The sequence below is a fragment of the Equus przewalskii genome, chromosome 1, assembly GCF_037783145.1.
Source record: "Equus przewalskii isolate Varuska chromosome 1, EquPr2, whole genome shotgun sequence".
In the NCBI taxonomy this organism is placed as follows: Eukaryota; Metazoa; Chordata; class Mammalia; order Perissodactyla; family Equidae; genus Equus; species Equus przewalskii.
The window spans coordinates 94,204,876-94,326,771 of NC_091831.1; the positions used below are offsets into that span (position 1 = coordinate 94,204,876).

At 43.0% G+C, this 121,896-nt stretch overlaps 2 protein-coding genes and 2 non-coding genes across 13 annotated transcripts; 1 reads left to right on the top strand and 3 right to left on the bottom strand.

Annotated features, from left to right (window-relative positions):
• Window positions 1-13,102: 13,102 nt before the first annotated feature.
• POLG (DNA polymerase gamma, catalytic subunit) lies at window positions 13,103-30,954 on the top strand. Its single transcript, XM_070617926.1, has 23 exons — window positions 13,103-13,723; window positions 14,400-15,161; window positions 17,856-18,048; window positions 18,964-19,128; window positions 19,241-19,387; window positions 19,536-19,615; window positions 20,418-20,600; window positions 20,696-20,850; window positions 21,016-21,142; window positions 22,070-22,306; window positions 23,178-23,298; window positions 23,484-23,570; window positions 23,858-23,965; window positions 24,446-24,606; window positions 25,400-25,453; window positions 25,558-25,675; window positions 26,137-26,272; window positions 26,375-26,621; window positions 27,993-28,115; window positions 28,245-28,413; window positions 28,561-28,769; window positions 29,699-29,859; window positions 30,431-30,954. Exons 2-23 carry the CDS (start codon window positions 14,560-14,562, stop codon window positions 30,505-30,507), a joined length of 3,660 nt encoding a protein of 1,219 aa, XP_070474027.1. The 5' UTR covers window positions 13,103-13,723; window positions 14,400-14,559; the 3' UTR covers window positions 30,508-30,954.
• Window positions 13,259-13,331, bottom strand: TRNAR-UCG (transfer RNA arginine (anticodon UCG)). Its single transcript has one exon. It is a non-coding gene; the product is annotated as a tRNA-Arg (tRNA).
• FANCI (FA complementation group I) lies at window positions 30,132-120,700 on the bottom strand. 10 transcript variants are annotated; one of them, XM_070617844.1, is made up of 38 exons: window positions 120,596-120,700; window positions 118,756-118,858; window positions 107,410-107,482; window positions 98,528-98,658; window positions 97,934-98,090; window positions 97,797-97,854; window positions 94,509-94,550; window positions 94,050-94,173; window positions 93,511-93,596; window positions 91,765-91,891; window positions 81,464-81,556; window positions 80,685-80,821; window positions 76,252-76,432; window positions 74,719-74,806; window positions 64,151-64,281; window positions 63,595-63,665; window positions 62,201-62,315; window positions 60,026-60,148; window positions 55,356-55,424; window positions 52,656-52,757; window positions 51,505-51,675; window positions 51,307-51,428; window positions 50,619-50,783; window positions 49,052-49,231; window positions 44,882-45,048; window positions 44,465-44,541; window positions 42,928-43,044; window positions 40,692-40,743; window positions 39,733-39,860; window positions 39,566-39,634; window positions 39,287-39,380; window positions 38,784-38,971; window positions 37,626-37,679; window positions 37,484-37,543; window positions 33,724-33,795; window positions 32,254-32,349; window positions 31,867-31,971; window positions 30,132-30,860 (listed from the first exon to the last, which is right to left on the bottom strand). In XM_070617844.1, exons 2-38 carry the CDS (start codon window positions 118,837-118,839, stop codon window positions 30,795-30,797), a joined length of 3,975 nt encoding a protein of 1,324 aa, XP_070473945.1. In that variant the 5' UTR covers window positions 118,840-118,858; window positions 120,596-120,700; the 3' UTR covers window positions 30,132-30,794. The 10 variants fall into 10 exon arrangements, with proteins under 10 accessions (XP_070473945.1, XP_070473929.1, XP_070473955.1 ...); XM_070617828.1 differs by having other exon boundaries at window positions 97,797-97,872; window positions 120,596-120,694; XM_070617854.1 differs by having other exon boundaries at window positions 120,371-120,658.
• Window positions 58,111-58,217, bottom strand: LOC139078306 (U6 spliceosomal RNA). The gene has a single exon (XR_011531239.1). It is a non-coding gene; the product is annotated as a U6 spliceosomal RNA (small nuclear RNA).
• Window positions 120,701-121,896: the final 1,196 nt, after the last annotated feature.

Here is a 121,896-nt window from a genome sequence, read left to right on the forward strand (position 1 = left end):
GGCCCCTCGCTCCCTGGGTGACCTGCCATCATGTCCTGATCCACACATGCCTGTCCCCATCTCACACACACTAATATGACCTCCTTCTAGTCATCAAGTCCCACATCCGCCCTGGAGACTCCGGGCCGCTCCAGGCTGACGCTGGCCCCGATTTCAGCCCAAATGGCGAGGGATGCTCTGCTCTTTTGCGTTTTTCCTGTCCTGTCCCTGATCTGAGGCCAGCCAGGGCCAGCAGCGGACATCACCTCACTCCAGCTAGAGTCTGTCCTGAGGCCCCTCTCCCCCAAAGGCCTATTTTCCTCTCTGCAAAGCCTCTTTGTTCCAGACACAGGCTGGTTCGAGATCAGGAGGAATTTTACGATGTAAATCAGGGCCACGTTCCAAGCAGCCTGTGCAGGTGGCGTCTGTGGGTGTCTGGGTCTCAGCTAAATGGAAACACAGCGACGCCACCCTTCTGTGCCACAGGGGCGGCTCCCAGCCCTGCTAACCAGCTAGTCATCACCTTGGCAGAGTCCACGGGGCCACATAAACCATCTGGAGGAAGGCCACGTGAAGCAAGAAATCAACGGAAGAGAGCCAAAGTGTCCAGGCCATCACAAGCATCATTGTGTAAACGGTTGCATGTGGCCACAGAAAAATAATCATCTGGAGTGTCAAGCGAGAGACAGGTGTGTGGGTACGCGGCAGAGACAGAATGACAAATATAGCAACATCGTGAAGCACGCTCACCAAATGTTAGCAGTGATTGTCTCTGGGTGACGCGCTTATGGGAGGTTTGAAGTCTCTTCTTTCTGTCTATTGGTGGTGGGGGTGGTGAGGCCGGCTGGGGTCTAAATGGGATTCCGACAGTCTGGGCCGACCTCACGAACCTACAGGACCTGCAGCCAGCAGGCTGTTTTCAGGTTCCTTTGGGAACTAGAATTCTGGCACCACCATCACACCAACTAGGAGTCTGATCACCAGTTCCGTTGTGTGTCAGGGGTTCCCCACACCACCAAGCAACCGTCAGACGCCAGCTGGGTGTCCCACAATGCAACTCAGTGTGGACACTATCTACGCTGAGACAGCATCAGATCCCACAGGTTTGGGGCTCGGTCCCACAAGACCGCCATCCGCTTCAGACGCCAATTGCAAAGTCGAGGTTGTCGCTGTGTTTCTGACCCATTGGCTGTAAACTAGAGATTCCCACGGCCTCCTCTTTGCGTTCAATTAATTTGCTAGAGTGGCTCACGGAACTCAGGAAACCAAATTGCTCACTAGATTACCGTTTAGTACAAAGAATATTAAAGGAAACAAGGCAACAGCCAGATGGAGAGATCCATAGGGCAAGGTCTGGAATGAAGGACCTTTGGGGCCCAGCACAGTGGCACATGGAAGCATTCTAGCTCACCAACCTGGAAGCTCCCTGAACCCTCTCCTTTGGGGTTTTTATGGGGGCTTCATGACATAGGCATGATTGCTTAATTCATTGACCATTGGTGATTGATTCAATCTGGGGGTGGCCTCCCCACTCCCCCAGGGGATGGGACTGAAGCTTCTACCCCTCTGTTTGTGGTTGGCTCCCCTGGCAACCAGCCCTCTCCCCATCTTTAGGAGATTTCCCGAAGCTACCTCATTAACGTCAACTCAGCTGTGGTGGAAAGGGGCCGGTTGTGAATAACAAGATGCACATTGCACTTTATGGCTCTGAAGGGATTTCAGGAACTGAGGACAAGAGACCAAATATTATAACAAAAGATGCTCCCATTGCTCTTATCCCTCAGGAAATTCCAAGGGTTTTGGGAGCTGAGTCGGAACCTGAAGGGAGACCAAATATATGCTTCTTGTAAATCACATTATCACAGGCACCTTCTGAAAGTCTGTAAATTCTGCAAAACCAATGATAACAGCTGACTTTCACAGGGTCTTCATAAGGGGCCAGGTATTTGCCAAGCAGTTTGCTTTGATTTTAATGCACAGGTGCCACTGGTATCCCCATCTTACAGACGAGGAACCTGAGGCCGAGAGATGTTAGGTAACTCATCAAAGGTCACACAGGGCGAAGAACCCAGCTTTTAACCACTCACAGCGACCACCCTGCAAAGTTCCCCAGGGTCCTGGGAATGACGGCTCTCCTTCTTCTCATCAGAGGAGCCAGGCGCTCAGGGTGCCTGGGGGCCCGCTGGCATTCAGACAGGCCTCGGCATCAACAACCATGCGACTTGTCGCCGCACCCCAGTGAGATGTCTCCAGAGGCTGGGAGCAGGGCTGGTGTCACCGGAGAGAGTGCAGGAGTGAAGCTCACCAATGTCGCCATGATTCCAGCTGTCCCCACACGGCGGGGGAGCAGGGGCGGGGGTGGGGGTGAGACCAGGAGAGAGGCCATGCACAGGCAGCAGTTCCTGCTTTTTTCTGTTAGATGAAACTTTTAAAAATCACAAGAGTGACACACGCCTCTGATCATAAGGCAGAGGCGCGTAAGGGAAAGACCGTCGTTTCCTGGCTCCCTACCCCCAGGAGAGACAGGTCGAGCCTCCCCACTCTCCTCCCCGTGTTCCAGCAAACACAAAGCACACATGTGGAAGGCTTGCTTTTTAAAAATGTTGCTCTATTTGTTTCTTTTTTACCCATATGGGATCATCCCATCCCTGGTGCTCTGCAACCTTCAGTTTCCATTCAGCTGAAGATGGCGGGCGCCCTTCCAGATTCACAGACAGTCAATGCTTGTGGTCTGCGGTGGTGACACCTATGAAGCTGTGGAGAACACTGAGCCAGCCGCTGCTGTGCCAGTGCTCCCCGGGGCGACACAGTGGTGGCTTGCCTCGAGCCTGGGTCCCAGCAGGTGTGTCAATCCATCAATACGGAACTAGTCACCTCGTTTTATGTATGTTTCTGCTTAAAGACGGCTTATTTAATGGCTATTGTTGGTTCGTTAGCATTGCACTCAGGGTCAACAGCGCTGTGACTCGCACAGACACCAGATAGCACTTCAGCACTATGCTTGGGGTCCTTTTAAACATTGCAATCACCCACAAAAAGCATGAACATGTGAAAGTCGTGGCCCTGAGTAAGCTGCCGAAGGGTCGCTTGCTGGCCGCATGGGAGTGGGGACAGAGGCAGCGGGGTGCCTCATCGGACCTCAGCTGGAAAGGCCAGCGTCCAGTGGCTCAAATTTTTCCCTACTCTGCGTGTGTCTGCGAATGCCCAGGAAAGCCGGGCGCATGTGGATTTTGGGGTTACCAATAAATTTTAGAGAGGAGGTGAATTCCCAAATGCAGAATCCATGAACAATGGCTATGGACTGTATATGGGTTAAAATATGTTTTCTAGAATTTCTACAATTAATCTGTGGGGTGGGAATGGTTGTTCTTTTGTAAACAGACAAAAAAATATTGGTTACTGAAAAAAAAAAAGGCAGCGGTTGGGGGTGTGGTGGAGCTCTCACCGCCTTTGTTAATGCCATTTGATGCTGGTCCTCTTTTCGGAGTCAAAGTGGAAGCAACCCAGCTGGTCCCGGAGGTGGCTCGTGGGCTATGCGGAGGTCGGGATGTGGGAGGCCACAGCTCTCCCCACGAGGCACACGGAACTCTGACAAGTGCAGGGAGCTGAACAGCGTCCTGAAGCTTTCGCACCTGAGGGCTCACCTGTTGCGAGGGAGGCAAAGGAGGCATTTTATCCCTGTTTTACAGATGAGCAGATGGAGGGTCATGGGGTACCCGGCCTGAGGCCACACAGTGCTGGGGGGGCCAGCCACGTGGGCTCCAGCCTTTCGGCTTGAGGCTTCCTGCCAATATCCATCAAGTCAGCGCTTTATGACCAAGCCACTGGAAGAGATCCCGTCCAGGTGGGTCTGGCTAGAGACCCTGGAGGGCATCAGGGGCTGCCCCAAAGAGCATCGGAGCCTACAGCACGGCCAAGTGGAGGTCTCTGAAGGAAATGAGTTTGAATCCTGGCTCCACCTGTCCAGGCTTTGTGAGCTCAAGCAAATTACAGCGGGCATCAGTGTCCTGCTCTCCAGAATGGGGAAGTAATGGCCTCATTGGGAGCTGGTGAGATGTGCACTGCTGCAGAAATGTGCACTGATTCCTTCTTTGGAGGAGGCTGTGGCTGTGTGCCCACTCTCCTGAGCTGGCTGGCCTAGCAACAGGACAGGAAGTGGCAGGATGTGGCCAGAGAAGGTGGCCACAGGCCTGTTCTTCATTCGACCCAGTCTCCTGAATGTGGCGCGTCCCAGAACTGAGCCATTCTGCCGACACTGAGGGGAATGGCCAGCACGGAGGCCGCTCTACCCCTGAGCTCTCTGAGGGGCAGTCACACTCCAGGGCTCGGTACAGAGCTTTGAGACCCCGATACCCGAGACCCCGGGCCCCCCCAGGCCTGCTCATCTAGCCCCTTTATTTTGCAGAGCAGAAGGCGCATCACTTAGGATTCTTTTGGCTACAAGCACCAGAAACCTGACTGAAAGGAGTTTTGGCAGACAAACGGGGAACTTATTGGCTTGTACAGCCAAACTGCAAGAAGGGAAGGGACCAGAGGAACCCGACGTCATCGGTGTCTCGTCGGGCTCTCCATTCTTCTTCCTGCGGGTCAGACCAGCTCTCTCCACCCGACCGGGTCACGGCTGCAGCAGCTCCAACTGCACATTCCCCAAGATTTGAGGCCTGACCCTCTCTTCTAGCTACAGTTTAAAAAAACCCCAGGCAAGGACCTTGATGGCCCTGTTTGGATCACCTGCCACCCTCCCACCAGTGCCTGTGGCCAGGGCGGGGGCCTGCAGCTCTCTTGGGACCACCTGTGGGAGGCAGGGAGCTGCCTGGGCTGGGTGGGGAGCAGAGGGGCTTGAGTGACCCCGGGCCCCACAAATGTGTGTCAACTGTGGAAGCGGATAGTATGGAGAGGGAAAATGGCTGTTCTGTTTCAAGTCTTAGTTTAGTATATTATTTTTGAACAGGTAATAAGTTCACAATTCAAAATTCAAAAGTGACAACAGAATTGAAGTGAAAAGGCTCCCCTTACCATGTCCCATCGGTGGGGTCCGTTTCTTGCATTCCTGGAAGGGAAGGGGCCTCTGGAGCTCCCCTCGGGATGTTCAGGGTGGAGGTGAGGCCACGGAGATGACCAAGAGCCAGTGTCTGCTGCTCCCATCAGGCCCTGGGGGCGCTTGCCTCTTGGTGGGCCCGGCCTACCCTCCCCGAACCTGTCCTCCCCAGTGGAGCCCTGGCGGGTGCCCTGATGACACTCTGTGCCATTCCTGGCTGAGGCTGGAGTGTGTCAACTGCTTCCATAAATGCCCTCCCCTTTCCACCCCCACCTGGTGGAGTTTAGATTCTGATACAGCGGCTCCAGCCTGCCCACGGCCTCCCCCATCCCAGGTCTCTTCCTGGCCTGTCAGACCCATGACTGGTGGGAGACCAGAGCACCTCGTCTGGGTGGTTGGGGTCTGCCCTCTGCCAGGCGCAGGTTGCTGAGGGAGCAGACACTCACTGTCCCTCTCAGGAGGTGCTAAAGGAGGGTGAACTGCATCGGCCAAGTTCCACCAACCTGGAGAGGTGAGGGCGAGGAGCCCCGGGTCAGCCGGTCAGGGCAGCCACCTCTGCTCTCTGACCCTTGCAGTAGGGGCACAGTCCTCCCCAGGTCCCTGTCTCCCAGACGATGTCACACTTCAATGGCCTTTGCTTACATCTGGGAGCTACTGATCCCTGCCTTCTCCTCCTGCGGACTCCTGGAGTTACTCCCCTGGCCCAGGGCCCCACACACTGGGCACACCCCTTGTCTGGAGCCACCAGCTTCCTCAGCAGGGTCCCCAGAGTTCCTCTGCTGGCCTGGTCCAGGCCTGCCCCTTTCAGCTCGTGTCCTTCTCTTTCCAAGCTGCTGCTCGTCCCTGAACTGAGGTGGTTCAGGCCCCAGGCCCTGGAGTTCAGCCGTTCCTCCCTGTTGCTTCTCAGCTCCTGGGAGTAAGGGGCGGGGGGAGCTGCTGGCAGTTTTTAAGGGTAGCCAGGCAGCCCCTCTCCTGGATCGCCATCCCTGGGAACCCACAGAAATTGGTGGAGAACCGGGCCAGAAACACCAACGGAGCACTTGTGCTCCTCAGACCCCGTGCCAGGCCCAGGAGATCGTAAGAAGGTGAAGAAACAGCCCCTGCTCTGGATGCTGGGAGCCGGCGTGGATCCTCCCAGGTCCCGGGCTGGGCAGACGATGACACCTGTCACAGTGGAGGTACACATACAATAGTCCTTGTGCGTCGCCAGACATTGTCTGTTGGGACTTGGCTTCATTCCCACCCTCTTCTCTGTTCCCCCAGGAATGACAGGGGGTAGAAGGCCAAAACCACGACTCCCAGATGCCCGTGCAGCCAGGGCCCTGGTCATGATTGATATGCTGCCTCTGAGACACACTGGTGGGAGATCTGAGAGGCCAGAGAGAGGCCAGGACCATCTTCCCGTGGCCTTGGCACAGACCAGCAAGCTCTGGATGACAAGACAGTTGTCACAGCCCAGCTCGGTGTGTGACTCTCCAGTCCTAGTTTACACTGTGGTGGCAGCAACAGCGGTAGCCGTAGCAACAGTGGCCTCCTTTCCTCTACAGTCTGGCTCCCGATGACAGCTTCATTGGTGTGACCTTGAAGCAAGTCACCCACTGACAGCCACGCTGCCAGTCCTTCCAACTGTCCTTATTCATGTGGAAAGGCCCTGTACCACGTCTCTTTTTGCTTGAAATAACCGAAGTGATTCCCAGTTCCTGCTCTGAACTCTGAATGATATGATGGGTGTGGACATGAAAAGGAATTTATCCTCAGTGGGGAGAGTCACTGGTCCATGCAGCAAACATTGACCGGGCACATCCTTTGTGTAGGTACCAGCTTTGTGGTTAGAGCCGTGGAGTCGATTCCAGCTCCAAGCGACCCTGTGGACAGTAGAGCGGAACCCTGCCTGGTCTTTTTGCATCATCTTTTCTCCTCTGGCGCTGTATCAGACAGTGTTTTCCTGCTATTCATAGGGTTTTCATAGCGGTTTTTTTCGGAACTGGATGGCCAGGTCCTTCAGCCTAGTCTGTCTAGTCTGGAAACTCTGCTGAAACCTGTCCACCACGGGTGACCCTGCTGGTCTTTGAAATGCTGGTGGCATAGCTTTCAGTGTCACAGCAACACACAGCCGCCACAGTATAACAACCGACAGACGGAGGTGTGGTTCCTTGATCGGGAAACAAACCCAGGCTGCAGCAAACCCAGCGCTGAGTCCTAACCACGAGACCACCAGGCCCTGTGCTAGGTGCCAGGACATAAGAGAAACTGGACACAGCCCTCGGGGAGCTTGGGGCTGGGTCGGGGGAGAAAGCTGGACCACCACGGCACATGCGATCCATGCCACAGGGAGCCCAGAGGAGGTCCAGGCATCAGTCAGGGTCCACTTTCAGGAAACAGACACCTTTCTAAATATTTTAATACAAAGGAGTCTTAATACAGGGAGTTAGGTGCTGACAAATCTCTGGAAGGGCTGGAGGATGGCCTCTTGGCTGGGCCTCCGGAATGGCTTCCAGACCCGGCCCTCTAGCAAACGACCACCCCTGTCACAATCACGCCGTGCCTGGTCTTGCTGACTTTGCCTCAGTACAGTGCTTCGAGCACTGTAGGCAGAGCTGCCTGGGCTCCCCGGGCTGGGACGGCTTGCCAGCCGCATCGCCACGTGAGGACGACAACAGCTCTGGTGACTCTGGGCATCTTGTCTTCTCAGATCAGAATGGCCATGGTCCCGTCACGATTCCTGAAAGAGGATGTCATCGGGATGCTTAGTCACCACCTGGTTTGGCTCACCCCTACTGACTGAGCCTCTCTCCTTGACGTTTATTCTCTCAAGCCTGGCTGGTCCACAGCTATCTAGGCTCAAGTACTCGCCTGAGTCCAGCCAATTGCGGCCTGGGGAGCATGGCCAGTTTCCTGGGGCTGAGGGTGTGGCAGGCCCTTGTGAGTCCCTAGCAGAACCCCTTGGCCTCTGACCTCACCAGACGCCAATCTGAGCTGCTCCCCTGCTTTATGCCTGGACAGTGATGATGACGTGGTCACAACTAACCTCTGCCACCTGAAAGTCTTTCTGGAACAAAGCAGGGAATAGATAAATAGATAACCAGACCAACCCAAACTGAAGGGCACTTTACAATCACCAGACACGTCCGTCATTTTCCCTGAAGGACAGAAGACAGAATCTTCTCTCCGAACCCTAATGATTAGATGCCAAGGCAAGACGGCCGTTTTCTTCCAGAAGCAGGATGCCGGAGATGTTCCCCTGCATATAAACACCTGCTCTCGGAGAGTCTTGCTCTCTTTTCTTTCCCCCATTGAATGAATGACTTAAACGTTTTCTTTTCTGGGGGTGGGGTGAGGGGCGGCCCTTTTTAACAGGAGAGCAAGACCGTTCCCACAAATGTTCTTGGCTCTTTGAGTTTAGGCCACTGTACTCCTCAAAGGAAACGTCTCTGCAAGAGAGAAATATGCATTTCTTTTCATCCCACAGCCTACGTTTTGAGCTTAAATCTTCTGTGGCAAACACATTGCAAGGAACCCTTCTACTCTCTCTAGCAGCTGCTGTAGGTCAAGGCCGACCTCGGCGGGCGGTGCTGCGCTCATCTTGCAGAGGGCGCTGCTCCCGGGGCTGGGCCTGGCTGTGATTCAATACAATGGGACAAGAGATTCGCAATTCTGCAGCTGGCAAGACAGGCCACAGGGCCCTGGCCAGGGCTTGGAGCCCATGCGTGTTGCAATCCTCCGGGAACTGTGGGTTCTGCCCTTCCATCTGGGAAGGCACCCTGCACTGACGGTGCAGCCCCCAGGGTGGATCCTTGTCCGCAATTGTCCATCCTGTGGGGACTGTTTTTGCAGTAATTTACAGAAATGTCTATAAATTTCTCTTTCAGATGTCTACATTTGTTTAGCATGTGACATATAAGTTTGCAAAAACGTATCAGAGAAGGCAGTTCATTATTTTTTGCCTTTCTGGTGACATACACATGTGGATTGAGATTCTCGGAGCTGATTAACATCAACATTTTAAAAATGAAATTATCTTATCCACCCAGAACCTCATCTTCATCTTAAACTAAGATACATTAAGTGAATGTCTCCTTATCACAAATTGTTCATACTTTTCATTCTTCTGACGGTGGAATTATTTCCGGGTACGGATTTTTGAAACTGGTTGAATTTCTTCCTGGTATTTGTTACTTTTAAATTTTATGGATTAAATTATATATACAATGTATATTTAACATTTAAATTATGTATTATATAGTAATATATAGTTGGATAGATCAAAATTATAATGTGAGAGTTTTCAACTTACGGTAGAAATATATCAAGTTTTCTTTTAAAACATTCACCTGTATCAGAGAGAGCTCCAGTGTCACAGATTGATGTGGAGCTGAGGCAAAGTGACAGAGTATGCAACCTGCAGGGCACTTTGCAAGTGTAAGAATCTCATGGATAGCCCAGCCTTATCTCAGTGAAATTTAGCTGAAGACATAAAAAAAGCTCCATCATTTGTTCAGCAAATATTTAATAAGCTCTCAATCAGTGAGAGCTCCTTCCACACGAGTGACAGGAAATCCAACCCAAATTAGCTAAAGAGGAAAGGGGCTCTTGCCATTGGGAGTTTCAACATTGACGGACTATTTGATGACGTGAAGGAAATACTGTTCGTTTTTTTGGTGGAATGCCTAATTGGCTCGGCTTAGTTAATATGGGGACTGAGTCAGCTCCTCAGCCCTGGCCAGGAGCCAGGGAGGGACTCTGGGACATGGGGACAGCAAACGGCCTCCTCTGTTGCCAGGTGCCACGCTAGGGCCACAAAGATGGACGTGGCACGGTCTCGTCCCATCAGGGAGCTTCTCATCCACGAACAATGATCTGCCTCTCCATCAGTTCCCTTTTTCCCAGTCCTTAAACTGCACAGGTTTAAGGTTTGGCATAACCAGTTACCCCCTGAAATACGATGCACATTTTGGAAGCAGCCTATGCCTCTCGTGCTGGAGGTCGCGCACATGCCCAATTAATCCCTCGGTGGGTAGACTGAGACCTGGCATGGCAGCAGCTGACCCTAAACGAGCCCTTCCTTTCCCACGGGCTTCTGCTAGAAACAGCTCCAAGAGATGGGTGCCTCCTGTCTTCTGACCCAGTAGGGCAGGTCTGGGTATTTCAGGGACGAAGGCCCTGGAGGTGCTGACATAACAGTAACCAAACCTTATATTTCGTGAGCAATTACCCTGGGCCGGGCGCTGTTCTGGTTATAGCAACTCGACGGGGTTGGTGTTACAACTGCTCCATTTTACAGACGAGGAAACTAACGAACTGCAGAGTAAATAATATTTGGCTAAAAGATGCACCCCGCCTTTCCTCATCCTGGTCCTCTTGCTCAGCTCTCTTGGGGATGGGGGGGGGGCCCCATCGGTGAAGCACAAAGGAGGAATCTCATGGAAAATGTTAACAAACTTGCATGTTGCTTTCTGACAAATACTGGAGGGGCTGACATCACTGTGACCTGGGATCCTACGCCAACTGCTCCGGGGCCGTCCAGCAGCAAGCCAATGAGCGAGGGTAGCTTTCTGTCTTCTCAAACCTGCTTTCTGGCCTGGGGGATGTCTAGTGGGCTCGCAGAAATGCCCGGTGGCTCTGGAATCATCCAGGGCTTGGGTTCTAATCCAGACCCTGGACTCACTGTGTGACTTTTGGATAAGTGAGTCAACCTCATACTTGTCACTGGAGCCTTTCTCTTTTCTCTTCTGTAAAATGGAATAATAATAGTACCAATGGGGTTACTGAGAGGATTAAAGGAGGCGTTTCTAAAGCGTTTCACCTGTTCGTTTGGAAGTGGTAGCTCTTGATAAAGGAAGAGCAGTGGAACTTTCTCCAGGAGACAGAAAGGAAAGTAAGAGGGACACTGGAGGAGCAGGCTGTGACCGGAGAGTCCAGAGTCACAAGCGGTGACGTGGAGCCTAGCCCATTCGCATCCCCAGCCCCAGCCCAGGGCCTGGCACACGACCTTGGAGCAGGGGTTCTCAGCTTTCAGGGTCGGGGGGCAGTGACTGTGTAGTGCAGTTATTGAGATCCTTGCCCCTGGAGCGGGTCTCCCTGGGTTCAAGTCCCAGCTCTACCACTTTCCCACTGTAGGACTTGAGACATGCTACTTCACCTCTCCGTACCTCAGTTTCCTCATCAGTAAAAGGGGATGATAACAGTACCTCTATCCCGGGGACAAGGTGAGGAGTCATTTAGTCAACTGTGTGAGCTCTTAGAATAGGACCTGGCACCCAGTAAGTGCTGGTGGTTGTTACCGAGCTCCAGCGAGGCCCTGGGAGACAGCACGCAATGAGACACAAGGGCAGTCTTCGGGGCATTCACAGCAGGAGAAGGGAGATTTTTAAAACATCGGCATTTGTTACAACTGAGGTACGTGCGTCGCAAGAAGGTACAGAGTGTTTTGATTCGGACAGGGGTTCCTAGTGAACTCTGTCCCCTGCCACGTGGGAGGAGAGGTCCAGGGCACTGTGGGGGAAGTTATCTTGTTTCTCAGGTATTACCAGAAGGAATAGACTTTTCTACAAGAACGTGCAGGTTTTTCTTCCCTCCTAGAAGAGGAGGCGGGGACGGTGGAGGAACTGGGCTCGGAATCCTGGAAACGGTGCAGCTCGGCGGGTGCCGATCCTCAGCAAGAGTCAGTGTCAGCCACTCTGGTCCTTGCTGAAGATGCTAACTCCAGGGCGGGGGCACCAGACTGGCCTGAAGCAGCCTCGTGAGAGGGGGAGCATGTTGGTGGACATTTCCCGGCACTGAACCAAGGAGGTGGGTTGTTCTCTGAATGGACGCCAGGCAGGCCCAGCAGCAGCAGCCCTGGGAAGTCACATTCAGCTGGGCCAGGGGGTCTTAGCTTTTCTGTGTCATACACATCTTCTTAGAATAATGTTTTCAAATGCAAAAAACACACAGGATTACAAAGGAAACCAGAGACTATGAGATATTAGAAAGAACAAATAGGTGATACAATATATTTTTTCACTACGTCTTGTGAAAATATCCGTGGTTGCCATTGTGGACAGTCTCAGGTACTGTTGGTACCTCTGGGGCTGGTTGCCTACCCTCATCACTGAAGGAAATGCTAAATTTCAGGTGGGAGTTTGGAAGAAATAATGAAAATGGTTTTCCGGCTCAGAGGCCCTCTGATTTAAGCTGAGATCATCTCCTCTCTGAATTTTGTGAAAATGTCAATGGTATAAGGGTAAGTGAAAAAAAACCCAGATTATAAGACAGGGAATTTTCAGTTAATTGTATTTTTTTTTCCAAGAGAAACCCCCCCCCCCCAAAAACCACTTAGTGTATATTAAATACACCTAGAACAGTGCATGAAAAATATTTCCTACTTAAATAAAAGCATGGAAGTATCAGGGCGCAGGGCTACCAAGCTGCCTTCGCGAGCCTTGGTCTGGACTTCCCTGCCTCTCGGGCGGCAGGAGGCGGCGGGGACCGGCCGACCGAGGGCTGCATCCCTGTGCCCCGGGGTCCCCGCAGCCCACTCCCACCAGGACCGAGGTCAGTTCCTCCAGGCAGCCCCCACTGTCCAGGCACACGCGCGGGCTCACTTTCAGGGAGGCCTGAGTTTCGTCCCTCATCAGCTACGTGACCTCGGGTGGGCTCCCGTTCCTCATCCTCGCAGCCGGGTCTCCAGGCTCTCATTATTCACGCGGCCCTTACTGTGCGTAGTACTTTACAGTTTGCCAAACGTAGAGCGCCGAGAGCAGAGCCGATGAGGAGCATGACCAAGCGGCGGCGGCGCCGAGACCGGGACCGCAAAGACCGGGCGGCGCCGCCGGCTGCCCCGCGGGAGCCGGGCGCTGGGCGGGGTCTTGCGTCCGGGGACAGATTAGGGTTCACCGAAAGGCAATGGTTTTCCCTGCAGGATTGTCCGGGACGAAGACGGGCAGCACGCGGTTGGCGCGGGAGGGGCTTCCCAGGTGTAGACTGACTTTAAACCGGGGTTTCCGCCCCGCACGCCCTCCCTCTCCACGCTCCTCCCCGCGCGGGCGTGCGCGGCTGGTGCAATTTGGAAACGCGCCTCGCGCCCGGGACACGTGGGCGCGAGATGTCACAGAGGCATGACGCGTGGGAGCCGTTATTTTCGCAGACCCAGGCGTTCCCGGGCTCCAGCGTGGGACGGCAACCGGCGACGACACTTTCGTAGTGTCCCGTCACTTTACTCTTAAGAGGACGCAGGACGCCAAAAACAGTAACCGCCCCATGCGACCGCGGCAGGACTCGAACCTGCAATCTTCTGATCCGAAGTCAGACGCCTTATCCATTAGGCCACGCGGCCGCCCCGAGATCGACGCTCTGCGGACAATCTAAAAAGTGCCATCACCGCCCACGGGCTTGCCTGGGACCAATCCACCTGCTTCTCGAGCGGGGGTGGGTTGGACCTCGGCTCCCAGCGTTCCGCAGGGAGGGCGCACCCGGAAGTCCGCTCCCCCCCCGCGGACGGGCCGGTCCACTCGCGGGCCTCCCATTGGCCGCGCCGGCAGCGCCCGCCTGCTTCTCTGGCGGCCGCGGGACGAGCGGGGCGCAGACGGGAAGTTGCGGCTGCCAGCGGGGTGCGCCGGCGGCTGAGGCCACACGCCACGCCGAGGCTGCGTAGGCCGCGCGGAGGGATCGCCGCGCCGCGGGCCTGGGGTCGGAAGCCGCAGACGGAGAAGCCGCGGGTGTACCGAGGTTTCCGGCGGGGGTCGGCGGGGCGCTGGCGTCAGGGAGCGCGGCCTGAGCGGGGCGGAGGCTCGACCCCGTGCGCACCGCGCCGCCGCCCCTTGCAGGGCGTCCTCCGCCGCTGGGACCGCCGGGCCTGGGAGGGGCCCCGGGGGAACCGCGGCCCCGCCTGCGGGTTCGAATCCGGGCGCTGGCACCTCTCGGCGCCGGGCCCGCGGGCCCCCATCACGGCTGACAGCCACCACCCTTTGCTGGGCACTTGCCCGGGGCCGGGGCGCGCGACACATTCGCCCTGTGTCACCCCCACAGCGGTGTTGCATGGCAGGGAGAGTCCGTCACCCCACTTTACAGAGTAGGGAATCGGGGCCTAAGGAGCCGGTCCAAGGTCACCCATCTCGTAAGAGCCGGAGCCGGGATTCAAACCCGCGGCGTCCCCCTCCAGAACCCGCACGCTTAACCACTGCCTTCCCCTTCCCAAGTTCGCTGATGGCCCCGCGGGAACGTCAGGTTCCGCTGGAGGGGAATTGATGTTTCCCGAGGTGGTTTGAGGCTTAACTGAGAAAATGTGTGTAAAAGTGCCTGGCACGCCGCCCGGGATGCAGAAAGTGCTCGAGGGACGGGGGCTGCCGGTGGACACGTCACACCTGTGTAATGGATAACGCCGTGTCTCGTCTGTCTCCTCCAGGGTTTGTGGGTGGAAGGCAGGCATGGTCAGACCCATTTCACTGCCGGGAAGACAGAGACAGGACGTGTGTCACTCCACGTCTCTCAGCCAGTGAGAGCAGCCAAGCTGGAGCCCAAAGCCAGGTGTCCTGACTCCCACCGGGGGGCTCCCTGCACCCGCCATGAGCCGCCTGCTCTGGAAGAAGGTGGCCAGCGCCGCCGTCGGGCCCGGCTCTGTTCCAGCTCCGGGGCGCTGGGCCTCCAGCTCCGCCCCCGTCCCCGTCCCCAGCGACGGGCAGCCGCCGCCGCCATCCTCGGAGGGCGGGCAGCTGCGGCACAACGCGCTGCACATCCAGATGCTCTCCAGGGGGCTCCACGAGCAGATCTTCGGGCGCGGCGCGGAGCCGCCCGGCGAGGCCGCGGTGCGCCGCAGCGTCGAGCACCTGCAGAAGCACGGGCTCTGGGGGCAGCCGGCCGCGCCCCTGCCCGACGTGGAGCTGCGCCTGCCGCCCCTCTACGGGGGCAGCCTGGACCAGCACTTCCGCCTCCTGGCCCAGAAGCAGAGCCTGCCCTACCTGGAGGCGGCCAACTCGCTGTTGCAGGCGCAGCTGCCCCCGCGGCCCCTGAGCTGGGCCTGGGCGGAGGGCTGGACCCGGTACGGCCCCGAGGGGGAGGCCGAACCCGTGGCCATCCCCGAGGAGCGGGCCCTGGTGTTCGACGTGGAGGTCTGCTTGGCAGAGGGAACTTGCCCCACGTTGGCGGTGGCCATATCCCCCTCGGCCTGGTAAGCTGGGGCTGGGGTCAGGGGACCTCAGCGCACACGGGGGCCTGGCTGGATAGTTTGGTTCGGGGAGCATTCGCGGCCCCCCATGTGCCGGGCTCGTGCTCTTCTGGGGACTTTGGCTTGGACGGTGAAGGAGAAGAGGCTTGAGCCCAGCTTTAGCAGCGCTTACTTCCTGTCAGGAAGATGCAGATGGAAAGCAAACACCCAGGCAGGTGTCCGTTGGTGGTAGGGGCTGTGCGCAGAATCACAGCAGAGCGCTGGACTGGAGACTGGCCGGGAGGCCGCTTGAGATCACCTTGATTTGGTGCCTTTACCCCCTCCCCTAATAGCCTCCTGAGAAGTTAGTCTGAGACCTTTGAACAGTGTTTCTATTTGGGGACACTATTGGTCATTTTAGACAGGAGAAGTCTCCCATTTGTGGGACTGTCCCAGGCAGTATGAGACATTAGCATCCCCAGCCGCTCCCTCAAATGCAGGACCAAACACACCCTCCACCGTTCCCAAACCCCTCCCCCGGAGCCAAGTAGCATCCCCCAGACCCGCCCTTCCTTCCCCCGGCCTCCCAAGCAGGCCTTTTGGTCCCAAAAAGGTATAGCCAGTGTCTCTCCTTTTAAATAACTTTCTAAGTGCTACCCAAGTTTCTTTTTCAAACAGTGATGGCAGTACTGTTTCTCCCCTTTTTTATTCTTCATTCCAGGATTAAAATACTATTTACAACCTTAATGCTTTCAGGCATGGCCAGCAAAAAAAAGTTGGCAGTTTCTTTATTCCTATTGGAAGCTACATCTTTGTAAAGAAAGCTGCGAAGTGTTAAATATGCAGTTGAAAATGGTGAAAACATGGCTAAATAGATAAGGTAGGCATTAATGGCTGCACAGAGCAAGACCAGATGCTGCCGCGTTGATTCAGCTGTGGTTAAGATGAGGGTCTCAGTGCTTCCTGTGTACCCTGGTGGCCACAGTAGAGGGAAGGCCGTCCGTCGTTTGAGAAGGTAGAGGCAGCTGTGGTGGCTGAAGGAAGATCAGGAAGCCAGTGACCAGAAAGCCTTGTTTTTTGATCTCTTGGTCATTTGCGGCCGATTTACGTGGAGTCCCTTTTCCTTTGTCTCCCTCCTCCTCCCTCTCCTGTTTCTTCTACCTGTCCTCCCACCCTCCTCTCATCTCATCCCATTCTTGCCAGTGGGACAGGGGCGTAGCTCCCTTTGCCTGGCGGCAGAAGTCGTGGGCCAGGCCTGGGCTCATTCTGGGACCTTCCTCCTGGGAGCTGACTGGTTGCGGGGTGGGGGGTCCTCACAGCAGTCCACTGTTAACCTGGGCATGTCCCTGCCACGTGGCTGCGTCACAGCAGGTTCCTGACTGGCCCGCAGTTTCCAGCGGGAGGGGGAGGCCATGGACAGCCCCCCGGGCGACTTCCCAAAGGCTGTGGTCATGCGGCCAGAGGGACATTAGACAGGCCGTCAACGTTTATCTAAGGTTCACAGGAAAAGTGTAGTATATATGGCATTGGTTCAGACTCGTCTTAAATTTAAAATTGGCCTTCTTCTTTCTTATCACAAATAAGTTGATAATAAGATGGCTCTCATGCACAGCTGCAGACCTGGATCTTGACACCAGTGTGGCTTATAATTTATTGCAACTCACGTCCCTGTCATCACGTGGCCTGGAGTATGTGACGTTCTTCAGCCTCTTCTTCGGGGTTGTCCTTAAGGGCTGTGATGGGCTGAGTTGTAAGGGGGGAGGGCTCGGCCTGCGTCCCTGAGTGGATTCCCACCATTTGGAGTTAGGTTTTACCAGGTTTAAGACCCCCGTCGTCCAAAGCAGTCGATGTTTGTTGAGACTTTTGAGGCAGACAGCCGCTCCTCCCCTCCACAAGGGTTGCAGGGAGCTTCTGCACAGTTGTGGTGGCCACACGTGGCCGCATTGCTGACTTCCGTGCTGAGTGCCCTTGGCCCTCGGGCATCCTCTGCGGGTCACAGCAGGCTTTCCTCAGCGGCTGTTTCTGCACGCTTAGCCGTGCGGAAAGTCCCCTGAGGAAACTCCAGCCTTTCCTGAGTCAGTGTCCGGCCCTCACCCCCCCGGCACTGGGCACGTTTCCTCCATTCTGGCACTCTCCCTGGTCTTGCACTGAGGACAGTGGCTCAGAGAGGCCCAGCACTTTCTAGAAGGTGCGGGGTTCGCTCTTTGTCCTTCAAAATCTTTCCAGCCATCGATGACTCATCCTGTACATGTGTGCAGCATTTGTCATTTTTTTTTTTTGCCACTTTCAACTTAAAAAAAAAATTCCACTTTGGGTTCTGTTGTCTCTCTCCTTTTCTAGCACTTGGAACACTAGCTGCTTTACACTTATAGACACAAGGGCCTGATAATGTTCATCAGACACCTCAGGGCCAAGCACAGATGGGCGAACGCTGGACCTGACACACATCTATGGCCCAGGCTGAGGGCCTGTGCAGGACAGCCAGTGCGGTGGCACTCAGCTCCGTTTTTATCTGTGAAAGTTTACACGTGCAAACGCTTTTGTAACTGCCCCCTGCACATGTGCCTCCACCCCACTGCATCCCACCCCACCACACCCGACCCCCAGCTTTGTGAGGGTTGGGGGCAGCCCTGGTCTCACTTGCGCCCCCAGCTGCTAGCGCAGGCCCCAGCATGTGGTGGCGGGCACACGAGAGCATTGTGCCTCTCCCTCCCGTAGGTATTCCTGGTGCAGCCGGCGGCTGGTGGAAGAGCGCTACTCTTGGACCAGCCAGCTGTCGCCGGCTGACCTCATTCCTCTGGAGGTCCCTGCCGGTGGCGGCCCCCCGCAGCGAGACTGGCAGGAGCAGTTAGTGGTGGGGCACAACGTCTGCTTTGACCGAGCGCACATCAGGGAGCAGTACCTGATCCAGGTGAGGTTGCTGGGGTCGGCTGCAGGTCCTGGCGTGGCGGGGACTGACAGCCCTGATCCCGGTGGCTGGGGAAGGTGTTGCTTTCCTGGCCAGGGTCCCCATCGCCTTTGTAGCAGCTACCGTGCCTCCTGTCGACCAGCCTGCTGCTGGTGCCTGTCCCCAGGACCTGCCTGGTACATGACCTGAGCTGTCACCGAGTACTGATGGCCCTAGTCTCTTGAGGTGGTTTGGAGCTTGGTGTGGGTCTTCGGAGGCTCTGGGTGGGCCGCACGGCCGGGGCTATCCCGCCTGAGGCACTGACACGCAGCGTGAGCCCTTACCATCCCTGGGCCTCGGTTTCCTTATTTGTAAAGGGAGGGAGTTAGCAGACGCTGCCTTAGTGGATTGTTAGGAGGGCTAGGACAGCGCACATGTCGAGCCTCAGAAGCACGCCTGGTGTGTAGCGGCGGCAGTCCTTCATGTTATGAGGAGGGCTTTCTCACCGTGTCCTCACCACAGCCCTGGGAGAAAGGCAGGGCAGGCGAGAGCGCCCCAGCTCGTAAAAGCTGAGCATGCTGATGCTCAGCCTGCTGACCGGCCGAGGGCCACAGTGCTGGTGAGTGGCAGCACTAGGGCTGGCAGCCGAGCCTGATGGCTCAGAAGGCCTTGTTCTGGCCACTCTGTTCCCAAGGTGCCCCTCAGAGCTGTTGCTGGACGCTGGGAAGGTCTTGTGCTTTGGGATCGAGCCAGGCCTGCACCGTCAGAGGTGGCCAGGATCTGGGAGGGCAGGCCCCTCGAGGGTGGAGGGACAAGCATGAGCATGTTGTGTCTTTAGTGTTGGAAGGCTGTGTGATGGGAGGGGAGGCGGAGGGGCTGGCAGGTTGACCCACGGAAGCGGTGGGAAGCTGGCCCCTCAGCTGCAGCGTCTCTCCTCAGGGCTCCCGCATGCGCTTCCTGGACACCATGAGCATGCACATGGCCATCTCAGGGCTAAGCAGCTTCCAGCGCAGTCTGTGGATCGCAGCCAAGCAGGGCAAGCACAAGGCCCGGCACCCCACACAGCGAGGCCAGAAGCCTCAAAGCAAAGCCAGTGGCCCAGCGGTGAGAGCCCACTGCCAGGGACCGGAGCAGGGTGCTTGGGACCCCCTCGCCAGCCTGCCTGTCTATCCTGAGGCTAGGCTGATCGGCCGTGTCCTTTGCTTTGGCCCCCCAGATCTCCTCCTGGGACTGGCTGGACATCAGCAGTGTCAACAACCTGGCAGATGTGCACAGCCTCTATGTGGGAGGCCCTGCCTTAGAGAAGGAGCCTCGCGAACTCTTTGTTAAGGGCAGCATGAAGGACATCCGTGAGAACTTCCAGGTATGGTGTTGGAGAGGGGCTCCGGGGAGGTGGGCTGGGGCAGACCCCTAGCTGACCCCAGGGAGTATAGCTGCCAGACCTGACCCCAAGACCTGGCGGTGGTAGTGGGGTGGCTGCCCACCCAGCGCCTTCCTGTCGCCTGTGCCAGGATCTGATGCAGTACTGTGCCCAGGACGTGTGGGCCACCTATGAGATTTTCCAGCAGCAGCTACCGCTCTTCTTGGAGAGGTGAGGGGGAGCCCCTGGGGGCCAGTGGGTTCCTAGTACTTGGGCCCACTGTAATCAGGCGGTGCTGGGTCTTTCTCAGGCTGAGGGCCTTAGTCTTTCTTGCTTGAAAGAATGGAGCCACTCTGTCCAGTGGTGGCCACCTGGGCCTTGGACGCTGGGTTTCCACAGTGGCCCTGGAGGGGAGAGCCGAGGGCTGTGCTTGAGTTCCGTGTACGTGGTCCTGGTTTATCAAGCACCCTCTCTGTGCCCAGATCCTGATGCAAGGGCAGCCCATCCATCGGGTTATGTTTGCTAGTGAGTCGGTCTTATGATGTGGTTGGAGGCATAAGCATCAGCCAGACCTGGTTCGAGTCTTAACTGTTATATCCAGGTCATTTGATCTTGGGCAACTTACTTGGTTTCCCCGAGCTTCAGTGTTCTCATCTTGAAGCATACACGAGTATGCCTCACTCCCCAGCTGTGAGGTTCATGCGTGATCTTTTGTATGTGTGGGGTTATTAGCACAGTGCCTGGCAGTTATAGCAAATGGCAGCCATTCTCATTTTTGTGATCTGTCATTCCCACATTACCCCTGGGGATGGGACAATCTTATTTTCATTTTACGGATGAAGGAACTGAGGCTCAGAGATGTGAGGTGACTTATCCAGGTCTTGTGGCTAGGAAGCTGTCGAGCTGGGGTCTGAACTCCTGTCTGTCTGACTTTAGAGCTATGCCATGTGGGTGGTTGGGTTGAGGCTTCCCCAACCAGCTCAGGGGTTGCCTCCTGTGGTCATTTATGGCAGCCCTGGTGTTTGCCCCCAAGGTGTCCCCACCCGGTGACTCTGGCCGGCATGCTGGAGATGGGTGTCTCTTACCTGCCTGTCAACCAGAACTGGGAGCGTTACCTGGCGGAGGCACAGAGCACCTACGAGGAGCTCCAGCGGGAGATGAAGAAGTCGCTGATGGACCTGGCCAACGACGCCTGCCAGCTGCTCTCGGGGGAGAGGTAGCCAGACTGCGGGTGGGCGGCACCCAGGCAGGGGTGGGCGGGCCTGGCCTTCGGCTTGGCCTTAGTCCTGTCCTGGTGGACTGGCTGTGCAGGTACAAAGAAGACCCCTGGCTCTGGGACCTGGAGTGGGACCTGCAAGAGTTTAAGCAGAAGAAAGCAAAGAAGGTGAAGAGGAAGGAGCCAGCCACAGCCAGCAAGTTGCCCATCGAGGGGGCTGGGGCCCCAGGGGATCCCAAGGATCAGGAAGGTGGGGAGCATGGGCGGGAGGTGGGGCAGGGATGGGCCTGGGACGCTCCTGGGACCAGGGGGCCCTTGGGAAGGGGCACCCAGCCTTCCAGAGATGAGCAGGCTGGGCAGGTCTTTTGGAGAGGCCCTGCCCCGGGTCCTGATTGTCCTCCCCCGCCCTGTGCAGACCCTGGCCCCCCCAGTGAGGAGGAGGAGTTTCAGCGAGATGTCACAGCCCGCGCCTGCTTGGAGCAGCTGAAGGGGACCACAGAGCTGCTGCCCAAGCGGCCCCAGCACCTGCCCGGACACCCCGGGTGAGGCCTGTTCTCCTAACGTGTAGAGTCCGCCCCTACCCTCTCAGGACACCCCTGTTCTGGACCCGGCAGGGGTGGCGTGCCCATGAGCCCTTACTGACCTGCTGCCCTTTGCTCCTGCCATCTTCCACTCCTGCTGTCGCTGGTGCACTCTGACCTCTGCTCACTGGACTCAGTCACCACCAGTGCACTGAGCGCCTGCTGTGTGCCGGGACCATGGCAGCCACTGGGGGTACAAACAGGGACATAGCACCTTCCTTCCAGTAGCTCCTTCTCCCAGGAGGACCCCAGCATGCAGACCAGCCTGTGCAGCTGGTGTTTCTATCCATGATGAGACAGCAGAATGAGCAGTGTTGAGGTAGTACCTAACTGAGGAAACCAGGGAAGGCTTCCCTGAGGAAGTGACCCTTCATTTGAGCCTCAGTGTGGCAGAGATGAGAAAGTAGGCGTAGCCATGGTGAACATCAGGGTGCTGATTTTGCACTTGCGGGACCCTGGGAACGAGGCCTCCTTAAACTTGGTGCCCTGGGTACCTTGCTTGCCTCATGCTCGTTTTGCTCCTCGTGAACATCATGTGAGACAGTTTTGGAGGCCCCGGTGTGTTGCTAGAACAGTTGAGGGGTGGGGGGCGGGTCTTCTCGCTCCTCCAGCCAGTCGCCCTGCATGAAGTGGGGCTTGGGGAGGAGTCCAGCCCTGGACTGTGCTGTGGGCCCTGTTTTTGACTAGTCCAGCAGGACTGACAGAGGATCTTTCCTTTTGAGGTATTTGAATTATCTAGGGAACTCCATGGGGGTCTTGGCTGCATCCCAGAGGGAGGGGACGGTGACTATAGGCTGAGGTCTCCTTGGAGTGTTGGAGGGTGGGTGAGGCATGTCACGTGCTGTCCTTGCCCACTGCTGTGACGCTGCTCTCTTCTGGGGGGCATAGGTGGTATCGGAAGCTCTGTCCCCGGCTGGATGACCCTGCGTGGACCCCGGGCCCCAGCCTCCTCAGTCTCCAGATGCGAGTCACACCCAAACTCATGGCGCTGACCTGGGACGGCTTCCCTCTGCACTACTCAGAGCAGCACGGCTGGGGGTACCTGGTGCCCGGGCGGCGGGACAACCTGGCCGATGTGCCGGCAGACGCTGCCCTGGCCTCGGCCGGGGTTGCCTGCCCCTACAGGTAAGGCACAGGCTCCGGGTAGGAGGGGCCCCTTCCCCCTGCTGGGGAATCCAAGCCCCGCTCAGGCCAGTGAGGAGAGCTGGGGCTGGGAGTCTGGGTTCTGGTTCTTGTTTCCGTGCTGCCCCTCCTCGGGCCCATGGGGGGCGTTGAGGGCATGGCGCGCCGAGTGGGGGCACTGGGGCCCCACGGGTAAGTGGCTTCACAGGGAGGGCTGTAGGAAGTGGCAGGGAGATGGGCTTTTTCCTTCTCTGAGTATAATTTATTGAGCACTAATTATATTCTGTGTGATGAACCTTTCGCAGTGCTTTCCTCGTTTGTTCCCAAGCAGCCCCGTGAGATAGAGTGGTCATACAACCTGTTTTAGAGTTAACAGCACAAAGGCCTAGGCAAGTCACTGACTTGTCTGAGATCACTGACCCTGAGCTTCTGACAGGCAGGTGTTGGGGAGAAGCTGGGACACTCGAAGTGGCCCAGAATTGAGAGTCCTGGCTGTCAGGGCAGCCTGAGTCACCTGGGGGCCCTTGGACAGAGGGGGCTGGGATCGGCCTGCTGCTGTGAGCCGAGGGCGGACGAGCGGTGGGAGCCTGGGCCGGCCCCTCCTGGCTTCCCACTGCTCGCTCCCAGAGTTTTTCTCGGGGAAGTGGCAGCTCTGTGGCATGAAAAGAGTGAGTGGCATAACCCTTGCCTGCCACCAGTGTGCTGTGTCCTTTGATTTCACGCCCCGACTGAAAACCAGGGAAAGCGCTGCCCATCTCCACCTCAGAGCCGATTCTGAGGACTAACGCAGGGACCTGCGGAAGGCCCCCGCCAGCCACCCGGCCCGGAGCGGGCACCCAGTAATCCGAGGCTGCTGCTGCTGTTCTCTGCCCAGAGCCATCGAGTCCCTGTACAGGAAGCACTGTCTTGAACAGGGGAAGCAGCATCCGGAGCTGCAGGAGGCAGGCCTGTCTGAGGAGTTCCTGCTCACCGACAGCAGCGCCATGTGGCAGACGGTGAGGGCGGGCTCTCTGTTCTCTCCCAAAGGAGCGGCACCTTTTGGGTGGCGTTGGGGGCGCTGGATGCACCCAGTGGCTCACCCCAGGCTGGCCTGGGCTGTCTGCATGCCGCAGGGAGGGGCTGGTGGATTCAGGCTGATCCAGCCTCCTGCTTCACTCCCTTGGTACCTGGGCCCATCCAGGTGGAAGAACTGGGCTGCTTAGAAGTGGAGGCTGAGGCCAAGACGGAGTACTTCCGAGCAGTGGTTTCGAGTCAACCCCCAGCCCTGGTGAGTGGGATGCCTGCTCAGGGTGCCGGGCGGCAGGGCTTTCCTCGTGCACTCAAGTAGCTCCTCCTGACTGGAGAGTTCCAGGGTCTTGGGGGTGGGAGATGCTGCCCTGCCCTTGGATGGCCTGTGCTTGTTGGAGGCCAGGGAGGCAGCCTGAGACCTCGTGGCCGTCCTGTCATTTCCCAGTACCTGCTCATCGTTTCAGGCCCTTTTTCACCCCCAGCCCATGGCCCTCGCTGAAAGCAGGTGCTGGAGCGGGGCCTGATGTAGGTGTGTGGCCCCCACAGACTGCTGCTGGTGGTCCGAAAGGCAGCCAGCCAGCCTATCACCATGGCAACGGACCTTACAACGATGTGGATATCCCCGGCTGCTGGTTCTTCAAGCTGCCTCACAAGGTGTGTCTCCTGGTTCATGGCCTGTCCCCTGGTGCCCTCAGTGCTCATGGCCCACAGCAGGCCTCCAGTGACTCAGACCCGGGGACTCCCCTTCACACAGAGTGGCGGTGCTAGCAGGGCAGAGCGTGATCTCAGACAGACACCACCGTCTCTCTGAGCCTTTGCATTCCTTCTGAAAATTGGGGGGTGAGGGACATGGTGGTGGAAGTAAATGACATAGAGCATGTCAAGTGTCTGGCACCACATCTGGTACGTGATAGGCTCTCTTGACTGATGGCTCTTGTGAGGGGAGCCAGGTTTGCTTGTGTCTGTGAGTGTGTGTGCATGCATGTGTGCATGCTGCAATCAGGGATTTGCCCCAGACCACTCTGCTCAAGGTGTGGGCTCAGTGTTGGGCGGAGCCCAGGTGCACAGAGCATCAGTTCCCCAGCCAGGGGTCTGCCTCCTGCCTCCAGCCACTGCATCCTTTGCCTTCTTCAGGATGGTAACAGCTGCAATGTGGGCAGCCCCTTTGCCAAGGACTTCTTGCCCAAGATGGAGGATGGCACTCTGCAGGCTGGCCCAGGAGGTGCCAGTGGGCCCCGTGCCTTGGAAATCAATAAAATGATTTCTTTCTGGAGGAATGCCCATAAACGTATCAGGTAGGCCGCCATGAGAGAGCAGAGACAGGCCCGTCTGTGCCCCTGGCCAGGGTTTTACAGCCCTGGGACTCCCTTTTCCCGCCTCCCACCCAGGGGCCCCTGACTCAGCCTTTGCTGCAATGGAGGGACTGCCCAGTTGTGGTCTAGGGGCCTGGCTTCTTGTGGTCCTGGTGCCATGTGACTGCAGGCAAGTCTCGCTTCCTCTCTAGCTTCAGTTTCCTTGTTTATGTAAAAAGAGTGGTACTGTAGGACCTTGATGGCTCCTCCCAGCTCTAAAAGAACCCCTTGGTATAACTGCTGGAGCCATTGCATGGGCTGAGGACCATGGAGGCTGGTGGCCTGTAAGCTCTGTTGGGTCGGGAGCTGGCTCCTGCAGGCTGAGAATGGCACACAGGTTCATCTTGAAGGCTAGTTCCAAGGGGCTCGTGGCTGCCAGCAGCACACTCGAGTGAGGAGAGTGCTGTGATGGGTTGGTGAAGACATCCCTGAGCGTGGGAGAGGCGGTGGTGGCAGGGCTGCTGGTGGACACCTTATGGATACTCTGGGATATGGGCACAAGCTGCCGCGGAGGCCTGGTGGGTTCTCAGAAGGCTTATGCTCCTGGATGGTAGATTCCAGGCCCCAGGCCTTGGCTGTGCCGGGCCCACCCTGAGTCAAGTCAGTGGGAAACGTGTTGAGGCCGGGCAGGGAGGGCGCACAGCAGCCCCGAAGCTGGGCAGTTGATGGCTGTGGTGGGATGGGTGGCTTCTGCTCCCCACGGCTGTGCTGAGCCTCCACCTGCCTGTCCCCACAGCTCTCAGATGGTGGTGTGGCTGCCCAGGTCGGCTCTGCCCCGTGCTGTGACCAGGTGAGGCCTGCCAAGTGGTTGGGACAGGAGAACTGAGTGGAGTGGGTCCTAGCAAACTGCTGAGACTCATGTTCCTCCCCACTTCCTCGGAACCCCGCCACCAGGCACCCAGACTATGATGAGGAAGGCCGCTATGGGGCCATCCTGCCCCAGGTGGTGACCGCCGGCACCATCACCCGCCGGGCTGTGGAGCCCACGTGGCTGACTGCCAGCAACGCCCGGGTATGTGTCCTCTGCACCTCTGGTTCCTGCCCTTCCTCACCTGCATCTCTAAGAACTGAGGTTGCAGAGGGCCTTTAGTGAGGAGCATGAAAAGGAACCTAAGATCTGGGTCAGGCAGGACTTGAGTTCAAGTCTGGTTTCATGGCTCATCCGTTCCTTCAGCACACACTCTCTGGGCCCTGCTCTGGCCAGACACTGACTAGGGGAGACAGCACCGCTGTCGTGGAGGTTAGGGGGCTGGGCGTCGGGCTCGCCAGAGAGTAGGGTTGCTCTCGCCGTGACCCCCTTGCTGCTGGGCGGCCATCCCTGGACTGTGATGCTTGCAGCAGTGCCGTCTGGCATCCCTAAAACCAGCCCCTTAGGGGAGGCCCCTTCATTCTCAGGCAGCTCTGGCCCCGGGAACGGGGTAGGAGGAGTCCCGCTGGGGTATCTTGGTGGGGCTAACCTCCCTCTTCCTGCAGCCTGACCGAGTAGGCAGTGAGATGAAGGCCATGGTGCAGGCCCCGCCTGGCTATGTGCTCGTGGGCGCTGACGTGGACTCACAGGAGCTGTGGATTGCAGCAGTGCTTGGAGACGCCCACTTTGCCGGCATGCATGGTGAGCGAGAGCCAGGGCTGGGCAAAGGGAGGCAGCCTGGCCCTCAGGCCCAGGCTGCTGGGCAGGACGGCTCTGAGCTTTCTCTCTCTGCCTCGCCCCCAGGCTGCACGGCCTTTGGGTGGATGACACTGCAGGGCCGGAAGAGCAGGGGCACCGACCTGCACAGTAAGACAGCTGCCACTGTGGGCATCAGCCGGGAGCATGCCAAGATCTTCAACTACGGCCGCATCTACGGGGCAGGGCAGCCTTTCGCCGAGCGTCTGCTCATGCAGTTCAACCACCGCCTCACACGGCAGGAGGCGGCCGAGAAGGCCCAGCAGATGTATGCTGTCACCAAGGGCCTCCGCCGGTGAGGGTCCCTGCCTCACTCATGTTCCCCCCAGGGCCTCAGGCCTGCTTTACTACCCTTGACTGCCCCCATCTTTCTCTCTCTTCCCATTACCTGAGCCCTCACCTGGCCCCTCCCCCTCCAGACCTCTGTGTTCTGGGACAGTGTCTCCTTGGGTGACATTTGCTTGTCTAATAGCCTTAACCAGTTTTCATCACAGGGTTATTTTGTTACGTTGTCACCAAGTGGTAGTGGGTCCACAGCTCTGGTCCTGCAGAATAAACAGGAATGTGGGGTTGCAAACTCACATGCTTATAGGGAATGAGAGCGAGTGAAGTGGGCGGGTGTCCAATGGTAGGAGGTGACAGGAGGGCGCTGTGGAAAACTGGAGACTTGAAACTGACTTTGATGGAGCAGGCCTTACCAGGCTTCCACTGTTTCCTCTGGTGGTACCAACTGTTGTGTGCTGAGGGCCTCAGCAGGCTCCTAGGAGGGTTCCTGGAGCAAGTGTGAGGGAGGAGAGGGATGTTTACAACTTCCTTAGGTCTAATATACAGCTGACCTCATGAAAGATGACAAGTTTAAGTGAGAAACAGTGTAGTGGGACCGCGTAAGTGCAGAAAAGGGAGCTGAGTATTGTCCAGAGGAGGTGGGAGGAGGAGGTGGGGTTGGCTGCAGCTTGTACCACAGGTAGTGTGTGCTGATGGAAGCGAGGGCAGTGAGGACTGAGGAGGTTGGTCTTAGTTGTGGAGACCTTGTAAGGCCTCGCAGAGGAGTCTGGACCGAGGGCACAGGTTGTGGGGAAGCCCTGGCGCACCTCTGAACAGGTGAGTGACATAGCTCTGGAGCTACTCGGGGACAAGCCTGGTCATGTCTGAGGTTGTGTGGAAGCTGGGAGTCTGGGGCAGTGAACTGAGAAGGGTCTGCCAGGCCTGGCTGTATGTTCTGCCTTCTCCAAATGCCCTCTCCCCTCAAGGAGCCCATTCTCCATCCCACCCCACCCCCAGATCTGGAGTGAGAGCCCTTGCTGCCTCATGAAGGAATATATGGCACCTGTTGGGCATTGGGCAGTTCAGTGTCTCAGAGCATTAGGACAGTAGTAACGGTGGTGGCTCTTGTGTTGGAGTTTCTGTTCTTTATTGGGCTAACATGACACAGCCCACAAAAGCCTGAGTTCCTCTCTGGGCTCCACCTTTTTCTGGCTGCGACCCCAGCAAGTCACTTAGCCTCTCTAAGCCTGTTTCCCCTCTGAAGTAGAGCCTGTAGGGGGATAGGTATGACCCCCAGGGTGGCTGTGGAAATGGCGTGAGATGGTGTGTGAACACTCCTAGCCCAGGGCCTGGCACAGAGGTGGCACTCCCATGGGAATGATGGTGGTGACACTCCCCCCAGGTATCGGCTGTCGGATGAGGGCGAGTGGCTGGTGAGGGAGTTGGACCTCCCCGTGGACAGGACTGAGGATGGCTGGGTTTCCCTGCAGGATCTGCGCAAGATCCAGAGAGAAGCTTCAAGGAAGTGAGAACCTTCTGTGGGTTAAGGACAGAGGGAGGGTCTGGGCTGGCCCGAGGAGACTGGGGTGCTTTGTTTTTAGCTCTGAGATGCTGAGACACAAAGCTGGCCCTCTCTTTGTTCCCGGTCCCCCAGGTCAAACTGGAAGAAGTGGGAGGTGGTTGCTGAACGAGCGTGGATGGGGGGCACGGAGTCAGAAATGTTCAATAAGCTGGAGAGCATTGCCACGTCTGACACACCGTGCACCCCGGTGCTGGGCTGCCGCATCAGCAGAGCCCTGGAGCCCTCGGCTGTGCAGGGGGAGGTATATTGCTACCCTTGGAGCATGGGGAGAGGGGTCACGGCAGGGCTCCTGTAGCACCTCCTGCCCCAGAGTGAACTGGTGTTGGGCTGGACCCCTTTCACCTGTGCCCACCAACCCCTTTCACCTGTGCCCACCTTCCCTCCCCAGTTTATGACCAGCCGTGTGAACTGGGTGGTGCAGAGCTCTGCTGTGGACTACTTACACCTCATGCTCGTAGCCATGAAGTGGCTGTTCGAGGAGTTTGCCATTGATGGGCGCTTCTGCATCAGCATCCACGACGAGGTTCGCTACCTGGTGCGGGAGGAGGACCGCTACCGCGCTGCCCTGGCCCTGCAGATCACCAACCTCCTGACCAGGTATGCAGGGGCCCGCGGCCGCTCTGGCCCGGCCATATGCTCAGGTGTAGGGCTTTGGATCAGGCTGAGTATGATCTGTGAGTTTTTATCTCCCCGCAAATGAACGTTTTAGCTTTTGTCTCTAGTTTAAAAAAATTGTTAGTCTTTAAAAAAGTGGCCTCCACCTTTAAAAAAGATTTCTTGGGTTTGAAAATGTCATATACCAACACCAGATCACTCAGGTAGTAAGGTAGGAGTCATGGGAGCTGTTCCAAAGAGTAGTCCTCAAATTGTGCTCCCCTAAGAACACAGCTTTCTGCTTTGAAAATCAAATGACAGAAGGCTTTTCTCAATCTAAGGAAATTGAGATGTTTTCCTTTCATCCATAAATGTTTTCTTAAGTGCCAAAAGTTTGTTATTCTAACAGAAAACATTGTTAATGGGGAAACTCAAATGTGATTTTAAAAAATCTTATATATTTTATATTGAGTTGTATTTTCTCATAAAATTCCTAATTTGTATGGTTGAATTAAATGATACTACAGTTCCATGTTGATCTGCTACTCAGAACCAGTTTGGGGACATGATCTGTCCTGATTAATGAGTAAATAATAGTTTGCAGTGCTCAGCACTGTCTCCACGGCCCTCTTAATCATCTCCTGGGGTGTTAAACTTAAGAAAGCTAATGAAGTCCTCATATATGCAAACTCTGACCCAATAATTGAAAAAATTTTTTATATCAATAAAGTGTACCAAACTGGAAAAAAAAGGTGTGTGATGAGTCCATGATTGCATTTCAGCATCTCAGTGGAGGTGTCAGGCTGCTGGGTGGAGGGCAGTGTGGCTGAGTGAGCAGAGCCGGTGTGGGGGTCTGAGGTCACTGTCCCAGAGTACTGGGCCTCTGCTCACAGCAGGGGCACGGCTGTGAGAGGAGATTGGGTCTCTTACAGGTGCATGTTTGCCTACAAGCTGGGTCTGAACGACTTGCCCCAGTCAGTCGCCTTTTTCAGTGCAGTCGATATTGACCAGTGCCTCAGGAAGGAAGTGACCATGGATTGTAAAACCCCTTCCAACCCAACTGGGATGGAAAGGAGATACGGGATTCCCCAGGGTGAGCACAGCACGTTTGTTCCTTATTATGCCTAGGATATAAGGTGGATCATACTGTGGTCTTGGACAACAGGAAGCTTGGGGCACACAGGATAAGAAATCCACTCTGACTCGCACTGTGTGTTAGGCTGTTTGTTTATAATGTGCCCTGGGTCCAAAGTGAACATGATGTGCACATCACAAAGAGATGTGTTTCTAGAAAGTGGTTCATAGTAAATGAAGGAAGAAACCAGAGCTTCAAATGTACCTTTCTCTCTTCAACCACACCAGAAATGTCTGAAGAAGATTTATTGTATAAAGTCAAAGTGCATTCTTAGATGAAAAAAATTGTGCTTTGAATACCAAACAAGTAAATCACAAACCATATTTTCTATTTAAAATGTATCTAAGACAAACTTATTTTATACAAAAAGGAAATGGACCCTTCCAAATGTAACGTTATCATTCCTGGCAATTCTTCTCAACCCTTCCATCCTCCTTTTTGACCTTAACAGTAAGCTCCTTTTCTCACTTCTGAGCTCTCAGTTACATTTCTTGAGGAAGCATCCTAACTGATTTGCACTATCTTTCAGGTGAAGCGCTGGATATTTACCAGATAATTGAACTCACCAAAGGCTCCTTGGACAAACGAAACCAGCCTGGACCATAGCTCTGCCTGGAGGCTCTATATTTGCTCCCGTGGAGCTTCACTGGGTGTTGCAGGCTCCCAAACTCAGGCTTTCAGCTGTACTTTCTGTAAAAGGGCTTGCCTAAGGCCAGTCATTTTTCAGTAGTAGGATCTGCCAAGGACAATTGCCTCTAAATGAAGGTGCAGTTGAATTCAATGGGTTCAGAACCAAGATGCCAACATCGGTGCAGGCTGTAGAACAAGGGGCACTATTGCTTACTGGGTCAAAAGAAAGCAGAAGCCCCAAAGTTCACATTAACTCAGGCATTTCATTTATTTTTCCTTTTCTTCTTGGCTGGTTCTTTGTTCTCTTCCTCGTGCTGTGATGCAGTGCCCTAGAAGGGGAGAGAAGTAATACTCTAATGTGATAAACCTGCCCAGAGGCAGTGGAAATAAAAACAAACAAAAATCCTTTATCTTCTCATCAAAGCCTGTGTTAGTCATGTTTCTCCGCTTCCTCACTCAGAGGCGGCAGTAGTGTTGAAGACGGGGAGCCCTCCAAAGTAGACTAAGGCAGTGCGAACTCCTTTCCTTTGGACTTTTGGATGCATGGGACAAGAGGACAAATGAGGAGCATCAGAAAAAGAGCTCCATAGCCCTCCTGACCTCAGATGCCAAGTAGGTAAAGGGAGTGGGTGGAGCCAGGTGCATTATGGCCAGGAGTATGATATCTGAAGAGTGTAGGGAGGAAAATTTTGAAATGCCACAAATCCAGGGTGTTTTACATAAACTTCTGATTTTGAAATGGGAATGGGCCACTGATTTGCTACCTGTATCTTGGAAAAACCTAAGATGATGAAATTTTAGGGGCTAGAGGTAAGGAAACAATGGGTTCTTGCTTCAAAAATACGGTAGGGCTTGGGGTGTGCTATTGTAACTGGCAAAACTAAAGGGAGAGGAACACACCAGAGGGAAAAGGAGGATAAGAAACTGGCATGAACTGAAGGAAGCCTCACCTGAACTAATGAGAGTGGCCTTGCCTTGAATGAGGGTGTGGTGCAAGAGGAAATCAATTGGTTTCTGAGCCAGAAACCCAGGGCTAGTCATTTCCCAATGGTTCAGAAAGTCACAGGGAGAAGACCCACAGGAAGACCTTGTTTTGTCATCATCCCCCTTCTGGAAATGTCTACCCAAAATGTATACAAGTCTGGGCAACTTGGTAAGGTTCAAAGTTTACAGTCCTCCTTTTGAGTGCCTGGTTTCATCTTTACCACCTTTAAGCCCTTTCTCTGTAGTTCCTGCCCCTCCACTAATGCGCAGCGGCTCCCAGATAGGCTACTAACAATCAGTCAGAAAGGGTGGCTAGGGCTTGCTGCACTCCAGTCAGAAGCAGGCACTCACCTCTTCATCTTCCTCCTCATCCTCTCGAAGAACCATGTCCAGGATGTTTCCTTTGATCTTGAAGTCTCGTGAGGTGCTGAGCTTCATGTGCTGCATGAGGTTCACCTGTGACAGAGTGGCAAGCAGGGGCATATTTTCCTGCTGCTAGGCCCCACCCAGGCAGCCTGAGCCATTTGTGCTGGGCCCCTGGCCGCTCCTTCAGCCCCTACTTAGCGTGGGCACGCACCCACTTCACCTGTTCTCTGTCAGTCTCCTGCGTGAGGTTTGGATTCAGGCCATCAGATCAGAAATGGCCACGGACCGATCCCCCATTGCAGCTGTGCTGCTTCAGCCTGCCAGGTCCCCTCACAGGGTAAACAAATGGTAGACAAGACGCAGCAGGTTTACCTTGGACTTCTTAGAAAGGTGGATGAGAAACTTTTCATACTGTTCAATGGCAAAGATGAGATTAGGGATTGGCTTGGTTTCCCGAAGAACTCTGGCCTACAGGGCAAAGAAGAGAAGACCACCTCAATTTTAGGTTCAAGGGTTTCTGAAGTTGTCCTCTGAAGCTGTCAGTAGCAGAACTGCTCAAGGCTTTGGGGGAAAGCCAGTCTGTCTGCCAATCAAATTCAGTCTTACTTATATACCAGTAATCTTTTTGGCAGTTCACTCTCATCCAAGGACCTAAATGCCATTTACAGTCCCAAGCATTTGTTGTTACCTAGAGCCTGGCTGAGGGAAGGATCATTTGTACAAACTTGCTTGCCCCTCTGACTTGATGTTCTTAAACGCTGAGCTGACTCTGCACTACCTCTGTTTCCTCTCTCTAGTCTGCATGTGAATTTGCACTGGGGAATTATCTATCTTTCTCCCAGTCTGAATTGTAACTTGCAGATCCTTCCAAACCTTTCTTATGCTTATAGATGTATTTCTCTATTTAAAGAAAAATCCACAAATGAGGACACTGTTCTCAACTTTTTTTTTTTTACATTATCTTGGAGATAATTCTATATCTGAACATTTCAATTTTTTTTTCATGTCTACAAAGTATTCTACAGTATTAACATACTATAACCCATTTAGCTGGTCCTCTATTAGTGGGTATCTTAGTTTTTCCAGTATTTCACTCTTACAAACAACATTGCTAGGACCATCCTATACACAGGCTTTTACAATTTACATCCTAAAAGTGGAGTTGTTGCATTAAAGAATGTGTGTGTGTGTCTGTATCTCCTAAAATTCGGCAGTACTCATTTTCTCCTCTGCCAGCAGAGTACCAGAGAACCCACTTCCCTGTACCTTCACCAACAATTACACACCCTTTAGGGAGCACCTTTTGCACTCACTAACTTTTCCTAGAACAATTCCTTCCCAATGGGTATGTTAACCTATTTCTATTTTTAAAGAAAGAGCTCAAGATTTTCTGGTGCTTCCTGAATAAAGCATATGTTTTTTTGGTTCAGAGGAAAAAGATGTTCCATCTGAACATAAAATTCATGAGCTGAGAAGCAGCTATATACACATTTTTGTCACAGCTTTATTGAGGTATAATCCACATACCATACAATTTACCCATTTACATTGTACAGTTCAGTGGGTTTTTTTTAGTATATTCAGAGTTGTGCAACCATCAATTTTAGAACATTTTCATCCCCCTAAAGAAATCCTACACCCATTTTAGCAGGGACCTCCAGTCTCCAACCCCCCAGCTCTAGGCAACCACTAGTCTACTTTTTGTCACTTTAGATTTGCCTACTGTGGACATTTCATATAAATGGAATCATATATAGCCTTTTTGTGACTGATTTCTTTCGCTTAACATAATGTTCAAGGTTTGCTGGCAACCACATTTAATGCTCAGCGTCAGCAGCTTACCATGGCTGTAGCAACAGCAGCACTTTTCTCCTTCTTTTCTCCTGTATATGTTAGGCTCTTACTCTTCTTGTTCTAAAGAAGTAGAAACAAATTCTCTCATTCCTGAAGATTTTTCTGTAAAGCCAGGTTAGTGGTAATTTTCTAGGAAGGTGATTACAGCAGAGTATGGGGACTCTTAAGGGGATCAAGTCTGGGTGAAGAGATTATCCTGCCACAGATGGTGGAAGACGGAGAACACTGGGACACTAATAATCCTTGGATATTTTTCTACTTTTGTTGCTGGGAGATTTACAATCTTGCTCTTGGGATTAGCACATGGAAGTGAGGGCAGGACCAACTGTTACTGGACCAGGCCAGCCAAGCGACTGGTGAGGTACAGAAGGATGGTTAAAATGGGGACTGTCAGATGGTAACAGGAATAGGTATTTTCCTACTGGGCAGTTGGCTAAAAGGGTCTCATAAAGGACAGGAGGCTGGAGAGGCTGTTCCTGGGGTCTGCAGTCTTTCCACTCAGGCAATTGCCAGATGTGTCTTACGTGCCATGTGGTTACATGCTCGAGAAGGTTAAGAGTCAACAGGAACACTTACTTCCCTTTGTTGTAGATAATCAGAGAATAAAGAGCTCCCGGAGAAAGGAAGAACTATTAAAGAACGGGAAGCAAGAAGTACAGGATTCTGATAAGGCAGAAGAAAATCAAGACTGAGTCAGGAGAGACTGAGGAGAAAAACCACCCACGCGTGAGGTACACAAAACAGGGACCTTTACCTGAAAGAGTTCTGTGCCTTCCAGGGATGGAACGTACCATGCTCCCTGGGACAAGTAAGAGAGTGAAAAACAGAGACCTGAAAATGGAGAGAAATTATACCACGAGAGCCAGCGAGAGGCAGGAGGCTTGGTCCATGTGACATGTTCTCGAAAATAAGGAATGGTAGGGATCCAGAGGGGCTAGTGTGAAGAAATCTAGTTTTAGCCCTGGAAGGCAGGGTATAGGATGGTGATGGCAGAGGGTGAAGCCCTTTTAAGGGAGGGCAGGGCAGCAGACATGGGTAGAGCTCCTGTGACCAACTGGGAAGTGAGCCATCTTTCTAGAGGTTGTACCCAAGATGGGACTATTGAAACTCCCCAGATCAACTCTGTTCACTGCCCATTCCTGATTCAGGTAGGACTAAAATTGTAGCCAAAAGAGAAGCATCTTTTAAAGGTGTACAGTTCTGAGCAGGATGCTAAGGGTTTTAGAGCAATGGCTTTCACTTTTTCTTCCCATTGAAATCCAAGGCTGTGGAAAAAAAGAAAGGGCTGTAAGAGAATAAGTAGCTCTCTCAAAGATGTGGCAAATGCAATCCTGATTTCTAGACAAGAGTTGGAGTTAATGGAACCATAGCCTCTTGCCTAGGGTTACTCATTAAGTACATCTCACAAAGTCAGAAAAAAATGTTTGCCTGAGGATCACCTGACTTGTCAGTAAGGCTTTAACTCAAATGTAGATGGGGAAGGGGGAAAATATCCAGGGAATACCTAAACTGGTTTTTCTATAATCTAGAAAAAAGAACAGTAGTTTAGGAGGTGCCTGGTGATTTGCAGAAGAAAATGCTTGAGAATGGAGTCAGAAACCCAAAAACCCTCCAACATTGTACATGTCAATGAATATCAAGTATTATTCTAGAGGGGCTGGCAAACTATAGCCCATAGGCCAAATCCGGCCCACTGCTTGTTTTTGAAAATTAAGTTTTACTGGAACACAGCCATGCTCATTCAATTGTATGTTGTCTATGGCTGCTTTTATGCTACCACTACAGAGGTGAATAATGACAGTGACCGTATGGCCTGGAAAACCTAAGACATTTACTCTCTGGCCCTTTACAGAAAAAGTTTGCTGACCCCTGTTGTGGAGTCAAACTTTCTCAAGTTCAAGTTTCAGTTCTGCCTCTTAATGAGCTACCTGTCCTTGGCATTCACCTCTCTAATCTTCCATCACTTACATGGAGCTAACTACTGATCACAAAGTGTAGTAAGGATGGATGAAGTGATGCATGAAAAGAGCTTAACACAACACCAGGCAAGGGTTGCAGAGAACCAGGTAAGGGTTCTCTAAATGTTAGCTGTTATAAAATGAACAAGGTCTTATACAGTGTTTCCCAAGCTGTCCTTCAGAGAATGCTATTCTGAAAAATTAGTAATATTTGTTTATTAAGAAAACAAAAGTTCTTGAATAGGTTTGAAAACTGCTACTGAACATTATTGTTGGACCTCTCAGCAACTTTAGTATGCTAATGGATACCATGAATCTCGAAGGTGAGAAATATGTACAAGTATTTCTCACAGAATCCTTTTTTTTGAGAACTGTCTCAGTCAATACAGCATACTTTGAAATATGGCCTTATAGGCATCATTAAGACCTGGAGATGGGGAACTCAAAACCTGACTTTAGGATGGAGGGATATATGCTCTACACAGACAAGAGATTTGTTTGAAAGAATGGCACCCATGTGAAAATTTATGAGCATGAGGGTTGAGAAGGCATGCCAGCAAGTATTTGCGTGACATAAAAGGAGAGGATCAGACATAACAGCTTGATGAGAGGAGGCTATAGACTGGCCAGACAGAAAACAGATGATATATTCCTGACCCAGATCACAAAACGGGTACGAAGGCAAGGCAATAGAGAACCTCAACTATCAGCACACTACTGAAAACTCCTTTCACTAAACTGAGATGACAGGCCACTTGGTCACTCAAGGGGAGGGGAGGAGGCACCCTTAATACACATTATGAGGCAAGTTATGGAGAGGAATGTGTTGTGCCCGTATACAATGCAGAGGCAGAAAACAAGTGGGCATTACTATCAAAGTGGTCATAATCCACTGCTTTAACAACTGGTTCTGGACGCTTGGCTGGGGCTGACCCATTAGTGGACATTCTCTGACTCTTCAGAGATCGCTAACAGCCCTGCAATACTCTAACTGCAGTGACTGAGTAGGCTTGGGAGACAGTAGGTCTCCCATCACTTCACATGTTTAAGCCCGTGGTTCTCAACCAGGGGCGATTTTGCCTCTCAAAGACATATGACAATTTCTCGAGACAGTTTGGTTGTCACACTAGAGGACTGCTACTGGTATCTGGTAGACAGAGACCAGGGATGCTGCTATAAATATCCCAAAGTGCACAAGACAGGCCCCACAACAAAGAATTATCTGGCCCAAAATGTCAATAATGCAGAGGTTAAAAAACGCTGGTTTAAACCAACAGTAAAGGGGACTCAAGTATTGCAAGAATCTGATGGTATTTGAGACCAGATGACATTGAGAAGAAAAGAGTTCTGGGCAAATGACAGAAAATCCTCTCCAGTCCCTGAAAATGCTGCTGTCTCTCACACACTGTGCCATCTGATCTCAGCCCTACTTCACGGGCCTGCTGCTGCTTTACTCACCTTCCCAAAGGATGCCCAATGGCATGGATTTGGAATCACCCAGAAACAAACCAAGTCGCTGAGCCCAAGCATGCTTGTTCCTTCCTTGCTCCAAATGCAAGCATATCAAATGCCTGTCTCTCCAAATTAAACAACTTTTTTGGGTATTACTAAAGATTTCCTTGCTGGAAAGACTTCAAGCCTTGGCTTGGTCTCAAATGGGCACCTTTTGCTTATGGTAAGTAGGGAAGAAACTACATATACTCAGGACAGGTGGCCAAGCAGTCCACCAGGAACATAAGAAGTCCTTTCTTACTTGAAGATCTATTTTGTACTGACTCTGAGTCACTTACCTGTACGTAAGAAATGAAAGAATAGCACAGTGGGGTCAGATGAGAACCTGACAGCTTCACCTGCAGCAAAGGAGAAGGAAACCAATGTAACTGTAGGAATAAAATGCTTCCCCCATTCCTAGGAAAGGCATTCTCAACTCACCAGCTTTTCCATATTCTTTGGAATTCCTCCGGAGCTCTGACACACCTGGAGATACTAACCAAAGATTCCTAGATTTAGCATACCATCCTATATAAGTGTCCCAAGAAACTACAGGTGACTCAGTGAACTAACAGAGTGTGACTCATCACTCTGGAGAGGGAAAAGAAAATAAGCTGCTGTATTCATGGAGAATCCTAGACACAAGGCTTCCTTTTTCCCCTCCTCAAGGCTCCTGCGCTTCCCAGACCATGGGCAATGAAGCGTTTCTGTTTCTGACTTGTTCAACTCATTGCTTTAAAAATCTTTCAGGCTGATAGTCCCTGCATCTAGAAAACCCATGACTTTGCTGTTTTTCCTTTAGAAAATGAAAATAAAGAGAAAAGACTCAGTATTTCCATTACAGAAGCTTAGTAGCCACACCATGTAGCCAGAACTACACCTTTTCAGAGATGTCTGCACTGTTGTTTGGGTACACTGTGGGGTGGCCTACCATCCTTCTTGGGTTGACTATGCTTTTCTAAGTATTTAATATGGATCATTGCTAAAATGAGAACTAAATTACTTAATTCCTATCACCTTCTGAATGTCTGCTGAGGACCAAAATATTTCAAGTGCAAGGAAAGAGTTTCTTATTAACAAATACTAAGAAGCATTAACTTAAACTCAGGGCAGAGTATGCTTTGTATTTTTTAAAAATAAAGTTCCTCCCCACCCTAGTACCTGACCTGTAAGGCATTTAACACCTACTTGTTAAAGGGATGAAAGAAGGAATAACACATTTTTAGTGCCAGACTGGTTTGAAACAGTCTAATTTAGTGTGCAATATGGACTCAGATTGAATTCTCTAACTATACATTAGGTCTTAGAAGGCATTTGTAGAGGCATTCACTCTCAGTCAGGTGCTGCATACTCCTATGCCAAGGAAATAAGGGCCTCTAAAAGGAGGTTTAGAATTATGCCATGAACTCATTTTCTCCTGGCTTGTGGAGACTCCTGCCACCTACTGACCAAACCGGAATCAAACCATGACTTGCAAAGATGCAGGCAAGCGCTCCGTCCAGGTGCATTCTGCAGCACTGGGCTGCTGCCTTGGCCTCGTCTCCTGGCTGGTGGGGGCAGACTGGGGGTGGTGACCCTGAATATCTCTCACATACTCACATATCTGACGAGTGCTGTAAGAATGGTGTACATTTTGCAAAGGTCCTTTAACAAAGTGTCCACACAGCTGCCCGACGGCAGGGCTGTCTGCACCAGCTCGTGGAAAAATGTAAGTAGAGTTCCCAGTTGCATGATGATGGCTTTCTCAATGGGATGATTTGGTAGGGTTGCCTGAGATGAGGCCTCTTCTGAAGGGAAATGAAATTGCACATTCAAACCCAACTGGCCTTATTTTCTAGATGAAGTGAAGGAGATTTAGAAATCAACTAGACACCATTAACTAGGAAGTCTGTAGGGAAAATGAGCATGTAATTCATCACGCAGAGTGAATCAATAACCTTGCTGTCATAAGCCACACAGGTGTGTCTTTCATCACATTAGAAATCCAGCTCAAACAAACAAACTGAGCTCAGGCATCCACTTCTATGCAGTAGTCCTACTTGGATTTTGGTTGACTTTGCTCTCATCACAATTCCTGGAACCCCACCCTGAGCTCATCTTACCTGATACAATTTCTTGGCTCACTTGTCCCTTAAGCCTGGTGATTAGCCAGTCCACTTCTTCTAGGACCTTCTCAGCCTGACTCAGAACAAGTAACTGTGAAAGGAAAGAATGCCTGGCATGGCTCACGGCACACAACTACTAGTGTAATATAATAACCATGGCCACCTGCAGGTGGGTTACAGGCCTCAGGACACAAGCCACTATAATTTACTCTGCACATGGAACAAAATGCAAAGAATGACAAGGCTATTTCCCATGGCTTGGGGAGCAACACTTACACAGACTGTAGGGGCAGCTGTTCTCAAATTCACCATCGCAAAGTGGTTTGTTTTCTCTACCTCCACATCCTGGGGAGGGAAAGAGAGGTGAGATGTAACGACAGGACGGCTGTTCCCCTGACCTCTATCCCCACTCAGAATGTTGTATTGAAGGCTCACTGCAGTACCTGGTCTATGTCTCCAAGATGCCCGTGGATATCCTGGGACAAGTCACGTAGCAGGATGACGGGACTCTTATACAAGACATGGAGGCTGAAGAGCAAATTCATCAAGCCCTTGCAAAATGAGGCATCCTCTAGGAGTAGAAAGGAAAGAAAATTGAAAGGTAAGTTATAATCCAGTTAGTCCTTCGGAGGGAGGGACTAACTACCCAGAACATGTATCTTGTCGTGTCTCAGGTACAATATCCCAGTGCTGCACACATTCCAACCAAGGCAGCTCTCCCACAAGACTGCACAAAGAAAAGGAGACGTTTGCCTTTACTAGTCACTATCACTATGAAACCAGCACATGACTAAGAAACAGAACATTACCAGCACCCCAGAGACCCCCATCACCCAACCAAGGAAACTGCTATCCTGACTTCTAACCTCACATCTAGTTTTGTCTGACTTTGAACTTTATCTAAAGGGAATCATACAGTAAGTACACTTTGTGTCTGGCTTCTTTTGTTCAACATTATGTTTGTGAGATTCCCCCACAGTGTGTGTCAGTGTAGTCTGTTCATTCTCATCGCTGTACAGTATTCCACTGTGTGTACATCACGATTCCTTTATCCATTCCACTGCTCATGAGTATTTGTATTTATTTTAGCGTATTAAAACACTGCTGCTGTAAGAATTCTTCCACCTATTTCTGCCGGGAGTGGACTTGCTGGATCGTAAGCATATGTTTAATTTTAGTAGTTAGATCATGCCAAACCATTTTCCAGAGCGGTTATACCAACTTACACCTCCACCAGCAGTGAATGAGAAGTCCAACTACTCTATACTCTCATCAACACTTGGTACGGGTATTGTGTCGTTTTTAATTTTGGCCACTCTGGTCAATGTGTAATTTTCTAAATGCTGTTTGGTAACGATGATTTTTATATAAAGCCTAAAAGAAAACATGGCAGGAAACTTACCCCGGCTGTATTCCTTGCAAATCTTAGACGTCCAGGATAACATCTGCACAAACTAGAGATCATTCGGATATTAAAGAAATATGCCAAAAGACAGATCTACAGGTTGTCAGACTGGAAGAGCCCTAGACCTTTCCAAATTTAAGCAAATCACCTGCCAAAACATGTGCTTGGATCTAAAGTGGTAATCTACTAAGTAAAAATAAGTCCAAAATTATGTAAAGAATTACTGATACTTTTTTCTCATAATGTAGCATATGACTTAATTCTCAAAGTCTATGCCCTCATTGCGGGCCAAAGGTCCTGGGGTCTGCGTCTGGGCTCTTACCCCCTTGAGTTTCCTCTGCTCCTACTACCATGGTCTAGGGTGAAAGCTCCTTTTTTCTTCCTTCCCATGCCCCACACTCTCCAGACTTGAGACATCTTTAAGGATATTAGGCTAATAGAGAGGTGTAGGAAAGTAAGATCCTGGCCATAAAGATAGCAGAATTAGCTTTTAGGAGCCAAGAGGTTAGAAGGGAGTGGGGGGTAAAAAAAAAGGAAAAAGAAAACAGGCAAAATACCCAGACAGAGTTTTTTTAGGTAGGCAGAGGAGGCTAAGGTCTTGGGACAGCAGGGTGCTGCATTCCCAGATACACACTCAGCTTTCTGCTTCAGCATTTCTTTGGGACAGGATTTCAGCCACAAGGGCAGTGAAAAGCAGTGACACTTAAGTGCAAAAAGACCAGAAAGAATTCACTTTTTGATCTGTTAGGGAAAAAGATAAATTCAGAGGCTAACTGAAAGCTCTCTGTGAACTGACATAAAAAAATCTCCAGAATACAGTTTCAACTGTAATCAATAAATAAAGCAGGATGCTGAACAAGCTTTTGTGTGAAAAGGGGTAGATTCAGGAATAGGAATCTATATTCGTATTTGCTTGTACAGGAATAAGGGAATTCTTGAAGAATACATAAGAAAGTAATAAAAAGGTATTTACTTATTTGTAGGAGAAGAAGTGAACAGAAGCAGGACATGGATAGAAGGAAGATTATTTATTATAAATCTTTTTATCATTTCTGGTTTTCAAATCCTAAGACTTTATTACTCATTTGAAATTAAATTTAAAAAAATTTTAAACAGACTACCTGAAGTTACAGTGGTGTGGGTACATAGTAAAAATTAAATTAAAATTTTCCTGTATATATTAGCCTTTCCAAATCCATTTATTTTTTCCTCAAATGTCCCCCTGCCCCAATTCTCTGTCCCTGTGTTTCTTTCCTAGTCGTCTGCTCTTTGCAGCAAAAGTAGCCATATGAAAAGATGAAGCTGAAAGTAAAATGGGGATGCAGTGTTTGGATTTAGATGAGTAGCAAAAGTGAGTAGCAAAAGGGACTTTCTTTGGGCTACCTGGAAGTAGGACAACAGGAAAATCAGGTCTGTTTTTCAGCCTCCAACACCATAATACCCTCAGGCTGTGGTCTCCCAGACTAGCTCCTCCTGAAGTGAGGGTTCACATGAGGAGCCTTGTACCCCAGGGCTCCAACTTGTCCACCTCACACATCAGGAGTAGATGTGGTAGGAGGGAGCACACAGCCCTAGGCTCTCAAGGAGGCTCTTTATTTCCCATAGGGAAATTGCCCCTGAATGGAACAGACCCACAAAACGTGGCCCTTCTCTTATTCTATGTGTGTGAACGCTCATGCGGGCACACAATTCTATGTATATGAGTACACACCTACATACATATACATACAACCTATCTGGGCAGAGTTGTTTGTGCTTTGGGACTGTAGTCATGCTTTCTGACTTAACCACCTTTTGTTGAATTTCCCCCAAACTCAGTACCAGCCAATCTTGCTGAGACAGCCAAGTGCTGAATGTCAGCTACCTTCTTGATAATTAACATACTTTCATCTTAGAAAACACCAAGAGTAAGGGAAAACACAGGTTAAGAAGGTCGAAGGCAGCAAAGATAAACAAGTTTTTTTCTATAGTGCTTACTGTTTACCCTTGACCATAGCCAAACAAACAAAAGCAGTTATGTTCTTGCCCCGTCTGGCTGCATATAATTATTCATGGTAGAAACACTATGTAGGAAAGGGTACATCTTATTGATCTTATATTAACTCAGAAGCATAATTAAATATGTCATTTAAAATAAGCGAGACTTGGAGAGGACATTCAGATACATACTTTAAGATGCAATCCTCTGCCTTCTGAGGGATGCTGGGTGGGACTGAACGAGCGGGACTTGTACCTGAGGGGAGGAGGGCTCCAGCAGCTTGGACAAGTTGGAAAGAACAGTGACTAGTAGGAGGGCTTCTTTGCTATTAAAGTCTTCCTCTTGGCTGCTAAGTAAATTCAACAAGGACCTCTGAGAAAGGAAAGTATACACAGAAACATTAGCAGACATGTTACCCTCAGGGAGATCTAGTCAGAGATTCCTAAGGCTGGGAACAAAAACTATTCAAAGCTACCAAAATCCAAGAGGATAAAATCTGAAAATAAACCTGGATTGAACAGGTAGTTTCCTGCCCTGTTTTTGATCATAAATCTGACTGTTCTCTTGAAAACCATGGACTCCTTCTTCAACCCCTTGCCAAATTAGGAATGAATGGTGCACCCATTTTGGGGTGGCTCACAGCTCCCCGAAGCCCATCCACTGACCTCAGGCTTAGGCCACGCCCCAGCTGTAGCATGGCCGACATCCCTTCCCTGTTTTCCTTTCTCTATTCCTTCTCACCACCTGAAATACGCCCTGTGTTGTCCACCAGTCTCTTCCTCACAACAGTGTAAGCCCTGCAAGGGTAGGGATTTTGACCCTTTGTTCCCTGCTGTATCCCTAGCACCTGGAACAGTCCCTGACACACAGTGGGAACTTTAAAATTATTTGTTAAATAAAGAAGTCCTCTGGGGTAGCAGATCCTGGTATTGTGACAACTACTGGTTAGAAACGAATAGGCTTCATTGTCCAGTCTTTATGCAATCTCACAAAGCCAAACCACACCACAGACACAAAAACAAAACATAACCTCCATACCTTAACAGCCTCCTGGCAATCTCTTTATGTCAACTCATACACTCATTCTTAGAGGTAGTGAGTGCCAGAGGTTGGGGTGGCTTAACACACACCCTCCCTAGGATCTTTTTTACTTTTTTTTCTTGGGAAGGATTTGCCCTGAGCTAACATCTGCTGCCAATCTTCCTTTTTTTTTCCCCCTCCATGAAGCCCCAGTACATAGTTGTATATGCTAGTTTTAGGTCCTTTTAGTTCTTCAAGGTGAGCCACCACCACAGCATGGCTACTGGCAGAAGAGTGGTGTGGTTCTGGGCCCTGGAATTGAACCAGGGCTGCTGAAGAAGAGTGCACCAAACTTAACCATGAGGCTATCAGGGCTGGCTGCCTAGAATCTTTCTATTTATTTATTTTTGGGGGAGGAAGACTGCCCTGAGCTAACATATATGGCAATCTTCTGCTGTTTTGTATGTGGAACACTGCCACAGCATGGCTTGATGAGTGGTGTGTAGGTCCGCACTCAGGATCTGAACCTGCAAACCCTGGGCCACCAAAGTGGCGCCAACTTAACCACTATGCCACTGGGCCAGCCCCACTAGAATCTTTTTAAATGCATTATTTTCCACTCTAAGAGCTATTTCCTATTGTTTGGATAATGACCTAGAAAAACACTCCTGTCCTACTAGTTCACTCTCTGCCCACTCTTACAGCTGCCCGTGCTAACAGTCCCTTTGCAAGGACCCTCAGGCAAGTACAGCAGCTTCCCAGGGCTACTCACCTGGAACTGCCGGATCTGGAATGCTGCCCTTTCATTGACACTGACTTCCACCTCTTCTCCCTCCTTATCTGTGACATCTAGGAAAAGAAAAGAAATCAATCTTCTTTGAAAAGGACTTATGCTTTTTTTTGGCTTTTAATAGCTAAAATTTTAGAAGGCCAAAAAAGTCTGGAGGCAGATTTAAATATATTCCTAACATTCTGCAATTTCTTAATACTACATTCCATTTTCCAGTCACTAATTGCAGTTAGGTGTAATCCAATAAGTGCTAATTCTGAATCCACTAGATGTCACTCCTTAGCAACATCAGGACTCTTCTCAGGTGTCCTGTGGTAGGTTAACAAATAGAATCAAGAGGCTTGATGTTAAGAAAGAGAAACTCAGATCAAGCCAATTTATCAGAGTTGAAATGCCCACCCAGAGCCCCGAGGAACTGATGGATCCTGGGCTGATAGAACTGCTGCACGGCACTGAAGATCTTCTGCAAGCCCTCCAAGCACAGCAGTGAGATGCTCTTTCCTTTCTCTTTCTTTCCTGACTCTTCCACTGAAGTAGGAATGGAAGTGTACCTCCAAAGCAAGACCCTGAAGAAGGGAAAAGTAAGTTTATTTTTAAAGTCAGTTTCACTGAAGTACAACTTACACACAGTAAAATTCACACCCTGTGAATGTACACTTCTATGAATTTTGACAAACTTGCAGTTGTGTAATCATCCCCACAACCAAGACACTTTCATCACCCCAGAAGTCCCCTTGTGCTCCGCTGTAGTCAATTTTCTCCCCCTCATTTTCCAAGCAATCACTGATCTGATTCCTGTCACTGTGGTTTTATTATTTACAAAATATCATATAAAAATGGTATCATTCAGTGTGTAGCCTTTTGAGTCTGGTTTTGTTAACTCGACAAGCATATGCTCTGGAGTTCACCTATGTTCAGCATTTATCAGTAGTTTTTCCTATTTTATTGCTAAGTTGTACTCCCTTGTATGGATGTACCACCATTCGTCCACTCACCAATTTATCCATCCACTCGTTGATGGACTTCTGGGTTGTTTCTAGATTTTGCTATTACCAATAAAGCTGCTATATATAAACCATTATATGCACATCTGCTTTCATTTCTTTTGGGTAAATATCTAAGAGTGGAATGAGTAGATCTTATGGTAGGTGTGTGCTTAACTTTTTAAGAAACTGCCAAACTGTTTTCCAAAGTGGTTGTACCATTTACATTCCCAACAACAGTGTATAAGAGTTCACATTCCTCTACATCCATGACAACACTTTGGTATGGTCAATCTTTTTACTTTTAGGCATTCTAATAGGTGTTTAGTGATATCTCATTGTGATTTTAATTTGCATTTACCTAAAGACTAATTATGTTGACCATCCTTTTGTGTCCTTATTTGTCATCTATATCTTCTTCAGTAAAGTGTTCAAATATTTTACTCATTTTTTAATTCTGTTGTTTTCTTATTAACAAGTTTAAGAGTTCTTTATGTACTCTGGTTACCAGTCCTTCATCAGACAGGTATTTTGCAAATATTTTCTCCTAATCGGTAACTTGTCTTTTAATTTCCTTAAGAGAGTTTTTCAAAGAGCAGAGTTAAAACTTTTAAGTATACATTGTTCTCCTAGTGTTATCCCTAAGAAACCTTTACCTAAAACAAGGTCATAAAAGATTTTTGTTTTCCTCTAGATTTTTTACAATTTTTGGTTTTACACTTGTGTCTCTGATCCATTTCAAGTTAATTTTTTGTATATGACATGAGGAATGGATAAAGCTTCATTTTTTGCATATCGACGTCCAATTGTTTCAAAACCATTTTGTTGAAAAGACTCTTTCTCCATTGCATAACCTGGCGCCTTTGTCAAAAATCAAATGCCCAGTTTCGTGTGGATCAATTTCTCAACTATATACTCTGTTCCACTGATTCTACCAATACCACACTATCTAAAATTCAGCAACTTCATAGTAAGACTTGAAATCAAATAGTATGAGTCATCTAACTTTGTTTTTTTATTTCAAACTTGTTTTAGTTATTCTATGTCCTTTACTGTTCCACATAAATTTTTGAATCATCTTGTTAAAACCTACAATAAACCTTGACAGGATTTTGATTGGGATTGTGTTGAATCTATGGATCAATTTGAGAAGAATTCACACCTTGACAATACTGAATCTTCCAATTCATGGACACTGTATACCTTTCCATTTACTTGGGACTCCTTTGATTTCTCTCATTAATGTTTCTTAGTTTTCATCACAAATCTTGCACGTTTGTTAGATTTATCACTAAGCAGTTCAAGTTTTGTGATGCTATGGTAAATGGTACTGTTTTTTAAATTTAAATTTCTAATTGTTTACTACTAGTATATAAATAAAAATATTAACCTTGTATCCTGCAACCTTGCTAAACTTACTTAATAGATCTAGTAGCTTTTCTTTTTATTCTTTGGAATTTTTATGAGAATAATTATGTCTATAAAGACAGTGTTATTTCTTCCTTCCCAATCTGGATGCCTTTTCTTTCTTTTTCATGCCTTACTGCACTGGCTACTGTGCTGTGCTGGACCTCCAGTACAATGTTGAACAGTAGTGGTGAGGGCAATGTGGGGAAAACATTGTCTTTCTTCATTAAGTATGATGTTAATTAGAGGTTTTTTATAGATTTCCTTTATCAGACTGAGAAAATTCTCTGTTATTCCTTGTTTGCTGGGAGATCTCACCATGGTTTATGCGGAATTTTTATTTCCTATATCTATTGAGATGATCATATGGTTTTCCCTTTAGTCTGTTGATATGGTGAATTACATTGACTGATTTACCAATTTTGAGCCAACTTTGCATCCCTGAGAAAAGTTCCATTTAATTATGATACATTATCCTTCTTATAATTTGTTGGGCTGAATTTGCTAATATTTTTTACATCTATATTCATGAGGGAAATTGGTCTGTAGTTTTCTTAAAATGTCTTTGGCTGGGTTTGGTATCAGGCTAATTTACACTGACCTCAAAAAACAAGCTGGGACATCATGTTCCCTCCTTTTCTATTTTCTGGAGGAGTTTGCATAAATTGGTAATACTTCTTCCTTAAATGTTTGGTAGAATTCACCAGTGAAGACATCTAGGTCTGGAATTTTCATTGATGGAAAATTTGGCACCATAAATTCAATTTCTTTATTTGAGATAGGATCATTCAGGTTAGCTATTTCTTCTTGAGTAGACTTTCAAGAAATGTGTCCATTTAAGTTACCAGGTTTGTTGGCATAAAGTTGTTGACATTCTCTTATTATCAATTTTTAATGTCTGTAGAATCAGTAGTGATATCCCCTCTTCCTCATACCTGATATTTTTCATTTGTGTCTTCTCTCTTTTCCTGATCAGCCTGGCTAAGGTTTATTAAATTTATTGATCTCAAAGAACTAGCTTTTGGTTTCATTCATTTTCTCTATTGTTACTCTTTATTTTCAATGGTTCTACTTTGGTCTTTATTATTTCCTTCCTTCTGCTTACTTTCATTTTAAGCTGCTCTTCTTTTTCTATTTTTTTTAAAAATTTATTTTTATTATTTATTTATTTATTTATTTATTTTGGATGTACATCATATTTCAAATTCTGTGTACATCATGTTCACCACCCGAAAACTAATTACAGTCCATCCCCTCAGATGTGAGCCTAATCACCCCTTTTACCCTCCCGTCTTCCCGCTGCCCCAATGGTAACCACCAATCCAATCTCCAATGCTATGTGTTTTTTTGTCGTCGTTTTTGTATTCTTTTTCTATTTTCTTAATGTGGAAGCTTAAAGATTTGAGATTTTTTTTTCTAATACAATCACTGATTATTCTACATTTCTACCTAGACACTGCTTTAGCTGAATCATACAAGTTTTAATATGTTGTGTGTTCATTTTCATTCTGTTCAAGATATTTTCTAATTTCTGACTTTCTACTTTGACTATGGGTTATTTAGAAATGCATTTAATTTCCAAATATATGGCGATTATCCAGATATTCCTGGTATTGCTTTCTTAAGTTTAATTCGATCGTGGTCAGAGAACATACTGATTTCTATTTTTAAAATTTGCTAAATTTGTTTTATGGCCCCAAATATGGTCCAAAAAGCATGTGTATTTTGAAACTGTTGTAGAGTGTTCTATAAGTGTCAAGTAAGGCTGGATGATAGTGTTGTTTAAGTCATCTACGTCCTTCCTGATTTTCTGTCTACTAATTCCATTGATTACTGAAACAGGTAGATTATTTTTTGTGCACTTCTCCTTCAGTTCTATCAGTTTTTGTTTCACGTATTTTGAAGCTCTGTTGTTAGGTACATATACATTTAAAATTATGTCTCCTTGATTAATTATTTAGTCATTATGTAACACTCCTCCTTGTTCCTGGTAATAGATTAACATTTTATATGTGACTAACAATCCACACCAAAGCAGGACTAGAAAAAAGACCCAATATTAGTAACTGCACTTTCACTCTTAGGGCACGCCCAACTTCACCTTCACCCCGCCTGCAGTTTCCTCTCTTAGAGACTCCACACCAAGTGGAACAAGTTTCTGTGGGTGAGAGTGGCTTACCGAGTTATGTCACAGAGGTTCTGAAAGATCTTCTCTGGGTTTTGGCCATCAGGACCACTCACATGCCCTGTTTCCTTTAGTTGCTGTACCTTCTGCAAAGCCACACTCACCGCGTAGCGCATAAACTCATTGCTGGACCTTAAGACAGACAGGCTCTCTTCGTGACTTTGGGTACTGTCCCTAGAGAGAAAAAAAAAGAGATTCCTTTACTGCTCTTGGGATCTGGAGTTAGGCTTTCTAGGGCCTGTTCAGAACAGCAGCACCAGCAAGCTCTGAACAACAGACTCTGGGCAGACCACGCCAGAGTCATTGCCATGGCTGCCCTTCTACAATTACCATTCTCAGTGTTACCTCATTTTCCCCCCTCCTCTAATTCTTTTACTTGGATAAAATTTAAATGTCAGTCTTAGTTTTCTTTAGGGTTTTTTTTGTTGTTTCTTTGGTTTTTCAATTCAGGTTTTTCTTTCTTCCCTTTTTATCTGTTATAGGCATATCTCATTTTATTGCACTTCACAGATATTGTGTTTCTTAACAAGACTTTCCACCAGCAAAAAGATCATGACTTGGGGGCTGGCTCCGTGGCCGAGTGGTTAAGTTCGTGCGCTTCGCTGCAGGCAGCCCAGTGTTTCATTGGTTTGAATCCTGGGTGCGGACATGGCACTGCTCATCAAACCATGCTGAGGCAGCGTCCCACATGCCACAACTAGAAGGACCCACAATGAAGAATATACAACTATGTACCAGGGGGGCTTTGGGGAAAAAAAGGAAAAAATAAAATCTTAAAAAAAAAAAAAAAAAAGATCATGACTTGCTGAAGGCTCAGGCAATGGTTAGCATTTTTTAGCAAGAAAGAATTTTTGTTTTAAAAATTTTATTTTTCCTTTTTCTCCCCAAAGGCCCCTGGTACATAGTTGTATATTTTCAGTTGTGGGTCCTTCTAGTTGTGGCATGTGGGATGCCACCTCAGCGTGGCTTGATGAGTGGTGCCATGTCTGCGCCCAGGATCTGAACCAGCAAAATGCTGGGCCGCCGAAGTGGAGCGCATGAACTTAACCACTTGGCCACAGGGCCAGCCCCAAGAAAGAATTTTGTAATTGTGGTATGTACATTGTTTTTTCAGACACAATGTTATTATACACTTAATAGATTACATACAGTAGAAATATAACTTTTATATGCACTGGGAAACCAAAAACTTTGTGTGGCTCACTTTACTGTGATATTTGCTTTACTGCAGTGGTCTGGGACTGAGCCTGCAATGTCTCCAAGGTACGCCTGTATGGTGTTCAAGCTACCCAGGGAGATTTCCTTAACCACCTTGTTGGAATTCATCCCTAGCTTTTCATTCATTAGTCCACCGTTTCAGATTTTTTCTTTAATAATTCAAGGTACCTCTTTAGAATGGCTACCTAGGATTGTCCAAACTTTCATTTCAAGAAACTTAGAAACCTCCTGGCTTATTTCTTACGGTATATACAGTTACTATATACTGTATATACTGTATACTATATACAGGCGTTACTATCTTCGCTGTGCTGCTGTCTTAAGCACTCTATTAGAACCTTACCTGAAAAGAGCAGTGAGAAGATCAGACACAAACTTCAGGGACAAAAAACTATCATTTGTTTTGTTGGCTGCTTTAGTTTTGCCTTTACCAGCTTTTTCATTAAGGATGTCAGAGAGTTTCTTGTAACACATAAATAAGCTCAGAACCTCCTCAAACTTATTCTTACTGTGTAAGAGGAAAAAGAGATCACCAAGGACAAGCATCAGAATATTGTGGTTTACTTTCACATACAGTAATAAAGAAATCAAAATGCTTTTTTTTTAATGTCATATTTTCAACATCACATAACAAATAAATGGATCTTCATTAGTGTAACACTCCCAGGTCACACCCATCCATCGGGTCATTTTTTTTTCCCTCTCTTATTTATACCAGTCGATGCAGAGCATGAAAGTTCAATACTACCACCAATAAAAATTTCTCTATTAAAATCAGTAGTTCTTGAGGCCAGGGTCTGAGGAACTGTGAACAAGTTAAAGCCTGCTAGAGGGACAACATTCACTGGCCTGTCTGGCATATACTTTGGAGTTCTTTGGTAGAAAGAACATAGTTTGGTCTTAGGGCATCTAAGAGATAGTGACACGGTCTGTGGTCTGTTCGATACCTAGCATATTGTTAGAGTTTAAAAAATATCCATATCAAATGGACTATTCATCAAACTACAAGTAGAGTCGCAGCAATACCTTACCTGAAATTACTTATGGAGAAATTATATTCTATGAGAACCTCACAAACTCCCATCACAAGAAAAGCACAGATACTATTTTTGATGCCAACACCAGTGCTCTGAGAAAAATCTGCTGATTTATCCTAAGAGACATGAGATAAAAATTAATAAGCCATTAAAAACCTCCATTATTCAACACAGTTCAGACTTAGCAATTACCAGTTCAAAGTCCTCTAGTTCACTCTTTATCATTCTGTTAGTAATGGACTCCAACATATCATCCAAGTCTTGGTAGAACCCTTCTTCCTCCTCCTCTTCTTCCTGCTGGAGGGGCATCACTCTACTTTTATACCAGGCCAAACAGTGCTGAATACAACACAGCAGATAATCCTGTAGGAAAAAATAATAATTAAACATTCTTTAGTGTTAAAGGATAACCTATGAAGCTGCTGATAATCAACAAATAATCCTTATCTATAAGGCTAAAGTAACTTAATCAACAGCACAAATTAAGTCAATCTGAATTAATAAAACTGGAAAAAAAATAATTGAACTAACAGGGGCATTGTTTTCTGGCCTTTCCCAAAGGAACTGTCTTCATAAGTAGCTGACACCTCAGAACACGACATCAGATCTGCTGTCCCTGATGTGGTACAAACACCATGGAGCCTGGTTATGAAGTTAAATCCTCTCTAGCTCCTCTGAGTCCCAGAGGCTATTCTAAAGATAGCGGTTTATGTTTAGGGAGGCTTTGGGAGACCGACATAGCATCTCCGAACCAGGCTGAGGACATCTCACGGCACAGAAGGCCCATTATGAACACAGGATATGACAACTGAAAGACCACCCCCTTCCCCTGCCTTGAGTTCTAAGTCAGCTGGGGTGGGAGAGGCTCAGTTTTTTTCTCTTCCCTGTCTTTCTGAGGCTAGACAACAAGAACAGAAAACCAACCTGTCCTAGTTCCTCTGAAGATTCAACAGAGCACCAATTCTAGCTCAGCCTAAATCATATACTCCCTCCAGACTAATGAAGCAGGCCCCCTGGGTTCATTTGCTTCTAAGTGATCTCCCTCCCCCAATTCTAAAGTATATTTATTTAGTGTATATAATCAAAGAGGCATAAATGAGAGAGAAAATGCTCCTTGGGAGAAGTGGTGGATGCCTTGACTTAGTCAAGCACTGACACAGAGACATCTTACCAACAGACCCAAGGTGATGATGACTCAGAAAAGATAACAGGGTAGATTTAAGAGTAAAAATTCATTTGGGAGTAGCAGAAAGCAAGCTTACCAGGGAAAGCTCAAGGTACATCTTTCTGAAGATTTTACTTAACAGTAAAAATAATGGTTATAGGAGGAATAAAACTCTTACCAGTGGTTCCTGTAGAGAGATCTGATCTCCTTGCGTCAGAATACAAGCTTCTAATTTGAGAGGAGGCAGCACATCAGATTGTGGCTCGTAGAACTGTTTTAACTGTGTACGGTAAGGAAAAAAGACATCATGGCTCATGAATGCTTTCACTTTTTTAATTTGTCAGGCTAGTGGTACCTTTAATGTCTAATGTATTCTAAAACATACTTCCCAACTGCCCAAAGAACAATGCAGCAAAATCTGTGTTGCTTTGGCTTGCCCACATCCTTTGTCCTTGCTTTAGGCATTGTACTGATTGAGATCTCCTTTCCTATTCCACCTCCATTACCTCTCCTACAAAACATCATACTCTCTCACACCAATTCCTCAATCTGCACAGGCCATCAGCATTTTCACTATAACTTGATGGTTAAGAATACAGGCTCTCGAGTCAGACTGGCTGAGTCCAAAATCCCAGTACTACCACTTATTAATGGTTTTGACAAAGGTACCCATGCCTTGGTTCCTCATCTGTGAAATGAGGGTATTACTAATATAAACATAGAAGGCTGTTATAAGCATTAAATATGCCAATCCATGGAAAGGGCTTCAAACACTATTTGGCACATGACAGAGCTCAAAAAAAGGGTAAATTATAATTTTTCTCCTTCTTACTTTTGGAGTTTGCAGAATTTTACTGGTCCACATACTAACCTGAGTTGCTCTATGTCTTCAGCCATAATTTTCAATTCTTATTAAATGCGCAAATGTAGATGGGCTGATCATTACAGTTTGAAAGATACAAGATAGCTAACAGGATATAAATTTTACATAGGATCAGGCCCAAGCCCATTGAAAAGCTTTTAATGAACAGTACAGGACCTTCCAATAGTCTACACATCTGAGACCTTAATTCCAAATGGAGCTTCTTCAGCAGAATTATCACGGAGCAATGGCATAAAAAGGGGAGACAGAAAGAGAGAACTTCCATTTATAGCAAAATGGTGGACTAGGGGTCTAGAGAAACCCTCCTGGTAAAGAACAATAGAAAACATTGCATTAAAAATTTTATATAGATCTATTTGTTTACTAAATAGCTAAGACAATAGAAAAATAAGAGAATTCCTTAGTGGTCTGCATATGTGAGAAAATGTTATAAACGCATGAATCTTAGCAAATAAATGAACAAATGAGCTCTGGAACTAGTGTTTACTCTGGCAGCATCTGTCAATCCCTGAGGCCTAGAGCTACAATTATAGAAGGAATCACGGAATTGAAGACAAAGCCCAGGGCCCTCCTGGGGTGAAGGCTGTATGAGAGACTCTCACATAAAGCTGCAATTCGCAGGAGATCTCCTTGGTGGATGAACCTAAAACCTGTATCCACCACATGGGGGAAGATGGTAAGGGTATGTAGCTAACTGACCCTTGACTACAGGTGGAGGGGGAAAAAAGCCTCCCCCGGGAATTTCTAGCCACAACTAGTCTCCAAATGTAGTTAGGGCTAGAATTGACACTACTTGTGTGTCAAAAGCCAAAAATTTTGTTTAAAGTTTAGATTAATGAAAAATAGTATATAACTTCCAAACAAGTAAGGGAAAAAGGGAATAAGGGAAATAAATAGAGAATTCCAAATTTTACGCAAACCAGAAAAAGACGGAACATTTCCCCACCATTTTACTAAGATCGTACTAAACCAAGGACGTTCAGTATGAGAAATGAAAATTATAGGCCATTCCCTGTTGTAAACATAAATGTAAAAATCCTAAATGAAAACTGAACCCAGAAACGTATAAAAAGGTAATGAATCATAATCAGTTTGGATTTATCCCAGGAATGCAATGTTGGTTTAAAACTGACAGTGGAAGAAGTCAATCACGAAAGACCACATACTGTATGACCCAGAATAGACAATCTATTGAGAGAGAAAGATTAGTGGTTGTTAGGGCTAGGAGAGTCAGGGAAGGATGGGAAAATCAGCAGGTGGTGGCTTAAGTGGTGGGCTTGTGTTCGGAGGTGATGAAATGCTCTAAAATCGATTGTGGTGATGGTTGCACAACTCTATGAATATTCTAAAAACCAATGAGTTGTACACTTTAAATGGGTGAATTGTATGCTATGTGAATTATATCTCAATCAAGTTGTTATTAAGAAAAAGATTCACATAAATGTTTAATGGACAGATGTTGGGAGTAAAAGGTCTTATTTACACCAGATATTATCCAGCTGAATTCTCCTCTTGACGGTCCTTTGAAATATTCCACAATTTAAAAACTTTTTTCAACAGAAAATAATCTCATAGACACTCATGTATAGGTCACTTAGATTTAACTGATGTCAGTATTTTGCTACATTTACTCCAGATTACTCTTTTTTTTTCTTTTAGAAATAAAACAGATATAGCTGCTGATAGCCCTTGTACAAATGGTTCTTTAAAATGTCCTTCTGACTTAGGATGTAGACTGTTAACTGAGAGGGATAACTGTTAGATGATAATATGGCAGGTAGATAAGTGGTGACTAAAAAAAAGCAACTCCAAAACCACATCATATACCCTAGGCATGTTAACAATGTACCAGTGTACTAGCTGGGAATTATTTTTGGGGAACTATAATAATAATAATAATTATAAAATATTATTATATTTTGAAAAGTAAGAAAAACAACATTGCCTTTCAATGCCTCATTATCTGTTCTCTATATCCATAAAAATATATTTTACCTGTGAAAGCAGAGTCTGCATGATTGAATTAGCCAGCTGAGAGTTCCTTCGAAGGACATCATAGAATCCCTAATAAGAATCAAACAGAACGAATAAGTTCGTTAACAGAGATACTAGTGATTTGGACAATCCTAACTTTAAAAGAACACTATATTTCTTTACCCTATTCTCAGTTCTTTGAAAAAGATGGAGACTATATTTGCTAGAGGGAGAAACAATTCAGAAAGTTTAGGTTATTTGCCTAAGCTAAAAAGAGATCTCTCCTCACTAAGAACTGAATTATAAACTCACTATAATCCTCACAATTTTTAAACAACAAGTCACTTCTGGTTTCGTAGTAAGTGACCCCTTCACAGTCAGGGATGTCCTAGGCCCTCATTCTTTCCTCTTGTCCTACCTTAGCAACCTTCCTTTTTAGAACATTCCTTCCAGTCAGTCAGTCTCCAGTGCTTCAAAAATGCCTCCTGGCCCTAAGCACCTAACGGGAATGACTATAACATTTCTTCCCATGCAAAATTTCCCTATCTTAGTTAAAAACTGCTCAGATTAAAATCCTGGGGAGAACTTTCCTTTGGGAACCTGGAAAAGAGATTGCACAGTTCTTCTGTAAGAAAAACCAAAAAAATTTTTTAAAGAAAGGAAACAAAGGAAGCTTAGCCTTAACAAGTACTAAAAATATTTTATAAATGTATAATGATAATAAAAGACATTTGTGGTCTTGGCACAAAAATCTATAGATGAAATAAAGGTATAGCATATAACAGAAACAGACTTAGTACACATAAGGAGGAAATAATGTCTAAACAATTGGCTAATCTGGGGAAAAAGTTAGCTCCTTATACATTATATCCTGACAAATTCCAGATGAATTAAGTAGCTAAACATAAAAAACGAAAGCATAAAAAAATAGAAGAAAATGTTAGCAAATATTCACTGGAAGGATATGGACTCTCTACACATATATATTAGCAGATGCCTCAAAGGAAAAGATCAATAGATTTAATACCAAAAATTAGTATTTCTGTAGCTCTAAAAAGATCATAATTTAAAAAAGAGCAAATGGCCATCTGGCATATACTTGCAACAAGTATGACAAAGGTGTTTATTATCAATAATAGAGTTTTTAGAAACTAGTGATGTACTGAGTAAATCTTTGATGAATAAATGAACAGCAAAATCCCAAGAGAATTAGGTTTATGATCCCTTCCAAGTTAATTTTTAAAATTTGGAGCTAGATAAAGGTTGAGATGGGTTTTTTTTGCATATGGATGACTGTGCAGAAAAGAGTTAACACAGCAAGTCTGAGACTGCTATCCTTAGTGAGGCCTACTTGCAAGGTTGGCGCTTGGCTAGTGGCTGGTAAACAGTTCCTACACCAATATAAAACTTGCCATAAATGGTGAGAGAGGTTTACTGTGCCTAAACTTTTTGTACAAACAATGTGGTTTACGCTGAATATACGATTTCCTTCCGGGAGTTAAGAATTTTGGCATGTGCTAAGTAAGGGTGCCTGTGTGACTAGCCCCCAATAAAAACCTTGGGCACCAAGTCTCTAGTAAGCTTCCCTAGTAGACAACACTTTGCATGTGCTGTCACACTCACGTGCTAGAAGAATTAAATGCATCCTGTGCAATCCCACCTGGAGAGGACTCTCAGAAGCCTGCACCTGGTTTCCTCGGATTGCACCCTAAGCACCTCTTGCCTCTGCTGTTTTTTGCTTTGTGTCTTTTAAGTATAATAAATTTTAGTCATGAGAACTAATATATGCTGAGTTTTATGAGTACTTCTAGAGAAATCTTTAAACATGGGGGTGGTTTTTGGGCACCCCCAATACCATGCACAATTCTTCTAGCACTGTTCACTGAAAAGACCATCCTTTCTCCACTGAATTATCTTGGGATCTGTGTCAAAACTCTATTAACCGACTTTATACTTTTTGTTCATTATAGGTGCTTTATAGTCCATATAAATTTTAGAATCGTTTTAATTTCTACAAAAATACCCTGGGATTTCAGTTGGGAATGCACTGAATCTATAAACCTTTTTGAGACTTAAAGTATTAACAATATTGAGCATTTCCATGTGTGAACATTGTATATCTCTTCATTTATTTAGCTTTTCTTTAATTTCTCTCAGCAATATTTTGAGGTAGGTCTACAGAGTACATATCTGGTACATACTTTGTTAAATCTATCCTTAGGTGTTTTACTTTATCTACTGTAAATATTACTTTATTTCAGTTTCCAATCATTCATTGCTGGTAAATAGAAACATACAAGTATACCTCGTTTCATTATACTTTGCTTTATTGTGCTTTACAGATATTATGTTTTTTATAAGACCCTCCACTGGCAAAAAGATTATGAGTTGTTGAAGGCTCAGATGATGGCTAGCATTTTTTATCAATAAAGTTTTTTCTTTTTTTTTGTAAGGAAGATTGGCCCTGAGCTAACATCTGTTGCCAATCTTTCTGTTTTCACTTGAGGAAGATTGTTACTGAGCTAAGATCTGTGCCAATCTTCCTCTCTTTTATGTGGGATATTGCCACAGCATGGTTGATGAGCGGTGCTAGGTCTGCAACCGAGATCTGAACCTGCGAACCCTGGGCCTCTGAAGCAGAGTAGGCGAACGTAACCACTACGCCACCAGGTCGGCCCCACAATAAAGTATTTTTTAATTAAGGTATGTAAATTTTTTTTAGACATAATGCTATTGCACACTTAGACTACAGTAGAGTGTAAACATAACTTTTTTTTTTAATATGGAACGCTTCAAGATTTTGCGAGTCACCCTTGCACAGGGGCCATGCTAATCTTCTCTCTATCGTTCCAATTTTAGTATATGTGCTGCCAAAGTGAGCAATAAACATAACTTTTATATGCACTGGGAAACCAAAAAATTTGTGTGACTTGCTTTATTGCAATATTTGATTTACTGCAGTGGTCTGGAACTCACCCTGCCATATCTCCGAGGTATGCCTGTAATTGATTTTTGCATGGTTACTAATCTTGTATCCCACATTACTAAATTCACTTTTGTTGGTTATTTTGTATTGTCTATGTATAGTATATGAATCAAGACAGCTTGTCTTCATCCTTTCAAATCTATATGCTTGTATTTCTTTATCTTGCCTTGTTGCATTGGATAGGACCGTCACTACAATGTTGAACAGAAGTGCTGAGAACAAATATCCTTGTTCCTGATCACAGGAGACAGCATTCAGTCTTTTACCATTTACATTATTAGATATAGGATTCAGAGATGCCCTTTATCAGGTTGAGGAAATTCCCTTCTAATCCTAGTTTGCTAAGAGTTGTTGAGATTTTTTTTTATTACAAATGGGTGTTGAACAAAAATATTTTTAATGATTAAAAAAAACTCAACGCTTGCCAGAATATGCCAATAAACTTAAAAATGCTCTAATTAACCTAGCAATGTGGTCAAACAGTCAAGTACAACACTCATAGTGAAAAACTAGAAACAACAGAGATGTCCAAAACTAAAACAGTCAAATAAATTACTATATACATAGAGTACTATTCAGCATTACAAATTATGTATCAAGGAACATTTAATAAAATGGGAAAATGCTCACAATATAATATTGATAAAAGATATATAAATCTTATGATTCCAATTTTGCATAAACATACATATAAGAGTTGTGGGTTAATAATATTTTAAAAAATATTTCTCTGTATTTTTCATATTTTCTACAAGAAGCCTGAAAAATCCAGTGTCTGGTACAGTGCCTGGCAACTACTGTAGCTCAATAAATGTTATTTTAAAAATGTCCAATGAAAGTAAACTAATAGCTATTCTCTGAAATGACTTGCCCTTAATCTCCTTGCTAGGTTACCTAATGCTCTCCATTCACCTATGAAATGCATATTCTGCAGCACACGGCAAACTAAACGCTGGAGACTGCAGCATATCCTCCATGACTGCACATGTGTTCTCACTGGCTGAAATATATGCCAATCTCAAGGCAGCAGTTGTACTTGTCCACTCACTTTTTGCTAATTATACTGTCACAATTATGTGATCTATTCAGACATTCTGTAACTGCTGAAAACCAACTGCAAAATGAAAAAGAAGTTGTTCCTATAAAAACTAGGGTGGATGTTTTAGAAAGACTAAATAAATAAAGGTAAATTTCTAAAACCAATTTCTGGTGAATGAGGGGTAAGACAATTATAAAAAGTTAGGGAAAAAACTGAATACATCTAGAAGGTTTCCATACTCAGACTGTATCTGAAGTGCCTTAAAGTTTTTATCCCACTTTACAGGTAAACAAAAACTTGAAATTATAAGCAATAAATTAAGGTTACGGTTTGTTTAAGAGACAGAAGTTCCAAACGGCAGACTCATACTCAAAACCAAAACCAAACCAAACACAACAGAGATTTGGCCTTAAAACAAAAGACTAGCAAATAAATAGTACATTTAAATATTTCAAATTAAAATACAACACTTAAAGATGTTTCAACTATTCTTTATGATTTCTCACCTTAAACAACTTCCTGGCTAACCATCACTAATTATTGGTCCTAACTGCATCAAATAAGAATGTATCTACTGTACTTTCATAATCAGAAAAAAAATTATTAAAATAAAAAGGATTATTAGCTTGGGGGGGGTGCCACATTCCTTTTGTTCTGCTGATTTACCTCATAAAGCATGAGTCGAACATCAGCCTGCTGGCCTATGCATCTCCTCAAACTATCCATGATCTCAAGGCAAAAAGTTTCATTGGCGACAGAGTTGTAACGGCTGTGAACATCGACGTGGACCTGAAAGGAAGAGAGGCCAGTTCTTGTCTATCATACCAAAGTAGTTGCCCTTAAGGAGGTAAAATGAGCCTGTGTTCTTCATCAAAGACCTTAGACTTAGCTTTCCCCATAGGCCAAAACCTAGGACCGAGGCAGACATTATAATCATCACCTGGCCACGCTAAGTGTCACTCTTATACTGGTGTGGAATAAGAAAATTTTCAAAGATTTAAAAAAATTAACTTTTCCCCATTCCCCAAGGTTTTCCTTGGCAATGTCAGCAGCTTAGGAAGGCACACAGATTATTTCATGCCACTAGAATCCAGTAGTCATAATATACTTTGAAAGGCCTAAAAAACTTCCTTAAATATTTTCAATAGCTAGAAGAATCGAGCTCTTCTTGCTTCCACAAAATCCTGAGTGGTTTCGAGTAGGTAGTTTTTTGTTTGGAAATGGAAATGACAAAGAATAACATCCCTTGTTTGATTTACATAATAAATTCAGCAATTACAGACCAAGAACTCCTGAATTTTACTACAGGCGTCTTAGTGAGGGAGTTAATACCGACTAAGGTCAAATCCCAGTTCTACCCTTTATTGGTTATACGACCTTGGGCAAGTTATTTAACCTCTCTGTCTCAGTTTTCTTATCCTTTAAATGGGGATAATATGGGGCCGGTCCTGTGGCCGAGTGGTTAAGTTCGCTCGCTTTGCTTTGGCAGTCCAGGGTTTCGCTGGTTCGGATCCTGGTGGCACCGCTCATTAGGCCATGTTGAGGTGGCATCCCACATGCCACAACTAGAGGCACTCACCACTAGAATATACAACTATATACTGGGGGGATTTGGGGGAGATAAAGCAGGAAAAAAAAAAAGATTGGCAACAGTTGTTAGCTCAGGTGCCAATCTTCAAAAAAAAAGAAAAAAAATGGGGATGATAATAATACACAAATGATATCCAGTTCCTAATATTTAATCTATACCATATGTTATAGGAAAGTTTTGTACAGTTATACTAGAACAATAAAGATTCCTAACAAAATTGTTATATAGATGTCTCATTTATAAATTGTATAGTAAATAATTTAAATTATGAAGACAGGGGCCGGCCTGGTGGTGCAGCGCTTAAGTTTGCACGTTCCGCTTCAGCGGCCCAGGGTTTGCCGGTTCAGATCCCGGGTGCAGACATGGCACGACTTGTCAAGCCATGCTGTGGTAGGCGTCCCACATATAAAGTAGAGGAAGATGGGCATGGATGTTAGCTCAGGGCCAGGCTTCCTCAGCAAAAAGAGCAGGATTGGCAGTAGTTAGCTCAGGACTAATCTTCCTCAAAAAAAAAAAAAAATTATGAAGACAATTTTATTGCTCCAAAGCCCAGATTGCCAAATTTTTGTAAAAAGTTTTGTTTTCTCAGATTACAGGGTTTAATAGATGTTCATGTGTAAATGAACTAATAAAAATGGGAATAACAGTCCCTAGCCTCAGAGGATTATTGTGAAGAGTGAGATACTGAACATAAAGCACTTAGCATCGTGTCTAGCACAGCACTGGCCAACAGAAATATAATACAGACACAAACGCAAGCCACAAACCTTAAATTTTCTAGTAGGTAAATTTAAAAAGTAAAAATAAACTGGTAAGATTAATTTTAATATTTTATTTAACCCAACATATTCAAAAATATTATCTCAATGTGCAATTAAAATAAAAAATTATTAATGAGATATTTCACATTCTTTTATTTCACACTAAGTCTTCAAAATCCACTATGTATTTTACACATACAGCACAACTCAATTTAGATTAGCCACATTTCAATCAAGCATTCAGTTCAACAGCCATACTAAGGCTAGTGGCTACCATATTGGATAGCACAGTTGAACATACAGCAAATTTGCCATTAATAAGTGTTAGCTGATATCGTCATCGTCGTCATCGTCATCATCATCATCATCATCAGCCTCTCAGTTTCAGGATCATTTCTACAAACAGAACGGGAGTAGAAGAAAACAGCTTGCACATCACCAACTCCTGCGTTACTGCACACAGTATAAGCTAGTGTGAACAATGCTTACCTGGCTAACACCGATAGACTGACTGCACTGAGAAGATGACAAGCTGCCTAAAACTTTAAAGTTCTTCAGGAGCAGTAAAAACCCAGCAACTGCAGATTTTCGGGCATCAAGCTGGCTACCTCAGGAACAGAGGAGAAATTAACAAACAGTACTAATTTCACAAGAATAGGCTCTGGGTCAGAAAAATCCATTTGGTTCCATACAGAGAAGGAATATGTATAAACAACAAAGCATAGAGCAAAATAAATTGCACTTATGTAGTCAAAATAAAGAATTAGCTGTTCACAGCAATTAGCAGTGAATTAAGCTTATTTTTTCATTATTTACTTAACCTCATGACACAGTCTATACTTTCTTCTATCCCGCTGGCAAGTCTATGTGGAGAATGAGAACAAGAATGCTGAGAGGCTGTTCAGATGGGCCGATAACTCAAATCTAAGTAACAAATAGCAAAGGAAATTACTGATTTTCTGTGTCTGAAAGAGCACTTCCCTTCTTCATAGAAGAGTACATGCTTGGTGCCTTGTGAACCCTTCATCCAGAAAAATGATACATTCATCTCACTGAGGCTTATGATTGATTCATGTTATAGATGCTAAAACATATAACCTTGGCCTATCAGACATGCCTTTGGGTAAGGAGTAATAAAAACCTGTCAATTCTAGAAGAGGGATAATAGTACACAGCTACTTACTAGTTGTTCTTCCGGATATACATGAGTACACTCTAATATAGCTAACGTGGTAGTAATTGGGTATCTTAAAGTACCAAATGCTTTCCACCTCTTAACTTGTCTCATAATATTTTTTAGGTGATAGTAGTATCATCTCTAGCTTATATACTAAGAAATAAAGGAAGAGAGGTCAGAAGGCATTGGCTAAGCCAAAAATAAAAAAACTCAGACCCCTCAACAATTTATTTGGTCTATAGCCACTAGACAATTCCAATATTCACTAAAAGGAGTTTCTTGAATGTTTTCTTCTTAATTAAGGAGTCTCCCTCTTCAGAATTGTAGCCAGCTCCGGTTTCAGAGTATGTGCACTGGAACCATATCTTGAAAGTTATTCTAGGGGTGTATAGCAGAGTACTTGAGATTACAAGCTCAAATTCTAGCTCCACCACCAACCAGTGTTTGAGTTTTGCAAAGTCACTTACATATTAAGGCTAAGTTTTCTGATCTGTAAAATGGGAGTTGTAATAATCACTTCATAGGGTTGCTCTAAGAATTCAATGAGATAAAGCACTTGGCACAATGCCTCGTTTGATCAAAGTGTTCTGTTGGGTTAGGAATTTGCACGACCACTGTGAACAGGTTGTACGAGGAGATGGCAGAGAAGACGTTAAGTAGCATTAGAAAGCATGACTTCTCTGGGATCTCAAGGGTTACCACACACCTGGCAAACATAGCTTTCCGTAGGACGATGATCAGGGAGTCTCTCATTGACATGCTGACTTTCAGAAGAGGCTGAAAGAGAAAGAATCAGGGGGTAAAAGAGAACAAGTTTGTTTATTAGCCTTAGCTCATTTCTATCCATACGCTACTGTTACCATTTGGCTTATATGAGGAACTTTGGTTCTGTTTTATATACATTTCAATGTTTATTACACTTAGTAATAAGGACAATAGTATATTTTTAAATACTAAATTGAAACTAGCTGTGAATGCCTTTAAATCTGTTGTCCTCAATTAATAATTTTCTAAGAGCCTTTTAATTAGTACACTAACTTGAAAATGAGTCAAAGGAGAGAAAATAGTGCTATGAAGAGGGAGTCAACTTGGAAAAGAGAGTCTGGTTCAGCGTTCCTGCCCTTTTAATACAAAGTTTTATGTTTCAGAATCAAGGGAAATAGGATTGCTTAGACATATATATTTATGAAGAAACGCATCAGAGTTCCCTTAGACAGTTCAACCTCAGTTTTGGCAAGCTCCTTAGGAGTCAGAAGACTTACCTGCACCGCCTTCAGCAGCCCTTGTACAGTTTGAAGGGGCAGAAACGATAAATAGTCAAAAGTTTCTGTGACTTTAGAAGAACAGCTTTGAAGAACTAAGGGTGCATACATGACGATATTTGAAAGCAGGTCTGAAAAACACAATCTATAATGAGTTGCCTCAAATAACTAAAGATATCTCAAATAAGAAGAAATACGGGCAAAAGAAATGGTAAAAAGGTTTTTGTTTCCTTTCTCAAGTTAAGTACGCTGTAATATAAATTTCTACATATTCTACATACTTCTATGTTCAGTGGTCAGGATACTTTAACTTTCTTCTGCAATAGTATAAGACTACAAAAATTAACCTGTCTGAAAGAAAGAAGGAAAGAAACCCATTATACTGCCAAGTCAAGTAGCACAAAATGTCTTCATATGTCCAAGCTAAAATAAATCAATAAATATTTATGAATTTTTATCATGTGTAAGCAGGATATGGCCCTTTAAGGAATACATGAATGCAGAAAACATGGTCTCTCTTCCTTCAAGAATTTTAATCTAGTTGAAAGTCAAGAAAATATATTTTAAAAGGATGAAAAGAAGTAAATAACAGAATGATACCAAGTATGTAATAATTCCAGTTTATTGCCTAGTAAATGGTAAAAGAGAGTTTAAATAGGAGTTCAAAGAGGAGATCACTATGAGTTGGTGTGCTTTAGAAAAGCAAAGAGGAGAAGTCTAAGCTAGGTTCTGCAAGATGGGTAACATTTAGATGCATATAGAACCACAAAGGCCTACCATATGTAAAGGGAAAAGCATGAGTAAAAGTACAGGAAAGGTAAATGTAAGACATACTCAGAGGACAGCAGGGAAATTGGTGGAGTTAGGGTGAAGGATTCAGACAAATAAATACTTGACGCTAATGTTGGAAAGGTAGGTTGGATCAAATTGTCAAGGACCTTAAGTGGCTCGATAAAGAGCTGATAATTTATTAGACAGAGTACTGGTGGTTTCTGAATGCTAGAGTGGTATTTTAGGAATACTTATCTGTGGCAACGTATAAGCTGAATGGCTGCAGAGAGAAGAGAAAGCAGAGGAACCAGCCAGGAAGCTGTGGCAGTAGTGTAAATGCAAGGGACTGGGAAGTAGGCAATGGGTGTTGGGGGGGGCACCGGTATAAAAGAGAAGAAAAAGTAACAGTATGAGGGAAGAAGGAGAGAACTTAAGTACCAAGTGTGTTTGAGAAGATAAAAAGGAATTCCAGCCTCCAGGACTTGGAGAGCCGGGTTTCAGACAATAGAAATAAGGGCAATGGAAAGGGGAATTCGTTTGAAGGAACTGTACTGCATTTTAGATAAAAGGAAAAAAAAAATACTAAATGGAAATATCCAGCAGGAATGAAAGTACTACGAACTAAGGAAAGAGGACAGTCTGGACATAAAGATTTGGGAGCATGGCTCCCACAAAAGCCCACAACAACAACTGAAATTATGAAAACAGGAATGATATCTACAAGTAAGAGAAAGTATAAAAAGAGGAAGAGACTTCTGCTTCCCACCGTGCTGGAGTAACAGTGACCAGATTTATCCTCCCTTTTTTAAACAACAACAAAAAAGGCCAAATTACATTAAACAGTAATTGTCAGACACTAGACATCAAGCAGTATAGGACAATGATACCTGAGAGAAGGGAACACATGAGGTGAGCCTTGTAACTGCCCAAGCTTACTGCCCACAGGGTTTCTAGGCAGCGGCACAGAGAGGGAAACACAGGGTCCAAAGTTAAAGCGGCAGAGTCGAGAATTCAGGAAAGCCAAGGCAGCCACAATTCACAGATCAGAGTACTAGGAAGAAAGAGTCGCGTGGAAAGAGCCTTGGAGATGCGCAGGGAGCTCCATTTGCTTGTCAGCTGCACATGTGTGAGGAAATCACCTGAAGCCAAGGAAAGAATCAGCAGCAAGGAGCAGGCAGATCCATCCTCAGAGGCCACAAAGGACAGGAAAGAGTTCACATTCACAAAACCACAGTGGAAACACTTCATAATATACAAAGCTGAATACTCAGAAAGGCATTGCTTCCGTAGGGGAACCTAGTCAGCCCCAGATTAAAGGGTGCCTGGTTTTGCCTAACACACCACAAAAATAATCATCAAAAAGATTAAATGTTTTCCAAGACACTTAAAACAAGAACAGTTGAAGGAAAAAATCCAGCAAATCAACAGTGTGAAATTCACAATGTATGCCAGCCAATCAAAAATTATAAAGCATGCAAAGCAGGAAAATATGATCTATGATGACGAAGAAATCAATCAATAAAAACAGATCAGAAATGAAACAAATCAAAGAAATGGTAGACAAGGACATTAAAAGAGCTAAAATAAATATACTTCATATGTTCAAGAAGGTAGGGGATGAGGCTGACCCCTTGGCTGAGTGGTTAAGTTCGCGTACTCCACTTTGGCGGCCCAGGGTTCGGATCCTGGGCGTGGACATGGCACTGCTCATCAAGCCATGCTGAGGCGACATCCCACATGCCACATGCCACAACTAGAAGGACCCACAACTAAAAATATACAACTATGTACCAGGGGGCTCTGGGGAGAAAAAGGAAAAATAAAATCTTAAAAAAAAAAAAGAAGGTAAGGGAACCATGTTAAGGAGAGGGAAGACATGAAAAAGACACAAATCAAACATCAAAAGATGAAAAATTTACTGGATGAGATCAATAGAAGAAAAGATCACTGCAGAGCAAAAGATTTGAGAACTTGAAATGATAGCAATACAAGCCACCTAAAATGAAACACAGAGTAGAAAACACTAAAAAAAAAGACTACCCAACTTTCAAGCAGCCTAAGTGATATGTAATTGGAGTCCCAGAAGAGAGAGAGAGAGAGAGAGAGAGAGAGGGAGAGAAGTGTGTGTGTGTGTGTGAATGTACTGGTGGGGAGGGAGATGACAGAAAACATTTTCTGAAGAAATAATACCTCAGAATTTTCCAAACTTGATGAGAACCATAAACCAACAGATCCAAGAAGCTTGACAAACCACAAGAAACATAGAGAAAACTACACTAAAGCACATCATAATTAAACTGATTAAAACCACTGATAGAGAAAATCTTAAAAGAAAAAAGACATTATATAGTGAGGAACAAAGATAAGAATGAAAGCAGTCTTCTTGTTTGAAATGATGAAAGCCAAAAAACAGTAGAGCAACATCTTTAAAATATTAAAAGAAAAAAACTGTCAACCTAGTCAGAAAAATGTCTTTCATAAACTAAATGAAGAATTTTTCTGATATATGATTCTGATGATGAAGAATTCATCAATAGCAGATCGGCAGGCTAAGAAAGTTAAAGGCAATCAGAGAAAGTGGTACTAGATAGCAACCTAGATAGGTCTACACAAACGGAAAAGCACCAGAAATGGTAAACACGTGGGTAAAAATAAAAGACATTTTCTTATTTTTAAAAATTCTTAAAAAGATTATTGTTTAAAGAAAAAATAATGATATAGATATAATTCAATGAACAGAGAAGTAAAATGTATGAGAACAGCACAAAAGCCATGGGAGCAGGGATAACACATGGCAGAGAGCTGCTGCAATGTCCTTAGACTAGATGTAAAGGATACCGCTAGAGCAAGTTAAAGATGTCTGCCGTAAACCCTGACGACCCAAAAGAAAGTAAATCAAGGTATAGCTAATCAAATTAGCAAGACAAAACGGAATCATTAAAAAAAACCTCAATTCAAAAGAAGGAGGAAGAGAAAAAAGGCAACAAAGAACAGATAGACAAATAGAAAACAGCCAGATGATAATCACATTAAATGTAAACACCTGCCCTGATGAGAAGTCAGAGATCATCAAATTGGATTAAAAAAGTAAGACGCAACTGTATGTTGTCTCTAAGAAACTCATGTTAACTATAAGGATCAAAATAAGTTAAAACTAAAAAAATGAAAAAATATACCACGCTAACACTGATCGCAAGAAAGCTGGAGAAGTTATATTAATATCAAAGTAGACTTCAGAACAAACAATATTCCCAGGAACAAGAAAGGTCATTTCATAATGATTAATGGGTCAACTAACCAAGAGAACATAACAATGTGCTAAATGCTGATGCTCCTAATAACAGAGTTTTAAAACACATGAAGCAAACACTGATTGAACTGAAAGAAACAGACACATCTTTAACTACAAAGTCAGATTTCAACAGTCCTCTCAATAGAATAAGCAGATAGAAAATCAGTAAGCACATAGAAGACTTGAATAATCTGACTTAACTGATTTATAGAAAACTCCACCTAATAACAGCAGAATACTTATTCTTTTCAATAGCACGCAGAACACTTATCAAAATAGACCATATTCTAACAAAACAAGTTTCAAATTTTTAAAAATTCATGTCATAGAAAGTATGTTCTATAACCACAAATTAGAAATCAATAACAGAAAGACACCTGGAAAATCTCCAAATATTTGAAAACTAAACAACATACTTCTAAATAACTCATGGGTTAAAGAACAAATCACAAGGGAAATGAAAAGTATTTGGAACTGAATGAAAATAGAAAACAAAATGCATGGGATGTAGCTAGAGCAATGTTTACAGGGAAATTTACAATGTATCGCTTGTACTGGGGAAAAAAAAAGGTCTCAAATTAATGACCTAAGCTTCTAACCAGAGATCATAGATTAGACCCAAAGCAAGCAGGAGAAGGGAAACAAAAAAGAGCAAAAATCAGTGAAACTATAAACAGAAAAACAATAGAGAAATTCAACAAAAGCAAAAGTTGGTTCTTTGAGAAGATCAATAAAATTGGTAAGTCTTGCTAGACTGATTAGGAAAAAGAGAGAAGACACAAATTATAACCAGTAGGAATAAGAAAGGAGACATCAATACAGATCCTAGAGACGTTAAATGGAATATTCTGAACAACTTTATGACAATAAACTTGATAACTTAAATGAAATGGTCAAATTCCTTAAAAGACATAAACTACCAAAGTTCACCCAGAAAATTTAGATAACCTGAGTAGCCCTATTTCTATTAAAGAAATTGACTCTGTAGTTAAAACCCTTCACACAAACATAAGGGAACTTGGAACATCAGGAAGCAAAAAAAAGCAATATACACATCTACATAAAAATAACAGGCCACAAGTTGGCACACTTTTTCTATACGTGGCCAGACAGTAGCTATTTTAGGCTTTATGAGCCATATAGCGTATGTCACAACTATTCAACTCTGCTGATATAGTGTAAAAGCAGGATAGACAACACATAAATGATTGAGCATGGCTATATTCCAATAATACTGTATTTTATGAACTCTGAAATCTAAATTTTTCACGTCATGAAATCATCTTCTTTTGATTTTTTTCCAACCACTTAAAAGAGTAAAATAAACCCAAGCAAGCAAAAGGAAGAAAACAATAAAAAGCAGAAATTAATGAAATTGAAAACAGAAGAAAAGAGAGAAAATTTAAACCAGAAGCTCATTCTTTGAAAGATTATAAAATTGACAAGCCTCTTAAGCCAGGTTGATTTTAAAAAAAAGACAAATAATTAATATTAGGAATATCTTGATTTGTAGATGATGTGATTTCTACATAGAAAATCTCAAGGAATTGTCAAAAAGCTACTAAAATTAATAAGTGGGTTTGGCAAGGTTGCAGGATATAAGGTCAATATTAAAAAAGCAATTATTTCTACACGCTAGCAATCAACAACTAGAAACTAAAAATTTTAAAGATATCATTTACAATAGTGTCAAAAAAATGAAATACTTAGGGGTAAATCTGACAAAAGATACACAAGATCCACACACTGAAAACTAGAAAACATTGCTAAAAGAAATTAAAGACCGAAATACGATCATGCATTCCTTCACGAAGAGGACGTGTTCTGAGAAATGCATAGTGAGGCGCTTTCATTGTTCTCCAAACGTGATGGAGTGCACTTACACAAACCTAGGTAGGATAGCCTACTGCACACCTAGGCTATGTGGTACTCATCTTATGGAACCAGTGTCATACATTCTGAACGTCGTTATGTGGCAAATGGCTGTAAACAAGGAGATACATACTGTGTTCATGGATTAGAAGACTCAGTATTGTTAAGATGCCAATTCTCTCCCAAAGTGATCCATAGGTTTGAGGCAAACTCAGTCAAAACTAGAGAAGGTTTTTTTTTCAATTACTGATTGACAAGCTAATTCTAAAATTTACTCGGAAATGCAAGGGACCTAGAATAGCCAAAACTATTTTGAAAAAGAACAAATTTGAAGGATTAACACTGTTTGATTTTAAGACTTATTGTGCTGGAGCAACTGGATAACCATGTGCAAAAAAAGAACCCTATTCCCTCACACCACAGCGAGGCAGCCCTTGTTTTATCGTGCTTCGCTTTATTCCTCTTCACTTATTCACTTTATTCCCTTTTTTACAAATTGAAGGTTTGTGGCAACCCTGCATTGAGCAAGTCTATTGGTGCCATTTTTCCAACACCATTTGCTTACTTTGTGTCTCTCTGTCACATTTTGGAAATTATCACAATATTTCAAACGTTTTCATTATTATTATATTTGTTATGGTGATCTGAGTTCAGTGACCTTTGGTGTTACTATTTTAATTGTTTTGGGGCACCATGAACCATGCCCATGTAAGACAGTGAACTTAATCAACAAATGTGTGTGTTCTGACTGCTCCACCAACTGGCTGTTCCCCTGTCTCCCGCCCTATTCCCTGAGACGTAACAATATTGAAATTAAGCCAATTAATAACCCTGCAATGGCCTGTAAGTGTTCCAGTGAAAGGAAGAGTCGAACATCTCTCATTTTAAATCAAAAGCTAGAAATGATTAAGCTTAACGAGGAAGGCATGTCAAAAGCCAAGGGAGGCCCAAAGCTAGGCCTCTTGTGCCAGTTAGCCAAATTGTGAATGCAAGGGAAAAGTTCTTGAAGGAAATTAAAAGTGCTACTCCAGTGACCACATGAATGAAAAGAAAGCAAAAACTCTTATTGCTGTTGTGGAGAAAGTTTTAGTGGTCTGGAAGACCAAACCTGCCACAACATTCCCTTAAGCCAAAGCCTAATCCAGAGCAAAGCTCTAACTTTTTTCAATTCTATGAAGGTTGAGAGAGCTGAGGAAGCTGCAGGAGAAAAGTCTGAAGCCAGAAGAGGTTGGTTCATGAGGTTTAAGGAAAGAAGCAGTCTCCATAACATAAAAGTGGAGGGTGAAGCATTAAGAGCTGATGTAGAAGCTGCAGCAAGTTCTCCAGATTAATGAAGGTGGTTAAACAATACAGTTTCAGTGTAAACAAAACAGCTTAATATTGGAAGAAGACGCCATCTAAGACTTTCATAGCTAGGGAGGAGAAGTCAATGCCTGGCTTCAAAGCTTCAAAAGACAGGCTGACTCTCTTGCTAGGGGCTAATGCAGCCAGTGACTTGATGTTGAAGCCAATGCTCATTTACCACTCTGAAAATCCTGGGGTCCTTAAGAATGATGCTAACTCTACTCTGCCTGTGCTCTATAAATGGAACAACAAAGCCTGGATGATAGCACATCTGTTTACAACACGGTTTACTGAATATTTTAAGCCCACTGTTGAGACCTACTGCTCAGAGAAAGATTCCTTTCAGAATATTACTGCTCATTGACAATGCACCTGGTCACCCAAGAGCTGTGATGGAGATGTACAAGATTAATGTTAGTTTTCACACCTGCCAACACAACATCCATTCAGCAGCTCATGGATCAAGGAGTAATTTCGACTTTCAAGTCTTATTATTTAAGAAATACATTTCGTAAAGCTATAGCTGCCACAGACAGTGATTCCTCTGACAGATCTGGGCAAAGTAAACTGAAAACATTCTGGAAAGGATTCACCAGTCTAGATGCCATTAAGAATATCATGGTTCATGGGAAGACATCAAAATATCATCATTAACAGGAGTTTGGAAGAAGCTGATTCCAGGCCTCACGGATGACTTTGAGGGGTTCAGGACTTCAGTGGAGGAAGTAACTGCAGATGTGGGGGAACAGCAAGAGAACCAGAATTAGAAGTGGAGCCTAAAGATGAGACTGAATTGCTATAACCTCATGATAAAATATTAACAGATGAGGAGTTGCTTCTTATGGATGAGCAAAGAAAGCAGTTTCCTGAGACGGAATCTACTCCTGGTGAAGATGCTATGAAGAATGTTGAAATGACAACAAACGATTTGCAGTATTACATAAATTTAGTTGATCAATCAGAGGGAGGATTTGAGAGGACTGACTCCAATTTTGAAAGGGAGTCTACTGTGGGTAAAATACTATCAAACAACATTGCATGCTACAGAGAAATCATCCACAAAAGGAAGAGTCAACTGAGGCACCAAACTTCATTGCTGTCTTATTTTAAGAAATTGCCACAGCCACCCCCACCTTCAGCAACCACCACCCTGATCAGTCAGCAGCCATCAACATCGAGGCAAGACCCTCCACCAGCAAAAAGATTATGACTGGCTGAAGGCTCAGATGATGGTTAGCATTTTTTAGCAACAAACTATTTTTTAATTAAGGTATGTACATTGTTTTTTTAGATATGATGCTATTGCACACTAAACAGACTACAGTATAGTGTCAATGTAACTTTTGTATGTACTGGGAAACCAAAAAATTTGTGTGACTCTATTACGATATCTGCTTTATTGTGGTGGTCTATAACTAAACCTGAAATATCTCCAAGGTAGGCCTGCACAATTTAACAGAAATAGATCATAGGTCTAAGTATAAGAGCTAAAACTATAAAGCTTCTAGTAGAAAATATAAGAGAAAGTCTTAGTGACCTTGCGTTTGGCAAAGATTTTTCTATACATGACACAAAAAGCAGGAACTATAAAAAGAAACTGATAAATTGGTAATTGATAAATTAAAAATATTTGTTTTTCAAACAACAGTTACAAAAAGTAAAAGCCAAACCACACACTGAGAGAAAACATTTGCAAAACATGTATCTGACAAAGGACTTGTATTTAGAATATATAAAGAACTCTTATAGTAACTCAGTAATAAGAAGGCAAACAACTCAATTTTAAAAAATGGACAAAAGACATGAACATTTGACCAAATGTAATATATAGATATCAAATAAACATGGCAAATCTTCAATATCATTCAGTATTGGGGAAATGCAAATGAAAACCATGATGAGATACCGTCACGCACCTATTAGAATGACTAAAAGACTGGCCATACCAAGTATTGGTCACAATGTGAAGTAAACAGAAATACTGCTAGTAGGAATGTAAAATGGTACAACCACTTTGGAAAGCAGTCTGGCAGTTTCTTAAACCATTAAACATAAATTTATGTATGTTTAATGATGTATGGACTCATATGTATGTAGGTATGTACCCCCTATGATGTATCCATTCCACTACTAGGTGTCTTCCCAGGAGAAATGAAAGCATATGTCCTCAGAAAGGCTTATACATGAACGTTCACAGCAGCTTTATTTGAGATAGCCCCAAACTGGAAACCTAAAAACCCGTCCACAGGTGAATGGATAAACAAATTGTGGTTATATCTACATCATGGAATATTACTAACAATAAAAAGGAACCTATTATTGAAATACACAAAAATCCTGGAAAAATCTCAAAAGAATTATGTTGAGTGAGAGAAGCCAGACAAAAAAAAGGAGTACATGCAGTAGGCTTCCATTTATATAAAATTCAAAAAATGGCATTTAATTTATAGTGACAGAAAGCGACCAGACTGGAGATGGGAGATGGGGAGGAAGAGAGGGATGAAGGATCAGATTACAAAGAGGCACTAGGAAACATTTGTGGTGATAGATATGTTCATCTCCACTGTGGGGATGGTTTCACAGGTGTATACACATGTCAAAAGTAGTCAAACTGTTACACTTTGAATATGTGGAGATTATTATGCATCAATTACACCTCAATAAAGCTGAACAGAAAGAAAAAAAGTAAAGTGTCAAGTACTGAACTTTGCAAAACCCTGACATTAAAGGGTAGAAGAAAGAAAAGAAAGCTCTAAAGGAGAAAGGGGAAAACTGATCAGAGGCAGAATAAGAAGCAAATGATTACAGTTATCATGGAACCTATCTAAGAAAGTTTCAGGGGAGTTGTAAACAGTGTTAAATCACAGAGAAACTAAGAAACTTGGTGACTATAAAAACCCAGTGGATTTGGGCATTAGGAGATATGTGTTAAAACAGCAAATTCAGAAGTCACCAAAGAGACAAGTACTGAAGTCAGAATGTCCAGGGTTAAGAGAATAGGAGGTTAATTGAGTGTAGCAGAAGGACAGCACTTATCTGAGAAGTATTCAAACAAAAGACAGAGAGAAAGTTGATGCAAGACAGAAGTCCCACTCATTAATTATATGCTCATTTCCTTCCTGCCAACCATAGACAATATACACAGACTTACGTTTTACTGGCATCATAATGAAAGATATTGCATTAAACTACTGTATCGTTAAAGTTTTTTTTCTTCCAGGACCAAAACATTATGACATTTAAATGAAAATATTCCTGAGAACTTTATCCTCCTTTCAAAGTCCAATACCTAAGAAATGGCTGATGGGAGAGGATGCTCTGGTAACAACCCTGTTGAGGACTTGCTCCAGAATTTCTTGTCTGATGATCTCATGGATCTAAAAACAACAGAAGAACCAGTAAAATATTCCTTGGTGACCTTTAGCTTACAGTGGCATCAATGCATGTTAGGCAGAAATTGGATACGGGTAAAACTTGACTGTTTATTTCAAAGACAAATATAATGTGAATCATCTGGAAAGACAGAATCACTCAACTCTACCCTCATTCTGTGCTCAGATGATTCATTAGCAGGGCAAACTACCATGTCCGTTGGCCTAAAAGAGAGATCACATGAAAGTACTGCTCCATAAAAGGTCCAGCTCCAAAGTGGAATAATTCTACTTAGGCATCCACTACACACCAACATTGGTATGTCTGACAGGATGCCTAACTTTTATGTTAAAATTTAAAAGTCTATGAAAATTTCTGGAAACCTAAAAAATGTTCACCAATCTCTTCCTCAGTTTCTAGAAGCGCAGCAGTTGCCTAAAAAGACTTTTGAATTTTCACTTGAATTCTAGTTAAAATTCTTACCTGAACTTGATTGCTTTGAAGTATAATTTCTTTCAGATCTCAGACAAACAGATTATTGGTAGTAAATTATATGCTCTACAGATACTGTGACAAAGCCAACACATGTGGGACATCAAATGGAACCTCCCTGGTTTTAAGGAAGATTAATTTAAAACAAAAGCTACTAAAGTCTCTTATTCGAAGAATGTTCTTAGCCAGATTACTGTTAGGAAGAGTCACTTATATCACCTAACAGACATACACACTCAAGGACTATGATACGGCATTCATGTCCTAGTTATGGATCAGAACACTAGATTTACATTGAAATTAGTCTCCAAGAACATGTTCAGCAGACACTTTTGGCGTGCGGCCACCTTAAACAGTTAAATGTCAAGAAGATGACTTAAAGGAATCACTAGCATAGCAAGGTTGTTTAGCCTCAGATATGATCTAGCATTTTTTTCTACTTGAAAAGAAATTAAGTTTTGAAAGCTGTTTCAGAAATTAAGACTGAGATGATAGTCACAATATGCAATGAATTAAAAAAATGTAAATTCCCCATTTGGGGTTCCTCAAAAACAATGAACCAATAAGCATGATTTTTTAAGCTTGAGGTACTACAGTGACCTAAAAGATTATTTTTTGTATAAGGGACTATCATTAAAAAGAAAAAAAAAACAAACAACAAATAATTTACTGTTGGAGGAAGAAGAGGAAATCATGGGAAAGCTAACTGATATTCAAACTTCTAAGAAACAGTCAGAACAGAAATTAGACTGAATAAAAAACTCATATAAATAAAGGACGAGAAAGTAAGAATTCCATCAAACTGGATCTATAACTTCAATCACTATCCCAATCTCTGTCCCCAGAAGCTGCTACACACTCAAGTCTCCTTGTCCCCCAAACTCCCAGGCAAATGTTACGCCTTATTTATAATAGAATTTCACAAAATTAGGAAATGCTTGCCGAACTCAAGTCTCACCTTAAAAGTTTCCAACAGGATATTAGCTCCAAGCTTACATGCTTGCTGGTTTGGCATTCTAGAAAGACTTGAACTAGTTTCAATGGTTTTTCCATCAGGAATCTTCTTTGGCCCATATAAATCCATTAAAATGAAGCCAAGTTCTACCAGGCCCTGAGTAACATGATCCCAACTATGAACACTGCAACAAAACAAAGCTTAGTTAAAAATAAAAACTTAGTAAGATACCTTACCTTTATATTCATTGCCATGTTACACATTCCCAAACTTGACCTGGATAACCAACACTCTTCACGTGAACTTTTTCTTTCTATGCATCCTTATCTGGCAGAATTCTGAAATTCCCAGTAATGGGAATGTAGGCAGCAATCTCCATTGACAGACAGAACACTGGGAAAATCCAGAAACTACAGAATATTCAAAAATATACAGAAGAAACTGGAATATTTCAGTATACTCACCATCAGAGATTTCCATCCAAGATTTCATGACTAGAAGTTAATTGCTGCTTCTTCTATTCCCCCCATGACACTAACACCACTTACACATATGCTTCCAAGTTTGCCTCCCTCCCTAGACTGAGATTCTCTATGGCAGAGACCATACTGTAGTCATATTTTTACCCATATTGCCTAGCTCAAGGCTGGCATATAGAAGGCATTCAGTAAATATTTATAGTAGGAATATTTATATTCATATCTTCATATAGTCATATCATATCTATAGTATGAATCGATGAATGATCTGGTTTCAAAAGCACGAGCTAAAATTACAAATAACTTTTTGTAAAGCAACAGAATCCTTCGTGATTTTATACCACTTTATGTTACCCACAATAGTGGAAGTGATATAATAACCTTTATATCATTAGATCTATCTGTTAAATAGGAACAAATTATAATGTAGCACCAAAGAATGAAGGAGAGAGTTGTGAATAGATTCTCATAGCATTTCAGCATATTTTATTAATATTCACACTCTGGAGATCTGAGATCAAGCATACAGACTGAACACATGCTCCATTCTTCCTACCCTAAATACCTACAAATGAAAAGATACACACACCTGTATGTGTACATGTCTATATATGGTGTATATATACGATCCATAATAATGTGAAAAAATAAGAGGTGTTTTTGACTGACTAGAAATTATGAAGAATCCTTAAAAATTGAAAGGAATATAAGAACGAAAGAGGAAGCCACAGACCACATAGTGCAAAATGAAGGGGTGGCTCCAAAAGCAGATACCAAGGACAGATACCTTGGGAATTGGAAAGAACCCTGGGACAACTTATGTGGTGACTGGTTGGGATACCCTAGCATGAACAGTTGGGTACACAGCATCCTTCTCTGCCTTCTTTTCCGAGGCCCCACTGCACCCTCAGTTTATGCCAAGAAGCGAGCAAGGACGAGGCCTGCTCTTGGATGGGATCTGTGTGTAGAGGAGCTTGGGCCTGAGAGGCAGAGCAGCACTCTGAAGGATGACAACACGCTGGAGGGATTAGGGAGGCCCCACACCTAAAAGATTAGCCCTTGGCACATCCTACCGCCATCCTCAAATCACAGAGGTGGAGTGTGTGAATAGACAGGGCACTCTCAGACAAACTAATGGGGAGCACCAGAAACATCAATAGAGAGACAAACCAATAACCACCAAATACAGGAAAAAATACCACCTGGAAAGAGAAGCACGAAACCCAACGGAGAGAACTGATATCTGAGGAAAGGCTAACGGAACAAACAGAAGGAGATTTTAAAACTCTAATGAATACCCTCAGAGAAAAAAGAAAGATTATAGCATAAAACAAAAAACAGACTGTTATGGAAAAAGAACCAACTGGAAATTCTGGAAATGAAAAACATGATTGCTGGAATGAAAAACTCAATAGACGGAACTGAGAGTAACGTAGACAGTACAAATTAACAAGAAGAAATACGAAAAGCAGGAAAGAAAATTAAGAGATATGGCACACAGATGAAGAAATTCCAACAACTAATAGGAGAGAATAGAGAGAAAAGGGGGAAGGATTACTCAAAGAACTTAAATAAAAAGAGAAAATCATTACAGAGCTTAGAAAAGACATGAATTCTTACCGTGAAAGGGCACACTAAATATAAGCAGGAATGAATTAAAAAAGAACTGACATAAAAATAAGCTGTGTTAAATTTCAGAACATCAAGCATAAAAATAAATCTCAAAAGTTCCCATGAAGAAAATAGCAGATTATCTACAATAATACAAAGAATCATCAGACTTCATCAGTAATCCTAGGTGCACAAAGACAATAAAAAATGGTTATAAACTTTCTACCAGAATTTTATACTTGGTCAAATTATTGCTCAGGTAAGAGGGCAAAATAAAGACATCTTTAGACATGGAAATACTCAGAAAGTCTACCATCCACAAACCGTATCAGAAAGCATTGCTGCAAAAACTATATACTTATGGCATATTTCCAAGAGAAAAAATACGAGATTCCAAAGATAGAGGTAAGTAAAGAAACTATTAAAATTTACTACAAAGTCTAAGTAAGTGTTGTTTGTTAATTATAATCTTAATAAGAAGGAAGTAGAGAAATAGTGAGTGCACTAAGGTTCTCAGCTTGGAGGGAAGAAGCAATTACAGTCTGTTTGCTACAAAATGTCTATCTTTGTCTAACATGAAAGAGCTCATATATGATTGGTAAATAAGGGAGTAAGTATAACCAGGAGAATGAATTGGTTCACAGGTGATTTTTTCCTAGTACATTAATGTTTTGCACCTCCAAGTATCTCCAGATAAGCACAAAGTATGTCAGCAGAGCTGAACACAGCAAACCTTGGAGGAAGACAGTGCTGTTCATGATGCCCATTACCCCGTTTTCTTCCTTTTGGCTTAGGCCACACGCACAATATTTTTGCATTTTGTCCTAGTCTCCATAATTCAGCCTCAATACTCCCTTACTGTCCCTTTCCAGGTTACCTCAACTTGTTGCTTAAGGTAAAATCTTATATTTACGGAAGTAGAACTTTTATATTAAAAATACATCAGATGTTAACGAGAACTATTGTGATCATTTCACAGTATATACAAATATCAAGTCATTATGTTGTACACTTGAAACTAATATAATGCAATATGCCAACTATATTTCAATTAAAAAAAAGAATATATCTTAGCACTCTGGTTACAAAGGCAAATATATTTTAAGGGTGTTCGACCCTATTTTCCCCACAGGTCCTGTTACTTTTAGAGTGCAATTTTGCAGAACAGAAGATTTTTCATAAGTATACTGTGTTACACCAGAAATGCCATAATTAACTCTAATTATTCTACTAATTAACTCTAGACAGTAACAGGCAAATCGAAATCTAAATATAATAAAATACACCAAATATGCAATAAGCGGGGTCCAAAAATTCGATCACATAAAATGTAGGATGCATTACTTCAAGGTTAATTCGCTGAGTGGGGCAAGCATGTGTGACAAGCCAGCTGGCTATTCTAGGGGGTCTAGTAATGCTATCCAAATCCCTCTCAGTAAGGTTTAGTCCTACCTAGTGGCAATTGCCCACCCCAGCCTAATTATAGATGGAGATGCTTCCAGGTCCAATAGCTAACTGGGACTTCCAGAAGGGCAGCTTTCCAGGAATTTTCTGGTTAGCTAATGCCTGTTTCGTTAGCCCAACTTGAAGAGACCTGGTTGAGGGAATACTGGAGATACAACTGTAAACCTTAGGAAAAAGAAGAACCAGATACAGAGAAGATACAGAAGCTTTAAAGCCTAATGGGTAAACCACTCAGACACAGGGGTTCTATTCTCAAATTTGCCTTGTATGCCAACCTCATGTAAATTCAATCTAAATCAAAATTCCCAGACCTGGAATGAGAGCAACCTTAAATTATGGCTTAAACTATAAAGCTTTAAAATATATTTAATCCACAGACAAAAAAAAACATGACACAGTAAAGACTGTTACAACAGCCAGTGTATATCCTGAAATTAAAATAACGACCAGGATGGTGACCAGTCTTTTCAAAATTTGGTTTAAAATGGATTTGTCTAAACTGCTAATCAATTCAATTCTATCCATCAGCCCCAAACTTCAACAGTTACAGTAAATAAAACTTTTAATGTTTTTTACTCACCTAAAAAAGTCAACGAAGACTCAGGACAATAAAGAGTTGTAATATCACAAAAGGAGCAAAGGCACCTACTCCATTTTTGTATTCTTGCTATCAAGGTGGCCAAGAAATCAGGCCTTGGGATTTAAGGACCTTGTGATACAGGAAAAGCTTGCTTCATCAATTTTAAGGGATAAAACCTTGAGAGGTGAAGTCAACAGTGGTAGTCATCAGTTTTCTCTGATGAGCCATAAGTATGATACCATGTTGCATTTTCTAACACTAAATACCTCATGAACATACTAGGGTATAGTTCACAAACTCACCTATTCTTTACCACTTCCAAGATCATGGCTGAAACAGAAGATCTATGAGGGACTAGATTCTGAAGAAATTTTGAGCCTTGGAGAAGCTGAAGATCCTTGAAGCTCTTTACAATCAAAGTCTTTAAAAGATCAAATACCTAATATAATGAAAGAAATAGGAAAATGAACCAAAAAATAGCTCATGCTATAAAATGTTAACCCTGTAACTGTTTCTACTTGCTGCCATATACTCATATCCCTATGACAACTGTTTCACTAGACAAGTATGATATAAAAATTATGACTTTGAGTGGGAGCTTAAAAGAGCTGAAGACAAGCCTTCCTTAAGAGAGCAAAAGGGCTAAAAATCAATACTAATATTACATACAACCAGGGAACACATATGATAAAAAATGGTAAAGGATTTTATATTTTCTTCCTTGCAACTAACCTATTCTGGTTAATTTCAACTCAAGCAGGGACAATTTCTTGGAAAGCTACAAGATATTAAAACTGCTCGTGGATACCATTTCCATTCTTGCTATCTGGACTGTGTGATGTTTGCACTCTCATTCCCACCTCACCACCTGGCTTACCACACAATAGGAAAGAGAGGTATAAACCAGGCACCTGAAGAAGTCTTCAAGCAGCCCCCACAGAACAGTGTGGGCCTACATGTTTTATCGAGGAAGCTGCTGCTGGCAGGATGGGAGTGGAATTGTTTAGCGAAGAATAACAAAAAAACAGGCCCTTTGCTCCTTATCAACTACAGAAGGAACCAAAAAGTCATTAATAAATACCTGTTCCTCAAATCTTTGTATTCTTGTCACAGAGAGCAGGAGGGCAATGCTGAAGGGACATATATTATTACTGAGATCTCCTTGCTGTCCTGCCTAGAACACACAAACCAAAAATGAGTCATTATGTACATCTTAAAAGTGTAACATAGCCTACTTTAGAAAAAGCTTCTCAAATGGATCAGAAACCTAAATGTAAGAGCTAAAACTATAAAACTTTTCAAAGAAAACAAAGCAGATAATCTTCAGGACCTTAGGCAAAATTCAAGGTGTAGAAGATTTTCTACTATGTTGTCTTCGCCTAGATTTCTTAGATACAACACCAAAAGAATAATTTATATAAAAACAACTTGGGAGCCGGCCCCGTGGCCGAGCGGTTAAGTTTGCGCGCTCCACTTTGGAGGCCCGGGGTTTCGCCAGCTTGGATTCTGGGCGCGGACCTGTCACCACTGTCACGCCATGCTGAGTCAGTGTCCCACATGCCACAACTAGATGGGCCCACAACTAAAATATACAACCATGTACTGGGGGACTTTGGGGAGAAAAAGAAGAAGAAGAAAAAAAAACTTGATAAATCAGACCTCAGTAAAATTCAAAACATTTGTGTTAAAAGACATCATTAAGAAAATGAAAAGATAAGCCACAGAATGGGAGAAATATTTATTTCTCTAATTATATACATAATAAGGGACTTATACCCAGAATATACAAAGAATTCTTAAAACTCAGTAAGACACGCAAAAAATGGGCAAAAGATTTGAATAGACATTTTACCAAAGAGGATATTAGAACAGCTAATAAAGACATGAAAAGATGTTCAATTATCATCAGTCATTAAGGAACTGCAAAGTAAAACCTCAAAGAGATACTGCTTCACACCCATTAGAATAGATATAATAAAAAAGACAGACAATAACAAATGTTGGCCAGGATGTGGAGAAACAGGAACCCTCACACAGTGCTGGTGGGACTGTAAAATAATACAGCCACTTTGGAGAACAGTTCAGTAGTTTCTTAAAAACGTAAACATAAATATATCACACAACCCAGAAATTCCACTTGCAGGTATCTATCCAAGAGAAGTGAAAACACGTCCATACAAAGACTTGCATGTGAATGTTCGTAACAGCATTATTCATAATAGCCCAAAAGTGGAAACAACTCAAATGTCCATCAACTGGTGAACAGCTAAACAAATTAATATATCCATATGATGGAACACTAGTCAACAACAAAAAGGAATGAAATACTGATACATACTACATCACAGATGAACCTTAAAAACATTACGCTAAATGAAAGAAGCCACACACAAAAGATCATATACTGTATGATTCCATTTATATGAAATGGCTAGGAAAGGTGAATCCAAAGGACAGAAAGTAGATTAGTGGTTACCTGGAGCTGGGAATGTGGATTAACTGTAAATGGGCAGGAAGGATCTTACAGGGTGATGAAAACATTTTAAAAGTGGATTATGGTGAAGGGTGTCCAACAAGATAAACTTACGAAAAATCACTGAACTAGTCACTTACAAGACGTGGATTTTATGTCATATAAATTATACCTCAATAAAGTTTAAAAAATAGGTCTTGGAAATGATAGCCAAGAAACAAAAGAAAAAAAGGAATAAATATAAAAATCAAAGATGAATAAAACAGAAAACCAACAAACAAAAATAAAACAGGGGAGTAAAGAAAAAAAATACAATGCTGGTTCTTTGCAAAGATCAATAATACAGCTACAATAACCTAAATAAAAAGAAGAATGCACAAATGCAGAGAAGATAAAACAGCTTTAAAGTCTACCTCATACATTACGGTCTTTCGATATCCTTTTCTACAGAAGGGACCCAGGGCTCCTTGGAGAAATGGCTGATAATCAGGACAGGAGAAGGAAAATCAAGGTGAGCTTTGGATAGCTTATGCCACAAAAGTGCTCAAAGACTAATAGGCCGGCCTGTCAGAAGGAAACAGAAGCCAACTTGAAAGATCCAGTTGGCCAAATATGGGTCACACTCTGAGTAATGCATAATGAGTACTGAATTTAAAAAGGTTCATGGGGGAAGATCCAAGATGGCGCCGTGAGTAGTCCTCTTTGTCTCTCCCCCTTCGAGTCTACAATTATTTGGACACTTATCGCTTGACAAAGGATATCCAGACAGCATCTCAGGACGTCTGAGATACCCACGCAACTATACATCGGAAGGCGGATGGACTTTCCTCCAGGAGGATGTGGAAATAGGTGAAAACTCTCCGACCCCAAAGAGCAGCCTAGTACCCGCAAGCGGCTTTCTTCCAACGGACGCCCCCAGAGGATGTACACACATCTAGGGCAGGAGCGAGCACACAACAGAGGAGCGATGGTGGAAACAGGTGACCAGAACCCTACCTAAACCCCCCGCAATTACTCCTAAACACAGAGGGAAACTTTGGAGTTGCACACCTGAGCCCGCGGGGAGAGTCTCTCCCCGCCATTGGCGGGGAGACCCCGCCTGGTGTTCGCGGCGCCCGGAGAGTCCCAGAGAGAGTCGCTGAGGGTACGGAGGTCTCCCAGCTGCCGTTGCCCGCCCTGTGGGAGTAGGGATTGCCGGAGATCTCGGAGAGGACCGGGGCTGGGGGAACTTTCAAAGGCCGGCTCTGCGACCCGGAGGGGAAGCGCCGGAGCTCCGCCCGGGCAGCAGACAAAACTCTCTGTCTGCCATTAGCAGAGGGGCCACACCGAGCATTCACGGCTCCGGGAGAGGCCCGGAGAGAATCCCAGAGGGCGGGGCAACCCCCAGCTGCCGTTGCCCGCCCCGTGGGACTAGGGATAGCTGGAGATCTCGGAGAGGACTAGGGCTGGGGGGAGTTCCAGAGACCCAGCTTCGTAGCCTAGGGGGAAACCCTACAGGCTCACAGCAGCCTTAGGGAAAGCCTCTGCACAGCACCAGTAGAAGGCACCCAGCCGCCAGCCACAAGGCTGGAAGACCCCAGGGCAAAAGCAGCATAGCTAGGTGAACTAACCACAGACTGTAGAAGATGCCAATAGCTCTCCTGCGACCCATAGAGGACAAGTGAGATTTTGTGGGTGCCAACAGCAACGGAGCGACAAATATAAGTGATCCCACCCCTGGCCGCTGGAAAAGCCCATAACACCATTGCAGACCCCAAGGAGAGAGCACATCTAGGTGGGCTGCAACAGTAGGCACCAGCAGTCTGAAGCCCCCCTGTGACGGCCCCCATGGCAGAGGAGGGAATCCAAAGGGCCACTGTGGCTACGAGGGGGGGCCCAGGCCCAGTTAGCAACTGCGGACAGGGTTCCTGGTTGGTGCAGTATAAACAGCTGCTCCCCCACCGCAGCAGCTGAAACAAGTGAAAGGAGCAACTAAACTCTATCTCCATGCGGAGGCACAAATCAACAACATCAAGCAATATGAAAAAATACATTAAATCTCCAGAACAGAAAGAAAGTAACAAATACACAGAAAACAATCCCAAAGAAAATGAGATATATAACCTAAATGATGATGACTTCAAAACAGCCATCATTAAAATTCTCAATGAGTTAAGAGAGAGTTCTGACCGACAACTCAACGAGTTCAGGAGCTATGTCACAAAAGAGTTTGATATGATAAAGAAGAACCAAACAGAAATATTGGAAATGAAGAACACAATAGAGGAGATTAAGAAAAATCTAGATGCTCTGAACAGTAGGGCCGATAATATGGAGGAAAGAATTAGCAATTTGGAAGATGGCAATATAGAATTGCTGCAGGCAGAGGAGGAGAGAGAAGCAAGACTAAAAAGAAATGAAGAAACTCTCCGAGAATTATCAGACACAATTAGGAGATGCAACGTAAGGATTATAGGTATACCAGAGGGAGAAGAGAAGGAGAAAGGGGCAGAAAGCCTATTCAAAGAAATAATGGCTGAGAACTTCCCAAATCTGGTGAGGGAGATGGATCTTCAGGTGACAGAAGCCAAGAGATCTCCAAACTTTATCAATGCAAGAAGACCAACTCCACGCCATATAGTAGTGAAGCTAGCAAAAGTCAACGATAAGGAGAAAATACTAAGGACAGCCAGGCAAAAGAAACTAACCTACAAAGGAACCCCCATCAGGCTATCAGCAGATTTCTCAGCAGAAACTTTACAGGCTAGAAGAGAGTGGAATGATATATTCAAAAATCTGAAGGACAAAAATCTACAGCCGAGAATTCTCTACCCAGCGAAAATATCCTTCAAATACGATGGAGAAATAAAAACTTTCCCAGATAGACAAAAATTAAGGGAGTTCATTGCCACAAAACCTCCTCTTCAGGAAATCCTCAGGAAAACCCTCATTCCTGAAAAATCCAAAAAAGGAAAGGGGCTACAAAACCAAGAGCAGAGGAGATAAGTAGAAGGACAACAACAGAGAGTAGCAGCTCTACATCAGAACAGATTAAACCATGGGACGAGAAACAAAGGAAATTGAAGAAAACCGGAAAACAAAACATAATATGGTAGTGGTAGGCCCCCACATCTCAATAATCACTCTAAATGTAAATGGATTGAACTCCCCAATCAAAAGACACAGAGTGGCAGGATGGATCAAAGAACAAGATCCAACAATATGCTGCCTCCAGGAAACACACCTCAGCCCCAAAGACAAACACAGACTCAGAGTGAAGGGATGGAGAACAATACTCCAAGCTAATAATGAACAAAAGAAAGCAGGTGTCGCTATACTAATATCAGACAAGGTAGATTTCAAAGCAAAACAGATAAAGAAAGATAAAGAGGGACAGTATATAATGATAAAAGGGACTCTCCACCAAGAAGACATAACACTTATAAATATATACGCACCCAACACAGGAGCACCAAAATTTGTAAAGCAACTCTTAAGAGAACTAAAAGAAGACATCAACAACAATACAATAATAGTAGGGGACCTCAACACACCATTAACACCAATGGACAGAACATCCAGACAGAAAATCAACAAGGAAATAATAGAATTAAATGAAAAATTAGACCAGATGGACTTAATAGATATATATAGAACACTTCATCCAAAAACAGCAGGTTACACATTCTTCTCAAGTGCACATGGAACATTCTCAAGGATTGACCATATTTTGGGAACCAAAGCAAACATCAATAAATACAAGAGAGTTGAAATAATATCAAGCATCTTTTCTGATCATAATGCTATTAAACTAGAAATCAACTACAAGAAAAAAGCAGAGAAAGGTGCAAAAATGTGGAGACTAAACAACACGCTTCTCAACAAACAATGGATCATTGAAGAAATTAAAGAAGAAATCAAATTTTATCTGGAGACTAATGAAAATGAGAACACGACATACCAAATCATTTGGGATGCAGCAAAAGCAGTCCTAAGAGGGAAATTCATCGCAATACAGGCTCACCTCACTAAACAAGAAAAAGCTCACATAAGCAACCTCAAACAACACCTAACAGAACTAGAAAAAGAAGAACAAACAAAGCCCAGAGTCAGTAGAAGGAGGGAAATAATAAAAATAAGAGCAGAAATAAACGATATTGAAACAAAAAAGACAATAGAAAGGATCAATGAAACAAAGAGTTGGTTCTTCGAAAGAATTAACAAAATTGACAAACCCCTAGCCAGACTCACCAAGAAAAGAAGAGAGAAATCGCAAATTAATAAAATTAGGAATGACAGAGGAGAAATCACAACAGATACCAATGAAATACAAGAGATCATAAGAGAATACTACGAAAAACTATATGCCAACAAATTGAACAACCTGGAAGAAATGGACAAATTCCTAGACTCCTACAATCTCCCCAAACTGAATCAGGAAGAAATGGAGAATCTGAATAGGCCAATCATGAGTAAGGAAATAGAAACAGTAATCAAAAACCTCCCCAAAAATAAGAGTCCAGGACCAGACGGCTTCTCTGGAGAATTCTACCAAACATTCAAAGAAGACTTAATACCTATTCTCCTCAAACTGTTCCAGAAAATTGAGAAAGATGGAGAACTCTCTAACACATTCTATGAAGCCAACATCACCCTGATCCCCAAACCTGACAAGGACAACACAAAGAAGGAGAACTACAGGCCGATATCACTGATGAACATAGATGCAAAAATCCTCAACAAAATTTTGGCAAACCGATTACAGCAATACATCAAAAAGATTATACACCATGATCAAGTGGGATTTATACCAGGGACACAGGGATGGTTCAACATCCGCAAGTCAATCAACGTGATACACTACATCAACAAAATGAAAAACAAAAACCACATGATCATCTCAATAGATGCAGAGAAAGCATTCGACAAGATCCAACACCCATTTATGATAAAAACCCTCAGTAAAATGGGTATAGAAGGAAAGTACCTCAACATAATAAAGGCCATATATGATAGGCCCACAGCCAACATCATACTCAATGGACAAAAACTGAAAGCCATCCCTCTGAGGACAGGAACAAGACAAGGGTGCCCACTTTCACCACTCCTATTCAACATAGTACTGGAGGTGCTGGCCAGAGCAATTCGGCAGGAAAAAGAAATAAAAGGAATCCAAATAGGTAACGAAGAAGTAAAACTCTCGTTGTTTGCAGACGACATGATCTTATATATAGAAAACCCCAAAGAATCCACAGAAAAACTATTAGAAATAATCAACAACTACAGCAAAGTAGCAGGGTATAAAATTAACGTGCATAAATCAGTAGCATTTCTATACACTAACAATGAACTAACAGAAAAAGAACTCAAGAACTCAATCCCATTCACAATCAGAACGAAAAGAATAAAATACCTTGGGATAAACTTAACCAAGGAAGTGAAGGATCTATACAATGAAAACTACAAGACATTCTTGAAAGAAATTGACGATGACATAAAGAGATGGAAAGACATTCCTTGCACATGGATTGGAAGAATAAACATAGTTAAAATGTCCATACTACCTAAAGCAATATACAGATTCAATGCTATCCCAATCAGAATCCCAAGAACATTCTTCACAGATATTGAACAAACAATCCTAAAATTCATATGGGGCAACAAAAGACCGCGAATTGCTAAAGCAATCCTGAGCAAGAAAAACAAAGCCGGCGGAATCACAATCCCCGATTTCAAAACATACTACAAAGCTACAGTGATCAAAACAGCATGGTACTGGTACAAAAACAGGTCCACAGATCAATGGAACAGAATTGAAAGCCCAGAGATAAAACCACACATCTATGGACAGCTAATCTTCGACAAAGGAGCAGAGGGCCTACAATGGAGAAAAGAAAGTCTCTTCAACAAATGGTGCTGGGAAAACTGGACAGCCACATGCAAAAGATTGAAAATTGACCAGTCTTTTTCACCACACACCAAAATAAACTCAAAATGGATCAAAGACCTAAAGATTAGGCCTGAGACAATAAGTCTTTTGGAAGAGAATATAGGCAGTACACTCTTTGACATCAGTTTCAAAAGAATCTTTTCGGACACTGTAACTCCTCAGTTGAGGGAAGCAATAGAAAGAATAAACAAATGGGACTTCATCAGACTAAAGAGCTTCTTCAAGGCAAGGGAAAACAGGATTGAAACAAAAAAACAGCTCACTAATTGGGAAAAAATATTCACAAGCCACTTATCCGACAAAGGGTTAATCTCCATAATATACAAAGAACTCACACTGCTTAACAACAAAAAAACAAACAACCCGATCAAAAAATGGGCAGAGGACATGAACAGACATTTCTCAAAAGAAGATATGAATATGGCCAATAGACACATGAAAAGATGTTCATCATCGCTAATCATCAGGGAAATGAAAATCAAAACTACACTAAGATATCACCTTACACCCGTTAGATTGGCAAAAACATCCAAAACCAAGAGTGACAAATGTTGGAGAGGTTGTGGAGAAAAAGGAACCCTCATACACTGTTGGTGGGAATGCAAACTGGTACAGCCACTATGGAAAACAGTATGGAGATTTCTCAAAAAGTTAAAAATAGAAATACCCTATGACCCAGCCATCCCATTACTGGGTATCTATCCTAAGAACCTGATATCAGAAATCTCAAGAGTCCGTTGCACCCCTATGTTCATCGCAGCATTATCTACAATAGCCAAGACGTGGAACCAGCCTACATGCCCAGAAACTGATGATTGGATAAAGAAGATGTGGTATATATACACAATGGAATACTACTCAGCCATAAAAAAAGACAAAATTGGCCCATTCACAACAACGTGGATGGACCTCGAGGGTATTATGTTAAGCGAAATAAGCCAGTCAGAGAAAGACGAATTCTATATGACTCCACTCATAGGTGGAAATTAGTATATTGATAAGGAGATCTGATCGGTGGTTACCAGGGAACAGGGCGGGTGGGGGGAGGGCACAGAGGGGGAAGTGGTGTACCCACAACATGACTAACAAAAATGTACAACTGAAATCTCACAAGGTTGTAATCTATCATAACATTAATAAAAAAAAAAAAAAAGGTTCATGGGTGCATAACGATATTCAAAAAAATAGGGGGAGGGGAGGCTCTTTTTAGCCAGCTAATAATGTAGTAGGAATGATAGAATTAAAAATTTCTAATTTTAGTTCTACCATTTTGCAACTCTCAGTATAATTACTGATTTAGATCAAGAATCATCAGATGGGAAAACCAAAACCACTGTGTGAAAGGTTGCTGAGGAAAAAGATTTTCACATGATCTCAAATTATGATCCCATGAATTATTTTCTAATTACAAGAGGAAACCTATATTCTTGCAAATAAAGACAACTGACAATCATTGTCTTAACCAAATGATTTAGCATCAACAGTAGTAGGATAGCCAGATACTATGAGCCTTCTGATGTAATGCAATAGAACAACGGTTGGCAAACTATAGCCTGTGGGCCAAATTCAGCCCACTGTCTATTTTTAAACAGCCTATGAGCTAAGACTGGTTTTAACATTTTTAAATTGTTGGGGGGAAAAAAATCAAAGGAAGAATAATATTTCATGCCACATGAAAATTCAATAAAATCCAAATTTCAGCGTCCATATAGTGTCATCAGTACACAGCCACACTTAGTCATTTATTGTCTCTGGCTGCCTTCTTGCTACAAGGGAAGAGCAGAGCAGCAGTGAGAGACCATGTGGCCTGCAAAGCCTAAAATAGTATCCGGCCCTTTACAGAAAATTTGCTGACCCCTACAAGAGAAAGTACACATCACTTATCAAGTATTCTTGCCAAAAATGTTTAACTTGAATCTGATCACGAGGAAACAACCAAATAAATCCAACAATGTGAGACACAAGACAACTGGGTTGGATGCTTCAAAAAGTTCAACTAAAAGGGGCTGGCCCCGTGGCCGAGTGGTTAAGTCTGTGCGCTCCACTGCAGGCGGCCCAGTGTTTCGTTGGTTCGAATCCTGGGCACGGACATGGCACTGCTCATCAAACCACGCTGAGGCAGCGTCCCACATGCTACAACTAGAAGGACCCACAACAAAGAATATACAACTATGTACTGGGGGGCTTTGGGGAGAACAAGGAAAAGATAAAAAATCTTTAAAAAAAAAAAAAAGATGTTTAAAAAAAAAAAAAAAAGTTCAACTAAAAGATACTAATCCTTACTCTTAGGAGACGCATGCGGATGTATTCAGGCATTGAACTGTCATAATTTCTACTTTTAAATGGTTCAGAAAAAAAGAACGTACATGAGAGAAGGTGAGATAAGGTCAACATGGCAAAGTATGTAATAAATGGTGAAATCTAGGTGAAGGGTATACAGGCATTCATCATGCTATAGTGTTTCAACTTTTCTGTGGGTTAAAATTTTCAAAATAAAATGTTGGAGGAAAAAATAAGTCCTTTATATACAACTTTTCTTTAAAAGAGTTAAAAATACTTCTAATTTTACTTCACAAATATTTAATGATGAATGATACAGCTTCACAAAACCCCATAATATACTAATAGAAATAGGCAATATCCCCAATCCATAAATGGCATAACAGAAGTCAAGGTTTAAGCTCACAAAAGATAATGATGGAGTTAAGAGAAAATTTTGAGTTTCCTGCTGAACAGTCATCTTTTTTTTTCTTCTTAAACATTTAGAACAATTAAGGTATGGTTTTAAAATGGAACCTGCTTATGACTGTAGTGACATCATATATTTTCCACTTTAAATGTAAAAAGAGATCCTCTGGACCCAAGGTCCTTCTACAATATTTCTATTTGTTTCTTGTCATTAACTGCCATAAAAGAGGCTTGACTCAAACATCCCTCCTTCATAAAGAGATCCCGGATCACCTTAACAGTTTGATGCTACCTTTAAGTGCTTCAGGAGTTCTCTGCCTAGTTCACAGTCCAATTTGATGGCAAACACAATGTGTAGAATAATGGTGCCTTCCACGTGACGAAGTTCACCTGATGGCACAGTAACAAGATCCAACAGCCTATAAGATTCAACAGAATGGTATGAGCTATAGTTTGAGCAAGAGAACAGTGCAGAAGCTCAGATAAACAAGTAGACAACTCAAGCTGAACTCATATGTTCACTGGAGGCAGGCAGTTAAGTACGAATTCTGCTGCCTCATTTTCTGCTCCTTTTTACAACAAAACTTTCTCAAAGAATTGTCTATTATCATTATTTTCACTTCTTTACCTCTTCCAAGTTAAACACAGTTCAGTTAGGCTTCTTCCTTACCCTACTCTTCCCCCAATGCTTTTCGACTATTCTTGCAAGGGTTACAAATGACCTCTATGTTGCCAAAACCAATAATCAAGTCCCATCTTAACACCTCAGTAGATTTGACACAGTTGACCACTTTTTCTTGAAAACACTTTCTTCTCCTAGCTTCTGGGGCATTGTCACTGGCCTCTTCTCAACTTTTTGTGCTGACATCCTCCCGTTAAGTGGTGGAATGCATGAGTTCAGTCTTGGGTTTCTTTTTTCTTCTCTTCACGATTTCCCTAGGTGACTCCATGCAGTCCCGTGGCTTTAGTTCCTTCCATACTATATCTCCAGTCCTGACCTTTCCCTCTAACTCCAGACTGCCTGCTCAACACCTCCATATGGGATGCTAATATACATCTCCAACTTAACATAGCCAAAACTGAGTTTATTTTCCCCTAAACCTGCTTCTCTGTCAGTATTTCCTAACTCAGTATATAAGACTACCTTACAATCAATTGCTCGAGCCAAGTAACTAAGAGTTATTCTAGATTACATGCCATAGGCTGCAACAGGATTAATGACATGAACTCTGCAGCCAAACTGCCTGGATTCAAATCCTAGCTCCACCACTTCATGGCTATAGAACCTCAGGAAATTCCTTAATTTCTCTGTGCCTCAGTTTCTGCACCCATAAAATAGAGGCAAAATAGGGTTGTTGTGAGGTCTAAAGCGCTCACAACAGCACCTGGCACAGAGTAAGCACTTTACAAATATTTGCTTTAAAGAAATCCTCTTTTTCAGACATGCCGTGCTGTGTCCTGCCTCTGTAGTAACTGTTCCACTAACTGAGATTGTTCTTTTCCCTGATCTACATATTGTGGCTCTTCTCCTTCAGGCTTCAGGTAACAGAGCACCTTCTCAGAGAGGTCTTCCCTGACCACCCAGTCTAAAGTAGCTGTGCTGTCACTGTCACATCACTCATTTGAATTATCCACATAGCACTTTCCACTCTAATACTTTTCTTGTTATTTGTTTATTTTCTGTTCTCTTCTCACTAAAATTTAAGCTCCATAAGAGCAGGGATCTTGTCTGCTGGTTCATCACTGTAGTCTCAGGGCCAAATAGTTCCTGGCAGAGTAGACACTTAATAAATAGCCTTTAAATTTGCAACTTACAGAACAATTATTGCTATTTTCCTGGAAAGGTGCAAATGAAAGAGTTGAAGAGGTTGCATCATTCTTTTAACTTTATTACGGAGCAGCTAGGAGAGAATCAGAGAAGCTCTGTGCTGAGGTGAAGGTAGGGACTGAAAGGTTAAATAACAATGAAGTAACTAAAATACACAATAAGATGATGAATTTGTAAAAAACAATCTTATTTCTCTACTATATTACTCACTCATCACCACTCTGCTCCTCATTGTGCTGCTTATCCAGCTCACTGAAGAAACTTATGATTCCTTCCAAAACCTTCTTTCTGCTTCCCTGGAAACATATACAATAGGTAAGGGCTCCCCATAAAAGATACAATCACCAAGTTGAACTTAAAAGTACTTTTCAACTTAAAGGATTCTCCAGTATAAATTTAAATAGATAAACAAATTACAACCTTGAGTCACACTAAGAATTTATAGAACACTTTCATGTTGAAATTGGGTTTGAAATACATCTTAGCGTCAGATTTAAGGGACCTACAGTACACCCTTTCTGAGATCTTTATCCCTTTTACTACTATACACACACACACAAATGTGGTAGTACAAGAGATAATGTATGTTTTCCTTGGCTGAGGAGCATGACCTTTTTACTGGATCAAATCATCATACGTGAAATGAAAGCATCTCTGCCCTAGTAGGTAAACAAAGAGTATGAATAACCTGAATGGCCCTAACTGGTCATTCCACTGGAGTTTAAAATAAAACAACTTTTTATTTCTACCTTTGAGGAGAGGACCAGAAGCTGATAGACCAAAGGTGGTATTTCTTGAAGATTCAACTTGGAGAACATCCTCAACACTTTTTCCATCACAAATTCCATCTCTTCTGCAGTCAGAGGGACATCCCTGTGGATCAAAGATTCTAAAGGCCAGAGTCTAAAAGCTATGGCCTACTTTGGGAGATATTACAATATTATAACTGTCCCTTTTGATTTTTCTCTAGCGGAGAACCTTAAAGAGGACCAATAACCCTACCTAAATAAAGTCAGTTGGAAAAAAATGATAAAGTTATACTTTAAATAAGAAATTAAAGCAAAAAAGGGGGTAGGATGCTGTAACAGAAAACAGAGGTACCAAGACTCTTACTCAGAGGAGTGGTATTTGAGCTTGATACATTTCAACTTACAGCAGCTAAGTTCACAAAGCAAGAGAAGAAGAGAAAAGGGAACGATGATGCTTACCTGAACATGGAGGTGAGCTGGATTACATATTGTTGATTCCATCTGGTTAAAGAAAGTGACAAAGAATATGAAAGTTGATCTCATTTTAACTTATTTACATATTAATTGTAAAATTAGTTAGGAATAAAAAAACAAGGCCACTTCAAGTTTGATTTGGTACCACTGGGAAACAAGATCAAAGAAATGAGATTTAAAAGAATAAAATGACAGCTTTTAACCTATCAGATGGCAAAATCAAAGTCTGACAATATTCAGTGCTGGTGAGATTATGAGAAACAAAACACTCTTCATATACTGCTTTAAGGGGTGTACACTGATATAATCCTTCTGAGAAGACAAGTTGGCAAGACTTACCAACTTTAAAAATACACATTACCACAGACCCACCCAACATACTATCAGAAATATACCCCTTGTACATGCTTATAAAAGGTCACCCAGATATACAAGGATGTTCATGGCAACACTCTTCTTTTTTATTGTGGTAATACTGGTTTACAACATTATATAAATTTCAGGTATACATCATTTCTATTTCTGTGTAAATCACATCATGTTCACCACTCAAAGACTAATTACAATCCATCACCATATACATGTGCCTAATCATGCCTTTCACCCTTCTGCCTCCCGCTTCCCCTCTGGGAACCAACAATCCAATCTCTGTCTCTATGTGTTTGTTTGTTGTTGTTTTAATTTTCTATTTATGAATAAGATCATACAGTATTTGACTTTCTCCCTCTGATTTACTTCGCTTAGCATAATATCCTTAAGGTCCATCCACGTGGTCACAAATGGCAAGATTTCCTCTTCTTTATGGCTGAGTAGTATCCCACTGTGCATATATGTACATCTTCTTTATCTATTTGTCCCTTGATGGTCACCCAGGTTGCTTCCAAGCCTTGGCTATTGTGACTAATGCTGCAGTGAACACAGGGGTGCATGTATCTTTATGCCTTCATCTTTTCATGTTCTTTGGATAAATACCCAGCAGTGGAATAGCTGGATCATATGGTAGTTCTAGTCTTAATTTTTTGAGGACTCTCCACACTGTCTTCCATGGTGGCTATACCAGTTTGCACCCCCACCAGCAGTGTACAAGGGTTCCCTTTTCTCTACATTCTCTCCAACACTTGTTATTTCCTGTCTTGTTAATTATAGTCATCCTGACGGGAGTGAGGTGATAGCTCATTGTGGTTTTGATTTGCATTTCCCTGACAATTAATGATGTTGAACATCTTTTCATGTGCCTGTTGGCCATCTGTATATCTTCTTTGGAGAAATCTCTGTTCAGATCTTTTGCCCATTTTTCAATTGGGTTGTTAGTTTTCTCGTTGTTGAGATGAGTTCTTTGTATATTTTGGATATTAACCCCTTTTCTGATATATGGTTTGCAAATATCTTCTTCCAAATGTTAGGTCATCTTCGCTTTGTTGATGGTTTCCTTTGCTGTACAGAGGCTTTTTAGTTTGATGTAGTCCCATTTTTTTATTTTTTTCCATTGTTTCCCTTACCTGGTCAGACATGTTACTTGAAAATATGCTGCTAAGACCTATGTTGAAGAGCATACTGCCTATGTTTTCTTCTAAAAGTGTCATGGTTTCAGATCTTACATTCAAGTCTTTAATCCATTTTGAGTTAATTTTTGTGTATGGTGTAAGATAATGGTCTACTTTCATTCTTTTGCACATGTTGTCCAGTTTTCCCAACACCATTTATTGAAGAGACTTTCCTTTCTCCACTGTATGTTCTTGGCTCCTTTGTTGAAGATTAACTGTCTGCAGATGTATGGGTTTACTTCTGGGCTTTCAATTCTGTTCCATTGATCTGTGTGTCTGTTTCTGTGCCAGTACTATGCTGTTTTGGTTACTACAGGTTTGTAGTATATTTGGAAATCAGGGAGTGTGATACCTCCAGCTTTGTTCTTTTTTCTCAGGATTCCTTCAGCTATTTTGCTGTTCCATGTAAATTTTAGGATTCTTTGTTCTATTTCTGCGAAAAACGTCATTGGAACTTTGATAGGGATTGCACTCACTCTGTAGATGCAATACTTTTTTTTTGAGGAAGATTAGCCTTGAGCTAACATCTGCTGCCAATCCTCCTCTTTTTGCTGAGGAAGACTGGCCCTGAGCTAACATGCATGCCCACCTTCCTCTACTTTATATGTGGGATGCCTCCCAAGCATGGCTTGCCAAGCGATGCCATGTCCACATCCAGGATCCGAACCGGTGAACCCCAGGCCGCTGAAGCGGAACATGCACACTTAACCGCTTTGACACTGGGCCAGCCCCCACAACACTTTTTATAACAGCAAAAGACCAAATAACCAAGTATTATTTATTGGGGAAAAAAAATCTAACATTTGAAGATTAGCCAAATAATCTAACAGACTACTATCGAACTATCAAAAAGAATGACAGAGTTGTATATGCTGACATGAACAGATGTGTTCAATGAAAAATGCAAATGTTACAATGTATTGAATAAACTCTTGTGTAATTAAAAACAAATAAATGGATAAATACAAGTGTGCTGATACATGCCTAAAACTATTTATGTAAGAGATCTTATGTAAAGAACCATAAAAGCAGTAATCTCTGCCTTAGATAACCTTGGGTATTCCCTTCCAGTTCTTCTTAATATACCCAAGTGTAATAATAGTATTACATAACTTAATATTCTCTTTATTTCACTGACTATAGAGTAAGAATTTTCATCTTTGATGTACATCTTTATATATTTCATTTTTAATGGGTATCAATTTCATGGAGTGGCCCTACCTTAATTTACATAGCTTACATACCATAATCTACATGTGTTTATTACTGTATGCTTAAGTTGGTCACAAGTTTCTATGTTGAACATGTTCATGTATGAGGATTTTCTTATATGTTAGAGTCTTTCCTCAGAGTAGATTCCCATATTTCTGGTTTAAAGACACAAACGTCACTTATATATCCCACTCTCTCAAAAAAATATAAAAGATATAGCAGCAGGGTGGCTTCTCAACCTTAAGGACCTTGAGACTCTAAGTAACGTTAGAGGACTAAATTGCTGTGTTAAAATAGACAGTCATGTAAATAGAAACTATATGTATAGTCCTAGAAAATATGGTAAATAATCTCTCTCAGTAATTCATTACAGACTAAATGGTTTTATAGTGGTACAGTATAAACAAAAAAATGGACTAAAAACTTCAGTAATATAAACTCCTAAGGTAAATGGTAACTCTCTTTTTGGCCACTTGTAGTCCTGAGAAAGTTCTACACGTTAATGAGAAAGACTCACCTGCCAGAACAGAGGGCATTAATCAACTGCTTCTTACATTCTTCCCCATTTAGTTCACCTAGAAATGCAAAATACACTGAGAAATAAATGTGATTAAGTGAACAGAGAAAAAGCCACTAGAATTAGAAGGAAATTACCTTTTCCATAAGCCAGATTTTCCTTTTTGGTAGCAAGAGCCGTGAGAATGATGGGTAGTAACTCCAAAGATTTTCCATTCATTAGGCTGCCTTCTTTGATAGCACCAACAAACTCATTGGCTAATTCAACCAATAATGGTCCCGGAAAATTGTGAGCCTAGAAGTTTACGGGATAAAGAAAATGTTAAGCAGATATCTGAATATTTGATATCTCTTCCCAAGAAATAGTCTTCTGCTGAGTTAACAGAGTTGACATTGAAACCCAGAACTGGTCCTACAAGGGATTCAGGGAATCATTCTGCTCTGATATGAACTTATAATGGTAAAGGGTTTCAAAGTCAGAATCCTCTGCCAGGTCCCTAACGTTTTCAGATATGCCAACTCTTCAAAGAGAAACATGTCCATGATACCAGAAGTGTAAACATCTAGGTGGTTTATGGCCCATCCAGCAACTATTTTGTTTTTTAATAATAGTTCTTATTTATAAATAGGAACTATGCTAGGTTTGGCACATTTAAGTTTTCCCTCCCTCAACAAATTACAAACTCCTTAAAATCCACCCAAAACCAAAACAGTTTCTGTTTTCTGTCTTACCTCCAGCATTAGTAATCCTATGATCTCAGATGCTACTTCTTTGTGCAAATCCCCTGATTCCACCAACTGGATACAACAAGTGTATATCTTAAGTCTCCTAAGAGCTCCAGCTTCCACAGAGCAGGGCGAACCTTATTGTTTTAACAAGTGGTACAGAAACAAAGAAAGAAATAAGGAAGAAGTCTTACAAAGTTGAAGGGCAAATAAAAACAAAGAGCTTTGTAGTTTAATATATAAATAGAATTATCAAATTGCTGATTACTATGGTGTTTAGAACAGGAATATTTAGGAGCTCTGAAAAAGTATTTAATTTAGGCTGGTGACTGAAATGTCATCTTTTCTTCTTCCACCTATATCATTAACTTTTATAATAATTTCAAACTGCAGAAGGAGGAATACCTTGTAATACATCTTATCGCCTTTTCTGGATTCTGAAACCCAAATTAAATGTCTTTAACATCCTTCAGCTCAAAACTTCATCACTGAGTGACGTCAACAGAAATGGCAGAGTAAAAAAGACCTTGTAAAATCCTCTCCTCTATAAAAGCAACAAGAACACACAAAAATAGTGAAAATCACCTTGTTTGGAACTCTGGAAATTAATCAAAGGCTTGCAACAATCCAGGGAGTGTTTAAGAAAAACAGTTGAATTTCAGTAAGAACAGTGAGCTTTGTGGCATTTTAACAGCTTTCATCGCATAGTCCCCCAACCCTGTAGTCTTTAAAACCAACAACCCCACAGTCATGGTGAAAGCCAACAGTCTAGCAGCCTCTGGAGGGGACAGAATATGGTTGGAGCTCCTCTAAAGCCCAATTCCCAGATAACTGTCATTATTTGACCTGGCTGGCTGTTTCCTAGAAATTTTCACTAGCAAGCCTCGTCTTTATTTGACCTGAGAACTTGCCCATTGCAAACAGCCTTTTACCAGGTGCAGTTGTCTAAATCAGTTGCAACTGATCAATATTTTAGTTTCCCTGAGGCAGCAGTAACAGTTAGGAAAGCAACAAGCTGACCAAAAAACTTAAAAGGAAATCCTAGAGAAGACGTGCATAAGGAGCTTTGAAACATTCTGACACATTCCTGAGACTCTAGAAAGCCAGGCAGATACTCAGGGCTATGCACATGGACAGGGCTGTGGGTATGACCAGGCAAGACCCAAGAAAACCCTAAGCTCCCATCTCTTGCTGACCTTGAGGTTCTGCAAAAGCAGAAAGGCTAAGGAGAGATTATAAACTACTTCCTGAGCATTGAAGGTGTGCCCCTGACATGCATAGGGCCCCTCAGCAAAGGCTGGGAAGCTCCCTGGTTCCAGGCATTTAAGGAAATCTTTGCCCAATCATTAGCTGACTGCAAAGTTAACCAAGCAGAGACTTCAGAGGCCACACACAACAGTGCCCATACATAACAAATAATACATTTTAGAAAATTAGTTCAGAAGAACCACTATAAAAACAAAAGGAACACCAGAACAGCAACAACAGATCTAGGGGAGGAGAATGGTATCTGATTTCCAGAGTTCCCACAAAATATCATTTAAAATGATCATTTTTCAACAACAAAAAACCCCATAAGACATTCAGGGAAACAAGAGTATGGTCCATACACAGGAAAAAAGGAATCAATAGAAACTGTCTCTGCAAAGAGCCCAAATGTTAAATTAACTAGACAAGGATTTTAAATCACCTATTTTAAATACGACCAAAGAACACAAGGAAACCATGTCTAAAGAAATAAAGGAAAATATAAAATGGTGTCCCACTAATTAAACAGAAAATATCGAGAGAGACAGAAATCATAAAAAAGAACCAAACAGAAATTCTGGAATTAACAAATACAATAACTGAACTGAAAAAATACAAGAAAGGAGCTCAACAGGAGAACTGATCTGGTAGAAAAAAGAACCAGAGAACTTGGAGGTACGGCAATTGAGATTATCCAGTCTGAGAGACAGAAAGAAAAGAAAGAAAAATGAACAGAGCCTCAGAGACTTGTGGAATACCATCACGAGTACCAACACAGATATAATGAAAGTCCTAGAAAGAGAGAAAGGGGCAGAAAGAAGAAAGAACGACCAAAAACGTCACAATTTTAAGGAAGAACAGTAATCTACACATTCAAGAAGCTCAATGAACACCAAGTAGGATAAACCTAAGAGATCCACACCTAGACATACCATAGCCAACTGTCAAAATCAAAGACATCCTATCACAATAAAGACCATATGTGAAAACCCCACAGCTAGCATCATACTCAATGTTTAATGATTTAATGTTTAAAGATTTAAAGCTTTTCCATAAGGTCAGAAAAAATACAAAGATGCCCACGTTTGCCACTGCTATTCAACATAGTACTGGAAGTTCTAGAAAGAGTAATTATTGTATTTAGTGCCACTGAACTGTATACGTAAAAAAAAGTCAAAGACAAAGAGAAAATCTTGAAAGCTACAAGAAGGAAGTAACTCATCTGGTAAAAGGACAGTTGATAAGATTAACAACTGACTTCTCATCAGAAACTACTGATGGGCAGAAGAAAAGGGGATAACAGTGAAAATGCTGAAGAAAGACTGTCAACCAAGAACTCTACAACCAGAAGAACTATCCTTCAAAAATGAAGGAGGAATTAAGACATTCCCAGATAAATAAAAAAGAATTTGCTACTAAAAGACCTGCCCTAAGGCTAAAGGAAGTCCTTCAAGGTGACATGAAAGGACACTGTAACTTGAATCCATATGAAACAGAGAGCATCAGTAAAGGTACCTACATAGGAAAATACAAAGGCAGTATAAATCTATTTTCTATTTATAATTATTTTTTTCCTATCTGATTTATAAGATACCTGCATAAAGCAATAATTATAAATCTGTGTTGATGGACATAAATGTGTAAAGATGTAATTTATATGACAATAATAGCACAAAGGAGGAGGAGAGTGAAGCTATATATAAGGGCAAAGTTTTGTAAACTGTTAAAACTAAGTTGGTATTAATCTAAATCAGATTGTTATAAATTAAGACATTAGTTGTAATACCTAGGGCAACCACTAAGACAGTAACTCAAAAATACAGTAAAAAAGATGACAAAGAAATTAAAATGGTACACTAGAAAATATTTATTTAACACATAACACACAAGGCAGTAACAGAGAAACAAAAAAGACATAAGACATAAAGAAAACCAATACCAAAATAGCAGATGTAAATCCTACCTTAACAGTAATTATAGTAAATGTAAAGGGATTAGATACTCCAATCAAAACGCAAAAGAGATTTCTTTAAAGTTCAATTATATGCTATCAACCAGAGATACTCAGACTCAAAGACATAAATAGTTTGAAAGTTAAAGGATGGAAAAAGGTATACCATGTACAGTAACCAAAGAGAGCTGAAGTGGCTATACAAATATTAAAAGAAAATAGACTTTAAGACAAAAATTATTACCAGAGACAAAGAAGGACATTTTATAATGATAAAACAGTCAATCCATCATCAAGATATAACAATTATAAACTTATAAGCACCTAACAAAAGAGCTCCAAAATACAAGAAGCAAAAACTGACAGAAGTGAAGGGAGAAACAGACAATTCAACAATAATGGTTAGAGACTTCAATATCCTATTTTCAATAATGGATAGAACAATTGGACAGAAGATCAACAAGGAAATACACTTGAGCAACACACTAGAAAGAGCACTACACCCAACAACAGCAGACGCATTCTTCTCAAATGCACATGGAACATTTTCCAAGATAAACAATACATTGAGCCATAAAAAAATTCTCAATAAATTTAAAGGAGTTTAATCATACATTTATGTTCTGTGACCACAGCGGAATGAAATTAGAAATCCAGAACAGAAAGAAATCTGGAAAATTCACAAAATGTGGAAATTAACCCAATCTTAAATACCAACAGGTCAAAGAAGCAAGCACAGGGAAATTAGAAAATACCTTGAGATGAATGAAAACAAAAACGTAACAGTCCAAAAGTTATATCAGGATGTAGCTATAGCAGTGTTAGAGGGAAATCTATAGTTGTAAATGCCTATACTAAAAAAGAAGAAAGGGGGCCGGCCCAGTGGTGTAGTGATTAAGCTTGCTTACTCTGCTTCAGCAGGTTCAGATTCCAGGTGCAGACCTAGCACCGCTCGTCAAGCCATGCTGTGGTAGCATGCCACAAAAAAACAGAGGAACATTGGCACAGATGTTAGCTCAGGAACAATCTTCCTCAAGCAAAAAAAAAAGAAGAAGAAAGATTAGATCTCCAATCAATAACCCAATCTTCCACCACAAAAGAAACAAGAAACTATAAAAAGAGCAAACTAAACCCAAAGCAAGCGAAAAGAAAAGTAAAATCAGACCCAAAGGAAATAGAGAGTAGAACAACAGCAGAGAAAAATCAAGGAAACCAAATCTTTATCCTTGAAAAGGTCTACAAAACTGAAAAATCTTCAGACTGACCAAGAAAAAAATAAGACTCAAATTACTAAAACCAGAAATAAAGAGAGGCATTACTACCAAACATATGGAAATAAAAACGATTATAAGTGAATACTATGAACAAGTGTATATCAATAAATTAGATAACTTATATGAAATGGATAAATTGCTAGACAGATCCAAACTACTGAAACTGACTCAGTTAACACCAATGCTTAACAAATGCTTCCAAAAAAACAGAATATGAGGGAACATTTCCCAACTCATTCTGAGGCCAGGAATATCCTCATACCAAAACCAGACAGACATCATAAGACAACTACAGATCAATATCCCTTGTGACTATAGATGCAAAAACCCTCAACAAAATACTAGCAAGCTGAATTCAGCAATATATAAAAAGGATTATAGACTATGACTAAGTGGGATTTAACCCAAGAGTACAAGATTGGTTCAATGTATGAAAATCAATGTAATATACCATATAAATAGAATAAAGGATAAAAACCACATGATCATCTCAGTAGACACAGAAAAAGCATGTGAAAAATCCCATACCCTTTCATGATAAAAACACTCAATAAACTAGGAGTAGATGGGAACTTCCTTAACCTGATAAAGAACATCTATGAAAACCCACAGCTAATGTCATACTCAATGATAAAAAACTGAAAGATTTCCCTGTAAGATCAGAAACAAGACAAAGATGTCCACTCTCATCATGTTTATTCAACATTGTACTGGAGGTTCCAGCCAGGGTAATTAGGGAAGAAAAATAAATAAAAGGCATCCAGATAGAAAAGGAAGTAAAACTATCTCTATTCACAGATGACATCATCTTGTTTATAGAAAACAAGGAATCCACAAAAAAGAAATTATCAGAGTTAATAAACAAGTACAGAGAGTTTGCAGGATGAGATCAATATACAAAAGTCTAATGCATTTCTATATACTAGCAACAAACAATTAGAAGATTAAATTAAGAAAACAGTTCCATTTATACTAGCATCAAAAAGAATAAGATACTTAATAAATTTTATAAAAGTACACGACTTGTACTATGAAAATTATAAGATATGAAAGAGGACTTAAGTAAATGGAAAGACATTCCATGTTCATTTAACAGAAGCCTTATATTAAGATAGCAATACTTTTCAAATTCATATATATAGAGAGATTCAACACTATCCCTACTAAAACCTCAGCTTCCATTTTTGCAGAATTGACAAGCTGATTTTAACTTCATATGGAAACACAAGGGACCTAGAATATCCAAAATAATCCTGAAGAAAGAAAATCAAAGTTGTAGGACTCACACTTTCCAATTTTAAAACTTACTATAAAGCTATATAATCAAGATAGTGTAGTACTGACATAAGGAGAGACATATAGATCAAGGGAATAGAACTGTGAGTCCAGAAATAAACCCTCACACTTACAGGCAATTGACTTTCAATAAGGGTGCTACTGAAATGGGAAAGAGGAAGCTGGACTCCTATACCTCACAAAGTTAATACAAACATTAACCCCAAATGGATCAAAGATCTAAACGTAAAAGCTAAGGCTATAAAACTCTGAAAAGAAAATAAAGGTGTAAGTCTTTGTGACTTTCAATTAAGCAATGGTTTCTTAAATATAACACAAAAAGCACACGCTACAAAAAAACTAATTGGACATCAAAATTAAAAACTTTGTGCTTCAAAGGATACCATCAAAAAAGTGAAAAGACAACCCAGAATGGGAGAAAATTTCTACAAATCATATATCTAATAAGGGACGTGCATCTAAAATATATAGGTAACTATTACAACTCAACAATAAAAAGACAACCCCATTTTTAAAAGGGCAAAGGATCTGAATAGACATTTCTTCAAAGAAGATATACAAATGGCCAGTAAGCACATGAAAAGATGATTACCACCATTAGCCCTTAGGGAAATGCAAATCACAACCACAATGAGATACCACTTTACACTCACTAGGATAGCTAAAATGACAAAGACAGACAATAACAAGGGATGTGGAGAAATCAGCATCCTCAGTCAGTGCTGATGAGAATGTAAATTGGTGTAGCTAGTTTGGAAAGCAGTTTGGTGGCTCCTTAAAAAGTCAAATGTGCAGTTACCATAGGATCTAGCAATTCTACTCTTAGATGTTTATCAAGAGAAATGAAAATGTGTCTACACAAAAACTTGTACACAAATTTCATAGCAGCATTATTCATAATTGTCAAAAAGTGGAAACAACCTAAACGTCCATCAGCTCTTGAGTGGAAAAGTGTGATATATTCATACAATGGGATATTATTCTCCAATAAAAAGAAATAAAATATTGATACAGGCTACAACATGGATGAATCTTGGTAACCTTGTGGTAACTGAAGGAAGCTACTCACAAAGGACCATATATTTTATGATTCCATTTATACGAAATGTCCAGAATAGGCAAACCTATAGAAACAGAAAGTAGATGAGTGGTTTCTCAGTGCTGGGGTGGATCAGGGGTTTGAGGAAGTGACAGTTAAGGGGTGCAGAGTTTCTTTTAGGGGTAATAAAAATATTCTAAAATTAAAACAGGTGCACAGATCAACGGAACAGAATTGAAAGTCCAGAAATAAAACCACACATCTATGGACAGCTAATCTTCGACAAAGGAGCTGAGGGCCTACAATGGAGAAAAGAAACTCTCTTCAACAAATGGAGCTGGGAAAACTGGACAGCCATATGTAAAAGAATGAAAATTGACCATTCTTTTTCACCATTCACAAAAATAAACTCAAAATGGATCAAAGACCTAAAGATTAGGCCTGAAACAATAAGTCTTCTAGAAGAGAATATAGGCAGTACACTCTTTGACATCAGTTTCAAAAGAACCTTTTTGGACACCATAACTCCTCAGACGAGGGAAACAATAGAAAGAATAAACAAATGGGACTTCATCAGACTAAAGAGCTTCTTCAAGGCAAGGGAAAACAGGATTGAAACAAAAAAACAGCCCACTAATTGGGAAAAAATATTTACAAGTTATTTATCCGACAAAGGGTTAATCTCCATAATATATAAAGAACTCACACAGCTCAACAACAAAAAATCAAACAACCCGATCAAAAAATGGGCAGGGGACATGAACAGACATTTCTCCAAAGAAGACATACGGATGGCCAAGAGACACCTGAAAAGATGCTCATCATCACTAATCATCAGGGAAATGCAAATCAATTATATCTCAATTTTTTAAAATGTCATCATTAGCTAATTATTGGTCCTTTACACTATCAATTTGACAGGATTAAAACGATTAGGAAGTAGTTTCTACAAGTACTTGATAATTCATTCTACTTTTAAACTAGGCTTTCCAAATCTATGTTTTTAAATAAGGTCAGTTACAAAAGTGGGAGCCAGGATAATCTGTCCCAGGTTTCTGTCCAAGAAAGAAAGCACTTATTTCTTTCACTTACAAGTGTTTATAGGCAGCTGCTTCTGATCTTTCATTATTTCCTTTTCTCTGATATTTTTACAAAATGGTCATTTAGCAAATTTCCATAAAGGTTGACTCAACCAATTTCTAAAGTTTTTTCATAAATAGGAAGATGTATTTTTGGACCTTAGCAGTGGAAATCCAATGTACTTAAGGGAGGGAGAAAAATAAACCAAGCTAAAATATCCTGCTAAGGGCTGGCCCGGTGGCACAGCAGTTAAGTGCGCACATTCTGCTTTGGCGGCCCGGGTTTGCTGGTCGGATCCCGGGTGCAGACACAGCATCGCTTGGCAAGCCATGCTGTAGTAGGCGTCCCACATGTAAAGCAGAGGAAGATGGGCACAGATGTTAGCTCAGGGCCAGTCTTCCTCAGCAAAAAGAGGAGGATTGGCAACAGATGTTAGCTCAGGGTTAATCTTCCTCAAAAAAATAAATAAAAAATAAAATATCTTTAAAAAATATATATATCCTGCTAAGATTCTAAATCCACTTTTAATTTTTGCCTTGTAGAATTTTATTCCACCATGATTTATAAAACTACTGTAAATCCACAATCTGCAACAATGTAGAACCCGCCCTGGTTCAAGATATGGAAACAAACATGCCAAGCTGGGAATTAAGAATCTTTCTACATGTCAGCTAAGAAATTCCATTTCATTAAACCCTAGAGCTTCCCAGGTTCTTGTTAAGCACAGATTAAGTACTAAACATTGTTGTTCTCTTCTCCAAAGTTTTAAAAGCACAAGTAAACCAAAACCAGCAATACAATCTCAGGTAACCACTTCATCCCCCTTCAAAAAATTATTTAAGTCCCCAAGACAAGACCTTTGCTTTAGCTGATTCTGTGAAATCCCCAAAACACAGAAAGTCTCCGTGGGTTTCAAACAGCAATAAAAACAGCAATATGTGCCAAAAGTAAACAAATCTGCCAATGAGCCCAGGGAGCTAGAAGTGGCAATCATTATCACCTTTGAAGATGGCTCTCAGGAGTGCTCCAGCAGCTTTTCCTTTCACTGCCTGGTTCTGAAGGAGATTAGCCAGCTGCAATCAAAGAAAGAAAAGCTACAAGTCTCTGGCAACAATTTCTCTACTCTAGTGACCTAAACTCCCAATATGAAAAACACTCATCTGTCAGGTTCATATCCTTCAGACTCCAGGTACCACAAATAACATTTTTATTTACATTGAGCAGGGTAGATCGTAACATGATGCTAGGCTCTCAAGACTGAAATTTATTCACACATTGTCAACAAACATTTATTGAGTACTTAATCAGCACTAGGTATGGAGCTATGTTCTTGGGGATATACATTCATTCGATAAATACTTTCTGAGCACCTTTTTTTCCCAGGCAGTAGGGATACAAAGATGAACAATATGGGTACGATAATTTGACTCAGAGTTTACAGTAGAGCAGAGGGGAAAAGGTGACCAAAAAACATTCAGGAAAAAAAATTTGTAAAGGAAACAAAAGTCTAGATAGACAACAATTGAGGAAAGGGAGGCAACTTCAGCTAGAGTAGTCAGGGAAAGCTTCTCCGAGGTAGGGGACCTTTTCCCAAAGACCTGGAGGATGCGAAAGAGCTAGGGATGCACAGCGGGGGAGGACATTCCAGAGAGAGGTATCATTATGTGCAAAGGCTCTAAGGAGGCAAAGAGCTTGGCATGTTTGAGGACCTGGCAAAAAACACCAATAAGGCTGGAAAGTAGTAAGGAAAAGAGTGGCACAGGAAGAGTTTGGGGAGCAAGAACTAGATTGTGAAGACTCTTGTAGGCCACGGTAGGAAGTTTAGAGTCTACGTGCAAGAGAAGTTGCTAAAGAGAAAAGAGGAGAGCAATATGATATTTTTAAAAAAATCAGTCTTGCTCCTTATGTAGAGAATGGGTTGTGCGTGTGTGTGTCGGGGAGTGGGTGTTAGTGAAATAAGGATCTGTTAAGAGATTGCTACAGTGTACAAGTGAGAGATGACAGTGGCTGAGACCAAAGCAATAGCACTGGGGATGCTATGGGTTACAGTGTGTCCTCCCAAAATTCATGGTGAAGTTCTAATCCCCAGTACCCCAGAATGTGACCTTATTTGGAAATAGGGTTGTTGCAGATGTAATTAGTTAAGCTGAGGTCATTGGGGTGGGCCCTAATCCAATATGACTGATGTCCTTACAAAAAGGAGAAATGTGGACAGAGATGTACGCAGCAAGAATGCCATGTGAAGATGAAGGCAGAGATCAGGGTGATACAAGCCAAGGAATGCCAAAAATTGCCGGCAAACCACCACAAGCTAGGTGAGAGGCGTGGAATGGATTCTCACAGACCTCAAAAGGAACCAACACTGCCAACACCTTGATCTTGGACTTCTAGTCTCCAGAACTGTAAAAATAAATTTCTGTTGTTTAAACTACTCAATTTGTAGTACTTTAGAATGGCAGCCCTGGCAAACTAATACAGGAGATGAAGAAAAGTAGACTGAACATATATCTGAGAGCTCGAAACAATAGGACTTTGCTATGGTCTGAATGTTTACGTCCCCCCAAAATTCATGTTTGGAATCCTAATGCCCAATGTGATGGCATTAGGAGGGGGGCCTTTGGGAAGTGAATTAGGTCATAAGAGTTGAACTTCCATGAAAGGGATTACTGCTCTTATAAAAGAGATCCCACAAAGGTCCCACCATGTGAGGATACAACGTAAAGTCTGCAACCCAGAAGAGGGCCCTCACTTGACCATACTGGTACCCTCATTTTGGACTTCCAGCCTCCAGAACCTTGAGAAACAAATGTTTGTTGTTTATAAGCCACCCAGTCTGCCGTATTTTGTTACAGCAGCCTGAACGGACTAAGACAGACTTCCTCATGGTTAGAAGTTAAAAAGGGGTAGTGATGAAGGAAAATGAATCAAGGTGGACTCTTAAATTTCTGGCTTAAGCAATTAACTGGGTAGATGGTGGCACCATCCACTGACATGGTAAAAATCTGGGATTAGGCAAGCATCTAAATTACACAAAGGGCTTGTTAAAACGGATTGCCAGGCTCCACTCGCAGTTTCTGATTCAGCAGATCTAGCGTGGGGCTCAGAACTACTACTCTTAAGATATCCAAGTGGAGACACCAAATAGACAACTGGATATGCCAAAGTGGAGCTCAGAGAGAAAGAGTTCAATGGGAACATATGAGATCATGCAGGGAGAGAACAAGAGAAGAGAAACACCAACATTCAGGGATTAAAAAGAGAAGCAGCAGCCAGCAAAGGAGACTGAGAAGGTAAGGTTGACAATAATCCAGAGAGAGGAGTGTTGCAGAAGCCAAGACTAATAAAACAGTGAATTTGATCTCTTCCACAACAACATGTGTTTGGTCTTCTGACTGGAGTCCATCTCTCTTCCTTCTTAAATATATAGTAAGGAAGCACCTGACTGCTCTGCCTGCAACTTCCAACAGAATACTTAGCCCTTGACATAACCCTTTGAGCAGTGGTTCTCAACCAGGGCCCCCCACAGGGTACACTGGGCAATGTCTGGAGATATTTTCAGTTGTCATTAACTGGAAGGGCGCTGTCATCTAATGGGTACAGGCCAGGGATGCTGATAAACATCCTATAATGTGCAGGACATCACCCTGCAACACAGAATTATCCAGTACAAAATGTGAATAGTGCCAAGGCTGAGAAACTCTGAATCTTCATGAAAACATTTTAGTTTCAACAAAAGGTAGCATAGCATGGGAAGGAAAAAAAAACTGGACCCAGAATCAGAAGACCTGGGTATGAATCCTAGCTATGCCACTTACTAACTATATAACCTCAGGCAAGTTATTTAATCTCTATTATGTGTGTCCATTTCCATACCTCAAAGGACCATTGTGAGGACTGAATTAGATGACAGGTAGAGGACCTTGCACAGGGCCTAACACATAGCAGGTGCCCAACAAATGTTAGTTCCGCTCGATTCCCTCTGATCTCTACTCCCCTTCTTCCTCCTCCCTCCACTTACGTGATCTTCAGTCTTCCTTTCTGACCTTATTCAGTCATGGTTTCTACTGCATTTTAAAACACAGAAGTAGACCAAATAAGATTAAGTATCTCTGTTATTCTGGAAGACTTCAAAATTCTTCTTTTAATTGGTAGACTGGTACCAAGTTAATGGTACAGTCCAAACAGATTTTTTTTTAATAGAACATTCCTCATTTTGTGTTATCTAATGTTTCCTCATGATTAGATTGAGTTTATACAATCTCAGCCAGAACACAGGTGATATTCTGTACCTCTCAGAGTATCACACCTGGAGGCATGTGATGTTCACCTGTCCCTCACTGGTAATATTAACCCTGATCACCTAGTCAAGTGTGTTGCCTGATTTTCCCATTTTTCCCCCTCCCTTCACAACCTGTGAGCAGTTTGTAGGAAGACACTTTAAGACCTTGCAAATATTCTGCTCATTATCTAATCTTCCCCTTGTATAATAGATAAGCCCAGCAGCAACCACTGTTACTAAGTTATTAAAGTCAATATCACCAGGAATGACACTGACATCGGGAGCCCACTGATATGATAGAATGAAAAGGGCAGGGCACCATTTTGATGGTCCTTTTAGCAGAAATGCATGACTTCAGTCAATCATGAGACAACACCAGACAGGCCCTAAATGAAGGACATTCAGCAAAATAACTGATCAATACTATTCAGGGCTATCAAGATCATGAGAGACAAAGAAAGACTGAGGAACTGTTGCAGATTGCAGAAAATCAGGGAAAAATAACAACTAAGTGCAATATAAGATCCTGAGTGGGATTCTGAAACATTAAAAAAAGGACATCAGTGGAAAAACTACCAGGTAGACTGTGAACAGTCTTTAGTTTCACTAATGGTACTGTACCAGTGTTAATTTCCTGTTCTTAAAATTTTACTAAGGTTATATAAAATGCTGACACTCGGGGAGGGATACACGGAAACTCTGTATTATTTTTAAAACTTTTTCAAACTCTAAAAGTAGTTCAAAATAAAAAGTTAAAAAAAATTCTCTCTGGATTTAGCACCCACTAATGCTTCTTGTCTGATGCAATCTTTATCATGATGGCTGCAAAATGATGATATTCTAACAAGGTAAACAAAAGATTTCCCTTCTCCCTATTTACTTTTATTATCTATATGGACTCAGAAATTTCTACATTTCTCAATGATTTATAATTCATAACTGAACTTAATTATTCTGACGTTCAAATAGTCCCAGATTTGACTAATGGAAGCTCCTTCAAGCTGGCTTGTGTCCTTGTGACATGTCCCCATTTTTTCCAGTATTTCTTTACTTTCTGGCTTAGTAAGATTTTCCAGGCTCATCTGGTATCCACCATGCCCACCATTCCAATCAGCCATTTCCCTGAAAAGCCCTGGTTTCTTTTAGTGGGGAATGGTTATTAGAAACCAAAGATCTCGGTCATAAGTGTGCTTGTTGCTACTGTGGCATCTCTGCTGCTTTTGAGATATTTCAGTGAACAGAGCTAGGAAATACATGCATGTATACACAAATACACACAAATACACATGTGCACATGGATATGCATATACATTCACATATTTGAGAAATCATGAGTTCACATCAATACCTCCATTTCTAGTCTATCCCCACAGGGTTCTTTCTTGCCTTCCTACATTCCGTATTTGTATGTCCCTCTACCATTTTCAGAACCCTGACTCTCAATATCAGCACATTTACTCATTTGCTGAATCCTATAATACATCTAAAATCGTTTCAGAATTGCTTCACCCGCACCACTACAATAATCAATCCTACTACAAAAGAGTTTACGGTTTATTTATATTTCTCCCTCCAATCCTCTGCCCAAGACTGGGCGTATACAGTAGAATACTTGGATTAGTTCTTTCTTTCTCCCTCGCTCCCCACTTTCAGTATGATTACAGTATTCTTGAGTTTCTTTTTTGTAATGATACACACATATGTGTATGCTTTATTTCCCTTCTTTCTTATATAAAAGGTAGCATACTACACATTTTGCTTTTTTAACTTAATATCTCCTGGAAATCACTATCAGTTCATAAAAATCTTCTTCATTCTTTTTTACAGATGCAAAGAACCTCCTTGTGCATAAAACGATTTTAGTTTGTTGGAGGTGTATCTTTAGGGTAATCGTAGAAGTGGGATGAGTGGGTCTGAGGGGAAATGTACATGCAGTTTTATTAGATATTACCAAATTCTAATCCTGGTCTTATCATTTTTTTTTTTGCATTCCTACCAACGTATGAGTGAACTGTTCCCCCACAGCCCCACCAACAGTGTACTGTGAAGTTATTCAATTTTTTTCTAATCTGACAGGTAAGAAGTAGCACATTTCATTTTAATTTGCATTTCTCTTGTTATAAGAGAAATTGAGCATCGTATGTTTAAAGCCATTTTTATGTATCTTCTTTGTGATTATCCTCTTCAAGCCCTGTGCCCTTTTTCTATAGGATGTTGGTCTTTTTTCCCCTCAATTAATATATTATTTATGAATTCGGGATATTAACCCTTTATCTGTGATATCCTGCAAATGTTTTCTCCCAATTTGTCATGTCTTTTGATTCCACTTATAGTATGTTTGGTCACGTACTCTATTTATATGTAGATACATTTATCAATCTTTCAGTGTGCCTAGATTTTGAGTCATTGTTAGAAAAGCCTTTCCCTGCACTGAGGTTAAAAAAAGGGATTCGCTCATGTTTTCTTCTAATATTTATTTAGATTTTTTTTTACATTTAGACCTGATTCATTTGGAGCTTATTCTTGAATATTGTATGAAGAATAGATATAATTTTAACTTTTTTTTCTAAATAGCTATCTCGTTGTCCCAACACCATTTATGAAAGACTATTTGCCCCAGTTATTTGAAATATCATTTTATCATATACTAGATTTTATACATATTTGGGTCTATTTTGACTTTCTATTCTGTCACTCCATTATCTGTTCTTCTCTTCATGCACCAACACCATACTTTAATTACAGAGATCTTTTTAGTATGTTTACTATCTGGTAGGGCTGGTCCTTCCTTAGAGGCCTTTCATTTCAGTGTTTTACTAGTTTTTCTTGCATGTTTATTTTTCTATATGAACTTTACAATCAGCTTATCTAGTTCCCTAAAATAGCTCACTGGAAATTTTATTTGTATTGCATTAAATTTATGAATTAACTTAGGGAGAACTGACATCTTGAGAATGTTGAGACTCCCTAATCAAGAGCAAAGGATGTCTTTCGGGTTGTTCAAGTCTTTTTATGTCTTTTAGAAGTTTTATAGTTTTCTTCACATGGGTTTTGGACATTTCTTATTAAGCTTATTCCTAAGTATTTTATCTTTTTTGTTGCTAGTAAAGGGACCTTCTCATCCACCATATCTTCTAACTGGTTATTATGTGTGTATGAAGCTACTGATTTTTGCATATTAATTTTAAATTCTGCTACCTTGCTGAATTCTCATTGTAGACGGTTTCATCACTGATTCTCTAGGGTTTCCCAGGTATACTATCACGGCATCTGCAGAGAAAGATGGTTTTGCAACTTCTTTTTCTATTCTTATGCCTCTAATTGTTTTCTCTAGGCTAATTCCATTGGCTATCAGACCAGAACAACGTTAAATAGTGAGGGAGAGAGCAGGCTTGTTGCCTTCCTGGCCATAGTGGGAATGCCTCTAGAATTTCCAATGAAGATGCTGAATTTAGGATTTACATATATACATTCTATCATGTTGAGGAAATAGCCACCTGCTCCTATTTTCTCAAGAGATCTTACTAGGAAAGGGTGTTGAATTTTGTCAAAGGCTTTCTCTGATTTAGGAAGATAATCATATGGTCTTTTTTTTTTTTTTTTTTAAGATTAGCCATGAGCTAACTACTGCCAATCCTCCTCTTTTTGCTGAGGAAGACTGGCCCTGAGCGAACATCCGTGCCCATCTTCCTCTACTTTCTATGTGGGACGCCTACCACAGCATGGCTTGCCAAGCGGTGCCATGTCCACCGCACCCGGGATCTGAACCGGCGAACTCCGGGCCGCTGAGAAGCGGAATGTGCGAACTTAACAGCTGCGCCATCAGACTGGCCCCTCATATGGTCTTTATATATTAACACTGAACCACCTGTATCCCTGGTATAAACTCCACTTGGTCACGGTATGTATTTTTTTAATGTGGTATTGAAATTGTACCTTAACATTTCCTCCAAGATTTTTGCATCAATATTTATAAGTGACAACAGTCTATATAGTCGTCCCTCCATATACGAGGGTTCCACATCCACAGATTCAACCAACTACGGATCAAAAGGCCTACAATGGCTGTGCTTCTACTCAACATGTACAAACTTCTTTTTCCTGTTATTATTCCCTAAACAATACTGTATCATGACTATTTACACAGCATTTACATTGTATTAGGTATTATAAGTAATCTAGAGATGATTTAAAGTATATGGGAGGATATGCATAGGTTATAGGGAAATATTATGCCATTTTATATAAGGGACTTGAGCATCCGTGGATTTTGGTATCTGAAGGAGGTCCCGGAACCAATCCTGCTCAGATACTGATAGACGACTATAATTTTCTTTTCCTATGCTATCTTTATCAGGTTTAGGGTATTAATGTTATACTTTATAAAGAGCATTTGGAAGTTCTTATGTATGTACCTTTCCTTATGTATTATATATGCTCTAAAACAACTGATGTAGCAGTATCTATCTCTAACCAATAATCTATAAAGGTTTGGCAGACATCTCCTGTGAAACGATTTAGGCCTGGTGTTTTTGTGTGAAGTAATTGCTTAATACCTCTCATGTTTTTCTATGAAAATTGATTTGATTAAGGTTTCCATCTCCAATTGGGTCAATTTATTAAACGGTTATGTGCCTAAGAAACTATCCATTTCCTCTAGATTTTCAAATTTATTTGCATAGATATATACAAAGTAGTATCTTGGCATTTTTTTTGAGATTTTCTGTGTATTATTTCTCCCTTGTCATTTCTTATTTTGTAAATTTGTGCTTATTCCATTATTTTCTTGATTAATGATTTTGTCTATTTTTTCAAAGAACCAGGATTTTGACATATTAATTTGATGTACTGTTTTTCTGTTCTCTATTTTATTAATTTCCACTTTTATTTTAGTAGTTTCTTGTGGTTTCTTTTAGTTTACTTTTTTGCTTTTTTTCTAGGTTTCTGAGTTGGAAGTTTAATTAATTTTCATTATTTCATTTTTATTGATGTAGGTCATTCTGAACAGCATTCCATGGATTCTGATATGTACTATTTTCATTATTTTTCCGAAATCCTATAATTTCTGTTTGCATATTTCTTTTTATCCAAGAGTTGTTTAGAAGGTACTTTATTTCCAGGTAGAAGGGCCTTTTTTGATTTTGGTTTCATTGCGTTGTGATCAAAAAGAGTGGTTTATAATATTTCTACCTTACAGGACCTACAAATGCTTTCTTTGTGCTCTACTATATGACACAATGATCCATTTTTGTGGACATTCTATGTGTTTAAGAAGAAGATTCATTTTCTTTTATTATTCTCCACATATTTTACATACTCTTCATATTTTGCATCTCTTTAAAATCTTTGCTTTGTTCAGTTATCCCCAGATCTATATTCCACTTCACTAACTTTCTCTTCAGCAGTGTTTAGTCAACTATTAACTATCTATCAAGGTCTTGATTTCTAAAGTTTTCTTTTTTCAAATCCATCCCTTCTTGTTTTATGGATTCTATTCCTTCATTTACATATTTGAATATGTTAAATGTCACATTAAATATTTGTGTTAAATATTTACATTGCTCTATTCAAATCCTTGAATGTGAATTTTCCCATTGCTAGATATGCCAGTATTTCTTATCATGGACTTCCTTATGTGTTTTATAATTTTTAACTCCAAGCACATCTTCTATGGACATTTTATTAAATGAACTGAATGCATATATTGCTAGAATGCTTAACAAATTTGCAAAGGACATAAAAAGATGATTAATTCCATAGTCAAGAGAATTGGGATACAAAAAGAATTTGATAGAATTAAATGACAATCTAAAAAGATGATAATTAACAGATATAAATGTAAAATTTTTTACATGGGTTCTAAAAACTAACTACAGAAGTTCAGAGATGAAGGAAATTTAGCTTAATATGAACATGTGCAAAAATGACTTGAAGTTTTTAGTTGCTTGTGAGAGCAATGAGACAACAGCATGATATGGCTGCCAAGAAGCTGATTCTGCATTAATGGAACAATGAGGGAAACGGTGGTACCACTCTACTCTACTGTTGAATACATGTGGAGCCCTGTGTTCAATCTGAGGTATAAAACTTTTAAGGGAAGTGTTAAAACAGAAATGTTCAGAGGACTATGTCCATGTTGGTGAAGGAACTTAAAACCAAGAAGAGCTAAAGGAACTTTTCTAACATTTATTCAGTGTCTATTAGATGTTAGATGCTTTACATACACCATTCATTTCATCCTCACAAAAAACACGAGATAGGGATTCTTTTCGTGATAAGCAAGAATCAGAGAAGTAATTCATAACATGTATTTATATCACAGATATGTTCTACTTCTTATTTTTGCTTACTTTACAGTGTAATGTTAAAGCCTCCTCAAATTCCTTTTGGAAGCAAGTAAAATATAAATTCTAAATAAATTAATTAATTAGGGGGCTGGCCTCATGGTGAAGTGGTTAAGTTTGCACGCACCCAGGGTATTGCTGGTTTGGATCCTAGGCGCAGACCTAGCACCACTCAGCAGGCCATGCTGAGGTGGTGTCCCACATAGCAGAGCCAGAAGGACCTACCACTAGAATATACAACTATGTAATGGAGAGCTCTGGGGAGAAGAAGTGGGAAAAAAAGGAAAGAAGATTGGCATCTGAGCTAACATGTGTTGCCAATCTTAAAAAAAAAGTAAAGAAAAATAATTAATTAATTAAAAGCTGCTTTTAACAAAATCTTAAATTGTCTATAGTATAATTCAAGTTACGACTCATGCAATGGGCTGTCTCAAAAAGCTGCTGCAAAAGCAATTCTGGATAATTTCAAAGAAAAAAAACCAGAGCACATCCCTGCAGTTAACGTCAGGTAACAGAGATTAAGATGCACCTAGCTTCAATGACTACAACACTACCCTATAAAAATTCCCTTAAAAACATAATACTCAGGGGCCATGCTCTGCTTCGGCGGCCCAGGGTTTTGCCAGTTCAGATCCTGGGCAAGGACCTAGCACTGCTCATCAGGACATGCTGAGGTGGCATCCCACATAGCAGAGCCAGAAGGACCTACAACTAGAATATACAACTATGTACTGGGGGGCTTTGGGGAGAAGAAGGGGAAAAAAAAGGAAAGAAGTTTGGCAACAGATGTTAGCTCAGGCACCAATCTTTAAATTTAAAAAAAAAAACACATAAGGGGCTGGCCCCGTGGCCGAGCAGTTAAGTTCGCGTGCTCCACTGCAGGCGGCCCAGTGTTTCGTTGGTTCGAATCCTGGGCGCGGACATGGCACTGCTCATCAAACCACGCTGAGGCAGTGTCCCACATGCCACAACTAGAAGGACCCACAACTAAAATATACAACCATGCACCGGGGGGCTTTAGGGAGAAAAAGGAAAAAAATAAAATCTTAAAAAAAAACCAAAACATAATACTCAAAGTTTTAACTTATTTATACATATATATTAATGTCTAAGGTTAATCTTAAGGAAGGATTCTTTTCCATGCAGGGACTGATTACACTGAGATCACTTATTATGGAAAAAGGAGAAGTATATCAGCAGAGCAAGGTTAGGAAGAATAAACAGCCTCACACATAAGGTGATTATTGTCCCATTTTATAATCATATACTTACAGTGAAGACACAGTTGGTTTTCTCTTTTACTAAAAACTTCAAAATATTCTACTGCTTATGAATTTGTCTTCTTTAGGGAAAAATATAAAGAAGTATCACTAGGCAAATCTAATGTCTCACATCAATAACTATAGGCTGGATACTACCTTCAAATAGGATTGTTCTAAGAACCATAAAAGTACACTAATTTGCTTATATCCATACAGTTGCATAAATGTTGTTTAAATGTTATACAGTTGTATAAGCTTAAACAAATGCACTTAAGTTGTCCATTTCTCTTCCTCTCCCCCATTGCTTTACATCCATGAGTTGTTATCAAATAAATCCTCGTCTCCTACGGAGAGTTGGGGGTAGACGAAGTGGCAGAATCATTCTTCTACCCAACATGTCCTTTGAATTTGCCATCATGCTTGACATTTGCTTTTAGTACAACATGCTTCCTAATACTCACATCATCTTCTTCCAAGGTTTGAAGAAATTCCTGTAGTCTGTCTGCTGTTTTTTCTGCTGCCAGGCATATAATTTTCTGGTCCATTTTTGCACGTATCAGAGAACTGTAGGGGAAAAATGTCAGAGCTGGATGAAACTTCCGGCACTAAACCAGCTTGATTTGTTTTTCTTCGCTGTTAATTGAGTATTTCATACATATTAATAGACAATGTACGCAGTGGGTGCACAACAGGCTAAGGACTACTGACTAGTATAAGTAGCTGATTATTCTCCAAACCAAAATAATCTCAAATTCCCTAGAATTTCCTTATTAGAAACTTGTATTCTAATCAAGTGGTTTCATAACTTTTGCCCATATTCCTATCATATTTTTTAACACCTACCCAGCACACTGCCTAGAACAAAGCTGTCACTTAACAGTACATCAAATAAATAATAAATTATTATAAACATATACACAAGAATATATTATAAGCATACAATAAATTAATATTTGATAAATAAATAAGCCAACAGCACTGTAAATACAAAGGGCCAATTAAATGGTATAAAAACAAATGAGAAGTTAAGGCTAAAGAAATGAATGTGTTCTCAAACATCAAGAAGGCTTCCCGGCAGAGGAAAGCTTAAACTGGAACTCAGAGATTAAATTTAGATCAGCAAGATAACCAGCCGGCATACGTTATACATCACTGGGAAGGAGAGCATCGTGAACAAAAGCATTCACATGAGAATCCGAAAAACTTATTTGGGAGAAACGAGTAGATTGCGGGAAGCAGTCAGTGGGAAGGCTAGAGAGAGAGGCTGGCAATAAACTGTGCAAGATCTTAAATGCCAGGTTAAGGAACTGAGACTTTATTTTGTAAATAATGGAGAGCAACCAAAATTTAGGGAGCAAAAGAGATACGACAAGATAGAAATAGGGCTTGAGGAAAGTGAACCTGGCATCGATGTGCAGATTAAAGCAGGAAAGGAGTGAGGACAAGAGCACAGGCTAGGAGGCGACTGGGGGGCTATTTCGGTGTCAGGCTGAGGCCTGTCTTAGGGTGGAGACTCTGGAAGTGGAAAGGAGGGGACGAAACAGGGGCACATCAGGCAGATGGGACTTAGGGAGCAGCTATGGGAGTGCCACGGGGAGGGGCAAAGGCGGACCGGGGAAAGAACACCTGCCCCGCCTCCTGTGCTCCCTCCTCATTTTCCCATCTCCATCAATTACAGCATCATCCGCTCAGCTGCTGACACCAGAAACCCGGGCAACCCTCTCAGCAACTTCACCATCATCCTCCACATCCAGCACTAGGTCCCAGCAAGGTCACCCCGCAACACCTCTCAGACCTGGCCCTTCTCACGGAGACCCACTACTGCCACATCACTCCAGAGCCACCATCCTTTCTCACCGGAACCGCGACAGCTTCCTAACTTGTCCCCCACACAGCAGCCAGAGCAACCTGTTTGAAACCCAAACCAGAGTATGTGACCCCCACCTCCACCCTCATCTTAAACTCTCCGGTAGCTCAGCACAGCACCGAGCCCACAACAGGTGCCCAGGACGTACTTCTCGAACAAACGAATTACTGAACCCCTACAACGGGCAAGACGCTGGGCCCAACCCTCACCGTCATTAATCCCTCAGAGCAGACGCGGCCCCCCACCGAGCAGGGAGGCTGGGGGTGCGGCCCGCTCGGGACGCGGCGGGAGCCGGCGGCGCAGCTCCCCTCCCAGGCCGCAGGAGACACCAGGACGCCAGCCCTCACGGCAGCCCTTCCGTGCTCACAGCCGCGCTCCCTCCCCGCAGCCGTCCCACCGCCCGGGCCACGCGCGCAGCCCCTCGGCACGGTCACCTCAGGCTCACCGCCGCCGCCAACTTCCAAAAAGCCCGCTCAGCCGAACACCAACGCACTTCCGGTCCCGGAACGACAGGCTCCGCCCCCGCGGCCCACTTCCTGCCGCCCGGAGCCCGCGGCTGGCTGGGGCGTACCATTAAGGCAGATGGGCTGGGGGGAACCGTCGGGCGTCGCCGGACGTTTCCACTCACAGGCAGGGGGAGGCGCGGCCTGCACACTCGAATTCCAGACCGCAGAGTGGGCATGCGTAGTGTGGGCCGGGCATAGCCGGCGCGGTGTCGTCGGGTTCAGACTTGCCTGTGTACTGTTGGGGAGTCAGTGCGACGGGTCGAATCAAGTGATGGCCCCGCAGGTCTTTGTGTTGGAAGGGAGTGGACCTCACGTGAAAGAGATTAGGAAGTCCAAGTGCACAGGGCTTGGGGAGATAGGGGACGGGTTGAGGACCATTCAGGCTTGAGCACCTGGGGTGGGGGTGCATTGATACCACCAGCGGACTGACACAGGGAGCACAGGGAAAGGTGCCCGCTGGGGAGTGATGATGAGGCCTTCAGATTTGGACTTACCAAAAGATGAGGTGGCGGTGGAAGACATGCTAAGATCAGGGGGCATTCAGTCTGGAGCCTGACTCCCAGTCTGTAAGGGTGGAATGGGTCCGCCTGGCTGTTACCGAACCTGAAGTGAGATCGCTCATCCGTTGCGCAGCAAGCCAATCTCTGACACCGTGTGTGGTGGAAGAAAGTAGGAATTTTATTTTTGCACAGCGCTGAGCAAGGAGAGAGGGCAGCTAACGCTCAAATCCCAAACTCCCCGAAAAGCTAAACGGAAGGGTTTTTATTTGGGGCTTTAGGTAGAGGAGAGGGAGCGTATGGCCTTGCTGGTCGGAGCTTTCCCACCAGCCTGTCTTTGGCCTTGACACACTTGCAGAGAGGAGGGAGCTCGTGACCTTGCTGGTCAGCAGCTTTCCCACCAGCTCGTATCTCTTTGTGGGGAGGAGATGGTCCAGGTGCTTGTCGTTGACGGTGTCTGTCTCCATGGAGGATAGCGGATTCTGGAGGCAGGAAGCCAGAAAGTAAGCAGGGAATGAGTGTTTTGGTTTTACCCCCATATATGCTGGGTTTAATGTGGGGAAACTGATACCAGGGTCGGTATCATGGCCAGCTCTGGAAGAAACATAGCTGCTGAAGACAATGACGCCTCTCAGCTGTCTAGGCCTGCTCCTGGGACCCGTCATAAGCAATTTTGACTCCTGCCATCCTTCTAGCCCAATGTTGAGCTGTGATATGTGGCTAACACATGGC

Excerpts from the sequence above, each read along its gene's own strand:
- POLG (XM_070617926.1), top strand. The coding sequence starts at position 14,560 with ATGAGCCGCCTGCTCTGGAAGAAGGTGGCCAGCGCCGCCGTCGGGCCC. Across the intron at positions 23,571-23,857 it reads CGAGTCAACCCCCAGCCCTG|ACTGCTGCTGGTGGTCCGAA; the intron begins GTGAGTGGGATG and ends TGGCCCCCACAG. Across the intron at positions 25,454-25,557 it reads CTGCCCCGTGCTGTGACCAG|GCACCCAGACTATGATGAGG; the intron begins GTGAGGCCTGCC and ends CCCCGCCACCAG.
- FANCI (XM_070617828.1), bottom strand. The coding sequence starts at position 118,839 with ATGGACCAGAAAATTATATGCCTGGCAGCAGAAAAAACAGCAGACAGA. Across the intron at positions 50,784-51,306 it reads TTCTCCATAAGTAATTTCAG|TAAGAATAAGTTTGAGGAGG; the intron begins GTAAGGTATTGC and ends CCTCTTACACAG. Across the intron at positions 39,635-39,732 it reads ATCTTGGAGACATAGACCAG|GATGTGGAGGTAGAGAAAAC; the intron begins GTACTGCAGTGA and ends TTCCCTCCCCAG.